Here is a 144,179-nt window from a genome sequence, read left to right on the forward strand (position 1 = left end):
CAAGAGGAGAGAAGAGGCTCCTATTTGTAGTACCAAACTGCTTGGATTACATTTCTCCCTTCCAGCCTTCCAGCAGTCTTTGCTTTGAAAGCATGATCACCTCATTATCCTCCCTATCTCTGTTTCCATCACTCACCACCAGAAGTGAGAACCTCATGTCATGCCTCATTCCCCTAATCTGAATCCCCTTTGCCCCAAACCCTGTGCAACCTACCCTCTTCATCACCGCCAACTACCACACAGAACTTATTTGTTTGTCTTCTCCCCCCAGTTAGAGGGTGAGTAAAGACTTTGGTCTGTTTTGCTCACTGCCATATCCCAGGGTTCTGGAACAGTGACAGGCCCCCTGTAAGCACCGCATAAATATTAGTTGAGTGATGAATGGGAGAAAAAAACGAGGAAAGGAAAATTTGAACTTGACATGGGCTTAGATGTGGTTTGTGAGAGACCAAGGATAGGCTCCAGGATAGTGGGCCTGGGATGTCTCTAGGGTCGCATTCAGTGCGTGGTAGCAGGAGGGGCAGCCGTAAAGATAACAGGCACAAGGACCAGGAGGTCTCTTTAGGTAGAAACTAATTTCATATAATGAGATGCCATCTTATCAATTTGCTGCATGCAGAATATTGCTTTTTTTTTTTTCAAAAAATCTTCAAAGCCCTTGAGTAGCAGTGGCTATCTACATGATGGTTTTTCCAACACGAAGGCAGAATTTATGAATGCCTGTTTTCTAGGTCAGTGTTTGCCTTCATGCAAGCTGAAGTATTTTAAATAAAATGCAAAGAGAGTAGAAGCTCACAGCATATAATTGGTGCCCAACTACTGTTTGTCAGGTGAGCAGAGATATTCATGCCTGGGCAAAATTTGAAGAGTCTATTTTCTACCTCAACTTTGTGGGACTGTTTCTGCCCTGCCATGTGCCACCCATCACGAAGGGGCCTTTCACAGACAACTTAACTTCTCCTTTGCCTGTTCTCCCACCCTGGATGTAATTGCTTGACTTTTGGACTTTATTCCTGCAGAATCATACTTTCTCTTGTGAGACTTAGTGATACTGGGTTAATCAGACAAAAGAATTCTAGCAAGTTCCTTACTATTTTAATAGACAACAGCACCCAAGAACTTAGCAATGCCTAAAACAAGTCAAAATGATCAAGTTTTCTAAAGGTCCCTATGGTATGATGCTGGTACCAGAAATGTCAGGCAGTGTGACAAAGACAGTGATGTGGGTATTTGAGAGTGACCAGACTTTTGGAGTTTAGAATTTAAAACCTAACCAAGAGGGGAAAGCTGTACAGATTCAGAAGCCATTTTTTTCTAAGATAATCCTTTCATTTCAGTAAGAGCTTTGAATAGAACATTTAGACATCCTTATATGCACACAAACAGTATGATTTTCATATATTCTTTCTTAATAGGAGAAATTTCAGGTTGTAATGTCAGATCTCCTCATATTTCCACATCAGGAATAAATTGACCATGTGTTAGAGCTCATAAGATAAATGTTTTGTGATTTTTCTGTTGCTAAAAGAATCAATGCATTGAAGACACCGTAAGATAGATAGCCAAGTGAGAATGTCAGTTTATATCTAATTTCCCATTGTTTTTGTTTTGGAGATAGTAGAGTGAGTATCAACTTTCAGGGAAGCTTACTGGGGATTCATGATCTGCCCCTGGAGTATGAAGGAATGACGGCACAAAAATTATATATTAGAACACTTCAGTTACACCCCTTCTTGCAGTTGGATGGATAAAGAAGTACAAATAGATTTTATTTCATGTTACTGTGGAGTAAATCAGTTAGAATTTTTAAAATCAAAATTTGTTGTACTAATGTATTATTTTAGAATATTTCTGAATGCCTAACCATATTCTAAATACAAAGGATCTCTCAGATGTATACAATTTTCTCGGTAACAATTCCATAAGTGGGCAATGTTAAGAGGAAAAGTTGCAGGTCAAGTGGAGAGATGGTGAACAGAAAATAAGAGAATAAACCGTTTTGAGTAACTTTTAAATTCGAGTACATTCTCATAAGGTCTTTGAAGCTTCACGATGGGATCATGAGGCAGATTCAGTTAGAACAAAGGATTTTGATTAGCATCGGGATTTCCTACACCACGTTCTGGTAGTAATGTCAACCTTTAAAACTGCCAACCTGCCTGACCTTTCCTCTTCCTTCTCCTCAATCAGACCATTACAGGATGGTTTATAAGAATATAGCTGGGAGCCTGGGGGGCTCAATTGGTTAAGCATCTGTCTTCGGCTGAGGTTGTGATCCCCGGGTCCTGGGATGGAGCCCTGAGTCAGGCTCCCTGCGGACACCTTGCTTGTCAGGGAGCCTGCTTCTCCCTCTCCCTCTGCTGCTCCCCCATCTTGTGCTCTCTCTCTCTCTTTCTCTCATAAATAAATAAAATCTTTTACAAAAATAAAAAAAATAAAAATATAGCTGGACTTGGTAATTTAGAATTTCCTCTGTTCAAAGAAAAATACTATTTTTTAAAAAATATTTTGTTTATTTATTTGAGAGAGAGAGAGAGAGAGAGAGAACATGACCACAAGCAGGAGGAGCAGCAAGCAGAGGGAGAGGGAGAAGCAGGCTCCCCACTAAGCAGTCAACCTGATGTGGGGTTTGATTCCTGGACCCTGGGATCATGACCTGAGCAGAAGTCAGATGTTTAGCTGACTGAGCCACCCAGGTGCCTCAAAAAATACTTAAAAAAAAAAATGATTGGGCAGCCCCAGTGGCCCAGCGGTTTAGCGCTGCCTTCAGCCCGGGGTGTGATCCTGGAGACCCGGGATCGAGTCCCACGTCAGGCTCCCTGCACAGAGTCTGCTTCTTTCTCTGCCTCTCTCTCTCTCTCTCTTTCTCTGTCATGAATAAATAAATAAATCTTAAAAAAAATAATGATTACTTAAAAAATAACCTGAACCTTCCAATTGTTCTAAAACATTTTTTGCCTATAAAACAATAGCTTTATTTTTTTATTTTTTCTCTCCTAACTTTTATTATTATTATCATCATCATCATCATCATCATCCTTAGTATAACATACCCTAGCTCCATCTGTGTCATCGAAAATGGCAAGATTTCATTCTTTTTGATGGCTGAGTAATATTCCATTGTATACGTATGCCGCATCTTCTTTATCCATTCACCAGTTGATGGACATTTGGGCTTTCTCGGTAGTTTGGCTATTGTTGATTATGCTGCTAAAACATCGGAGAGCATGAATTCCTTCAAATCTGTATTTTTGTATCCTTTGGGTAAATACCTCGTAGTGCAGTTGCGGGAATACAGGGTAGTTCTGTTTTAAACATTTTGAGAAAGAACCTCCATACTATTCTCCAGAGTGGCTGTACCAGTTTACATTCCCACCAACAATGCAAGAGGGTTCTCCTTTGTCCACAACTTCACCAGCACCTGTTGTTGCCTGTGTTGTTAATTTTAGCCATTTTAACAGGTGTGAGAAAATATCTCATCATGGTTTTGATTTGTATTTCCCTGATGATGAGTGATGTTGAGCATATTTTCATGTGTCTGTTATCCATCTGGATGGTTTTTTTTGGAAAAATGTCTACCTATTTCTAAACTGGGATATTTGTCTTTTGGTGTGTTGAGTTTGATAAAACTATATAAGACTTATGAAAGAAATTGAAGAGGAGACAAAGAAAAACATTTTTTTTTAACAGAAAAGACATTTATTCATCCAGAAATCCTTATGACAGTTATAAAAATTAAGAGTTAAAGTTCATAAATACCCCAAGCTCTGATTATTTTCATGAAAAACCTGCCACACTGGAGGAAAGGCAGCAAATTACAGCTAAAATTCCTTATTTATTGTATGTCTTTAACTTCTTTTTAACATTTTTGCCATCCCCAAATCATGGTACTATGAATGAAATGGGTGAGTTGGTACTCATGTATCACATAGTTCATTATCTTGTAGTACAAATAAGGAATGAAGACTCTAGCAGACATTTGACATAGTTTTAGCTAATATTCCCAGGGTTTTGTCTAAACTGGTGGGCAACAATTATTCAAGATGAAAATTACCACTTTGTTGAATGATCCCCTCCTGTTATACTCAACATTATAATGTAAAGCAAATGATACTAGCATCCCTCCTAAATTTAGTTTTATTGTTTGAAAAGGGATTTGTTTTCAACTTTGGGTCTAAATCAGGGATTTTTGGGTCATTTCCTAGAATAATTTAACTGTTACTTAAAAAAGTGTTTCCAGGGATCCCTGGGTGGCACAGAGGTTTGGCGCCTGCCTTTGGCCCAGGGCGCGATCCTGGAGACCCGGGATCGAATCCCACGTCAGGCTCCCGGTGCATGGAGCCTGCTTCTCCCTCTGCCTGTGTCTCTGCCCCCTCTCTCTCTCTGTGACTATCATAAATAAATAAAAATTAAAAAAAAAAAAAGTGTTTCCAGGTAATTCTGATGTGAAGTCAAGTTCAGAGGAAGAGTGACAAGGTGGCATGCAGGAGGATGTGTTAAGGGCTAAAGTGAACTCAGGATGAAGGTGGCTAAAGAAAAGAGACCAGACCGTGTGAAACTGGGACACCACCCAGGAGCGGCAAAGAGCAAGTACAGAGAAGAATTGCCAGGAAGGAGAGCGCGAACAGCTGCGGGAATGAATATGTCATGGATACTTAAAAGAACATGAGAAGGCTAGCTTTTGAAGGTTCACTTTGCAAAGTGGAAGAAAATATTGTAGGAAAGGGAAGATTTATTGTACTATGCCTGGCACATAGTAAGCGCTCAAGACATATTTGGCAATTGAATACGTAGGTGGACCAGATTATGGAGGGACTTTAGAGAGAAACAAAATAATTTGTATTTCTTATTCACTATATACTCCCAGGGACTGGCATATATTAAAAACTCTGTAAGTAATTACTTAATTATTGATCAATTAATGTGCCTTGCACATAGTATGCACTGCTTAAATGGTTGATATTGCTCAAATTACGATTATCGTGAACACCTTTGTTTTTCAGATGGAAAATGCAATGATTTGTTTGTGTTAGGAGATAGTTTCTATTTTGGTCTGATGGAATAGCTCAGAGAAACCATATTGTTTAAAGACATTCCATCATGTTCCAAGGGGACATTTTACAGAAAAAGCATTACATCACCAGGTATAGAGTTAGAGTTCCTACAATAAAATCCTCCCATGAAACATGAAAATAATGAAGCTATCCATGTAAGAATTCAATTAAGAATGCCTACTATGGACCTTCTGAGCAAAGGATAAAAACATTTCTGTCTCCTCTATAACGCTTACACTCTTGAGGGGAGCAGAAAATAAGCAAAAGATATAATACTACAGAATCTGGTAAATGGTAAAGAGAAGAAAAGAGTGCAGAATGGGAGTGTTGGTGGGGGAGAGGTGCAAAGAGAAATTCCGGTGTCAAGAATGGTGGCCAAGAAAGGCCCTACTGAGAAGGGGAACATTTGAGTTAAGATCTGAAGAGTGATGAAGGAAGTCATGGAGATGAGTCTATTTGGGAAAGTGTATTTGAAGCAGAGGGAACAGCAGGTGTAAAGGCCCCGAGGCAACAGCAGGGAAGTGGTCAGTATATCTTGAGTGAACCAGAAAAGAATGGTAGCATATCAGTGTAGGACCTTCTAGGTCACAGGAAGGACTTTGGCTTTACCCTGAGTGATGTGGGAAGCTAGCTGGGGTTCTGATTTAGTCATGTTCTTGGCAGCCACAAGCCTCTCTGGAAGCTGTCCACAATTGTTCTAACTAGAATTGATTGATGTCTCCTGGGTTTTCTTAGTATTTCTTTCTTTTGGATTACCACACTTCCTTTATTTTTGATAAAAATAGGTAGTTTTCCTCCTTTCCCTGGGTTACAAATACCTTGAATGTACCTTGTTCATATTTATGTGTCCAGAGACATCTGACATAAAATCTCTATATAGACATTTACCAAATATTTCATATAACTTTAGAGCTTTATATAACTTTATATCTTTAACTATATAGCGTTTATATACATTTTCAACTTCATTTATGGTGAATTATGATCATATAATATCACACAAGTGCAGAACAAGTGACACTGGCTATGCTTCTTTGACATGACTAAATAAAACTTGAGCATTGTTTGTATGAAAAAAAATTGATTGTATTAGTGTGTTCTTTTTGAGCAATAAATTGATGTGCCATTCCATGGATAGCCAAAAACACCTAACCATGTTGCAGTCTGAGTCTCATCTGTAGGCATTTGAAATAATCTGGCAATTCCTTTAGAATTCACTCAGTGAACTACAGCTCTGCAATTAGTCATGCGTGTGATTTGAGGGTACTGAAAGGCCCCTGCTTGCCCTAAAATATTTCCACTATAAAGACTGCCTCCTCCCTGTCCTTACTCAGATCCCTTATCCTTCAGTCTGCACCTCTGGAGCAATTTCATTCTCATTTAGCCAAGGAAAGGGCATTGCTCTTAGAAAGCTTTTATAGAATGCACGCTGATGCTAAGCAGTTGGAATCACTCTGAGCACAGCCTGGTGGAGACCTTGTTAAAAATTATGCTGTACTTGCACCTCTCTTAACCAGCTCAAGACAGAACCAGTGTTCGTTCTATCATCTATCTATCTATCTATCTATCTATCTATCTATCTATCTATCCATCCATCCATCCATCATCTAACAGAGGGCCTCTAATTCTGCAGCCCTAATGACATAGTGAGCAGCTCTCTTCTGCACGATCAGCTATTGGATAAAACAATTCAATCAGCTTTGATAATTTGGAATAACAGGACTCTGCCAAGGGACTGGCTCTTCTGATTTGAAAGTAAATGTCTTAACCTCCCTCGCCATGACATTTATTTTCCATAAATGGTGCTGGCTTTGCGTTGGCATTCTTTTAGCAGCAGGAGACCATTATCCTGTGAGAATGTTCTCTCCCCTTTCACATTATCTCTTAATTATTGCCCTCTTTTCAGCAGACAATGCCTTTAGGAATTTTCATGTGATTTTCCCCTCCGTTCCTCCTCTGACTTGTACCGCCACGGGAGAGGATTTTTGGGTATTAACCCCAGAAAGTCTACAATAATGAATCTTATAGACAGTTGGCTCAGTCTCCACGGAATCCTTTGAGAGGGGCTGAGATGCCGTGAGCAACGTGCAAGGCAAATGCTTGGGAACTACAACATTTGCATGGAAGCCTTCGAGGGCAAGGAGGGAATGACAATGCAAATCTCCGAGCTGGCGAGTCTGGCTGGAAGATTTAGTTTTTCCCACATGTTAGGCTCTCCAGACCATCCCTTTTATTTATTTATTTTGAAGAAAAGGTTTCGCCCCTCCCACTAACAAAAATAGCCTTCACTAATGTAAATCCCATTTCTGCAGTTTTGGTGAGTCTGTAGCCAGCCAGATTAAAACAATAGCTGCAGAAAACCCAAGAACTCCCCCGATGCATCTTAATGGCTGTTTGTTAACTTCAAAACTGACCATTTAAATGCTAACCCTATTTAGCAAGTAATCCAAAACATAAGCACCCAGCTTGAATCATTAGCATTTAATTGTGTAACATTTTCTATTGCTAGTCAGGGCCAATTCTCCTTGTATATATATATATATACGTTTTTCAAAAAGCACTTTAGGACTCAAATTTATGTTCTGGCATAAATGCTTCTCTTGCATTATTTATGAATCCATGGGAGCCTAGGTTAAGGTTACATCTTGTGCAGAGGCAGAAGTGCATACAAAACTTAAGAAGAGCCCCCCACCCCGTCATGTATTTGGAGGTTAGTGGAAGGGATCCACAGTATTCTGTTGAAGTTGTCATCAATATTTATTGATGACGACTGTGATGTCATACAACAGGGAACACTGAGCTCCACACACGTTTCTGGCAGCGAAAGAGTGGGGTTGAAGGTCCCCCCCCCCATTTCTTTGAAAATACAGGAAAAAAAAAAAAAGAAATTCCTGGTGCTTTTTCAACATAATATAAAGGTCACTGACAATAGCCCACCTATAGATGGTGATGTGTGACATTTAAACTGAATACAAGGAAAGCATGATAAGCATTAAAAAGAACTAGTCACTTTCAAGATAATGCTGTTTACCAAAATCATTTCTCTTTGGAAAAAAAAATACTATACCATTTCATTTTATTTCTCAGATATTTCTTGAGAAACATACAGTGTCTTTGGGAGAATGTGAATAAAGAATAGACTGTCCATGACTCTTATTTCATCCACTGATTTATGAATAATATTTTAAAAGCGTGGCCTAGTAGGCCTTGGAAACTGGCCCCGGGGAAGAAATATCTTTGGGTGTTATTTTCAGTTGTTATGTTTTGGTGGAAAAAAAAAAAAAAAGCATTGAGGTGTTTGTGGAGTGCACGTTGCCAAAACTAACAGTTGTAAGAAAAGAAAGTCATTTAGAAAATGGTTCTATTTTTACACTTCTATCGGACGCGACCAGCTGGACCGATCCTGCTTTCTCTCCGTGGAGTCGAATTGTTTAACTGCGTGCACGAGACCTCCCCGTCTCAGCAGCGGGCCAGAGGGGGATCTGAGCGTGGGAGAGGGGTGAAGGAGGGGTGCTGAGAACCCTTGCCCCCATTAAGGCTCCTGAGAAACTGTTGAGACCTGGCAGGTTCCTGGAGTCTGCGGGGGAGCCAAAGGAAAAGAAAGAGGAGCATTAGAAGGGGCAGGAGCCCCACTGGGAATGGGGATCTGTCTACCCTGTAGGTTGGGGGGTGGGGTTCGGAGCAGGCCCGTGGGAAGCGGTGGTTCTCCACGGCCTTGGTACCGTGCACCGCGCTGCCCAGGGCACCCCTGACACCGAGTGACCACCAGGGCGCGGGGCTCGGTGCTGGGCCCCAGGCCTTGCTGATTGCTCACCCCCCCTCTTCCCGCCCCGGGGGGCGCCTTCTGAGTCAGAACCGCGGGAGGGTAAAGCGGGAGCGAGCTGCGGCCCTTCCCATTCTGCAAGCGCCCCGCGCGGGTAAGGGAGGCCCGGGCTCCTGAGCTGGATCCGGGCGCCAAGAAGGGCCCTTTTCACCCCTGCGGGGAAGGTGAGCGCTGAGCTCCCGCGGCGGCCCGGAGCCGAGAGGGGCGCAGGGCAGCCTGCGGGCGCCACCGGGTCAGCCGAGCGGCGGGGCTCGCATGGGCCTGGCCCGCGGCAGGTGCAGGAGCGCGCCGCGTCCTGGGGCGGGGGGGTCGCTCTCCGTTGCCTGGACGCTGGGAATTGTTGCTCAAGCAGGAGTAACACGCTGATCCTTTTGAAGAGCGGAGCTAAAAGCCAATGACGCCTTTCTGTTTCTGCAGTGGCACTGCGACCTCAGTATCAGGACCTGGGGGGGGGGGGGGGGGCAGCAGGCCAAGCAAGCACCACTATTAATTGAAAGAGGGAAAGGAAAACTATCCCAGTGCCTACTACTCGCAGAGTGTAAGACACTCAGTATTTTCAGTGAGTTTGCATTTGATCCTTACGATACTGTAAGGCTTTACCCACTTTTTAAAAAAAGAATTATTTACTCATGAGAGACAGAGAAAGAGGGAGAGAGTGAGGCAGAGGGAGAAGCAGGCTCCATGCAGGGAGCCCGACGTGGGACTCGATCCCGGGTCTCCAGGATCACGCCCCAGGCCAAAGGCAGCACTAAACCAATGAGCCACCTGGGCTGCCCAGACTTTATCCATTTTGTAGCTAAAATCTTTGAGCGTAAAAATTACATGAGATGACTATCGGCCAGGTAAGTTTAAAGTCTAGGACCAAAAAAAAAATAAATAAATAAATAAAGTCTAGGACCATATTTAAATAATTGGCTCATAGGTTAACTGGAAGGAGGTTATGGATAGCAAACCCTGCGTTTCAATTTTGCTGTTAGGATTATTCAACCCGAAGTTGCAAATGGTATTTAATATTTTGGAAGACAGACTTCCGATGGAAAACAGACCCAGGTTAGCTGCGATGATGGTTCAAGACCAAGGACGTGAGATTAATCACGACTCCATCTATTTGGCTGCGCATCAGTTAAAGAAAAGTAACCATTTCAAAACTATAGTTGAGAAACCTGAAAATGGCAACTCCTATTAAAAAAAAACAAAAAACCCTAAAAACTAATGATAGTGCTTGAGTTCTTTGTTCAATGTGGGCTGCCAAAGAAGATAATGGCACGTTAGGTGTTTTGATGGGTAATACATATTAGAATTGGTGAATACATGCAAAGCACTTTGCACAGTGACCAGCCCCAAAGTAAAGGCTAAATTATCAGCTGCGACTGAATTGGATCTTAACTAAGGAAAGTCCCTGTGCTGAAGGGGAGACACCTGCCCCGTAATTCCATGTGTCAGACATTTATTATGCTTTCCAGGAATCTCCTCTTACCCTAATGATAACCTGGTAGTTAGGGGGTATTATTCCCATTCTACAGATGAGAAAATGGAGCATTGCTCTAGGTTATTTAACTAATGCCTTGTGGAGCTGGGTTCCAAACCTTGACATTCAGACTCTGGGAGTGGGTCCTTAAGGTTCTAAGATTCCAGTCATTTTGAATGTTCAGATTTTTGTATAATATATGTTATCCAAATATAGGACTTCTATCTCCTTTGTATACATGCCTACTCATGCTACTAATTGCACATAATAATAACCTGTTAATGCTATAATTTTAGCAAGTGGGGCCATAGTAGACTAAAAGACTTAGCTTCCAAATATTAATAAAAATAAGTTTTTCTTTGGTAATACTTGATATTTTCACATTATTTTTCACATTTCAGAGTGGGGGATCCCCTTGCCCTTCTTCTCTATTCAGAAATATTCTTTATTATTTTTTTAAATATTTATGTATTTATTTATTCAGAGAGAAAGAGGCACAGAGACATAGGCAGAGGGAAAAGCAGGCTCCATGCAGGGAGCCCCACATGGGACTCGATCCCGGGTCTCCAGGATCACACCCCGGGCTGCAGGCGGCGCTAAACCACTGAGCCACCGGGGCTGCCCCAGAAATATTCTTATATGCATTTACAAACCCGTGGCCTTTTTAGGAGAACTGCTTCCACTGGATATATTGCCAATTTGTTCTTGCCATGTTTGTCAGAGTTTCAGAAAGATCTTGTTTAAATTTTTTAACTTCCTAATGAAATGAGGCTTTTGGGAACCCCGAGGCTCTCCTTGTTTTATTGAATCCTTCCTCCTGTAGATCTTCCCTGTTGACTCCTATATCCAGGCACTGTTACAGGCATGGGATGTATAGTATTGAACACAAGGCACCAAGCCTGCCCTTGGACCACTCAAATTCTCTTCCTGCCTTCACCATTTTAGACTTCTGCTGTTCTCAGACCACAATTAGTGGTGTGAAAAACCTTGTTCTTGGTTATTTTTTTCTATTAGTGGATACACATGTGTGGTGTAATCTTAACCTGTTAGACATCTTGGTCTCTTCTCGTTTAAACTCTTTAAATTAAATTTGGTCTCTTTTGGAAAATCTCATCTTTGGAAGCTTTGGTTTATCCATTTTCTCCTTCTACTGGGCTACTTCTAGCTTCCCAAATAACTACTTGAATCCAATCTGCTTTGGAGGCAATGGAAGCTAAGATACTAGGTATGAAAAGAGTGAATTACCAGGGGAGAGATATTCTAGATTGAAGGAGATTATAGATTCAGCCTAAGTGGAATTAAAATCAGCATCATGATACTGTTTATTTTCTTTGAACATTAGGTCTTCTTGTTGTCAAACTTTCCTGATAGTAGTGCCCTCTCTGTAATCTGTAGTTTTACGAAAGTCCTTGCTGATTGTAGAGGGGAAAACACCATGAAATACCACTCTGAGACTTCATGTTCCAAATATTAGAGGAATGGCATTCCACAGCCACCTCAACAGACATGAGTCACTGGTATAACAAAATGTCTTATACTGATAAAATTCAAATTTCTAAATCTAATAACATAAGATAGTAGAAACTTTAATATTTTACGGTATAATAAAATGAATATATTTCTAATTCTCCTTTTCAATCCCTTATGCAAGCCTTCTATGTGACTTGAGTCTGATTTGAGAGTAGCCCTTTACAGATGACACCTGTAAGAAAAGGCAGGAGCAGCAGCAAATCAAATTTTTATTAACGTAGTAGAAATAAAGGATAATGTATTTTGAAATAATTGGTGTTGTGTTTTTTCCTTTGGATTTCTCCCCATGTAATCCTTCAGCTTTAAGATCCCTTTTTTTTTTTTAATTGATTTATTTATGATAGTCACAGAGAGAGAGAGAGGCAGAGACACAGGCAGAGGGAGAAGCAGGCTCCATGCACCGGGAGCCTGACGTGGGATTCGATCCCAGGTCTCCAGGATCGCGCCCTGGGCCAAAGGCAGGCGCCAAACTGCTGCGCCACCCAGGGATCCCCAGCTTTAAGATCCAACAGTGGGACTGTAGTGGGCAAAAGGTGCTCAGCTCTGCTGGGAAGCTGAGAGGCACATGTTGGAATTGTCCCATCAGTGGGGAGGAAGCTGGACCACCACTGGGCCCTTGTTGATGGAGTGTGGCTCCAGGAGTGTGAACTATGGCCTGCCCTCCATACTCCCTTGGCTTCCAGGAATGAGGGAAGTTACTAGTATATATGGGAACATCTCATAGATGACCCCCTAGTAGTAGATAAGAGCATATGGACAGGGCATCAGTTAGTCAAATCAGTTATTCAGTAATGAATACTGATTAGTAACTTAGTATAGGTGGGTAGTGGAATAGCTTGCCAGGGCTGCCATGACCAAATACTATGGACGGGGTGAATGAAATTATTTTCTCATAGCTTTAGACGCTGGAAGTCAAGATCAAGGCATTGGCGGGATTGGTTTCTTCCGAGGCTTTTCCCTTTGGCTTGCAGATGGCCACTTTCTCCCTGTGTCCTTAAGTGACTTTTCATTTGTACAGAATTCCTGATGTTTCTCCTTTGTGCTGATTTCCTCTTACAGAAACAGATTGGATCAAGGCTTACCCTAAAGGCCTCCTCTTTCCTTAACTCTTTAAAGGCCCTATCTCCAAATATCCCATTCTGTGGTACTTGGGCTTAGGACTTCAACATATGAAATTTGGGAGAACACTGTTCAGTACATTAACAGGTGCTATTAGATGCATAAGGGAAACCAAAGATGTATCCAAATTATAAAGTAGCTTGTGAAATGTGGGTCACTATAGAATATCGGTCACGTTTCTGTGCAATGGGCTAACTTCTTGATGTTTTTGCCCTGAAGGAACAGTTGGAGATTAGGTATAAATTTACAAAACTGAATGGCAGCCTTTCCAGCTCTTTTCATCTAATTGGGGAGGGGGTGTCATCTTAACTGAAGTATAGTTGATACACAATGTTACATTAGTTCCATGTGTCATCTGATTTTTTGGAACTTGTATGCCTGGGCAGAAAATGGGAAGTTGTTTTCCCCCACCTAAGAAACCATATGAAACAGGTAATGACACTTGTTGGAAGGTCTGCAAAGAATTATCCAGTTCGCATTCTGACTATCCTACAAGTAAAATCCAAAGTCTCAAAAATTGGTCAAACACCAAAACTGCATTTTATTTAATCCCTCATTCTAAATTATGTAAGGCTATCAAAGGACCATAAGCTATTTGAAGAACGCCTCTAACATGAAAATGAACCAAAACAAACAGGAGAAAATTGGAGGTAGAAGCAGTGCAGAGAACATTTTTTTTTTAATCTGAAAGACAAACTTGTGATCTGATAATTAAAAAAAAAAAAAAAAGACAAAAACGCTGAAATAGCAAAAAAAAAAAAAACAAGAGGGGGGGGCATAATGGGATAGAAATGAGACCTCTAGGTACCAGAGCATCTGATATCTAGTAGTCCATAAAGAGAACAAAAACTAGAGGAGAGAAAGTTATCAAAGAAATGATAGAAAACTTCCCAAGAGTGAAGGGCCCTCAGAGTGCCTGCTACAGTGAATAAAGAGGTCTATGAAGATCTATTATTCAGTAATAACACCCTGAAGATTAAAACTTACAGAAAACTATAGTGAATTGGGGGGAAAAAACATGGCATTGAACCCTAGACGGTAGTAAGTGCTAGGGAGAGACCTTGTAATTCTGATGAAAAATGCTTTTTAACCTGAGATTCTAATCACAATCAAGTGGACCCTCAAATGTCCAAATGAAAACTTTTGAATGTGCAAGAACTCAAAATCTTAACCTATGTTGAATCCCTTCTCCGGAAGTTCCTGAAAGATGTACACCACCAGAATGTATGGCACCAAGTGAAGATGAGCTGGGGGTCAGGAAAGAGGTCCTCCAACATAAAGTAAGAATGTGGTGGGGAAATCTCTACAACCAATTCAAACTCCAGGAGAATGTTCTCTAGGGAAGAATGGAACAGATAGTTTACCTGATGTATTTGCGTAGGAAGTATTACTGAGAAGAATTTTCCTGAGCTGTTGGAATACAAGTAATTGTTACCTCCAAAAGAGCAACAAACATCGTCATGGTAAATTGGTTAAAAAAAAAAAGCTCCCCAAACCCCCTATATTTAGAGTCCTAGTAGTATAAAGAATATTTGCTAAATATGGCAATAAGAGTCAAAAAGTAAAGCATTAGAAACTGGAGGTGATATAAGAAAATGAAATCTTCATCCTCATGATAGGAATGTCTAAAATTGATAAATTAACAAATAAAGTCCGCGTGTTTAATAATACGAAAATAAGTTAGCTAAAACATACTTAAGTGGTGGTAATACAACCAAGGAGCTGCTATTTTATAAGGTTTTTATATTTTTGACCTATGTACTATATTAAGAATAAAACCAAAAATCTAGAAAATCAACAAAATAACAGATTATGCATTTAAAAAGTTTAATAATCCATTTCATGTATTTATATACCTTTATAGCTGTATATATATCTTAAGAATACATAGCTATATGTGAAGATATGCTAACATTTATTATGTTTATATGTGCCAACACCATACTTAATATGTCTGTCAGTCATTGCACTAAGTATTTTACATATAGTTTCTTAATTTTTGCAATAACACTTGAAGAGATCTTATGACCCCATTTTAAAGATGGAGAGTCTGAGGCCAAGAATGTCTTCTCCAAATAAGATTGCTAAAACAGAGTACAGTGGTTCTCACTATTAGGGAGCATCTGAATGACTTAAAAGACTTAATAAATCAAACACAGCTGGGTCTTATCAGTTTTTCTGATGCACTAATCTGGGATGGGGCCAAAAACATTCCAGGTGGATGCTGATGCTACTGGTCCAAGGACCAAATCTGAGCTGAATTTGAGTTGAAAGTGAAACCAGGGAGTGCAATTGTGGGCACCTCTGATTCCAATTACACAGTAGTGCTTATCTGAAACCACACATAATGGGGAATATTGACTGTGTGGATGCAAAGACTTAGGAAAAATTTTGTTCCCAGAGTCCTCAAGTGAGCAGAAAGTGGGCTCTTAGGCCAAATATGCCAAATTACATAGAGCCTCTGAACATGATAAAAATGATCATTCCTACATAGGGGTTAAGTATTCCAGTAAACACTGTTAAAGCAGTTCATGCTTACTGGAGCCAATCTTGATTATGCCGTACCAGTTGCCAATGACTGATTTAGAAAAAGGCTTGTGATGCAATTCTAGCCAATAGGATCTGAGAGGAATTCTCCAGGTGGACTTCTGGGAAACCCGTTCTGGCTCTTAAAAAGACCTACTTAAGAAGAGATGTCACCATTGTAGACCTGAGATCTATATTCATGGCAACAATTTGGTGCCCAGGAGAGAGCTATTCTGAGGGCCAAGCTGATGTCTTAAACAGTTGTGTGGAAAGATAAACTCCTGGTGCTATTTTAGAGCTGCTGAACTAAGCAAATCTGGAACTCAACATCTGGATTTCTTGGTATATGAGAGAATAAATTTTCTTGCTCTCGGTAGCCAATTTAGGTACTTATATCTGTAGGCCTCCTAAATGCTAAAAGTACATAAAGATACACGTGAAAGATCTGGAAACTAAGTGAATGCCAGACAGGAGTAATTTGGAGAAAAATCAGAAGGGAGAATAAAGTTTAGCAAGGGGAATGGACTGAGCAGCATAAAGTGTAATACCCTCCTTCCCATTTTATCCCCACCATGGATGTGGCTTCCCCTGGAATATCTGTGTGCTCTAAAAAAGGATCTATAATAATGTAATATACTTCAATATAATAGCCTAGTAAAATAATACAGTATTGTAATGAAACACTTTTAATATTCTAATACATAAGGATATATCCTACTATATAGAAGGCTCAAATAGGTCTACCATATAAAGTGTTAACTGATCTAGAGCTACTTGCTATGTGGGCAGCTTACCATGGGTATGCAATAGCATATTCTGTTAATTACCGTGTAACAAACCAACCCCAAATTTAATGACTTAAAATAACCAAGTATGTGACCTGTACTCTGTGGGTCAGCACTTGAGGCTGGCCCCAACTGGATGGCTGCGTCCTGTGTCTGTGGGAAGAGCTGCAGGCCAGTTAGGATTCCTTGCCTCTGAGAGTTAGCTTTCTGTCACCTGGGCTGAAAGCGGTGACTGGTTCATGTGGTCTGGCACTCTAGGGCGAGCTAGCTGGGCCTTTTCTCTTGGGGCTGTGGAGGTCTAAGAAGCCAAAGTAGGTAAGGCACATGTCACCTCTGCTACATGCTGTTTGCCAAAGCAAGTTGCAAGTCCAACCCAGATTCAAGGGACAGGGAAATAGATTCTACTTTTTAATGAAAAGGAAGGAAGGAAGGAAGGAAGGAAGGAAGGAAGGAAGGAAGGAAAGGGAAGGGTGAAGAGAGGTCCTTACTTTTTTTACAAGCAATCTGCCACATACATCCAATGGAAAACTGAGCAGAGAGCCATCTGACAAGTCAGGCAATGACAGTTGCTGCAGAAGTGTGGGCAGCAGCTAGTTGTATGGGAGGCAAAATAACTACTTGGCTGTGGACCGCAGTCAGCATTGACCTTCTGAGGGGGTAAGTGAAGTACGTGAGCAGCAAAATCTGTGCCTGGTAGCAGAGCATTCCTATAGGATGGCAGGCAGCTAGGGCTGTAGTAAGGCATCTGTTGAAATCAGGAGAAGTGGGAGAACGTGAGTGGACTTGGAGTACCTGTGCAGCACTCTTGGCTTTTTCCCTCCCCTCCCTAGATGTAACAGGAAGAGACTATACCGAAGGAAGAGTGGTGGTGAGGCTCTGTTGGGATGGCTGGGAGATGTGACACACAGGTACTGAAATTACCACAGGTATACCTGCCACTTGTCTTAGAGCCATAGTAACTAGAAAATACGCAGCATGATCCAATACTAATTTCCAGCTGTCTTCAAATGAATGAATTACCTCCTTGCAGTCCAGGCCAGTGTCCTGTCCAGGACCTGACTGGATTCTCCTGGCTTGTCATCCTGGTTCCAGCTTGCTACCTTTTTTGGGAATCTCTGTTCTTCACCCATACTGATTGCAGGAAAACAGCAGTTTGTGGGCATCAGGCTATCCCAATTGTACAGATTTCTCAGACTCCTTAGTCTGAAGATGCTACAATTCATACTTCAAGTACAAAGTTGATATTTTAGTTTTAGTGATCTCTCTTTTCTGATGATGCATAGACGTGTGTGTGTATGTGTGTGTGTGTGGACTTGGGCTGAAGGTGTTGGATTCTTTTATGATGTGTACTCCCTCAGGGGAATGATGCTGTCATGCTCTGGTCTCCCTCTTGTCCGTCTTGTAAGTGCTACAGTTTTGGAGAGTTCTGTGGAGTTCATCTTATTCTTAGGCATCCGAAGAGAAGCTCCCAATTGATAAACCTTGACCACCTCCTTCACTGTGCAAAATCATTGACTCCTTAGTATTTTATCAAGCCTTATTTCCCTTTTCCCTTCTTCCCTAGTAAGTAGCCTACTGATCTAGAGGCCAGTTGGGGGTTACGCTTATAATCTAGCTGGAGTAATGAACATACATGAACAAAATAATTACATGCTAAGCCTTGTGTTGAAGGAAAACCTGTAGAGAGAATATCACAAGGGGTTGTCCTTATAGAAAGCTAATACCTGAACAGTGTATGGAAAATTTGAACAGGCGGATGACAGCAGAGAAAGTATCCTGGACAAATCCTCGATTTAAAGACTGAGAATAATGTATTTTAAATATATTAAGAGTGTACACGTATTAAATACAAAATGTAAATTAAGCCACAGATCTGTTTCTAGAGGAAAGGTGAATTGTAACACATAAAGAACAGCTAGCTCCTAAATTATCAGATATGAAGGATTATTAATGGTTTATAAAATTTTCTCACCATATTGAAAGTTTCGGTGTATAGCTTTTCAAATAAATCCTTCATTAAGCATTTGATAAATATTCCTCAGTGTTAAAAATGATTCGGGCTGTCCTATTTTTTAATAGGATATGTTTTGAGAGTGATGGCATGTAGGGAGAACTTTGAATCAGCAAAGGCTTTTTTTCCCTCCCTTTGCATTTCCAAACCAAATCCTGTTTCAGGAGTTCTAGTAATACTGTTGGAGTGTGGATTGTTAGGTGTGAAAATTATACGGTGGGAGCATATTTGTTAGAGTATGTTTAGGTGGTGGATAATACAAGATACACAGCTCATTTTTACAAATACTTAAGACAGTGGCAGAACAGAGTCCGTTAAGGATGTTAAACTTCCCTTGGGGGCTGAGAGAGTATGGAGAATGGCCTGTGTTACCGAGTAAGGCCCATGTGCCAAGATCAGTTTGCTCAGTCTAGCAGAGATGAGTGAGGTGGCTCCATCCTGGCAGGGGGCTCGGTAACTGGGACCAAAATGCCAGTCTTCCAGTTTTCCTTCAGATGGTACCAGGACATTCAGATGTGTGGATCAATCTGGCAACCAAAGGAGAACAACTTACACTGTGGGGTGTTTGACCCCAGCTCTCTAGTTTGTCTGGAGCTCCCCTCTCATCTTTTCTTTCTAGATCATTTTGTCCTTCTGGTAAATTTGTGGAACAAGAAGGGAAGAAATAAGGGAATAATCCTAAATATCATTTTAAAAAGCCAAAAGTCTCTGTCTTCCTCTTGATCCTTTCCTTAAAACACACACACACACACACACACACACACACACACACACCTGCTGGGAAGAAAGTTAAGGAACTTTTAATTAGTATTTTGAAATTTAAATCAAAGTCTTCAATATTCAAACTATTACATAAATTATGAAAAAGTTGAGATATAAGGTACAATAGAGTTCTTTGTAGTAAAACTTCCTCTTATGTTCTACTCCTGTTTTTGTAGACTTATCCATATTTTAACTTGGTCTCTAATTTTTAATCCCCAGTGTAGAGATCATACTTCTTCATTGAAGAGTATATTTCTCACATCTTGACAAAGCCCTTTTCATCTTGCTATTAATAAATTGGCATTTAGTTTTTCTGAATGTGTTGCTTTGAAGCATTTCACTTAAAAACTGAAAAATACTCGTTTTATGTAAGGTTTATATTTGCAGTGAAATATTGCTATAGGAAAAGTTACCTATTTTAAACTTCAGAAAATTTGATTTATACCTTTCATGTTTTCAGTCTTGTTTGCTATTTGATTACTGGGGTTCTTGATTATGAAGTCTTTTTCAACATGGATCATGAAGCACTAGCCATTATTTTGAGAATGTTACATTTTCTGACTATTACTCAAAGAAATGACTCATATTGGATTGCATTCTAGGATATTAAATTATAAATGGTTTCTAAGGCTTCACACTTCCTCTTTTTCTTATTATCTTTGACATGAATCCCCTGAAACTGGATAAATGTAGTTTGAGATGGTAATAGAAATTGCAGGCAATCCCTTAATTGCCTACCAAAATCCAACAAGTGCTGAAAACTGACAAATCTCTCATAATTCATTTGGTAGCATTCTGACCTGTCCTGAGATTTTTCATTGGTAGAATCAAACCTGAAATAATCTTTTTATAATCTTCATGTAATTTTTATGTAACCTTTATAATCTTTCACCCTATGAAGCACAAATATGTTTCACTGAAGACATACTAAGATGTTTGCTTATGGGGTGCTGTCCCACATACTGCTGGGGAGTTATCTATATCTAGAATATAAAAATACATATAAAATATACATTTCTGCACCTTCTAAAATCTGACTTCTAAATTCCAAAACCTACCTGATCCCAAGTATCACGCAAGATTTTCAAAAGTAAAAAACCTTTTTTTTTTTTTTTTGGAAATTTAAAATGAGCTCATGTCAAAGATTCTATTCAACTCATTAATGAGAAAACCAATAACCTACCTACTAAAGCAGATTCAAAGGAGAATTTGAAAAATAGACTTCTCTAGTCAAGGCGGTCCAGCATTGCTGAAATTTGTATGAATAGATTTAAAAAGTAGCTAATGGCTTACAAAGGTGAGCACTCTTACTCAACAAATTTACACATCATGCAATTTCAACGTATCAGTATTCTGATTAAATATTAAATAATAAAGTCCTATATAGATGCGTTCTCCTAGATATTTATAGAATCCTTAAACAATGACACTGAAAAGATATCTGCTATCAAGATTTTATTTCCAGATTTTGAATTTTTTCCACTGTTTTCTCATCCCTACATAATCTCTAAAGTTTATTAGTAATAAGGTCTTGGCCTTATATGTGTTTACAACTCTTGCAGCGTGCAGTCTGTTGTAAAGTAATGAAAAAAAATAACTATTTTAGTTTTTTAAAAGAACCTTGGCTTGGACTTTTTTTTTTTTTTTTAAGGTTTTACTTATTTATTCACAAGGGACAGAGAGAGAGAGAGGCAGAGACACAGGCAGAGGGAGAAGCAGGCTCCATGCAGGGAGCCCAACGCGGGACTCGATCCCGGGTCTCCAGGATCACGCCCTGGGTTGAAGGCGGCGCTAAACCGCTGAGCCACCTGGGCTGCCCTTGGCCTGGACTTTTAAAAGCCTCTGTTTTGAGTCTTGGAAAGCAAGGTCAAGAATCTCCCTTTATGAGATTTTACTAGCAGTACCTACAGTGCTTATAGGTTGGGGTGAAATGTTATCTCCTAGATAGTCCCAAAATTTAAAAAGCTACTGACTCCTGGAAAGTGGCCTTTCTTATCACTGTAACCTAAATAATAGAACAAGTTCCATAGCAGTTTTCCTAGAAGGATTTGATAGCCATTGGCTCCATACATCAAGTATGATTTTTATTGGTAAGCTTGTTATACAATATCAAATAGGAATCCTTTACAGATAGGATAGGCTAGATATATGATCTTAGTGACACCATTTGTTAGTTGTATCCTAGTAAGGACAGACTCCTTGAATAAATGTATATTACCATGTCTTCCTTAAAATGAGAGGCAAATAGCCATATTTTCATTTAAAGTAAGGAGATTCTGTGACAGCATCTGAATTCTGAGGTCAACAAGAAGTTTACCAAATGGTTAATTTTAATCCACAGAAGCATGCTCTACTAATTTGAGAGATTTTTTTTTTAAAAGAATTTTCTCCTATACTGATTAAAAAATAAGACACTAAAAATACTAAATACATTAGAATGGCTACAGCGAAATTTCTCACTGGTTCATTTAGTCTGATATAAACTTTTTCATGAGCTTGTCTGCTTTTAGAATAGTTTTGCAAATCCTGATGGTTTTCAGGAATAATGAATTGTCTAAGTGATGTCACCCACCCAAAAGCTCCAAGGCCTGATCTGTGAGTTTTTGCCTTAAATTCTGAAATGGACCTTCCATGAGTTGCTGAGACCATCTTTCTGTGTTGAAAATACAAAATCATGCCTGTAGCTTCGTTTTCAGGCAAGAATCAGGGTTAGACTGAACTCTGTTTGATAATGGGGCTAACTGCTGTGATTAACTTAAGTAACCGATAACCTAAAAACCAAGGAGTATAAAATTCTTTATTGCAATGAAATCTGTAAATCTTTCCGGTTTCTCCTGAGGGTAGGAATTTATAATGGGTGTTATAACAAATAGTCTAGGGCCTCTCAAAGAGCTCTGTAAAACAATAGTTTTCAAACCTTATCAGATTGCTGGGTTCCACCCTAAGAATTTCTCATTTGATAGCTCTGAGTGGGGCTCTAGAATCTGCATTTCTAACAAGGTCCCAGGTAATGCTGATGCTGCTGATCTGGGGACCAGCTTTAAGAATCACAGTAAGAGGGTATAATCTTAAACACTTTTATGAATATTTAATCAATACACTTATCCTGTCACCTAACTTAAAATACTGTTCTTACAATTGTGTTGAGCTGAGAAAGAACATACCAAATATGCCCTATCTTTTATAGTCATTCCCCTTTGAATAAGGCAAAAAAATATATATATTTGATTTATCCAGAGGCTAAATGGGAAATCTCAGTTAGCTTTACATAACAAATACATTGAAATTTGTCCTTCTAAACAGATTCTGCCCTCGAAGGCAAAATCAGGAGTTGTGCCAAGAGCTTGCTTTTTTTTTTTTTTTTTTTTTTAAGATTTTATTTATTAATGAGAGACACAGAGAGAGGTAGAGACATAAGTAGAGGGAGAAGCAGGATTCCTGTACGGAGCCTGATGCAGGACTTGATCTCAGGTTCCCGGGATCACAAACTGAGCCAAAGACAGATTTGCTCAACCACTAAGCTACCGAGGTGCCCTTTCAAGAGCTTTCTTACCTTCGTAAGAGAGGATCCTTGGTTTCCTGAGATAAAGTGCTTGGCCACCTATTGAATACAATAACGGTATTTGAAAATGAGCATAGGAGAGGGTATGTGACTGCAGAGAATTGTGGTGGACATGAGGATGAGCTGTTCAGGTTGCTGTTCAGGGAGAGCATTGTTGTCCATGTGTCAGCATGCAGCCTCAAGCATTCTGTTGCCTAGTCCAAGCACATTCTTTTCAAGGATGGCCCATATCCAGTGATCCCAGGTAGAAAGCCTGGCCAATTTGGCCTAACATTGGATATCGTGATGAGCCACGTTCCAGAACTCCCTATGGGGTTGGTTGAAGTGCTGGGGGTCTAGCGTCGGCAATTCCTGCTTGTGTCTGTGGGATTTCACCTTGTGCCTGCCTCTGCTTCTAACATACTCTCTTCACAGGTATTGATCCCTGCATGCCAACAGTCTCAACGTCTGTCTGTTCATGTGCAACCCCATCTCTGACCTTAGCACTTTCACAAGTGAACAGATGTAGTCTTAAAAAAAAAAAAAAAAAAAAAGACTTGATAAAGTAGTAAAGTAGTAAAAAGCACAGAAAATTATCCTAGTGAGTAGACTTGTATTTGAACATATTATACAGAGGTAAAGAGGAACCATTTTACTACCTATGAAGATTAAATATGTCAAGATTATTTGCCATTTTAATAGCAAGAAAGGCCAAGTTCTAGTTTGCATTAATACAGTATTTGGCAATAAAGGGTTCTCAACCTCTTTTACAAGATAACATGAATAACCCCATCAAAACTAAGCAAACTTTGTTGAAATTAACTTTTCAGGGGTGCCTGGGTGGCTCAGCCAGGTGTTTGCCTTTGTCTCAGGTCATGACCCAGGTATCCCGGGATCAAGCCCCAGTTTGGGATCCCTGCTTGGCTGGGAGTCTGCTCCTCCCTCTTCCTCTGCCCCTCCCCCTGCTGTGTGCTTACATGCATGCTCTCTCTCAAAATCATAAATTAACATTTCATTCCTCTTAAGACTCCAATGTTATAAATCAAGGTAAAATTCAGTTCCCTAAAAACAACTACAAACTCAAATTTTGTATACAAACTCGATTTGGTATACAGACTCAAATTTTGTTCTCCACTATGTTTCATATTCTGGAGAACCATACTTATTTTCCTGGAAAAACAACCCCATCCCATTACCTTGCACACACAGTTATAATTCTCTGACGTTTGTGCTGCTGGTATAATTTCAATTTCCCATAGAACTCTTACAAAATTCCATTTTGCGGAGAGGTAGGTAATTGATAATAGCTTATCACGATTTAGCAAACTAGCAAAGCTCAGTCCCAATAGCCACAGATATCCAATTTTATACATTTTTACAGTGGCAAGAATAAGCATGTTTATTAACATTCAAAATTATAATCACTCTGGAACATCTTAAAGAAGCAAATGTTAGGTTTATTAAGTTTGTGCTTGGATTTCAGTGTTCATTTTACCTAGAAATTACCCTGGTATCTGAAGATTATCGAATAAGCTATCTAAAATCTTAATCTAAATCTAAGATTTAGTTAATTGAGGGATCTAGAAAATTGTTTAAGCTGATTCTCTACAGAACATAAGCTTTTAAAAAACTTTTTGCTCTCCCTTCCCATGTTTTATGTATATATCCTATTTTACATCCTTTTATTTTGTTCCCTTGACTGATTTTTATAGACATAATTCATTTTCCTGCTTCTGTGCTTTAACATCTGTGTTGGTTTTTATAAGTGATTGGTCTGCTTCTATTATGTTTGTATGTACCTATGAAATTTTCCCCCTTCTCTAATTTTCTTATTCCTGATTGTGACCTTTCCTTTCTACTCAAAGAATTTCCTTTAACCTTCCTTGTAAGGCTGACTTAGTGGTGAATTCCTTTAAATTCTGTTTGTCAGGACTCCTGGGTGACTCAGCGGTTGAGCATCTGCCTTTGGCTCAGAGCATGATCCCAGAGTCCCCGGATCGAGTTCCACATTGGGCTTCCTTTTTTTTTTTTTTTTTTTAATTGGATTTCAATTTGCCAACGTATAGCATAACACCCAGTGCTCATCCCAGCAAGTGCCCCCCTCGGTGCCTGTCACCCAGTCACCTCCACCCCCCACCCACCTCCCTTTCCACCACCCCTTGTTCATTTCCCAGAGTTAGGAGTTTCTCATGTTCTGTCTCCCTTTCTGATATTTCCCACTCATTTTTTCTCCTTTCCCCTTTATTCCCTTTCACTATTTTTTATATTCCCCAAATGAATGAGACCATATAATGTTTGTCCTTCTCCAATTGACTTATTTCACTCAGCATAATACCCTCCAGTTCCATCCACGTCAAAGCAAATGGTGGGTATTTGTCGTTTCTAATGGCTGAGGAATATTCCATTGCATACATAGACCACACCTTCTTTATCCATTCATCTTTCGATGGACACCGAGGCTCCTTCCACAGTTTGGCTATTGTGGACATTGCTGCATCGGGGTGCAGGTGTCCCAGCGTTTCACTGCATCTGTATCTTTGGGGTAGATCCCCAGCAGTGCAATTGCTGGGTCGTAGGGCAGGTCTATTTTTAACTGTTTGAGGAACCTCCACAGAGTTTTCCAGAGTGGCTGCACCAGTTCACATTCCCACCAACAGTGCAAGAGGGTTCCCCTTTCTCCGCATCCTCTCCAACATTTGTGGTTTCCTGCCTTGTTAATGTTCCCCATTCTCACTGGTGTGAGGTGGTATCTCATTGTGGTTTTGATTTGTATTTCCCTGATGGCCAGTGATGTGGAGCATTTTCTCATGTGCTTCCTGCAAGGATCCTACTTCTCCCTCTGCCTATGTCTCTGCCTCTCTCTCTCTCTCTCTTTCTCTCTCACTGTGCCTCTCAGGAATGAATAAATAAATAAATCTTTAAAAAAATAAATTGTCTAGAAAACTCTCTCCTATTCTGAATGATAGCCTTTCTGGATAGAGCAGTCTTGACTGCAGATTTTTCCCTTTCAGCACTTCACACTGAGTAAAGAGTGGCATCTATTCAAAGCTTTGGCTGAAAAATCAGCATAGCCTTACGAGGTTTCACTTGCAGGTACTGTTGCAGCTTCCAAAATTCTCTGTATCACTACTTTTTGCCATTTTAATTACTATGCCCCTTGGTATAGACTCCCTTAGGTTGGTTTTGTTGGGGGCTTTCTGTGCCTTCGGATTTAGAAGTCTGTTTCTTTCCCCAGATTAGGGAAGTATTCAGTTAGTTCTTTCAAATTTTCTTTCTTGTCCTTCTGAGAAACCTATAATGCGAATGTTACTATGGTCAATGGTGTCACTCAGTTCCTTAATCTATTCTCATTTCTTTCTTTTCTTCAGCTTGGTTGCTTTCTGTTGCTGTCTTCCAGGTTGTTGATCCTCTAACTCTTCTCTGCTTTTGCTCTTGATGCCCTCTAGTGTATCTTAAATTTCAGTTTTGCGGTTTTTTTTTTTTTTCATGTCTGATTGGTTCTTTTTTATAGTTTATATCTTTGCGGAAGATCTCACAAGATCCTCCACTCTTTTCTCCATCCCAGTGAGTATTTTTATGACCATTACTTGGAATTCTGTGCCCGGCAAATTGCTTATCTCTTTCATTTAGCTCTTTGGTTTTGATTTTGTCCTGTTCTTTCATTTGGGACATAGCCCTGCTTTCTCATTTTGGAGGGTTGGTGAAATCTCCTGATCTGGAAAGTAGTGGCCTTATGAAGAAGAGGTCCTGTAGTGCCTTGCAGTGCAGTGTTTTCTGTTCCCCCAGACTCTAGTGCTTCAGGTATTGCTGAATACCTGTATTGCTGAACCACATTTGCCTTTAGTCCAGTTGTCTACAATTGCTTTCTTTGCCTGTTGTGGGTAGGGTTTGGTTTCTTTGCTGTTAAGGCAGCCCCAAACTGGTCCCTTATGTTTTTCATAATCTTAATAACATAGGAGTAGTATTAGCTTATTTGATCAATAAGCCAGTGTAAGAAGTTTTTGGAAATTCATAAAAACAAAATCAAATCCTTAAAAGTGTATTCTTTTATAATACTGAACTATAATCTAATCACAGAAAAAATATATTCCTGTTTTCTTAACCCAGACTATCAAAGACTATCAAACCAGTCTTATTTATCCAATGGTTCATCTTGATTATGTGAACTTGAAATCTTATGTAACCATTCTTCTGGGCAAGCAGTTTACTTGTTTTGTCTTAAAAGGCTATCACATTTAAAATTCAGTTTATTTTCCAGAGAAATCTTAGGAATGTTCCACTTACATAACAGTTATTAATCTCCATAAATTAATATAAAACTGGCTTGAAGTATTTGTCCTCTAATTCATTAATACCCCTCAGAGGCAGGGCAATACTTCAAATTTATACAGTGAGAAGTTAAAGCTTTTTCTCAATAGTAGACAGATACATACTTATACTATCTGAGCCACAAATCTAAGTAAACAGAAACACAGTCACTAGTTTCTCGAAGAGCAGTTTTCCTATTGAATGTGTGCAAAATATTTTCTTAATTGCCATGAAAACATCAAGGGATAGACAAAAAGTTCTTTCTCTCCTGACCGAGCAGATGTCTATCATCTTGATAGAGATAACCACACTGTCAAGCCATAAAACCAGATCCCTACTGCTGTTACCAGTGGGAAATAATCTATTGGCTATGCACAAACTAGTCAGAACCAAATGTAGCCAAACCAGAAGCAGAACAAAAATACAGGCAGGAGACTAAAAAAAGAGAAACCGAGTCGGCAAGCGTCTCCTGCTGCTTGAAATTCACTCTGGACACCAAGAAAACATGTGCCTGGGCTGAAGCAACACAAATTGTATTCTTTGACCAACAGAGTTTAATTGGCTTTGGCAGGCAAGTGCATTTGTGCATCTCCATAGAACCTCTAAAGCTGCAGAAGCACAATTCTCGAAATAAAAACCTGACTCCCCTACAAATGAATACATGTCAATATTTTGATTCCGCCCATTGCTTCATGAAAGAACTAGTCAGATGGTGAGATAGGCTCAAGAGAGAATTTGAAGAGTGGAGATTTATATGTAATCAGTCAGATAAAAGAATATTGGCATAAATTGGCTCATAGATGCAAACCTGGTTAATACCTTATAGGACAACAGCACTCTAACTTTTGTGATTCTCTTTCCTTATGAATAGAGACTTTTTAAGTTTATGTATAACTTTACAATGCCTAGGTGCTAATTAAACATCAAATAGCAGATGCTTTCCCTTATATAATTAAATAATCCTTAGGTGAGCCTGTTAAACAATAGGGTTGAAATGACCATCTTTATTTCTAAAATTTGGCAACTTTAACAAAATTCTTTGACTATGGGTTTGAATTTACTTTGGCCACTTGGGTTATGTTATTATTCAATATTTAGCAGTTTGTGAATTTGTGAAGGCTCACTTTCCTCCCCCACCGTGATACCTTGGTCATCAAATAAAGTGATTGCCAGGAAGCACTGTTTGACCCATTCAGTACCTAGAACATTCAAGATTCTAGTAGCCTAGATTCTAGCCTAGCCTAGTTTCTCAAAGGCTGTTCCATGAAATAACTGTGTTGGAATCACCTGGGATACTTGTTTAAAAAAAAAAAAAAAAAGGATTCCCGGGAAGATCTCAGGCCTACTGAATCCATCTCTAGGGGGTGAGGCCTGGGAATATGCATTCTACAAACTATCTTAAGTGATTCTTATGCCCATTAAAGGTTATAATCACTTGTCCAGGAGAGGGGAAAGATGCCCACTTTAAAATAAGTTAATACCAAGAGAGGCTCAAGAAAATAGGTCTAAATCATTTCATGCCTCCAGAGATCAAGTCACTGTTTGAGCAAAAAAGGGTTATTGTTGACAGACTATTCCAGGGTTAAAATCGTGCATGTACTTAAGGGACCTTGTATCTCAGTAGGGTATTGGTGTTACTGAACACTATTTACGTAATCTTAAGTATGATATTGAAAGCCCTTGTTGGTTTACAATCTTTAATTTAACCTCCATGTAAAGTTGATAGTGATCTTTGCTGTGGAACAAAATCCCAGACTCAAAGGAAAGAGGGTCGATTTGTCACAAGAGGTGTGCATGCTGTGGGGGAGATTGAGTGGAATCCCTTTTAAGAAATTTAGATTTCTATCATTTTACCTTCTTTTCTCCTTGCCTACATAAAACTTAACCAATCAAATTTTGTTTGAAGAGAAAATGGTCAGAAGTGGTACGAGAGTTAAGTTGGACATTTTCATAAAAACAATTGTAGCAAGGCATTTATTTTAAAAGTATAATCTTTTATTCTGTGGTCTGTATCAGAGATAAACATTTGCTAAGTTAATACTTCATCATGCTTAAAAATGGAGCTCTTACAGTTCTTTCTCATCAGCTGTTGGTTTACTAGTGTGGGTGTGTTATATAGTGTGGGGAATGCAAAAGGAGGGGTGGGCAAAGAGGGGAAGATATACATATTAAAGAGTAAACAAAATTATGAAGTGAAAAAAAAAAAAAAAAACCACAGTAGCAAATCTTATTCCTTATCCCAAGTCATTTTAAAAACAATTTCTTCCTGGCCAGAACCTTTAGGCAATATAATATCAAGATGATTGCAAATAGTATTTTGAGATCTATTTTACTCCGAAAAATTCATTTTCTTTGAAACAGACCTCAAATTTCTTCCTTTGACTTTAAAATCCCTTTATCAACAGGCAGAGAAAAACAGGCCTAGGGAATGTGTCTTCAGCAGGAATTGAGGTTTGGGGTAAGAAAAAATACAGGAGATCTAAAATCTTTCCATTGAACTGTCAAAGTAGTCCTGAATTAATAGGAGCTGAATTTTATTGGCTTTGACCTGATTTTCCTGCTGGAGCTAATCAGTAGAATGCTGGTAGCAGGAGTTCTGGAGGCTTAGCAGTTTCCCTTAGCCACTTATTAGCTATGCATCTGCTTATTGTCATCTGGGATCCCCAAAACCTACACACTTCACAGCAGAGCTTGCTTTCACCATTCTAGCAGCTTCCTCAGAGCACAAGGCCCCAAAGATATGTAGATCGTTAAAATAAGATTAAGAAAAAATAGAAGAGGTGGTGTTGTCAGAACTGCCTTATACTTGGGTAAGAGAAATCCTGTAGAAGCCAGTGCTTTTAGAGGGCCTTTTCTGGAGGCTTCCCCAGGCTGTGCCCTCCCTATAGAAGGTGAGGCTCTAGGCCAGAGGGATGTCTACACTGGGCCCCTTGTCTCCTAGGCAGAAAGACAAAGCTTTTCTATCCGTTTGTGGGTAAGAACTACCTTCCCTGCCTTTTTAAGAAATTTCCTGTTGATGAATGACCAATACTTCTGTAAAATACAAAATCCTGTACTTGGATATTACAACAATGTCAATTTCTGTGAAAGGCACTAAATGCTTGCTTTCTTTTCTTTCTTTTTTTTTTTTTTTTAAGATTTTTATTTATTTAGTTATAGACACAGAGAGAGAGAGTCAGAGACACAGGCAGAGGGAGAAGCAGACTCCACACAGGGAGCCTGATGTGGGACTCGATCCCGGGTCTCCAGGATCACACCCCAGGCTGCAGGTGGCACCAAACTGCTGCACCACCGGGGCTGCCCCAAGTGCTTGCTTTCTATAGTGACTTGGTGCACACTGTAACAGTTCAAGGACCAACAGGGTTTCAAAGATTGTCCTTTAAATAGTATGTTCCAGACCAAGCATGGGTTCCCAGAATCCTCTACCTGAAGGGACCTGAGCTTGCTTCAGGATCTGTGTAGAACTGTTTACTAAATTCTAGACCCCAGAGCAGACCTCACCACTCAATAGCCAAGGGACAGCTATGGGGGTGGGGGTGGGAGTGGGGGGTTGTTGTGAATAGTGTTTGAACATGTCAGGTGGGTGACCACAAATGTGCATGCCAGGCCCCTTGCAGTGTGGGGGTAGAGCCAGGGCTTGAAAGAGTATATGTGGAGGGGAGGTGGGGAGAGATAGAGTGCCATGCTATGAGCTGAGGTCTTCTAAATGTGAACTTGGCCTTCCAGGCCTTCTAAAGTATATTTATCAAGGTAGAAGTATAGAGCATATCTAATAGCTTGTTAGATTGACTTATTCTTTTTAGTATTTAGGCAGAAGGCATATGGACTTTTTGTTCTTATCCAAGGCCCTACCAGTGAGAAAGGGTAGGTCTGGGTATGGTCCAGAATCTTACTTGGCAGATAACAAAGTCCCCTTTAATAAACTCCGATACTGTTAATACATGTCATTATTTAAAAGTCCTTGGGGGAACTTAGTTTTTCTCTAGAGGTTCTACGTTTTAAAGACCATGGGCTTAGGATTGACCATGTAGCTCAGGATCTGAGCTCCTCTTATGCTGTAATATGTTGTAACATGAGAAATTTATGCAAGTTACTTAATCTCCATGGTTCTTAGTTTATTCACATGTAAAATGGGCACAATAACTTCCTATATATCCTAGGGTTGTGTTAAAAACATTACTCATTTAATCTTAAAGTGCCTGGTATGTAGTAAATGGTAGCTGCCGTTTTTATGAAGAATTTTTCACTGTAGAAGCCACCTTGCAGCTCTGGTTATAATCTTGCATTTCTAGGTATAATTTTAGAGTTAGGATGGTGACCCATGTGCCAGCAAGTGGCAGTTAAATCAATAACCCTTCTCACTAAGACTGAAAATCCGGTCCTGTGTTGAATATGGCAAAACCAATCCAAAGAGCTACGTCTGCCAACTTAAGCATTTACCTCTCTGGGAATTGGTCATCTGAATTTGGAGTTTGAAGGTTTTGCTCAATTTGAATAATATGCTGCTGATGAAAATCCTTTGCCTACTCTGGTCTTAGTCCTCTCTGCTTAGCTTTTAAATTGGGATTAAATTTTAACAAACCCTCAATTGTGTGCTTATGTTATCCCAGAATGTTATATCAGGCATTATAAATAATTCCTAGGCAATATTTAGAATGGCTGCAAGCCATTTTTAGAATTGGAAGAGAATTATTTACAATACCTTGCTCACACACTTTGCCTGTTGTATGTTTGCTATGTGTTTTCCTTAAAATCCTCTGAAGCAGAGAGGGTACCACTGCTACCCAGGGGTTTATTCCTATGCCAAGTCAAGGATGGTAGTAAACATTTCTTTTTTTCCACTCCAAAGCCTGAATGAACATGCAGTTCCACGGACTCACCATTGTCTAATTTGCATCCAGGTGTGGCTCAAACCATTTGTCTAGAGCCCTCTGTTTCATGTTTCTTTCTTGTCCATCCTGCCCATCTCTCTGCTAACCCTTATCAATCCAGAGGGCTTTTTCTTTCCTTGGAGTTCAGTTTAGGCACTGCTTCATACAAGTACCTGTGCTTATCTCTGATCTGTTACTTGGCCTGACTTTACCAGTACACTAAAAGCTTATCAAAGACAGAAATGGTCTGTGTACACAAATACTTAACAAGTGATAGTAAATATTAATGAGCCTGGCCAGCTGATTAAATACAGCCCTAGGGGTCCCTTGCTATATGTCAAAGTGAAGGAGAAACCAGGAGGGACTTCTGAGTGACCACTGAACATCTTCAGTGAATCACCATGTGTCGTATAGAGCACCTTGTTCTTCAAGGCTAGCTGATTCTATGGAGTTTGGATCTTTCATCTTCTTTGAGCTATCCTGCAACTCTAGAGAGAAACTGCAGGAAACTTATAGTAATGCAAATATCTGTAGATATGCAAAATATACTGTCTGGATGCCTTTTCTCCCCCCACTGTAGAAGCCAGTGTTGTACCTATTAAGTGAATACATTTTCACATATCTCATGGGCTTATATATTTGATCTTTGAATTCTCCTTTGAACTGGTTATAACACCTTTTCTGATTCTCTCAATTCATTAATTAAATACCATCTTTGGCAGGGTGTGTGTTTTATGTATGTGGGAGGAGTCACCTTACTTTTTTTCTTAAAAATTATCCTTAAATAGTTGTAGAGCTCCTGGGATGATTTAAGAAAAAACACCTAATGAAACAGCTTCCCCCCCTCATAAAGGAACTGAGGTTCTTTCTAGTCATGGCATCTTTATGTTTACTTTTATTTATTTTATTTTTTTATGTTTACTTTCAAATACTTTATTGTTACTTTGATTAAATAGGTTAACAGCTACTTCAAGTATCTGTATAAGGTCCTATATTAATCAGACATCCAAATTTCCTCTTTATTTTTGCCTTCAAAAAGTCAAATTCTTAATATAGAAAAAAGACCTTTCCGGGTATCTTTTATACCTGAAGCTATATTTGAGATTTCCCAGAAGAGCTCTAGAAAATTACAATGATTTATTTCTATAAAGTAATGCTAGAAATAATTAGGTTTGTATAATGAGTTACCAAATCAGAAGACATGCCAGATTTCCCTAGGTTACATTTGAATACATAACATGTATTAATATAAATATTTCAGAAATTATATATTTTCATGGGAAATTCCTAGAGATTGTTCAATGCCCTCATGATCCATAATAGGTTCCTATTGATTAGAATTCTGGTGGTAGCTTGCCTGCTAATATTAGGCAAAAACAGTGTGGCCAGTCAGCTTCAGTTATTTAAATGTTTACTTGGAACAAGCTTCTTTTCCCCTTCTCCCAAGCCTTATAGAAACATAATTGAGATATGCATTGTGAATTTAGGTAAACAATGTGATGATTTGGTACATATATATTACACAATGATTACCACAATGAAATGAACACATCCATCCCTCCCATCACTGTTTTATAGTGAGAGCATTTAAGATTTATAACCCTAGCAACTTTGAAGTATATAATGTAGTATTAACTATAGTCTTCCTGCTGTACAATAGATCTCTGGAACCTGTAACTTGAAGTTTATACCTTTGATCAATGTCTCCATATTTGCCCTACCGCCTCAACCTCTAGACAACCACCATTCCATGTTCAGGTGTTTTTAAGATACCACATATAAGTGAGATCATACATTATTTGTCTTTCTCTAGCTTATCTCACTTGGCATAATGCTCTCAAAGTCCTTCCATGTTGTAGCAAACTGAAGGATTTCTTTCTTTCTTTCTTTCTTTCTTTCTTTCTTTCTTTCTTTCTTTCTCTTTCTCTTTCTTTTTCTTTCTCTTTTTCTTCTTTTTTCTTATGGCTGAACAATTATTTGTTCATTCATCCATTGATGAACACATCTGTTTCCATGTCTTGGCTGTTGTGAATAATACTATAATGAACACGGGAGTGCAGATCTGAGATGATGATTTCATTTCCTTTGGATACATACCCAGAAGTGGAATTATAGTCATTCTAGTTTTAATTTTTTGAGGAACCTCCATATTGTTTTCCATAGTGGCCACACCAGTCTACATTCCCATCAACCATGCCCACAGGTTCCCTTATCTCCACTTCCACAATGCTTGTTCTCTCGTCTTTTTGATAATCTGCTTTAGTTTGAATCTAGCATCTTCAAGGCCAGGGCTTCTAAATTGGACATGTACACCAGACTTACCCATAGTTCTATAAAAATTTCTTTACTTGACATTCTTTATATAATATCTCAGGATTATTGTACATAATAACACAAGATTTCCTCTATAAAAATTTATGTATTTATAAATCAGGTGTAACATCAGAAAACAGACTCGCTTATTACCCTTGGAAACATTTTGCCTAAAAACATTGGGGTGGCTTTGTGTCATGTCTGGCACGTCATCACGTTTCCTGGTCACTTTATTCTGAGCTCTCCTCAGATTTCTTGGAAATTAAGGTAATAACCTCACCTGTGTTACATCTTTTATCTACAGATTCTGGTTTATGGATCCTCACCTGAGTGAGCAGAGTTCCTTTTTTAAAAAAGCTGCCTTCATGTTCCAAGTACTTCAAACTATTGACTCTTCTAAGAGTAGAGTCTTGTGTGCAGATGGCATTGCCTGCCAGTGGGCTGAGTCAGGATTTTCAAGCTTTCTTTAGTCAAGAAGCAGACGGCTTCCTGCGTCTGCTAGCTCAAGATTTAGCAGAACATGACTTAATTACATAGGACTGAGGAACTGATGAGGGCATTTTTATTATGGATATTTGTTTAGAATATTGACTTTAAAAAAAAAATGTTAGAGATGTAAGCAAGTTCTTCTTATTCTTAAGCTATCTAGAACCAATAACAAGTTAGCAGACCCTTCCATTGTTAACATATCACTTTCAAATGATGTCTGATTCTCACTAAGCCTGTGTTCCTTACCTCCACTGGAAATGCGAAACTCTTACTAAATTTCTTTACTGTTTAACAGTATAACTTACATATATCCAATAAGAACATTTCCTTAGCACTGGGAGATGATTGGAAAAGTGGGTACAAAAGAAGTCTGACCTGGAATGTCTTAATTGAGAATTGTAATTTCATCAGGTAGGATGGTCACTTTTAAGGGATATAAAGTGGACTTTTTTTATTTAGGCTTTTTTATGAGGAGGTGCCTATGAAAGCTGCTCAGGGAAGATTGGCCTGGAAGCTGGCTTGAGTGGGTCCAGTCTTTATAGAGGGTGAGGAAGACCAGCCACCTCCTAGAAAGCCAGGGGCTCTGAGACAGGGAGTCACCAACACTTATAGGTACTGCAGGTTAAACTTGATGAGTTTTTTTGACTTGGATTCTAGCCTTGACATAATAAATACTAGAAATGTTAAAGTGCAACCTGAAATTCCTTATGAAAACCTCCACCAGGGGCACCGCTGGGTGGCTTAGTTGGTTGAACTAAGACTCTTAATTTTTGGTTCAGGTCATGATCTCAGGGTGGTGGGATTGAGCCCCACATCGGGCTTCCTGCTCAGCAGAGTCTGCTTGAAATTCTTCCTCTCCCTCTGCCTCTATCCCCACTTGTGCTTGCTCAGGCTCTCTCTCTAAAATAAAGAAATCTTAAAAATACCCCAAAACTTTCTACCAGCTTGTTTTGTTATCGTTCAATACTATAGAGCTCTAGCTTTCCAAAGCAAACTTGAGAAAGCCTCGTGCTGCACCTATGCAAATGAGGCCAAATCAATCAAATGAGAGCAGCTTTACAAGGATGATTTTTCTTCAGGATTATTCTTGATCAAAGGAGGAAGACTATACCAAAAAATTGAAAAGACTTAATTGGGCCAGAAGAAGACCAGGTATCTTCAGTGGAAAGCAATGCATTATTTAGAATGTTCACAATGATATGATTCAACAGAGCTTGTTCTTTTGTCTTTGAGTTATTTTACAACTCTACAGAAATTACTAAATATAACTATATCCACAGAAGCTAACTTGTACTTTTTCTAGAGCAAATAATTCTTGTCTATAAACATGGAGGTAGTTTTGTGCCTTGGAGTTTCAATTGATTCCCTCTCCATCATGGAAGAATCCAGTTTTGCATCCCTTAAGCAGAGGTTTCAACATTCCTGATGGGCTTTGTATCTCTGTCCCAACTGGTCTTTTTATTCTCCTTTTGAGGTATTAGTGACCACTTCTTCAGGTCCCTCATGCATTAGTTAAATCTTTGATGTTTAGTATTCCAGGTGTATGAGAGTCAGGGTTGTCCCTTGTTTCTTTTTTGTTTTTTTTTTGTTTTTTTTTAAACAACTATCCTTTACCTACAGGCAAACCTTTCTGCTGGGTAATGAGCCACTCTTGGGGGCCCAAGGAAAGGAGGTACCTGGGGAGCTGGAGTTCTTAGGAATCAGCTGGTAAAATCCCCTCAGCATTTCAAGAATCAGCAGGTCTATATCTGGGCATCCTGCCTGAAGAGTAGCCCTGGTTACATCTCTGCATTTACAATAGTACCTGCTTGGAGGGTGGCACTCAAAAACTGCCCATTGCCCAACATTCAATCACAGATAGAAAAAAAGACCCATGAAGGTGATTGGATGGCTTGATGTTCAAATTTGCTAATTCCTCAACTGACTCATAACCCAATCACAATTTTTCCCCCCCGGCGGCTGTTACTAACTTAGGTAAGGCAGTTTTAGGGAACTTCTTTGAACTACTTCTGATTAAAACAACAAAACTTACGTTTTATACTGTGTGCCTGGAACTATTATGTTACTCTTGTTCCCTAACTTAATCCTATTTAGACCTAAAAACAAGTCACTCCTATCAGATCCATTTTTATTTTTTTTATTTTTATTTATTTATTTATTTTAAGATTTTATTTATTTATTCATGAGACACACACACACAGAGAAGCAGAGACACAGGCAGGGGGAGAAGCAGGTTCCATGCAGGGAGCCCGACGTGGGACTCGATCCCGGGTCTCCAGGATCACACCCCGGGCTGAAGGCGGCACCAAACCGCTGAGCCACCGGGGCTGCCCCAGATCCATTTTTAGATGAGAAAAGTAGAGCATGGAGCTGAATTGTTGAATTGTTCAGGTTATACAACCAGTTACAGATGAAAATCCTCACCCTTCTCTTTAATATTAGATTCAATACATTCAATTAGTCTTGTGGTCAAAATTTTATTTTCATGCAATTCTTACAATAGTCCTATAAGTGAGGGCTTATTACCCCCATTTTGTAGGTGAGAAAATGGAGGTTAAATAAATGGTCATTAAACTTGAAATTTATCACAATATGGTCTGGGATCAGCATACATGGTCTTCTGCTGAATTAGTCCCTTTCCTCCTTGTGTGCGCATGTGCTTTGCCTAGTTTAAATCTGTACAGCTGCTTGAACCTGCTTTTCCTACACAGTGGGTGTGTGGTTTCAGGTGCTTCGCATGTCTGCTTAAGGTTTGGAGTGTTTGGCTCTACCCCTGTTGGAGTTTGCATATTTTCCTCTAAGAGAGGCTGATACACTCTCTTAAAGGCACTTGGGAAACTGCTGTTTTAGGAGGTTATTGTCCCTATTTATGGAAGATCTAGAGAGAATTGCTGATCAATCAAAATGGTCACAAAGTATGAGCCCAGAGACCAGTGCCTTCTAGGAGAGGGGTGATTCCCTCTTTGTTTTTTGCCTTGTTATTCAATCTAACTAGCTTAAATGTCACTGCCCCCCACCCTTAGTACCATTTCCCAGCAGGCCCCACCCTTGCCCTGCTCTGGCCTTCTGGCAGAGTAAGAATTGCAGCTCTGCTAATTTGGTCTTGCTCTGTAATGACTTCCTCGGTGTGTTCTTGGCTGCCTCTAGTTTGATTTCAGCTGGTTTTTGTTCACCCAGTGGCAGATTGTTAAATAACATGTGTTTTTTATGCACCAAGTTCCTCAACCATGTGGCATCTGACATTTTCATTACTGCTTGTCACAAACTTCACAGTGTCTGCGTTGTAGTCCTTAGCTATTAGTTCAGTATTTACTTAATGCTGGGTCTTCGCTCTAGCACATGGAGACCTTGCCAGGCCTTGGGGAGTCAGATCTGTCTTCTATTTCTTGCAGCCACTGTGTGTGTGAAAGCTAAAGCTCCGTTCCTCCTCTTGGCACAGGAACACAGAACCTCCAGCCTTGCTGCAATAAGGGGACAGCTGAGGAGGAGGTGCGCTCCCTCTCTTGGGCTCCAAGCCTCTTTGTTCCTAGGATTTGTGAATGTACTGCAGTGCAGGCACTCTTGTTCTAGCATGTTTAAGATCAAGCACTCTTCTCTCAGCCTCCCTCCTTCTGCTAACGACCATTTCCCCATGCAGTCCTTCTCAAAATCTGGAACTCTGTTTTTTTGTTTTGTTTTGTTTTTGTTTTTTTAATGCTTTTTTATCTAGTTGATTGTAAGCCCTAGCTTGTCTCTTCCCACCCTCATCCTGATATTCATCTCCAAACTCTGTTTAGTTCCTCAGCATCCATAGCTGTTTGTCTAAGAATTACATACAGTCAGCACCCCTTCCCCATGCTTTCATGCAGTGGTCCACCACTGTATTAGGTTCTAGAAATATTTGCTCAAGTGGAGGGAGGTGGTATCCTAGACAAGGTGTCTGTCTTAATACTAAGGCTTTGAATTTCAAAACACTGGCAGCTCTGTTCCGATGAAGGGAGCTGGGTTTTGAGTTTGAAAGACCATTTTTCTCTTTAGTCTCTTATGGCCTGGACAATATATAGCTTAAGCTACATATGCCCAGCATTTCCTTATCTGAATCGAACTCCGTCTATTTTGCTTTGCAGGGGAGCTGTTTGCCTCCCAAGCAGGAGGAGCTCCAGTAATTTTTCCTATAGCAATCCTGACTGCACTACTACTAATCAGAGGAATGAAAGTTAAGTGTCAAATTATTGAAAATCCTCCATGCCCTCCCACCTGTTCATCATCCCTACTGAGGCAACCCCATTCATTTTCTTTCTGGATTCCATTTTGTCCTTGGCATCCCTCTACAGAGGCATCATTGGGGGAGCAGTGAAGGAATAGGTGACTCAAATTGGATTCAGCCTTCCTGCCTCGTGTTCCTCCCAGGCGGTGCTTCCATCGGGTCTGTGGTGGAGCCCGCTGTCAGACGTGGCTTCTTAAAATGTCAAGTCACTACACTACCTTCAGTAGCTTTCGAAGCAGCTCGTTACTTTCAGAATAATGGCCATATTTCCCAGTCTCTCCTCTGAGCCTCCGCCTGCCCCATCTCCCGCCAGTTTCCTTGCCTCACCCGTGCCCAGCTGGACTGCAGAAACACTGCTCCTCATTACTGGAGATTGGCCACTGCATTATTCAGTAGCTCGGCTCAGGATCTATACCTTTGTGTTCAGTGAAGTGGTTCTGCACTCTGTGGGGTGCAAACACGAAAAGGTTTTATTTTTATTCAATCATTGCTTTAAACCAAGTTCTGTTCACTGGGTCTTTTGTCCTTTGGTGTCTGGGAATGGCAGCCTATTCATTTTATGAAAATCTGGACAAATCTAAAACTCAGGTGTTTTCCCTGGCCCCCAGCCAGTTCAGGGTTGATCCATAGCCCTGGGGGATCCCCACGCAGCATGAAAGGGAGTGGTCTGCTGGGTCACTGCCCCTCTTCACCCTCCTCTGGGGAGGCTGCAGGGATAGTTTCCTGTGGCTAATGTGGCTGTGGCTGGGCATTTCTTGGCTATTGCTATTCTCTGCTCTTTATGAGGCCTCATTTACACCCTGCTCTCTAGGAGCCATCTTCAGGTGGTCCATGGTGTGTGAAGGATTCCCCTCTTGAGTGGGACTTCTACGCCTCTACAAAGACCTAGAAATCATACCCCCAAGCCAGTTGTTGACACCATAACTAGAAGGCAGAAATCCAAGTATGTTCTTGGAATTGGCTGTTCTTGGGTCATCTTTCTCCTCAGAATAGCAACAGAGAAAAGAACTCTTAAAAATAGATCCCAGAGATGTGTACTTTGGGGTGTGCAGCTAGCACTGTATTTGATGGCTTAGCTTTCTTCTTTGGCTAAGTTAGCTGAGAGGACTAGGGAAGGGAGTGACTTGGCACAGAGTCACTCTTCCTCTGTGTGGGGGAAGAAGTGTGCTTTCTTCTGCTGTAAAGCACTTGAGTAGGGAAAGTCAAGGCCTGGGATCCTGATGACTGCCTCCTTAAGTTGCGGGAACATTTGCTCATGTTCCTGGATGTTTTTCCCCCCACCTCCATTCTCTCTTCCCCAAGAGCCTTTCTCTTACATGGAAGTCATCTTTTTTCCCTCTCTCCCTTTTGCAGAGGGCTGAGGCTTATTCAAGATGTGGGCTAAGGTCCCAGTAGAGTACAATCAATAATCGGCCTTTGTGCCTTCTGGGGTCCCTTCAAGCCCTGGTGGTGCCTGAAGTTTTGAAAAACTTTATTCTAAAATTAACACAGTAAAATTGTCTTATGTGCAGTTCTATGAATTTTTATACGTGTGTATATTCATATAAGCACCACTACAATTAGGATACAGTATAGCTCTACTACTTAAAAAACAAAAACAAAAACCTCCCTGTGTCTCCCTTTGTCTTCTCCCACTCTTAATTTAACCCTGTTGTATCCTCTGATTGGTTATCTGTCACCGTAGACTTTTCAAGACTGTGATCCAAGTACAATCATATGGTATGTGACATTTTGAGACTAGCATTTTTCACTTGGCATAATGCCTTGAAGAATCCTCCAAATGGTAGATACCATTTTTTCGGAGATATAATTGACATAAAATACTAGTTTCAGGTATACAGCATAATGACTTGATATATGTATATATTGATATGATCACCATGGTGTCTGACATCTGTCACCACACTGCTACAAATGTTGTTTTCTTATGAGAATTTAAGATTTGCTTTCTGCAACTTTCAAATATGCAATACAGTATTCTTATAGTCATGTTGTATATTTTATTCTCAGGACTTTTTTTATAGCTGAAAGCTTGTACCTCTTCACCCTTCACCCTTTTTGTTCATCCTCCTCACTCCCTGCCTCTGGCAACCACCAATGTCTTCTCTTATCGATGAGGTTTTATTTCTGTGTTTGCAGAGTCCACACATAAATGAGATCATAGGGTGTTTGTCTTTCCCTGTCTGACTTATTAACTTAGCATAATACCCTCAGGATCTGTCCATGCTGTCACAAACAACAGGATTTCCTTTCCTCTAGCTGAGTGATACTCCTTTGTATATATACACCATGTTTTCTTGATTCATTCATTCACCAGTGAACACTGCAGTTGTGTCATGTCTTGGCTACTATAAATTATGTTCTGAGCATGGAAGTAAAGCTATCTTTTTGTATTAGTGTTTCTTTGACTAAATACCCAGAAGGGGAATTGCTGGGTGATATGGTAGTCCTACCTAATTTCTTGAGGATGTGTATACTGTTTTCCATAGTGAATGCATGTATCAATGGTTAATTCCTGTTTGTTCCTGAGCAGTATGCCATGGTCTGGATAGAAAGTTTCCTGGTGGTGCTCTGGGGACTGTGACTACTCTCTCTCCAGGGCCAGATCCTGGTTTTCCTCTGAACCTTGGTATTGATCTTGTTCATTAATAATTACTGCTAATCCCAGTCCCTAACTTTGTCTTCATTGAAGCAGCAAATAGAGCCAATAAGAGTTTTGCCCTTTCTTTCTGTAGCTTTCTTTCCAGTAGGATGTGACTACTCACTCAAGTTTAATGCTTCCCTTGTCCACGGACTCAGGGCAAGTTCTAGAGGGATCATAGACCACATGCAAGACTGCCCAGTCTGATGTTTGGGTATTTTTAGAACTCTGAAGGGATTTATATGTTTTATGGAGAACTTGTAGCTTAGGGCAGGGACTCCAATCTCACAGAACTCCATTCTAAACCATTCCAGGTTCTCTTGCTAGGATCCTGAGATCTCCACTTGCTCTCATATGAGTCTCTTTTGGATCTCTCATGTCATGTGCAGGATGTAGGTGATTTTAGAGTAATAAAATGGAAAATAGTGCCTACAGTAAAAGCACTTTAGTCTCCTTTAATCTTTTTAACAACTTTATATGGAGGAGGGAGAGACTAGAGTTGACAATCAATGCCTACTATGTGCCAGACACTTTAGATCTATCATCACATTCAATATTAGGAACTTTATGTAAAATGATTCTCATTTCCAACAGGAGTAATCTGCAGCTCAGAAGTTAAATGAGTTGCCTAAAGTCCACTAGTAAATAGGCATTAGGATTCAAACTCAGGTTTTCAAACTCCTTCTACCATACTCTCTGCAAAAACAGAGGGATCTAGGAAGGGAGAAGTATGCAATTTATGTGATGCTTGTATTTGTGTTGTATGACTCCTGTAATAAAATACCACAAGTTGGGGCACTTAAAACAAAATCTGCTTCACAGTTCTGGAAGCTACAAGTCCAAAATCAAGATATTGGCAGAGAATTCTTTCATTTCTCTTCCTGGCTTCTGATTTTTTGTTTGTTTTTTTGTTTGTTTGTTTTTTTGCCAAGTTTTGGCATTCTTTGATGGGCAGCTGCAGAACCCCAGTCTCTGCCTTTCTTGTCACATGGCATTTTCCTTGTGTCCATCTTCGTATGGGCAGCTCATGAGGGCACCATTCCTACTGGATTAGGGACCCACCCTACTCCAATATGACCAAATCTTAACCATTCACATTGACAATGACCCTATCTTCAAATAAGATCACATTCTGAGTTGCTGGGGGTTAGAACTTAAACATTTTTTAGGTGGATACAATTCACACATAATGCCTATTGTGTATTGGAGTTCATATTAGACATTTAGACAACCACACAGAGAAAGTAACTATCCTTACCTTCCTTTTTTTTTTTTTTTTTTTTTTTTTTAAATTATCACGTTGGGCTGGCTCACTCTCCAAAACACTTTAAAGTAATCATTTGGAAAAAATGTTGTTCCATAAGAGCCCTAATAGAAATTATAATGTTCATATTCTAGGTCAAACTGGTTGAATTGAAAAGTCCATCCCCTCAACTTCCCACAGTGAATAGTCAACATGCATGGTAGTATGGTAGTGTAATGTTAAGTTAAACTTTGTAGTTTTCATTTTCAGGTCTCATAATCTAGAATGTCTACACTTTGTCTAATCTTTATTTAGCTTTTAGGAGACTCCTTTCTGAGCACATGCTTTTTGACTCTTGATCTGTCAAGCTCAAGATGGCGATAAATTGTGGCTGCTATTCCATTAATTTTACAACATATTGAAGGAATTTAGTGTTTTCTAAATTTTCTGTGAATACGAAGACTGGAGAAGACTCACATAGGGCATTTTGATCACATATTTCAATGATTGTCATTGAGATTTTCTTAAAATCCACTTTCAAGAACACAATGCTATTTTAGAAAACCATTTTTACAAATTATTGACATTCTGTGATAGAAAGTTAATTGCTTATTGCCTTTTTAAATTCAGCTTTTCTCTAAACACATCTCATAAAGTATCCTATATGACTTACCGCCATATTGAATTTGAAATTCCAACTCCCTTGACAAAGATCATGCCTAATACACTGGTCTTACCTGTCCATCTCAAATATTTAATATTTACATACAACTATACTACATTTTACACCTACAGTGATGAAGTACCTACTTGCATTTTATAAGAACTATGCACAAATCTTTTCTAAAGATATTGGTAAAGATATTGGCACAAGTGCATTAAAAGCTCATCTTGATAGTATCTTTGACACAAAATCTAAGGTGTGAATATAAAAAAAGTGGATGAAGTCATTAAAGCTTTTTTTTTTTTCTAATGAAACAACTTTGAAATCGCTAATTATCTAGTTCTTGTTACATGTGTATTGCTGTCCTACCTTTCATCCTTAACAGCAGAATCCTCAAGAGCAGATATATAGGGTGTTTTACGTCAAACTGATTTTATGAGCTTTATCTCTTTTCATTGGTTTTGACCAAACTTCTATGTGGTGATGGACTGTTCTAGTGCATTACAATCTTTAGGAGTTTCTTGGAGACATATTGCTATTTTCTGAAAAAAATTTTTAGGTGATTTGAAGCAAGACAGCTATGTTTTTAAAGAAAGTCAAGAGAATGACCTAGAAATAAGAATTTTGGTATCTTAAGATTTTATTTTTACTTACAGAACATTTGGGAATTCAATCTTTATTGCTGCTCTATTTGTATTTGGCTATTTATACTGTCCAACACTAGGCCAGAATCCCAAAATATTAGGCCTTAGTATTTTTTATTTATCCAGAAACTCCCAGAGCTAGGACAGGGTGGTGGTTATGAGCACAGACTCTGAAGCCATACTACCAACTGTTAATCATGTGACCTTGGGCCTCTGTCTACCCTTCCGAAGATTAAATTAAATGAATCCATCAAATTCTGAGAGCAATGCTTGATACACAGTAAATGCTACTCAAGTTTTACTATATTTCCAGGCTGGCTTTGCTTCTATATTAGCTATGTGATCTAGGGCAAATCCTTTAAACTTAGGTTTTATTATTTACATTTTACATAACTGACAAGCTTTTCATGAAGATTAAATTAGATATTTTATGTAGAAATCCCACGCACCACATAGCTTACTGCTTTTAACTATGCCGAAATGTCTATATATTTGGAGGGTTTTATTCAAGACCTTCTGGTGACCAAAATGGTTAATGTGTCTTCAAAGACTCTTAACACCTATTATTTCCTGGGAGTTGTTTAGATATTGTGGACAATCTAAATCATCACTGCTAGTTTAACATGTTGGTTATTACTGCAATATATTACATGTGTATGTAGTATTGAAGTGTAAGTGTATCCAACCACTTATAATTCAAGCCATAATCAGAGTAGTTTATCAAACTGTAGAGTATCAAAGTCCCTTGAGTAAAGATCAAATAGGAGACAGCATTATTTGTTACCCTCAATATCCTCATTCTAAGACTTGTCTTAAGGAAACCACTTGCTGTTAATAATAAATTTGGTTATGTAAACCCCAGCTGTGACTTGCACAAGGTTAGAGCTTTCAACTTAAAAATATTGTCACCTAGGGGTGCCTGAGTGGGTGAGTTGGTTAAGTGGCCAACTCTTGATTTCAACTCAAGTCATGATGTCAGGGTCGTGAGATCAAGCCTGGTACTGGGTTCTTCACTGCATGTGGAGCCTGCTTAAGATTCTCTCTCTCTCTCTCTCTCTCTCTCTCTCTCTCTCTCTCTCTCTCCTTCTCTCTCTGGTCCTCCCCCATTCATGTATGCATGCACGCACATGTGCTCTCAAAACCACAAATATTTAAAAATATTGTTACCTAAAACTAATAGGATATTGTATGTGAGTTACACCTTAAAAAACCGTACATCTTTGTGCAATAGTCAAAATACAGCCTAATGTTTTATTGAAAAAGAAGGGTTAAAATATTTCTATAGTTTTCTCTGAAGTTTGTGAGAACTGCCTACATCCTTTGGAATAATTTGGAGACATTATAAGACTTACTGGGCTGAGGTGATGATATCAAGATTAGAAAGTAATATTCTTTATCATTTGTGAGTGTAGTAATTTCAAAAGAGTGCTATAACCTTGTTTTGTGTTTCTAAGTAGCCTGACTAATTCAGTTCTTGGGTTGCTTGGTTCATTATGTGATCATCATTCCATATGGTGGTGTTCTCTTCCAGCTCATATTTTCATCCACTAGCGCTAGCTTGTTGCCCATTTAATGATGCAGAAATTCAAATTCATGGATGGCAGTTTCAGATGTTAAAACACCATTGCAAATCTACCTAAGGGAAATGAGGAAAAGAACATTTTAGCATGCAGGGCAAAATGAGTCTTTATGCTAAGGAAAAATTCTTGATCCTCCTCAGTTCCCATACCATATAAAAACACCCAATTATAGAATGCCTATAATAAGAATTTTAGGGTCTTGTGGGCTACTCTGAATTGAATTAAAATAAGGGAGGAATGTATTTTAACTCCAGCCATGTGCGTTAGGTTTACCAAATTGCCATAAACCTCTCATTTGTTAAAATGATTCAAAGAGAACAAACATGTTTCCACAGATATTCCCGGTTTTCTTTAAACCTCAAAATTAAGTTCTCTTAAATCCACCTATGATTTTCATGCTTTAAACATCTGGCACATGCTAGATATCCTTAAATTGAAGATGACAGAAGCTAACACGTGAGTTGAGCTATTCTGGTGGGTTAATGACAACACAGAACCATGTCAGGTTGTGAATTCAGTCACTGAGCAGAATTCTAAGCCCTTGGTATGAAGTCCATGAATCTCAAGATAAGTAGCCTGGTTGAGGACCTATAGCCATGTGACCACCACTCATTGTCTTTAAAACCACTACCAAGGTCTCTGTTAGGATCCTTCAGATCCAGGAAGGTTGCCCAATCCTTCTTCTTCTTCTTCTTTTTTTTTTTTTAAAGATTTTATTTATTTATTCATGAGAGACACACACAGAGAGAGAGAGAGAGAGAGAGAGAGAGAAGCAGAGACACAGACAGAGGAAGAAGCAGTCTCCATTCAGGGAGCTCGACATGGGACTCGATCCTGGGCCAAAGGTGGTACTAAACCACTGAGCCACCCGGGTTGCCCCCAATCCTTCTTTTGACAGGCTGGAGAGCTATGCCCATGACTGCTCAGTGGGTGCCTTTTCAGAAGAGGTGAGTGTGGTTTCTATAAATGAGATTCCTAGCTTTTGTTTCTCATTACTTCTGTCTGGGAATTAATCTTTTTCACACAGTAGGTTGTATTTGTTTTAAAGTTTGCCCTGGGTTCCTTTGTGGGATTTGAAAATGGATTCTTACTATTTCATTGATTCTTAGTTCCAGCTCTTTGTTATAGCCAGGCAATACACAAACTGCTAGAAAAAGGTGTTAGTAAGTGATGAAGTGGCATAGCTAGTGAGTGAATGGATTTTTTTCTTTCCTTAAGCAAATGACCACCCTTGTTTACCTAAATAATTAGGTCCTAGATGTCTTACAAATAGCAGTTCTCAAAAGTTAGTGGTAAGAAAAAAGGCTCATGTATCCTCATTTGAATAGGCTATTGGGCCCATCCTTAATTCTTCTGTTACAAGCACTGCCAACAGCTCAGATCCTGTAATTGGACTTCATAGTTTTTATTCATGATACAAAGCAATGCTTTGTATGCTTAAATGTTTTGAAACACACAAAATGTGCTTATTTGTCAAATACTTAAAAATCTATTTTTTTGTCACTTGGAACATATATACATGTGTAGGAAAAATGTCACTGATCATTGGTCAGCTGCTATATCATCTGAAGGCTAAAATCTAGTGGCTGGGAGAACTTGATATAACAATTTTTAATTTCTGTCTCTAGCACCAACTTGTTAGAATATCTGATATTGGTCACAAATCTTCAGGGCCTCCTTTTTTATCTCTAGATGGCAAACACACATCCCTTTCTTTGCAGGTCAGCTGCAGATTTAATTAAGCCTGAGGAAGTAGCTGGATGCTTGCCCTGAAGTCACCAGGCAGGTGAGAACTTGAGTGTACCTACCATATATACCAACCAGAAAGCCAAATGGCATTACTTTGTTCTTTCTCTTTGCCTCAGTCTTTTCCTATCCAGATTTCAAAAGCTTTTATTGAAAGAAATGAAATGTTTCCTTCTTAATGAAATCAACAAGAATATTGGTGTATGTGGGCATAACTTATTTCTCAGATCATGGCTCATCTTGGGGTAGATATTTAAGGAATGAAAGGAGCCAAGATAGCTAATATATTTTAGAACATAAGCAACTGACTTAAGTAGGTTGAGGGGCAATTATTGGTTAAGAACTCAGAGCATGGGTTTTTCACAGCTGTGAGTTGAATATACAGTGACAAGAATCACAGAGCAGTCCATAATGATATTCTCTTTGTGCACTGGTCAAGAACATTTCATTTTATGTATCATTTATAAAGTCTGTGCTATGTCAGTGTCATTCCCAAACACAAAGTAAGCATAAAGAAATGCAAGGCGATGCGTCCACTGTCTGTGGACTGCTGATACCCTGGGTCACATAGTATTTGGAAAAAAAATGATTCAAGAGCCCCTTCACAGCCAAGGAGAGGAAGATTCCGTTGATTTTTGAATGTTCCATTGTGTATTTGATGCATTTCATTGAGTTCTAACTCAAGCCAGCCTTGGAATAGTTTCTCCTTCCACTCTTCTGGAAGAAAAGCAGGAGTTTTTTACTTCCAAAAATGTGCACAGATGAATACTGCTTCATTGTCATCTTCCTAGTTAAATGCATGAATCTGATTTAGCAGCCTTTTCTTGAATGTCTGTGTCACTTAGGAGTTTTCCTCTGAAGTCCTTTCCACTGAATCTTTAGTGAAGGTAGACTTATTTCAGGCCTACAGATCATCACATAGGTTTTCTCCAAGTGGCAAACTTCAGACTAACCTTATTCATTCTCAGTCCTGTCCCTATGAAAGAGTCCTGCTTCTTTGCTTTTGAGGTTAAAATAACCCAGTTGTTTAAAGCTATCTTTTCCTTTGATCTTGGAACATTTCCTTTCCATATCAGCTTGTATGCTCTGTAACACTCTGACTTACCTTCTAACCTGTAGGTTTCTTAATTATCCTTCTAGTCAGTGGTTCTTATTCATACCCAGAAATCAAACATCTCTTTATACTCTCTCTATACTCTTTATACTCTCTAGGCTAAATAGCTGAAGTATGGAGTCAGTACAGAATGATGGAACTTAAGGAGGGAGTAATAGTGTGGACATATGAGGGCCAGATGGCTTTCTACCCGAGGTACTATTATGTTGTGTTATTACTATAGCCCATGGTCTCCCTCCCTACTATGTTCAGCACTTCATAGACTTGGAAAGGCTGACTCATGCTAATCAAAACTGCATGACACTGAAATACATAAACCATAATGAACATTTAGAATGGAGATACGCTTTTCTCATGATGGAGAAGAATATATCTACCAGCATCCCTGAGAAGTAGACCTAACTAGAGTTGCCTAGTGAGTGGAGTGAAAAGGCAGCCTTCAGGAACATTTCAACAAAGCTATTCTAAATCTGTTGAGCCATCCAGTGGGGGTCTTCATGGTCCACCAACATATAATTAAATACTAAAATTATTTGCAGATTAAAACTAGGGAGTATAGAAGCTCAGCTATGATTCTGTAAATCATTCGTCATTAACCAAATAAGTTTGGTTTGTGAGTATTTCTCCACTGTAGCCTAACTGCTAATCATGAAGCAGAAATCTATTGACAAGGAATTCACTCTTTTATGGAATAATCTAACATATTTTGAGACTATAAAGTATCAGAAAACTTCTACTTGAGGCTACTTGCAACAGCTTCAGATTCATTTATCATGAGGGTAGTTTCCATGCCTCTTATAAGAGAAGAAGAATTTCCTGCCCTTCAAGATCCTTCTAGCTGGACTAAGAATCAAATTGACGTAAGACAGACTAACAGGAGAAATAAAGATTATGTATGTGGAATCCACATATACATAAACATTCCAAAGACTGATAAAATGAGGTATGTCCTTTTAAAATGAAGGAGACTAGAGGTGCCTGGGTGGCTCAGTCAGTTAAGCATCTGCCTTCAACTTAGGTCATGATCCCCAGGTCCTAGGACTGAGTCCTGCATGGTCTCCCTACTCATCGGGAAGCCTACTTCTCCCTCTCCCTCTACCATATGCCCATGCTTGCAAATAAAAAAAAAAAATCTTAAAAATGGGATTTTTACTGTCTTAGGGCTCTATGCCTTTCACAGAACTTTGAATAGAGCTATGTTGGGATAGAACATCTAGAGGTTAACAACCTCTGTGGTCCATAGGAGCCACTGGAAGGAGGACCCAGGGAAGAATTTGCCATTTTCAGTGGAGAACAAGTGGTGATGACTAGTTATAATGACTATATACTTTGAATCTGGATTTGCTGCATTTTTTAAATAGTAAGACCCTCAACTGCTTAAGAAATAAGGGTGTTTTAATTCTTTAAACATTTGGGGGGAAAAAGAGCATTTTAAGAGAGGCAGTCTCATTGAAAAATAGATCAAACTCATGAATTCATACTAGATATATTTGTAAATTAATGGCATGAATCCTTAGTCTTTTTTTTCTGAAATATGGAATGTGATAATTGTTTATTTGGGAAATATTCCAGGATCTGGTCAAAATATGTGATTTAGTTTTTCTTGGTTTTAAATCTTGAGATTTTACTTAATTTTTTACTGCTAGGTCATAACCTTGTTAGTAATCAATGGTAGGAAAGAAAAATGCAAACTGGGGCACCTGAGTGGCTCAGTCGGTTGAATGTCTGACTCCAGATTTCTGTTCAGGTCATGATTTCAAGATCATGGGTCCAGCCCCACGAAGGGCTCCATGCAAGGCATGGAGTCTACTTGAGATTCTGTCTCCCTTTGCCTCCCCCTACCACCCCTATGTTTGCTCAGTGTGTTGCCCCACTCTGCCCTGCTCATCTTTAAAAACTAAATATCAAACTGGGAAAAAACCATGAATGGTAATGTGGGTATAGGGGTTTGGGACTTTGAGGGGAAAGAATGCAATTTCTAGAAAGATGAAAAAGTAAATTTTTGGTATATATTTGCTAGGCCTTTCAAAAACAAGACAGAGGACTTGGATTAGAGTGGCCTTGCTAGGTTCCTCCCTATCATACATAGTTCACATTATAATGTAGTTCTCTATGCTGAAAGTTCTTTCCCTGGAGCAGGTTCTCCTATCTAAATTCTTTTAGGCAGTTGTGGAGGAGGTAACAGAGCTTCCCTTGCATCTGCTGCGTTTTGATTTCTTTTAAGTAAAAAATAATCTTCCTGTCAAAGTGGCCCATGTTGAGGCAGCCTGTCCTTGGCCCCTATACTCATAATCATTTTTCTCTTTCAACTACATCTAGATTTTTTTTAAAGATTTTATTTACTCATGAGAGATGGGTGGGGGGGGCCGGTGGGCAGAGACACAAGCAGAGGGAGAAGCAGGCTCCCTGCAAGGAGCCCGATATGGGACTCAATCTCGGATCCCGGAATCATGCCCTGAGCGGAAGGCAGATGCTCAACGGCTGAGCCACTTAGGTGCCCTAGTTTTTTTTTTTTTTTTCTTCCTGTTTTCTAAAATGTTAATGTCTAGAATTGAACAAGTATATAATTTGGTCTGCAAGTAACCACTTTTGATTTCAAGTCTCCAGTGTTTTTTTAATACATCATGCTGTTGGTACATAACAAAATTGCGATGAACTAAGACTCAAGGTACTTCTTACAAATCCTGATAACAAACCAAGTTGCCCTGTCCTATGCTGGCACACACAATTCCTTTGATTCTAGGTACAAATGTTTCATGTACCTTTGCTTTGTCCTCTCCTTGCATAAGTTTGTCCTCTTACTCCCTCAGGGCCCTTTGAATTCTTATTTCAGCATGTAGTGTATTTACCTGGTATAATGGGAAAAAATACAACAAATAAAGACCCCGGCCTTCTATACCTCAAAATAAGACATTGATAAAAATACTGTATTCTAAAATGCCAGATAGAAGCTATGATGTTGCAATATAGGGTTGTATTTCATTAGTTTACTAATTTATTCAGTGCTCATGGAAGCCTAGTATGTGTTAGGTGTTGTGCTAAGCCCTGTGGAGGCTTGGTGAATAAATAAACAAGGTCTTAGCTTTACGAAGCTGAAATCTTCATGGAGGAGATGGAAAATAGTGTGGTAGGAAACAGGGTAGAAAATGACAGAGTTGGGTAGGTGGCCATCGAATTTAGAGGGAGTTTCTGAATAGGTGGCATCTAACAATGCCTTCAGTTTGACAAGGAGTCAGCTATTCAAAGAGCTGCGAGAACATTCCAGCAGAAGGAAATAGGAGATGCAAACAGGAAGGAATGAGCTTGGTTAAGAATAGAAAGTCACTAGCATGACTGAAGCTTAGTGAACCCAGGAGAGAAGTAGGTGGGGTCGGCTCTGTAGGACATTGTAGATCATGATATGGAGTGTAGGTTCCCCCCCCCCTTTTTTTTCTGGATTGCTAACAGCTTCTGAAAGGTTCTGTATAGTTGAACAGACTCCAACACTACTACTATCCAAGCCACATTCCTCTGTGGTGGCCTCGAGTGTATCATAAGAGAGTCAGACTATGGCAAAATCATGGTTTCCTCTATAGTTTTTCCTGACGCATGATTCAAAACAAGTAAACAAAATCCCTTTAATATTTTTAGTGAATTGTTAGCTTGCTCAGTTCTTGAAATCAACTAGGTGAATCCATTATGGAATTTTATCAGGGATTGGAGTCAATGTGAACAGTGTATGATTTCTAGAAGTTATGTTTTTGAAACTTGAGCCAAGAATTTTTGTATCTTTAGTCTATTCAAATTTCTTTCTCCCCTGATTGCACATAGATGACCACAAATGGTTCTTGATTGAACTTACAGGATGGTTCAATACTTGGCAAGATAATTCCCTCTATTTAGAGTAACTAGATTTTGTCTCACTACAAATATATCAAAATTCTGGTTCATTTTTCTTTAAGTCTGGAGGCGCTTTTCCTTAAAGAAGAGGGGAGCAGAATAATTAACTGCCTGTGTCCCCTCTCTGATCTGGCAACTTCATGTGTCTCAATACCTCACTTCATGGCTGCCGGGCCAATGTTCCCTTACATTGTGTTAAGCCTCGCTAACATGATACCAAACAAAAGTCCTCTTAAGGATAGCAGTTAGCAATTTTTTTTTGGACAAATCTTTTGTTGGAACAAACAAGATTCCTGAATTCCTAGATTATCTGTCTTCAGAAAAAACACAGGTAAAGTGTTTCACTTTCTTTGCCTGCTTCTGCTGACAATGGCAGCCCATGATGTGTGGAGAAAGTAAGAGAAATGGGCATTGTAATTCCTGCTCCAAACTGGGAGCAAAGGCCGGCAGTGTTTGTTGAACTCCCTTCCTTGTGTAACCATGGGGGCTGGAAGTAGTTGACTATGACTATTCACTTTCCAGTTGAAAGTTCTAACCTTTGTGGTTGACCGCTGAGTGAAGCAAATCTGTACTACAAAGCTTAGAAGACTTGAATCTAACCTATCTCTAAGAAGACTTGATCTAACCTATCTCTAAAAAGCTAGCAATGAAGATGACCACAAGCCACTTAAATTATCTGGCCCCTAGTTTTCTTACCTGTAAATATTAAGAGGTTGGAAAAGTCCCATGAGATTCTTTTCAGCTACAATGCTCTACGATTGTAAGAAAATAGTTTTAACTCCTGAATAGAAAGTTTGATTTTTTTTTTCTTTAAGGAAATTGAGGCAGAGCTGTAATACTCCCCACCCCCCAAGCAATTTGATATATAACTTAAGGCACTAGAAAATCGGATCAATTTTCTTTGGAGTTTTCAAATAACTTTTAAAATATATTTCCTTTATTAGTTAAAATCCTCTCTGTGCCATATGAGGCAGTGTTATGCTGGATGTTAAGAATCACATGATCATTTGTAAACCATTTTCCCCACTGAAAGATTTTTATGATCCTACATTTAGTTTTCTTAAAACCAAATACAGTAAGAAGGTATTCATTAAATCTTTAGTCTTTCGTGTTGACCAGTTTGGATTAACAATGCATTTTATTGCAATAACTTATTTTTCACCAAATGATACATAGATGGATAAATTTTAAGCCTTACCAAACTTTGGGAACATGTTTGCAAAAAGAATGCCAACTCCTTTTTTAGATGTTGGTTTCTTAAGTTGAAATACTCATTTTATCTAGAGGGAAAATGAATTGCTACCAACATCAATTCCAGTCGGACTTTATATGCCTTTAATCCAGAGACTTAGAAACGAATAGTCCTAGAAAGTATATTAGGAAAGAATATATATATTAGATAAGCTAGACACTAAAGGTAAAAGTATTAATCTTCAGTCTCCTCAATTTGTATGGGCTCTTTGGTTAAACATGACTCAGGCTATTCTTAATCAGGAAATTGAATTCAAATAATTATTTCAGAAGAAAATATTTAGTCTTTATGATTTATATCAAGGCTTGAAGTTTGAGGGGCAGCTAAAGGTTGTGTTGGTGATATTCTGATTGGAGAGGTTAGTAGGGGTTAGTGGAAGGAAGAAAGAAGAGACCATGAAAACACTTACTTTCCTACTTTCCTTTTCTATTCATTAAATACTATCTTCATCTCTTTTTTTTTTTTTTTTTTTTGGATGCTTGCTTCTGAGTCTCAACCAATCAGCTTCTAGTGTAATGTCTTTGAATCCTGAAAAGTAATTTGCAGGTGTTTCATAAATTTTGACTGTAGAACCTAGTTTTTCAGTCTGGCAATACTGAAACAAGATATAAAGGTTATTTCAATGCACTTAAATAAATTGACGCATTAACTTCATTAATTGTTCTAAAATGCATGGAAGTCTGGGTTTGAATGAATTCAGATTCTGATCTTTGTTCTCACAGGAACAGGAGACCATGGTATCTTTTTTTTTTTTTTTTTTGGTAATTCTTAAGCAGTACTGTGAAACACACAAACTTATTTATAGTGTAAAATAAAACAGCATGCACTGCCCTTCTCCATGTGCATGCATGTACATACATGTCATTATTGCTACCACCACCACTCAGAAACTCTTATGATTGCATTTCCTCCAAGGCAAATAGGAATGCTTAAAGGCTGAGAAAACTTTGGGCCCTAACATTAGGCCCACAGCATGTCCTATCGCAACAGACTGGTTCTTGGACTTTCTCCTCTTTTGCAAACTGTGTACACAACAGATTGATATTCTTCTCAATTCTCCAAGAAGTAAAAGAGATGTGTTTGGCCAGTTTAATAGGGAACAATCCATGGCTGTTGAGGAAAAGTAGGAAGGAGTGTTTCTTGCATAACTTCAGTCCCTGTGTTCTGCCAAAAGGTAACTTCCTTGGAACCATCTCTCAATGGACTGGGTTTGCAGAGCTCTGAATGAAGAGTGGCTACAGGCTGTAATTCTAATGGGGAAGTGTTTCTTTCTGACAAAGGCAACTATTCTGTTCTTTTGTTTAATGTGAATGACTCTGCTTCTTCACCATCTCATCTTTAATTGTTGTGAAAACTTATCTCAAGGATTTTCCATATCTAATTTTCACATTTTCTCCCAGAAAGCATGTGTTTCATGCAGGTGCTCTTGAACATGTTACTTTCACTCTTCCCATTCAGGAAGAGTTGGTGTTAACATTTATTGGGAACATTAGTGTTACATTTTTTTTTGTCGTACCACAAGTGTAGTATATTGTCAAAGTGAGAGACTTTAGGGCCAGCATTCTGTGCCTGTGAAGTGTTAAAGGGAGTTGGAAGAAGACATGCAGGCATAAAGAGTGGTGTGGATAGAAGGGGTTCCCTGAAAAGGCTGCTGAGCATGGCGTATTCCCATGATTTCCTATAATCACAGCCCAATTCTGGTCAAATAATACAATGTATTCCAAGAAGAATAATTGTAAAGGGCATAAAAATATAGCACAATGCTTGATTTATTATATAGTGCAGAAGGAAACATGGAACCTGAAGCATCTGTTCTTTAATGGTAGGGGGTATCAATAATTCATAAGGCTAAATGGAAACGTTTTTGGATGGAGAAACAAGGATCCTCATGTTTGGGGAAAGGAGAGCTAGTTGCTTCTGGGGATGCTGGATTGGAAATATGCCAGACTTTGGTAGTGTGTTGACACCAGAGTTAAGTAAAGAAGGGTTAACCAAGGCAGGATGTTACTTTGCTCAGATAAATAACCCCAAATAATCATCACAAGGAACCAAGGAACCATGGTATGTGCACGTGTGTGCATGTGTGTGTGTGTGCACATACACACGCCTCTCAGCCTAGAATTTCTAGTTGGGCCTTAGCTAAAGAAACCCTATGCATTATTAATAAATTAATAAATGATAGCAATTATCTGCTTTCAGAATAAGGGATGTAACAGATGGGGACTTACTGGCAAACAGGTCTTGTCCTAAACCTTCCTCCACTTCAAAATCATCTAAAAAGGATTAAAAAAAAACAAAAACTAGGGGCCTAAGCCTCACTTTTAGAGCTGCTTACTCAGTAGGTCTGTATTGATACTTAGAAAACTTTATGTATAAAAGTTCTGGGTCCCAGTGAGAAGAAAAGTTAAAGGAAGACAGGGGGGAAGGCACTCAGACTGGAGAGCCCCCAGTTCTCCTTTCCATCACTTGGTGGAAGATCCCTTCTTTGATCTTTTGCCAACCATTTACCAAAAATGGATTCAGAAATGATTCTGTGAAATCCCATGAAATCCCAGACTTTCTGCATGTATACATGCCAAGAAGATATTTCAAGCCCAAACCAAAACAATGTCAAGTGAAAACCAGAAGCCTAAAGAGCCTACTTGAAGATATAATGGCTTAACCTGGCCTGAATTATTAGATATTGGGACACCTGAGGTGGCTCAGTGGTTGAGCATCTGCCTGGGGTCCTGGGCTTGAGTACCATATTGGGCTCCCCACAGGGAGCCTGCTTCTCCCTCTGCCTGTGTCTCTGCTTCTCTTTGTGTCTCTCATGAATAAATAAAATCTTAAATTACATAGATGTCTTTTTACTTCACATGCATACAGGTATTTAAACTGAATAGCAAAATATAACAAATATTGTACATGACAAATACACAAGCAGATGTACATGGATTCAATGGATTCACCAGTTGTGTAGTACAAGTGCCTTTGATGTGATTGGTAGTGATTTGTTATTACCAAGTCACTGTTTTTAAGTCTCTGCGGGTAATAGCTGGTGCTATTTTTATCTTTCTGTTCAGGTTGTGAAGGGTGCAGCAAAACAGGGCCTTTTTTTTTCTGTAGGATGAAGGAATAAAAGAAGGAAATGGCATTGGGTATTCTCTCCTTTCTAAGCACATCTTGCCCTTCCCTACAGTCTATTGAGCGAAATACCAAACATATTGCCTCCTACTAGTTTCTTATACTTAGGATTTGAAAATTGCTCCCTTATTAAAAGTTAAAATTAAAAAACAAGGATATGTTGTAATGGGGGAGGAAGAGGGTATGGCCAAGGGACATGGGTTCAGGGTGGTGGGGAGGGAAACCTGCTTTTCGGGAGCAGAGTGGAACAAATGCTACCAGCAACAAAAGCAGTCCTATTTTCTCTCCTGCTAATACTAAACACTGTATGAAGATAGGAGTGGTATCACAAATATACCAAGGACGAATCATTCACAACTATGAGTTAAGTCCTACTCAAAAATTTTGAAATATGTTGGGTTGTACATTTTTTTGTAGATGAATCAGAAATGCTATTGCCTAATGGGAGGATCATTACTCCGTCGAACTTGAATATTTAGAGAATTATAAGTTTTGGTGCTTTGAATTACTGTTCTAAAGTTGAAAATTATAGGAGTTGTTTCCAGCCAGGTAGCAACTGAGTACAGCTGCTGGATTTTGCCTGAGTTTATTTTGAATCCATGATAAAGGGCAATTTTTGTTAACACAGGTGGATCCAGGTCTTTATTTTTTAGTGCAGGGGAAAAAATCCATCTCAAATTACTTGGGTAGGAATGTAAATACAGAAGAAAAAGTTCCATTTACAAAATTGTTGTATCCAGGGATAGACTTTTGCACAATTCCTTGTGTCCTGTAAATGCTACCTTCTGTATTTTTAATCAGTGTCTCTGCTCAGAATAAATGGTACTGGAACAAATGAATTTAGGCCTTTGGGGAGGGGGGGCTTGGGTGTACTTCAGAAATGTAAAGACCAGTGACTCAGAAGCAGGTGGCAAAGAACAGGAAGTGGTTCTACCAGCTGCTGAAAAGCCTTGGTGGTGGAGGCAGTGCTCCAGAACTGAAACTCCAGAACCAGAACCCTTGGGGGGATGACAGACTTCTGAGAAGTGCTTTGTGGAGCAGACACAACTATCTGCTTAAAAGTGGTCTCCCTTTTCCTGTTGAAATTGAGAGTAGGCGAACTATAGTTATCCAGGAATGCCTGCCCACCTCTCCCAGTTTTTCCATCCTTAGCTGCCCTTCAGATGGTAAACATCACTGCTGGAGGGTGTTCCTGCTGGCTGGCTCTGCTTCCCCAAGCTCATAAACACAGCTGCTTGCATAGCGGAAGCAGCCTTGGGAATCCTAAAACCTTCCTCTTTGTTTTGCTGTTTTGTTTTGTCTTTGTTTTGACCTTCTTCTTTCAATGGCCAGAAATGGAAATAAAGGGAAGCACTGGGACACCTGGGTGGCTTAGTCAAGCATCAGACTCTTGATCTCAGCTCAGGTCTTGATCATCTCAGGGTCCTGAGTTCAAGCCCTACCTTGCGCTCCACACTGGGTGTGGAGGCTACTTAAAACACACACACACACACACACACACACACACACACACACACACAAAAACCATTGACTCAAGAATCTATATCCCCAGAATTCCAGGCCATTAGGCACTAGGGATTGGGGGTGCAGTATGAACATGGCAGTGATAGTCCTGCCCTCATGGAAGTTACAGACTGATCTTGTATAACAGAGTTAAGTCTCCACCCCAGTGACCTCATGTATAAAAAAAAAAAAAATGGCATCATACAGAAAATGCCACATGGTGTTGTGAAAATGTATATAAAAGGACCTATTTCAGTGTGTGGCTCATAGCAGATCATCAGTACATGCTTTTTGCCTTTCTTCTCCCCAGCCTGAAACTTAATTGTCTACATAGAAACTTTGAAAAAACAATGGACAGATGGTCAGCTGCAGATTCCTTATACATATAATCAGCACTCCAACACTGTCTTTATCATCTAGCATTCCCTCTTTATTCTACCGCTTGTTTCCTTTTGGTGATGATTTCATTTTGCCTCCAAGGTTGTCCTTGATGTTCTTTTTAACCTAATTCCACCCACATACCATATGCCAGAGGGTGGTGGTATAGTGAACAGGCACTGAGATTTGTTCTGCATCCTGCACCTGCCTGGGGCTGGACCTGCCTATATATAGATAAAAATGAGCAGCAGGAATCTTTGAAATGTCAAGCCAAGGGAACAGGAGGTCCCTTTGCTTTGTTTAGGGAGTGTGCAGAGTGGTATCAATAGATTGGTAGGGCAGTGCTCTCAAAACTATGCACAGATACAGTGATCCAGTTCTCTCCCCATCTAGATCATTCTTAGGTTTTAGGCTATGTTCAAAGCCAGAATACTGCAGGGCGGGGAGGGGGGGGTGTCCTACAGCTGCTTTTATGATTATGTAGGCTCCAGAGTTTGACAGACTCCATTCAAAGCCACCTCCACCACAGTACAAGCTGTTACCTGTGGCAAGTTCATAATCAATGGGAACCTATATTTCCTAATCTTTAAGAAAGAATTCAAGTATAATAATACCATCCTTTATATTGTCAATAAATGGGAACTTCATTGTTTCTGTTCAGAAACAAAGGCTCTGGAGTCATCCTTAATTTTCCTTTCTCTCCTGCAGTTGAATTATTGGTATAGCCTATTGGCCAGATTTTCAACATAAATCAAGAATCTAATCCAATCATGTCCCTCACTTCCTTTTTCCCAGGGCATCTTTTCTGAGAGCCTTGCCCTGACCACTCTGTAACCTACCCATTTGTCTTTTCCCTTCTCCCAAGTTATTTTGTCTCTGGGACTTTGTCCCATTTCATGTATGATATATGTCTATTTTTGTTTCTCACTAGATAAATTCAGTGATGAGAGGGATTTTGTATGTTGTGTTCACTGCTGTATCCTTGTCAATTGGTGCATAGTCTGCCATAAAATCATTCTTGAAGATCCATGTCAAAGAAAGCATGTAACCCTTTGATTAAACCAGAAAATATATGTAAATCACCTAGCAGAGTACCCCTGTATTTCACTGTCATGCATTTTGAATCATAGGGAGCTTTTCTTTGATTCTGTTCAGCAACACAAACTTCAAATTCTTGGACATTGCTTTGTGAAAATCTCTCAAAGGACAAGTTGCTAAATCCCTTTTAGAAGGGAAAAAACCTCAAGCTCACTATGGCAAATGCAATGTTCAAAGTTTGCATAGAAAGCCATGATGCTGATGCTTGGATGTGACTTCTTAATAACAGTATTTCAGAACACCTAGTTCCCACTAACCAGCATCAGAATCACATGGGGTGTGTTAAATACAGATTCCCAGGACCCAACCCTTTCTTTGAGACCTACTTTATAGCCGTGCTTTGTACATTGCTCTTCTTGGAACATTTACATCAACAGAAGCATCCTATGTCACTCGGTGTCAGTGCACTGAGTGGCCCAAGTGATCAGGTGCTGAACCAAGAAGAAAAATCACACCATCCTTGCCCCAGTCATCTAAAATACATAGGATAAGCATAGCAGTACTGGATAGATTAGAATATACTAAACCTACAACTGAATGTGAGATCCAGTATTTTTATACCCTGAGCAAATTAAGAAGGTTGGGTGGATGAACGTGGTTTGTGGTGTAAAGAAAAAGATGATGGGACAGTAGGCCTCTGGCCTCTAACTAGGAATTATAACTGTCTAATCTGGTGGGGAGAGGGGAAGAATCCTTCCCAACAAAGCCCAATCAAGACTTCTAGTCAAGACCTCTGTTGGTTTTATCATCTGGTGATGATAGGAGATAAAATGACTCTTGAAAGCAAGTTATTTTTCAAGAATTTTTTTAAATGACTTATTTGAGTAATTTTGAATGAAAGAAGCTTTTACTATTCTTAGAAGTGAAAGATTGAATTCTACATTTTTAATAAATATACTAAGCCAGGGTAATATTTTTCATAGATCTCCCCATTGTCCTACATAAAAGTCATCATGCTTGTCCTATGGCTTTAGAATGGACTCTTGACTGTGTACTTAAAACCTTCTTACTATTCTAAATTTATAAAACATAATCCATCACCTATTTCCATCATGGATTCACTCAGCTGCCTATGATAGTGATGAAACTATTCATCATAGTACTTAGGGGTCTCCACCTGATTATATAAGATATTTGGGAACCCTAAACATGAATTCCAATAATTTATTCTAACTGGGATGGGCATCTGTATGGAGGTTTGGCAGCTGAACAAAAGAATGAACTACAGGCTTGTAGGGATTTCTTCTTCCAAGGTGACTTACAAATTACAACCCCAAACAGAGATAATATTGTGTTTGAAAAGAGAATTGTGGTAAAGCTACATTTGAGTAGCAACTATAGTAGCCCCTGGAGCAACCAGGGGGTTGGGAGTGCTAACCACCCACCAGTTGAAAATTGATGTATATTTTTTTTTTCTTTTAAGGTTTAGAGTGAGTAAGCAGGCGCAGAGAGGGAGGGAGAATCCCAAGCAGACTCCCTGCTGAGTGCAGAGCCCAATGAGAGCTTGATCCCAGGACCCTGAGATCATGACCTGAGTCAAAACCAAGAGTTGGCCGACTGAGCCACCCTGGCATCCCTAAAAATCAATGCATAATTTTTGACTCCACAGCAACTTTACTGATCACCTACTGTTGACCAGAAGCCCTACCTATAACATAAACAGATGATTAACACATTTAGTATGTTTTATGTCTTATATGCTATATTATCACAATAAAGCTAGAAAAAATGTTAAAATTATAAGAGAATTACAGCATTGTACTATATTTATTGAGGGAAAAACAAATCCTACATACATGTGGGCTCTTGCAGTTGAAACCTATGTTCAAGGGTCAACTGTACATGGTTTTTAGGATATATGTTACTAGAAAAAAGAATAAGCTTTTCAAAGATATTTTCTCAATTTTATATAAGATGTGAATAAACACATCAACTATCAATCCATATTAAAGAATCAAACGAAAAGTATTGGTAGGGGGAGACTATTAGAGCCTAGAGCCTTGTAAGTCACACCATTGGTTGGTTAAAGAACTAACTGTAGGCAAAAACATGGCCATCCTTTGCTTTCTTTTTTAATGTGGCACATGGGTCTTGTTTCTATGTTTCCTGTAACCTCATTTCATCGGTATTAACAAATGTCCTGCCAGCTTAGCACCCTGAAAATTGTTGACGAGGCAGTTTTGGGATGCTCGGAAGAGCAATTATTTGACCTATTCCCTTGATAATATTTCTGGTGCGATAGTCTGATGAAAACAATTAAGTTGGGCAATTAAGTTGTTTCGTGGGGAAGACTAACAAGGGTTTCTAGTTCATGGGGATGTACTCACTTTTGAACAGCTCTGATTCTGAGACCAAATTAAATTTGAGTCACAAAACTTTCTGAATACCTCTTCCTTTTCGAACATAATGGTCCATTAGTGAGAAATTTGTGAGAATACGTGCTGTGAGAGTCCACATTTTACAGCAATACTGTGATTGAACCTGATTACAACATGGCCTCTTGGCCAATGTGGGTGACTGAGAAGACAAACCAGTTTTCGTTGCTATTGCTCTGGTGGCGTAGAACTCCCAGTGGTCCAGGAATGGACCTCACACGTGTACCTATGGAATAAGAAATTGTTAAATATTGGAATATAAGGAAGTAACTAAACTATTAAATTTGAAGCAGTCTAATTGTCAGTGTCAATATTTAAATTGATACCTTTTAGGATTTAACCTATAAGAAGCTTGAAAAATCCAATGTGATGCGAGTGATTTACATTAATGTCTTTGTTAGAATTGTGCAGAAAAAACAAAGAAAGTAAACTCTTTAGCACAAGTTCTATTTGGTGGCCTTTGTGGGGCCTGTCTAATGAGTCCATAGCTTTAGTACACTCTCTGGTTGGAATGTCACAGCACAGTAAGTGCCAATATTGACAGTCAGTGAAGCGGTGGGTGAACTGCCTCAGACTCCCTGAAGCAACATGTTTATGCCCCAAGCTTATTCCTGACTAATGTGGGGAACTTCTTAGATTCGAAGTTGTTCTTATCCATCATATTTTGTGAGTGGTATATTTTAGTGTGAATTTATTTTTTAGTGCTATTAATTTTGGTTTACTGGGTAAGATGACATTTATTAAATAAAAATTTTTTTTTGTTTCTCACCATATTGTGACCCTATAATACTGTTTTTAGTATTGAAAGAATAAGATTTTCTCTTCATCAAACTGTTGATCTGTGTCAGCAAGAGTATTCTATGAACCATGAAGAAATATGTCAAAATTCACACCATTGCCTAATTAAGCATTTTCTCCAAACATATTCCCTAAAGCTCTACAGTGTTTGTAAATTGTTATTTAGTAATAGAATTACACATAGAAATTAACTCTTTAACATAATTATGATAGGTAATTATCTCCCCCATAATACTTATTCATGAGAATATTATTATTTTGGTCTTTCAATTAATGTCAGTCTTAGGAACATGACTTAACTGCTACAGGGTAGAGGTTTGTATAAAGATGATTGATAAAGGCATGAAGAAGAGAGAGACAGTTTCATTATTCTGTGTATAGTTTTTAAAGTAAACCATATTTTAAATGTCACAGGCTAGCTTATAATTTAGAAATACCAAAAATTAGTGAACTACTTTCTGTGTAATGTGAGTAATATTTCTATTCCAAATTATCTGTGTGTTCTTATATTTTTCAAAGCCAGGCAGACCTGTGGACATGTATTTTAAAATTAAATATGGTATTTAGCTTAATAGGATGTAAAACACACTTCAGTGTACCTGTACTGTTGCCATAGTGTCTAAGTCTTTTAAAAAATAGTAATTTCTTGGAGTTAATTATCCTTTACATGGATAATCACAATACTGAAAAAAAAGCTATTAGCTTTATATTAGGAAAACAATAGACATTCAAAAGCTTGTAGATCTAGGACCAGAAATGTATTTTATGAGGGCCCCAAGGCTAAAAGAACTCAGGAGAAAGGACAAAGAGAGGTTTGAGCAGCAGATTAATTAACCCTCAAATGATTCCATTTACACAGGGGGGATTTATGGAGATCTTTAGGAGCATGGTTATGTGGTTGCCTTCTAAGCTGTGGAGATACTCAAACCCAAAACTCTCCTTCATTTTCAGGAGTGAAAAGAATGTCTAGTATAGTAGAGAAAGACAATGAGCTGACTGTAATTATCTTTTAAATCAGAATAGTCTGCTTTTGTAAGCTTGTAATTGACCTTTTTAATGTTCTTTTACATGCAGGAGTCTTTGTGAGTTTCTTGTTTTCCTTTGAAAATTTAGCCTTTTTGTTATGCTGTTTAATTACTCTATATTTGTTTAGTTCCTAGAGTAAATAAATATGTACAATCACATAATTAAGTTAGAATCAGTAATTATGTGTGATTGTGATATACATTTTCTACTGAGCTTTGTCAAATGAAATGTCCTAAGCATACATATCACATGTAGATCTCAGCAAATGACTTTTCAAATCTATTCTTTTTCAAAACTATTGATTATACTTCCTGTGTTTAAAAAAAAATTTTGTAATTGTAAGCTGAACTACATGTGTTCTCATTAGCTTCGTCTGGAATACTACATAGTTAATGTCTAACTTTGGCCATTTGTGGAATGGTCAAGAGAATGTGGTGGGTGGTACTGCAGGAGACTGCTTATTAGGTAGCTGCATGACAGACTTCCTGGGAACCATAGGTGAATTGACCAGGAGACTAATGAAGACAAGCTCAAGGCCAGGAGAGGAGCTCTACCCAGGTCTTAGCATGATAATGTAATTGGTAAAATTTGTCTTTACAAACTCTCTCCCTTCCATTACCTATTTCCCTTACATTGTTTGGTTATCGGAGTGGCTACAGATACTTTTGGCATCTGGCTAAAGAATAATCAAATTGGAAATATATTGGGTTGAGTTTGGGACATATTGGTGTGGTTTTCATTCAATTCTATGTACAGTTCAGGGAGTGCTAACTGTTCTGGCATAGCCATGGCTTCCTGGCATACTTTTGCTGTCCATCATGCCAACTGACCTGGCATCTTGGCACAAAAAGACATTATTGAGTGACTTGAGAAGATTATTTGGAATGTTTCCATAAAACATGAAAGATTGGAATCGATTGGGAGATATATATGATGAGTCCCTTTTGTCTTCTTTAAAGTGATTTTTAAGGAACTGAGAGAAATTTCAGATTTAAAAAATGCAGAAATATGAACCAAAGTGATTAAAGTGAATGATGAAATCAAAAGAAATTATGCTAACATTAAGCATATAATTATAACCAAAATTTTTTCAGAGCATAGCAAAAGCAATTAAGAGGGAGTGATAAATTCTTAATAGAAGTGGTGAATAGGTTCTTAGATTGAATCCTATGAGTGAATGGCATAAACACTTAAGGAAAATATTAAAATTTCTTGGTGACTTAATGTAAAATACCATAACAAAGATACTTAAACTCATACATTGAGGTTTGCATTGAGGTTATCAATGGCAAACTGGTTAGTATCAATTCAAAGAACACTTAAAATTAGTCACAGCAGAGAAAAAATTAATGCTTTTATATAAAAGGAAGTTTTTCAGATTCAATAGCTATAGCTATCTTAAAATATACATTAATGATCTGAGAGACTCAAAGTAGCTATTAAAAGTTATCAATAATAAACAGACTTATGTCAATTGAAGTAGAACAAAGATTAGCAAACCATGGTCTATGGTTTTTGTATGGTCCATGAACTGAATAATTTTTACATTTTTAGAATATGGGGAAGGGGAAGAATCTTACTCCTTTGTGAAAATTACATAGGATTCAAAAATTTTTATTGGAACACAGTCCTGCTCATTCATTTATGTTGTCTGTCACTGATTTTGTGCTACAGCAACAGAATTGAAAAACTATTCAATTTGAGAGACCGTATGTTGCAAAGCCTAAAATACTCTCTGGCCTTTTCTATAAAAGTTTGCCAACTCTAATGGTAGAGAAAAGACTCATTCACTCCATAATAAATATTATCAAATCTGTGCTATGATGCAGTTGATTAAAGAGTATATACAGCCACAATGGTTAAGAAAGAAAAGTATTAATGGGGATGAAACTAATTTATAAGCACATCTTGTGGTAATTCTGGATTTTATAGTTGTAGTATTTTTTTTAAGATTTTATTTATTTATTCATGAGAGACACAGAACGAGAGGCAGTGACACGGGCAGAGAGAGAAGCAGGCCCCATGCAGGGAGCACAATGCGGGACTTGATCCTCGGTCTCCAGGACCACGCCCTGGGCTGAAGGCGGTGGTAAACCTTTGAGCCACCCGGGGTGCCCTATTTTTCTTTTCTTTTCTTTTTTTTCTTTTTCTTTTTTTTTTTTTTTTAAGATTTGAGAGTGCATATGTGCCTGGACATGAGCTGGGGGAGGAGCCAAAGAGAGGGAGAAAAATCTCAAACAGACTCTGTGGCTCCTGAGATCACAACCGGAGGGCACCTGGGTGGCTCAAAGCATCTGCCTTTGGCTCAGGCCATGATCCCAGGTCCTGGGATTGAGCCCCATATCAGACTTCCTGCTCAGTGGGGAGCCTGCTTTTTCCTTCTCCTGCTGCAGCTCCCCCTGCTTGTGCTCTCTCTTTCTCTGTCAAATAAATTAAAAAAAAAAAAATTTTTTTTTTAAAAAGATCCTAACCTGAGCCGAAATCAAGAGTCAGATACTTAACTGACTGAGCCACCCAGGTACCCCATGTGTTGTAGTTGTCAGCCTTTCAAACTTTATTGGTTGTGATTATTTTTCTCATTCTAAATACTTTCATTTTAAATGTTTACCTGTAATTTAACTTTCTTGAACACCACCCTCTCAATTCACTTAAACTCCAGCTCTGACAAAACTGGATACACCAGTATGACAAACTATGTTTTCTCTTTCAATGGGAGCTTGAATGCAGTTCACCAGCTGCATGTCTGCCCTATTTATAAACATCACACATTTAGATTTAAATTAGTTTTCAGAGGGCAAACAAGCATCTAGGGTGAAATAAAGAAAAAAATTCTGCTAAATGTTTTGCCTTATTAGAACTTGACCCCCTGCTAAAACTTTCTCAAATATTGTTCCTAAACAGTAGAAACTGCTGGTTTGAGTCTTGAAATGGCGCATTATTGCTCAGAGGGATTTTTTATGACTAAGTTTAAAATGGAAATGCCAACAGGTTTAATTATGGTACTGCTGCAGAGGGCACAGCACATTAGCATTATTGCATGAAAAAATATCAATCTGCTCTATGAATATATTGAGCACCTTTAATATTTTCATTTGCATTTACAAAAACTCACATTTAAATTTTTCATGAAAGCTAAATAAGACTGTACAGAGAAATGCCCTCTCAAGATCTTTGTTTGAAATACCTTATTTTAGAAAAGGTAATAAAAAAATGGGAAGAATTCAGATTCTTGATATAAATTAAATGGGCTTGTCATTCTCCATTGTGGCCTTTCTGAGTATGATCCTTGATCCATTTTTCTGGAGGGCAGATAGTATTATAATTGGCTAAACTTCAACTGTTAATGAATTTAAGAGAAATGCAGTTATACATATGTATTTAAATGACTCAAGGCAGTGCTATAATAAAGCTAGATGGAGCCATTGACTAAGATATTTTTGGGCCAACTTTTTTTTTAAGAGTCCATATATATGGCAGAACCAAAAACTTACATGAACAGACTTTGTACCTTCTAAAAATGTGGTTCTGTACGTCAGTAGACCATACTCTCACTGAGCTTTCGTCTTCTCCAAGACATCAGATGGTTATGAACGTCCTGAACTGGTCCACTGCTACTGACAATCTGTCTCTGTCCAAACTCTAGCATAGCTTCTAGCAGTTTAAGACTGTGTCACTGCTTGTCTCTAGTCCCCCTTAGAATGCCTACAATTATAAATTTTTTTCTATTCTTTGAGCCATAACTCTTCTTCCATCTAAAATTGTCTCCTTAAGGACCTGGAAGCAACCTCTTTGGAGAGAGAGTGCTCACTGTTTCCCAGTTCCTGAGGAAGGGCTGGTAAAAAGCTGTGATGGCACCCTGCTCCAACTTGCACTATTATACCCGCTGGCATAAAGATATGAGAAGTTTATTTCTTCTCTGGGGAAGTTCTAATTAGCAAACACAGATGGTCTGGTCATAGGGATGAACCCCTCTACCTGTTAAGACCTTTGATTACCGAGTTTAGAAAGTCTCCTGCCTTCTGTTTCAATGGACTTGAGCTCTGGTTACACTGGTTTTCTCTATCACAAAAACTACTGCTGAATGAAAACAGTGTTTATCACTTTTAACTAGTCTCCATCCTTGTTTTTCCTTGATGCTGTGTTCACAATAAACTAATGATGATTCCATGTAGTTCTTTATTAAATATCTTAGAGTCAGAAGGGACTTAAACCCAATTTATTTCAGCTCCCTCTTTTACAATGAAAACATTGACACTTAGAGTAAGGGAAGCATAGGCCAGTAGCTGGGGGAGCTGAGGTCAGAAGCCAGTGTTCCTGATCCTCCTATCTGCTCTTTTTTTTCATTGCTAGGTCCCTGGTTTTAGAGCAGAGGTTCCCTCTCTGTGAAATCATTTTTATGGTAGAAGGAAGGATTGTATTGGTGCTATAGCAGCTTCTGAACTTTAAAAACAAAGCAAAACTTTAGATTTAAGTGTTAAGTTTTACAGACGTCATGATAAAACATATACCTGTGCTCAACAACAAAACATGACTTCCTAAATTAAGCAGTAGCATCCAACAATTTGATCAACTAAATGCCCACTGAATTAGATATTTTTGTTCATTTTGTGGTTAGGGCTGAAGATGACAGCAAATGTTAGAGGGTATTGGAGTGGTTTTAATGCATAGCTCCAATTCAAAGGCTTAAGCATAATTGCTCTGTACATTTTCTTTTATGTAATTTCTTATATGGGTTTCCTATCCCTTCAGAGTGAGACTTAGTTGGACATATTTAGCATCAGTGATGGGACAGACCTAAAATCCTTTGATTCTCTTATCTCTATTACAGATATGAGTAAGCAAACTAAATTAAGTTACTATAAAAGACCTTTGGGGCCAAAAAGAATGAAAGAGAAAATGAGCTTTAAAAATAGAGATGTCTGTACTTTTTTTCTTATTCTGCACATGAGAAAATTGCAAGTAATAGTCTACTAGGCTATGGGTGTCATTCACTGCATCTGGCTGGGCTTTAAACAACTCTGGGCTACACAGTGCATATCTGCAGGCATGAGGGTGATTAGGAGGAAAATGGTACAATTGCAGTGAAACCAGGCAAAACCCAGCTTTTCTAATGGTTGTGAATTGAGATCAATGATGACACAGTTCAATTATAGCATTAGTTCTTTATGTCAGAGAGGGGTTAAAAATGGATCATAATGACTCTTTAGCAGATAAATTTGGAGCAATTAGAGGTCTGCAAATGTCGCTTTATGTAACTAAAAAAAATAATTACCCTTAAATTATCTGGGCTGCAGAACCTGTTTCTTTTGCATGTTAGAAGCTGTTTAAAAATTCTATTGCTTCTCAATATGGACTTAATCGACTGAGATTCTAACCCCCAAATCTCAAGCGAGGGATCAGATTAGACTTTGAGTTAGTATGGACTACAAGTATTTTAAAATATGAGTAAATTTTTTCCATAATATGTTTACTTGTCTTAAAACCTAACACAGTGCCTTACAGGGATTAAATGCCTGTTGAATTAAATTATGTTTTCCCAAAATAAAATAAAATAAAATAAATAAAATAAATTATGTGTTCCTTCTTTAGATATGGTTGAAGAGTACAAACTAAATACAAGTCAGATCAAGCAATTTAGATCAACTCAACTGTCCTGTCCCCCCAAATATTAGCCTTTATCTTTTGTTTGATGCATATAGAGTTGAAGAAACTGACTAAGCCAACACAATTCATTTATGTAGATTGGGTAGGCTGAGACTGTCATTTCTCAGTTAAGTTCCCAGGCTTGCCCTGGGAAGTCTAGTCATATTGAAGCCAGAAGCATTGTTCTTATATTTGTTTTTCCCCCTTGTTAGGATTATTGAACTGACATATTTATTGCTTTATCTCAGCCATAGATGTGTTTTAGGGAGGAAAATTTAAACTGATTTGCACAAATGGACAGAGAGACACTTTGGTTTGTAGGCATTCAGTACAAATTAGCAAAGCTTTCATCTTAGCTACCATGAGACAACCAGACATTACATAAGTAAAAAGAAAAATGTCCTATCATGTTCTATCTCTTCCTCTTAACCTTTGCATTAACCTGATTATTTAGTGTTCCTGGTTCTTTATCCCCTTGCTCCTTTATCCCCTTGCTCCTTTTGGATCTCTTTATTTTCTTCTCTTTTTGTAAGATTTTGTTTATTTGACAGAGAGAGAGAGAGAGTGAGCACAAGCAAGGGGGAGCAGCAGAGAGAGAGGGAGATGCTGGCTCTCTGCTGAGTAGGGAACCCGACTTGGGGCTTGATTCCAGGATCCTGGAATCATGACCTGTGCCAAAGGTAGACACTTAACCATCTGAGCCACCCAGGGACCCTGAATCTTTTGTTTTCTATGCAGTCTTTATTCTCCCAGCTTGTTGTGACATTTAACTTAATGTCCATATGGAGAAGGCATAACGGGAGAAAACAGATTTATTGTAAATTGTTTATTGATGTTCCTGACATGTTGATCATATAATCTCATTTAAATCATATATCAATACTTAGATGTATGTATTATTACTTTTTATTTATAGATGAGGAAACTGGTTCTGAAAATTTAAATTTGCTTATTTTTGCACAGTGGGTATTTTGTAGGGTTAGCTAGCTTAAAATGATTGAAAGGGGTTTGTCCAAAGATCTTAGACATTAATGATATAGACTTGTAATGCTCTGATGTTGACATAATATTTTCAAGGTCAATAGCTTATTTAGTTTGATTGGAATTCTTCTAGGAGTTTTATTGTTAAAGGGTTTTAAAGCAGTCATGTGTTTCACTGTATTCTTAACAAACACATATCTAGCCTATTTTCTTTTTTTTTAAAGACTTCATCCATTTATTCATGAGACACACACACAGAGAGGCAGAGACATAGGCAGAAGCAGCAGGCTCCCTGCGGAGAGAGCCTGATGTGGGATCTGATCCCGGGTCCTCAGGATCACGACCTGAGCCGAAGAAAGATGCTCAACCACTGAACCACCCAGAATCCCTCTAGCCTATTTTCAAGACTTTATATTTTGAATTCTTAAGATGCTCTTGAGGCTGAGGTTATATATATGCAGATGCTATGTGTTCTTCCTGAGGGCCTAGGTCACTCATGATATGTAATAGAATTATTTTGTGAATTTCAGAGCCAAGGTATATTGCACCTACACATCGTGGAATTAGATCACCTCATTCAAAATTCCTTTAAGATTGTTTCTCAGGAGCACCTGGGTGGTTCAGACGGTTAAGTGTCTACTCTGGATTTCAACTCAGGTGGTGGTCTTAGGTTGTAGTGTGAGATAGAGCCTCTCCTCAGGCTCTGCACTCAGTGAGGAGTCTGCTTGAGTTTCTCTCCCTCTCCCTCTCTCTGTTCCACTCATGCCTGCTTGTTTTCTCAAATCTTTAAAAAAAACTTTTTTCAAAAAGTTGTAGATCTTCACTTTTCATTAACACAAACAATAAAAATATCCTCTCCTATACTCTTAAAGTAAGTTTTCTAATTCAAATGGTATAAATATCAGGCAACATAAAAATAAAGGTCTGATTATCATGTGGGGCTTAATCTTTTATTTCAGGGTTTAAAGTCACTTTCTAACTGAAAATGGGTCCTTTTGGCTGATTGTAGTTCATATACCTATGTATACATGAAAATTTCACTTTCTTTATAACACTACTTTGAGTATTGTTTTTCAGTTACAGTGAAGGGATAAATCCTCCAGATATGTTATCATAACCCTATGATAATGTGCAAGAATCTGATATAGGAAATTCAGTGAACACTTAGATAGAAGCTACTGTGTTCCAGGTATTATGCTAGGTGTTAAATCCATAGAAAGGAGGAAGACCTATTTCCTGTTCTCAAAGATCTCACAAGGTAGTGCAAAGCCAAACATATTAAAATCCATGAATATCAGTTGAGCAGAAAGAAAATTTAAGGGAGATGCTGATAACCAGTTCGATAGCATATGGCTCATTGGCCCTTTCAGAATTGTTCTCCAGATATTCACTCATCCCTCATAAGCTGCAGATATTTAAAAGGGACATGGAGACTTGCAAGGGCCACATGAGAATACTTTGTGATGTCTTGGTTTCTTGGCTCCCCAAAGCTGGGATGATCATCCTTTATTTGGGAAATCTTCCCTCTTGAAGCATGCAGCATGTAAAGAAAGAGGAGTGGACGTGTTCATCAAATCTACAGCATGGTATTCTGAAAATCCTTTTCAGGCTGCAGGGCATTTTCTGGACCCATGAGAATCCATGTGCAGAGCTATTTGGATCTCATCTGGCTCCATATTCTTTGAGAGGCCATGGTTCAAGCTGGTGTACATGGAGAGAAGGATGTGTTGGATGATGGGGTAGTGGGGTAGCTGGATTCCATGTACTAATTAATGCACACGGGGCTATCCACAGGTCTTGAAACAATTCTGTCAGAAGCATCTTTTGCTATGATATGTTGTGATCTCTACAGTATCAGTGGATATAGGAACTCAGAGTGGGTTTTCAGGAGTAAGGAATGAAATAAAGGGGACAGTGAATGGTGAAAACACTAATGGAAGATCTCAGGGCAACCTTCCAGGATTAATGAAGTAAATGAAGCAGTGGACAGAAAATACTCTATTGTCTGGCTTTTGCTGCCCATCATTTTCCAGGTCTCTCTTTCTACACTGCCAACACCCTTGACAAATATAACATTTATCTAAGTACAGAACAGCTGCCTGTGAGGATAAGAACACCCTCACCTCCCACGTTATGGCACCAAAGATGCAGCTCCTATTCCCTAGGGAAGCTGAATTTGAAAGAAGAGTGTGTGTGCCACCCCCATGGTTTTCTACAGGACATGGGGACGTGCAGAAACCTAGAAATGTGTCAGCTAAACAGTCTGGTCGCAGGTGCTGACAGAAAGGCTGTGTAGCACAAATGTTTAGCTCCATAACTGAGCACAACTCAAAGTATGTGGGCTGATGATGCAGAGGAGATGGGCTCAGTTATAACAGCTGTCTCTGCAGCAGCCTCTTTCAGAAGTTTCAGGTAATACAGCCTCTGGAATATACCAGAAATACTCTTTGGGCTATTGTCCTCATTTTCACTTCTCTCTGAGCCTCTTCCAGTTAGAAGTCTCTTTTGACAGCACAGACTCTGGTGGAGGCTTAATGGAACAACTGAACTTAATTTCTTCCTCAGAATTTCTTGCTTATTCTGAGAAACTATGGACAGGTCTTCCAAGTTGATCACATATAATCTTGGTGTAAAGCCACTGGAGTTCAGTATTTGTTAGTGGTTTCTCTCTTTATAGGAATATATCAATTTCATTTATTTGAGAGAGAGTGAGAGAGCATGAGAGGGGTGAGGTGCCAAGGGAGCATTAGACTCCTCACTGAGCAGGGAGCCCAATGTGGGGCTTGATCCAGGATTCTGGGATCATGACCTCGGTAGAAGGCATATGCTTAACTGACTGAGCCACCCAGGCACCCCAGGAATATTTTATATCAAAAATCTCTACCACATTTCCCATATTTATGATTCAGCAGGAATTGAGTAGACTCTGTAGGAGAGAATTGTCTAGAAATCTTTTGAATTAGATATGATCCAGAAATCAATATAGAAACCTGGATTTATTATGCTAGAACGTTTCTATATGCTATAAGTTTTTCAAGGACCAAGACCCTGCCTTATGAGTCTTTGAACCCTCTGCAGATTCTAGCACCATCCTTTAAACAGGGAAGATTCTCAAATAATTTCTGGTAACACAGGTACTTCTGAAGCAGTATTTTCTTAGGTTGAATGAGTTCTCTCAGGACATTTTAGAAGAGTGAGATATAATTTTTAAAAATTTCTTGGGGCACCAGTTAGTTCAGTCTCTGACTCTTAATTTTAGCTCAGGTCATGATTTCAGGGTTCTGAGATTGAGCCTGCATTGGACTCCATGCTCAGTACGGAGTCTGTTCCAGATTCTCTCTCCCTTCCACCCCGCCCCCACTCCCCCATCTCGTGCATGCTCCTGCTCTCTCTCTCTCTCTCTCAAATCTTTAAACAAAATTTTTTCTTATACCAAACTCTTAAAATTACTTTCATCAACATCTTTAAAAAATATTTGTAAGGAGCTATTTAATAAATTCAGGCTTAAAATTCCCCTTGGAATTACTGTGATCTGTTTGGGGGAGATAAGAGGGGGAGGATATATTACAATTTGTAAAATGAAACCTCAGTCTGGATTTGGCATTTGTCAACCATACACATACTCGTGTTCATATCCTAGAGTAAAATTATTAAGAAAAACTGCTGTACCATGTCAATTCCCTCTCCCCAAAATGTTATTTCTGGAATTGATAAAATTCTAACACTTCTTCCTCTTGCTACCTACAGTGTCTCCTCCTTTGTGCCTCAGAATATCTCTACTGAGGAATGCCTGGGTGTCTCAGTCAGTTAAATGCCTGGCTCTTGATTTCAGTTCAGGTCATGATCTCAGGGTTGTGGGATTGAGCCCTCTGTGGGGCTCTGTGCCAGGTGTAGAGCCTGCTTGAGATTCTCTCTCTTTCTCCCCCCCCCTCCTCTGCACACACATTCTCTCTCAGAAAAATATTGTTACTGAGAACATTATTTGCAGTGCAAGTTGAGTTTTTCCTTATTCAAAACACACTTCTTTGATGCCATAGCAATGTTATCGCGCTCACATTTTGCTTTTCTTTCTCAATTTTCTGTTACTGTAATCTGGTTTTTCCGGCTACAAAAAAAGTCAGGAATTTCGGGTTGAAGCTGGTGCTCTGACCCATACTACTCACTGGGAGAAGGAATAATTCCAGCAGCAAGAGGGTCTGATCTGCGCACCTGCCCGCACATGTGTACACCCTGGTAATGTGGTCTCCCCCATCTTCTCCAACCTAACACTAATTTGGGATTCCCCATCTGATGGGCACTTGCACAATGATCTTTTATATACAGGGTGGTAATTTCACACTAAATACTTCAATTATTTATAAATGGATCTCAGAGACAGCAACTAGCAGCTGGCCTATAGAAGCTGCTTTGACTCAGGCGTGGCCAACAAAACCACATGCCACTTTAAACAGTGTTATTAATATTTATGTGACTTGATCAGCTAGTTGAGATGCAGGTCTTCCCTGGGCTGTGTGGAAGAAGCCTTCCTGTTTTCACTTGCCCATAATTATATGCTGATTCTTTCCTTTGCCAAACTTCAGGGGTATTAGAAGGTTAGGATCTTAGGCTGAAGAGTGTGCCAAACTCATCCACGTCATAATGCTTTCTCCACTTTTCTTGTCTTTGGGACGCATTGAACATAGATCTGTGGGGCGCCTGGGTGGCTCAGTGGTTGAGCGTCTGCCTTTGGCTCAGGTCATGATCCTGGGGTCCAGGGATCAAGTCCTGCATCAGGCTCCCCTCAGAGAGCCTGTTTCTTCCTCTGCATAGGTCTCTTCCTCTCTCTCTGCGTCTCTCATAAATAAATAAATTAAGTAACTAAGTAAGTCTTAAAAAACAAAAACAAAAAACACAGATCTAGGAAGCCGAAGCACAGACTTTGAACCTTGGAGGGAAGATTATGGCTTTAACTTTTGATAGAGTAACATCATATTTGTGAATAGCAGTATGTAATCTGACATGAGGGAAATTACCAAAACAGGTTAAGAGTTGGGTCAATGAATTCACACCTTTAAGAGAGAAATACAGAGAGATGTGAATGTGGCAGATAATCTGTACACTTAAAGGACACTACTGCAAACCCCAAGTCTTGCTTCCTGATAATTTTTTTTTCAATAAGGATGCATTGTATTATTTCTAAGGAAGGATCCCAAGTGTTCCATATCTATTAATGAAGGAGTATGTAGTATTGGCTTCTGAGACTCCATCAATTTTCAAATCAAACACAGATGCAGAAAAGTGACAACTCTAGTGCTGATTTAAACAATATGACTATAACAATGTGAGTTTGGTTTACAATCTGTCTTCCCATTGCACATCTGAGGATGACCCTTAGGGTGGTAGTTCAACAGCTCTGTTCTGGCAACTTTAAACCTGTAAGGTGACAACCATTAGAGGGCAGCACTGCTACATTTTCTTAGCAGGAAACCAGAGGGAACAAGGATACAAATGTTCCTTGCAGGGGTCTTCATGATTAAGGCAGTGCTATGTCCCATACCCATTTGTTTACCTCCCCATTCAGACGGATGGTAGCCGTTCATAGGAATAAATGAAGCTGTATCTGTGAAATGGCAATGCAGGAAGACGCTCCAGCTTTTGTATAGCCATAATTCAACCTTCTATTGAAAACTCTCCTTTTAGTACCTTTTTCAGTCTTAACCACTCACCGTTATGCTTTAGTTTTTTCATTATCATTTGTCCCTTTGAGATTTGTCTTGCATATGCATAGTTGGGGAAACCATCAGTAAACATGGATGACTTCCTTTATAATAAAGTCCAAATTCCCAAGTCTTCAAGACCCAGCATTTATAGCAAACACAGCTATTATGGAAAAGATGGGTTTAAATACACACAGAACTACTGACCTACAATAATGACAAATTCACCTCTATGGCGCCTCATTTGTTAGCAATGGACATCTTAGCTGCAAGCTGCTAGGGAGGTGAGATCTGGATAAATAATCTGTAATTACAGTGAAGTAGATGAAGAATGATTGGTGAAGGGAAGTTTTATCCTTTGGGATCAAAGAACTTTTCCTTTTGACTTTACCGAGGAATTAGTCGTTACAAAATAAAGAGGGTAGCATGCTATTGACTTGAAAATACTCCCTACCTGTGCAATATCTCTGTAGATGAAAGAGGATCTCAGGAGTAAGAATGAGCTCAGCAGCTGGAGGGGTGGAGCATGGAGCCCAGCCAGTGCCCCAGAACTGAGAGTGACCCAAGAGCGTTCTTGTTCCACAGGCCAGTGGGCCGGAAACTGGGGTAATGAGATAATCGGCTCCGTCTTTAAACAACCAAAGCCAACATCTTCCTCAATTCCTTGCTATTTTCTCTCATCTCCCAAGAATCTGCTTTCTGCTTAGGCAAGGCTTGACAGCAACAATTCAGGGAAGCTGAATTTGAAAATAGAAACAAAATTTAAATGTAGAAGGACAAAAAAGAACCAAGTTGCAACTAATTAGTATGTAGGCAGCTTTCTCACACTGAACATAGTGAGATACTTGCTTTCATTTTTACGGAGTGAGAGTAAGAGGTAAAAGTTGGAAGGGGTTCCATTCGGTTCCAGGGGCTTGAATACATATCATCAAGGGAAATAGAGAAACTCAAGTAAATACTCAGTACTCATTCCTGAAAAGAAATGGAAGCTTACATCACTGAGTTAGCTTTTCAGTCAACTAACCTAGCAGTCAAGACCAATGTTCTTCTATGTACTTGGACATTATTTTTGATTCTTTCAAGTACTAACAGCTCTGGCTGAACTGAGCTTTGGGGAGCTTGACAACAAGTGGAAAATAGGCATAGCTATATCACTTACAATTTGACTCGTGTAATTCTCACTATTTCTCTCAATCAGCACCATTTATAACTATTAAGTTGCATAGACTGTGAGTCTAGAGAAGGATATACCTTTGCATTTCTCTTTATTGATGCTGCTCTGATCTGTGCTCCTAAAGCTTTTGTCAAGCAAGCTACAGATTGGTGCCCAGTGGGGAATAAATAGTTCTAGGCATCTCACCCTACTGCATCATTTAGAACCCCAAATGTACTTCCTCTCACCCATCACTCTAAAATCTCCTTGTCATCAGAGGCAGCTTATTGGTTCATAATATCCCCTAAACTGAATGGTTTAAACCTAGAAATTCAGTTTCAGCTTCTCTCTGGGTGGCTAGATGCTAGAGATCGAGATGTCAGTGGCAGCTCATTGCCATCTTTGGAGGTTGTAGAAGCATCGTCCTAATCTTTGCCTCAACTTCACACGGCGTTCTCCCTATGTGTACACATTAGTTTCTGTCCTTGTCTGTGGCCATATTCTCCCTTTTTAAAGGACACCAGTCATGTTGAATAAGAGCCCCCCCTCCCCCGCCCCCCCTCCGCCCCCCCAACCCCACTCCAGTCTGACCTCTTCTTAACTTGAATGATACCTGCAGTGACCTTATTTCCAAATAAGGTCACATTCCCAGGTACTATGAGTTAGAGCTTCAGTAGAGGAATTTGGGGTGGGGGACACAATTGAACCCATACCAGGCAGGAACTTGGTTAGTGATGGGAGTTGAATTTCTGTAAACATAGCCTTGCATTTGGCCCTTTACATTTTATTTGTCCACAGTGAGCCATAATGGTTACAGAGGAATAATGGAAAGACTTTTACGACGGCTTCCGTATTTCTTCACTTCTTAAATTGAAATAGAATATTTTTTTCTAAATACTGAGCCTCTATTTCTTGGAATTAATACAACCAAGTGAGACAATAGGAGAACATTTATTTTGCTTCCATTCCTTCAGCAGAAGAGCTCTCCAGTCAATCCAAAGCTCCCAGGCATTTCTAACAAGCCCATTATAATGCTTAATAACCCTCAAGACCAAGTTCTTTTTGCCTCCTAAATCCCCCAGGCTTCAGGTTAAGTTGCTTTCTATTGTTCTGCCTTCATGAAAACAAAGAGCAGTTGGCCAACTACTTTGTAGGACTCCTTCCCTGATGAGCATTACTGGGTTTCCTTTTTACATTCCATCCAATAAACAAAATAATTTAACTTTTACTTTAGTTGTAGTCTAACACTGAATTGCCTCTGTGGCTCTTACAAAACCTCTTCAGGATCTCCTGATACTCTTGAGTGAGTTATTTCAGAACTAGGGATGCATCCCTGGGCCGGTCTGACTTTAGGGTAGAGAAGAGCAGACCCTTGTGGATTTAGGTGTGCCTGTTTTCTTGCACAGCTGCCCTCAGGGGAAGTGGCAAGCCTTGCTCTGAATTTCACACATTTCTTCTCTGCTGAGCAGTGCCCCATCTATATTTCATTTCTTTGAAATATATTTATTTAATGCTTTTTGTGAGCTTGATACTGGGGCTGGGAGCCAGAGATATGGTAATCGGACTGGTGGCAAAGAGATTATGGTCTAGAGATGTAGATCTTAGATCTGTTTAGGATTTGACACTTTACAGTCTCAAAAATTGAATACCCCAATTAACTTTTCTTCATATTAATTATATTGATATTTTTCATATTAGAAAGTAAAATATTTAAAATGTTCATTTAAAACACTAAAAACTCATCACATCTACATAAGTAACATCCTTAATGAAAAAAAATAGTTTTTTTTGACAAAAATGAACCAAATGACGTTAACATTTTTGCATATGTTCTTAATTCCTGGCTTTATAATAGAAGATAGTTTAATTCTCCTATCTGTTTTTGTGTGCAATCTATTATAATCTTATTTTGGTTCAAATATAAGATGATAAGTAGCTGGAAAAAGGATGAGTATTTTAATTGCTTTTCAGATAGTTGTAGATCTTTAATGCTACACCAAAATGCAACAAATGATAGTTCTCTAAATGTTAGCTGCAATGTGGATTTTGAAACCATATAAATGAACATTTCATACTCTATTAAGCTCCATTGGTTTATTTTATACTTTCAATGAATATTTTACTATGCATTGGTCAATTGGAAAATACTGGCTTAGTTATGCAGATTTTCCAAATGTTAATACATTTCATTACACCTTATCAAAAACTCATATTTGTTAATATCAGCACTGATTGTATCAGAAAAATATAGTTTTTAAAGATTTTATTTATTTGAGAGAGTGGGGAAGAACAGAGAGGGAGTGGGCAGCAGAGGGAGAGAAGGAAGAGAGAATGGGGGAGAGAGGAAAGGAGAAGCAGGCTTCCCGCTGAGCAGGGAACCCATTACGAGGCTGGATCCAAGACCCTGGGATCATGACCTGAGCTGAAGGCAGATGCTTAAGCAACTTTGCCACCCAGTCACCCTAGAAAAATCTTTATGGGGAAACTCAAGTTCATGATGATGTATAAGTGTGAATTTATCATTAACAAATACTTTTAATTTTTTCCCTTGATCTGACTGATAGGCTCACTTTACATTTTCAATAAGCTGTCTGTCAAATACTCAAGTAGCTTGTTTTTCAATTTTGTTGGAGTGAAAGTAGAACACTATGAAAAAGAAAACACCTAGTTCCACTATTACATAGGTGCTTTTCCCTAAGACAGTGATCATCTTTTGGTACAATTTTGATACTTTGTGCTTCTCACTTCATCACAGAAACTATGAAAAAGATGCCTATGGAAAAGATACTCCATCTGAGATTTAATTGAAATAATATACTGCTTCATCAGGGAATTCTTTTTTTAAAGATTTTATTTATTTATTCATGAGAGACACACACAGAAAAGAGAGAAGCAGAGACACAGGTAGAGGGAGAAGCAGGCTCCATGCAGGGAGCCCAATGTGGGACTCAATTCCGGGTCTCCAGGATCACACCCTGGGCTGAAGGCGGCGCTAAACTGCCGAGCCACGGGCTGAATCAGGGAATTCTTTTTTTTTTTTTTTTTTTTTTTTTTGAATCAGGGAATTCTTAAGTGAAACTGTCATTGCTTTCATTATATGTGGCAGTGAAGAATATATGGTTACTGGTAAAGTTTGGTTTGAGCTAAGGTACTAGGACTTTTTATCCATCAGTGCATATGTCAACATAGGGAGGAAGGCAAATAAAATCTGCATATTTCTATGAAAACAGTTTTGATTTTGTGGACACTATGAAAGGATCTCAGGGGATCCCATTGGGTACGCGGATCACACTTTAAGAACCACTGGTCTAGTTTGGTCAGGAAACAGGCAAGGGCAATCCAGAGTTTAGGTAATAAACTGGAGTAGGCTTAGTAAAGTTAGGAATTAGGGGCATAGGGACAAGCTGCTCTGAGGATGTGACATAGAAACCAAACTCTGGAAAACAAATAGAAATTAGTGTTAGGAAAATGGAGAAAGGTAAGTGAGAGGCTAAAACTTATACAAGCAGTGATTCAAGATGAGAAAGAATGGTACTTTCATAGTTCTGCAAGAGTGTTCAAGGTTTTTGAGGAATATAATGTGAAGATGTGAAGTGAAGGAGATAAGCAGGGACTTCTGTAAGGTCACACATGCTGCATAATGACATTTTGAGTTGAAGACCTTTGAGCTGTTGAAATATTCTTTCTTTTTTTTAAAAAAAAAGATTTTATTTATTTATTCAGAGACACACAGAGAGAGAGAGAGAGAGAGAGAGAGAGAGGCAGAGACACAGGCAGAGGGAGAAGCAGGCTCCTTGCAGGGAGCCCGACGTGGGACTCAATCCCAGGTCTCCAGGATCACACCCTGGGCTGGAGCCTGCACTAAACTGCTGAGCTACCCCGGCTGCCCTAGCTGTTGAAATATTCTAAGGAAGAAAGTATAGTGGCCTAAATTAGGGTGATGGTATTAGGAATGGAATGTATGGATTCGAGAAATCTTGAAGAGCTAAGAATGGGAGGTCTAAGTGGTTAATTGGATGTTAAGGATTAAGGGGAAAAGGAGCCAAAGATGACAGCTCAGTTACTATTTTGATACGGAGATAAGGTATACTGGAGGCAAAGTGAATTTTGGAAGGAGGGAGAAGCTAGTGAGTTTATTTTCATATGTTGCTTTTCCCTGGGCCAGCCATCAATGTTGAGTTTCAAGAAAGGATCTGAGACTCTTTCCTACAGTGATGTAACAATACAAACCTTACAAATGAAGTTGGAGCAAAACTTGTATTTTTCAAAGCATCTTGGAACCTCAGTGCATTTATTAGCCTTTATTGCAAAGACCATGTTTCAGAAAGAAAGCCTCAGTGCTTTGTCCTCAAAGTCTGGAATACCTGGCATGGTAACGTTGGCTGCAACCCACTGATGCTAGCAACAGTTCACATTCAGCTAGTGCTGTGGAGCTCACAAAGTGATTTCACATTAAATCATAAAATACCTGTGAGGTAGGTACTACTCTTATGCAGTTATTTATAACTCGTGTTTTTTTTAATTTTTATTTATTTATGATAGTCACACAGAGAGAGAGAGAGGCAGAGACACAGGCAGAGGGAGAAGCAGGCTCCACGCACCGGGAGCCCGAATGTGGGATTCGATCCCGGGTCTCCAGGATCGCGCCCTGGGCCAAAGGCAGGCGCTAAACCACTGCGCCACCCAGGGATCCCTATAACTCGTGTTTAATCAAGTCTTGCTGCTACCCAGTACCATACTAGTTCTACGCAAAGTTCCCCTACCATGAGCTTTCTAGGAGTTTCCAGAGGTTTTCCTTTTATGATCATAAGTTAAGTGTGGTCGGGATACATGGATCAGCCATGCTCCTTGTCTCTCCTTGCTTCAGCTACCTGCCCAGATGTTGTAAACTCATGCTTGTCAGATACTACAGGTGAGTCTTTCAAAAGCAATCTTGTCTGCTGAGCTTTGGCTATTTCCTTCTGACTTCCCACTCCCTGGGATAGTTGGGAGTTTCATTGGGACCTTCACTGATCTAATAGAGCCTTTATGTTGGCAGAGGTGACTTGGAATCTGCTGGGAGCAATTAGAACATCTCTTTCCCATTTGTACATCATTAGAAGCGTTGTTTGTGTCCCAAACGTCTTAGTCAAACATCTCTTCGAGGTTCAGTGATGGCCTAGGCCCTCTGACTCTGCATTCAATAAAATCCCAACCTCGTTTTCTGCAACTGCAACCCATCATGAGTGGCAACATCTCTTAACATTTTTTTCTCTGGGCCTCTCTAAGCACTTCTCACTAATCATTTTGGTGCTTATTGACTGTTGACAGAGATGACTAGAAATGCTGGCTTCTTCCTGTCTATGTTTCCAGAGTTGCTAATTGCTTCAATATATATCAGTAGAAAAGAGCAGTGGTGGATGTAGAAACATTAGCAGTGCTTCATGCTATTTTTCTTTTTCTTCACGTGCTTTCTCACATTCCTCATTTATGCAGCTACCTTCATTTTTTGTTTGCTTTGAGTGAGGGTTCTGTAGAGAGCCTTGACAGAAGTTGTAGGATCCTTTTTATTCCCTGTCAGACTTTTTTTGGAGGGGAGGGGGAAAGTGAGCTGGCCAATTTATTTAGGTCTCTGATGCCCAGAATGGCTGGTTGTGAAGGATTGTGCTCATCCTGGTTTCATTTCGTATTTCTCTTTGATCAGATAGATGTGAGAAAGAGAGTTAAAGTGGTTGGAGCAGCAGACGCAAGATGAAGTCAGAGCATAGAGACAGTGGAGTAATTACTTGTATTTGAGACTTCGGCGTCTAGTCTCTCATTGAATGTTAGCCCAAACAGAACAAATAAAACAGATTTTAAAGTGACTGGGTGGGATGGCCTCCTCAAAGCTGTCCCTTGCGTCTACCAGAGGTTCTCTGCTGGCCTTCTTGCCCACCGTCTCTTCTTAGGTTCTCGTGTCTGCTCTGTTCAGCTCTATCTTCCTCACTTACCATGTCTCTTATTAGCTCGCTTCACAGTGAAACTGGATAATTACAAAGGAAAAGAAAAGCCTCCTTCCTCTATCTCATTTCCCATAGCACATTCTGAAATGAGAAAGAACAGTGTCTAAAGGGCCACTTGGGTCAGGTCATGAGTGATTGTTCCGACAGAAGGGTGATGAAAGCTGCTAAGTTTCAGGAAGATCTGAGCCATTCTCTTAAATACTAGGAAGGAGAAAGAGGTTTCTGGGTTCCAGGAGTAGCTAAAAACCAGCGCTCCATTACCTAGGCTCCATATGATGTGCCCCGAGAAGCAGGTGATGGGTGCTGTAATAAGGATGATGGTGGTAGGCACAGAGCACTAAAATTTGCATCCTGGGGAGGTGAGGGAAATTGGCATGGACATTAGATGGAGCCACCTTTCTATAAGAGCACTGACTTAGGGGGTGTAAAATAAGAAAAGACAAGGCCCCTCCACATCTGTTCTGGATTATGGATGTACCGCAGGAAGTGAGAGCAGCCCTGAGATGGGGAGAGGTAGCATCGGTAAGGACAGTGCACCTGATGCCATCATAGTGAGATGGTTTCTTTAAACATAGGACATTTAATTTAAGCAAACAAGAAAGTAATTTTTGTTTTTTACATCCACCCTTGCAGGGTTAAAATTCATGGACACTATACAGACTTTTGATTTCCACGACTCCGATTACTGGTACTATCGACAACGATGACGATGATAAAAGCTGATATTCATCAAGCTGTCATCATGTAACAGACCAAATGGATCAATTGCATTTTCACAAATTTAAGAGGTTACTATTACCGTTTTCTAACTAAAAAACAGGCTGGAGAGTTGATGCAGTATCTCCGCATTCACAGGATGATTCAGTCGAAGAGCTGCATGCTCTTGGATTCCCCAGCAGCCTCTCCCTGTTGTGCCTACACAGTATGCCGTGCTGCCTCCCTGGTGACTGAAAGAACTGGCACACTGCATAGTCATCCATAAGAGGCCTGGACAATTACGTGATTCTTAATACTTACAAATGGAAGGAGAGTCAGAACTGGTTTTTGAAGAAAGAAGATAGTTTTAAGATCTATAAGGAGCAATTGAAGAGAGTGTATATGCTGATGCAACAAGGTGTCAGTATAGGGACGCCTGGGTGGCTCCGTTGGTTAAGTGTCTGACTTCAGCTCAGGTCATGATCTCAGGGACCTGGGATTGAGCCCAGCATTGGGATCCCTGCTCAGTGGGGTGTCTGCTTCTCCCCCTGCCCTTCCCTCTGTTCCTCCTTCTCCCCCTGCTCCTGCATGCCCTCTCTCTCTCTCAAAAAAAAAAAAAAAAGAAAGAAAAAAAAAAAGAAAAAGAAAAATCTAAACACAACAACGACAAAACCCAAGGTACCAGATGGATGTATTAATACACTAGAAACTGCATCCCTGCTCATTACCCCTGCCCCCCTTCCTCTTTATGACACCATGTGACTTTGCTCCTACAGTTGAGGTTGTACATATTACATAAGGAACTCTCAACAGTGTGGGGAGGTGACTAAGCTGGTGAGAACGGTCTCCTACCAAAAAAAGAAAATTTAAAAATTAAATTAAAAATTAAAATTTAAAAATCCTCCCCCACGTCCCCGCCCCACCCAGGGAAATAGCAGAGGTTCTGGGTAGATGACACTCAGGGGTCTCGGCTGCAAACAGTATTTGCACCTTAAAAAGCAGTATTTGCAGAAAAAGAATTTCCAGGAGGTCCAGCAAGCTGCCATCTGAAGCTCTGCAGCCAGGTATAACACCCGGCCCACTATAGGGCATTGCTGCCAATTAGCGCCTGTGAGCCTCAGATTCCTCAAGTTCTGCCAGAAATTCCAGAACTGCCACTGCTCCCCGGGCCTCTGTGACTGTGTTTGCTAGAAAACTTCGTCCCATTCCCATGACAGTTCTTCCTGTCTCTCGTTTCCAACATCGAGGCACGTGCATGTCTCCTTGTTACAGTCCTCACTACAGAATCTAGAGAGGTGAGTTTTCCTTTTGTACCTTGGGCAGGAGGGACTTTGGATGTGACAAATCAATAAAGGATAAGGAAGGTAGTCAAAGATGTTGGGTAGCCCCAGATGAATAAAATCTACAGGGGTGAAGATTTCAGAAGTGTACTGTGAGAAATAAAATTCTAGCCTGTATCACACGTGGGGGCCAGTGTGTTCTACTTCCTAAAGTGGGGGAAGAAAAGACCTAAAAGCTCTGAAACTCTTGGCCCACTAGCAGAGGTATGTGTCTTTTCCGTGGTTATATATTTGAATTAAGATCCAAACAAGAGGGATCCCTGGGTGGCACAGCGGTTTGGCGCCTGTCTTTGGCCCAGGGCGCGATCCTGGAGACCCGGGATCGAGTCCCACATCGGGCTCCCAGTGCATGGAGCCTGCTCCTCCCTCTGCCTGTGTCTCTGCCTCTCTCTCTCTCTCTCTCTCTGTGTGACTATCGTAAATAAATAAAAAAAAAAAATTTAAAAAAAAAAAACAAAAAAAAAACAAGATCCATGGGTTGCTTTTACTTGCCACGTTAGCCTCTCTCTCACGTTCTCCTTCACTTCCTTTTCTCATTCCTTTGACTTGTTAAAGAAACCAGCCCATCTTTCCTGCGGACTCCATTTAGATGGCTTTCTTCAAGGGCCCTTTAGCTTATTTATTCTCCGTTTTCTGAAGGTTGGCAGGCTGATCCGGAGAATTCTATTCATACTCAGTTTTTGTTTTGGTGAGAATTCTTCACAGGTGGTACTATGGCTTTCCTACTGTGTTCAGACGTTAAAACATAGGCGGAGAAGCTCCAGCTCCCCTTTGGATGAGGCCAAGGTCAATTTGTTCATTCCTCTTGCTCCATTAATTTGCGTCTTGTTAAATTGTCAATCACCTGTTCACCTGATAGTTTTATTTTTTTAAAACTAATTATATGCTATTCTTTTTTTTTTAAGATTTATTTATTTATTTATTTATTTATTTATTTATGATAGACACAGAGAGAGAGAGAGAGGCAGAGACACAGGAGGAGGGAGAAGCAGGCTCCATGCCGGGAGCCCGTCACGGGATTCGATTCCTGGACTCCAGGATCCCGCCCTGGGTCAAAGGCAGGCGCCAAACCGCTGCACCACCCAGGGATCCTCTCACCTGATAGTTTTATTTTATTTTATTTTTATTTTTATTTATGATGGTCACACAGAGAGAGAGAGAGAGAGAGAGGCAGAGACATAGGCAGAGGGAGAAGCAGGCTCCATGCACCGGGAGCCCGACGTGGGATTCGATCCCGGGTCTCCAGGATCGCGCCCTGGGCCAAAGGCAGGCGCCAAACCGCTGCGCCACCCAGGGATCCCCACCTGATAGTTTTAATGTTTATGACAATTGTCTTGCTTCATTATAGTTTGACTTCATTAAAGTCAAAATGGTGACTTTCTTTCTTTCTTTTTTTTTTTTAAGAGATTTTATTTATTTATTCATGAGAGACACAGAGAGAGAGAGAGGCAGAGACACAGGCAGAGGGAGAAGCAGGCTCCATGCAGTGAGCCCGACATGGGACTCGATCCTGGGTCTCCAGGATCATGCCCTGGACTGAAGGTGGTGTTAAACCACTGAGCCACCCGGGCTGCCCAAATGGTGACTTTCTAAATCTGTAATTCTCTGTGCTTTTTTTTTTTTTTTTTGGTAAAGATTTTATTTATTCATTCATGAGAAACACAGAGGCAGAGACATAGGCAGAAGGAGAAAGCAGGCTCCCTGCGGGGAGTCCGATGTAGGACTTGATCCCAGGACCCTAGGATCACTACCTGATCAAGGCAGCTGCTCAACCACTCAGCCACCCAGGCACCCCTCTGTGCATTTTAAAGAGCATTCCCTCACCAACCTCCTTACATACTGTTTGTACAGAAAGACAAATCTTTTTTTTTTTTTTATCAGTTTTCAGAGTAAGCTGGTGCTCTAACCACTTCCTAGGATAACCAGTGTGTTTTTAAATTTTCAGTTTCCTTGTAATTTCATGTTTTGTTTTTTTTTAAAGATTTATTTATTCATGAGAGACCCACAGAGGAAGACACACAGGCAGAGGGAGAAGCAGGCTCCCTGTGGGGAGCCCGATGTGGAACTCTATCCCAGGACCCCGGGATCATGCTCTGAGCCAAAGGCAGATAACTCAACCACTGAGCCACCCAGGCATCCCATTTCATGGATTTTAAGTACCACTCTAAATATAGGGATTTTAGGAATGTATTTGATATGCTTTGACACATTCATTTTTCCTTTGCTCAAATTGTCTCCGCTTTTGGCCAGTGAAGGCTCTTGCATGTTGGCTCATGTGATCCCCTTTAGTCTTTGATAGTTTCCTTACTTTCTGGCCTATTAAGATCTCTCATGCTTATTTTGTATATTTCCTTTCCAAGATCTAGAATAAGGAACTTCCTCAAGGGCACTTGTCCTTTATAGTGACAAATGGACTTTAGAAGACTGAGTGATGTCTGCATTCATTGCTACTGGGGTATCATTGCTTCTTGGCTTTTCCGATGGACAAAACAAGGAAATATATTTTCCTTTAAAATGTATATTAATACTACTTCAAAGTATTTTGCTTTAAAATGTATTTATAGTAATAGTCCTACTAAATTTGCTTTAGCCTGGGAAATTGGTTGCATATGCTGAGTTTACCTGGAGAATGACAGATCATGGAAATGAAAAGACAGGGGCTCAAGAATTCTGGATTTTAGAAGAGGAGCCCCAGGGATTTGGGGCTTAGACCTCTGAGGGCAAGGTACTCTAAAGGAGCGTGTGAAACCAACTGCATCCCTGAGATGACATACTAGTCCTTATGTCAAAGTTTCTTCATCCGCTTTGGTCATCTGAAGCTCAGGTCAGCCCTCAGAAAGGGCTCATGGGAATGATATTCCCAGAGTTCTTATAGGTTGACAAATGTGTTTTTGTCACTTTACACTTGAAATCCAGGTTGGGTGCATATATATTCGTGACATCACATTGTTTTTCTTCAATATCTTATATTTATTATTCCATTACATTCTGGCATAAAATGTTACTAAAAAATTAAAGCAACAATACTTCCTGCCTATCTTTTCCCCTAATAAGCAACTTGGTTTTATTGCCTGTGGGCCCCCCAATTTTTTTTTTTTAATCTTTGTCTTTAAGGTCCACTAACCTTATTAGGTAATATTTCAGAATGTGTCATTCTGGGATGTTTTTCCAAGATACTCAGCATGTCCTTGTAATAGGACATGTCTTTTATGTCTTATGTCTTTTATTTTGGAGTGGGGGTAAGATTTTCTTAATTTTCATATTCTGTTCCACCATTTGGATTTCCTCTCTAGCAACCCCTTTATATATGTGTCGGCTCTTCTTACACTCTATCAGTTGTATTTGCCACTCTTTCAAATACTTTTCATCCTTTTGTTTTCGCTGTACATTTTGTTTTTGCCTTCTACTTAAATCATTATCTGTTTGCTTTTGCATACATTCTAGTTCAGGCTTTATTTCTGAAATAATTTTTATTTCTAATTCTTTTCTTAGTTCTCACCCCATATCTGATTTTTTAAATCCTAACTTGTGGTGTTCTTTAGTTTTTAAATCACAAAATTCCTTTAGCTGGTTGGAAATAGTTGGTTACAATTTTCATCTGTTTAAAGGCTCTACTTACTGAAATACTTTCAATATTTGTAAGGAAAGTGTCCTACTCCTTGCTCTGTGGTTTTGTTTCATCCTGTGGAATTTTGATACAGTTCTGTTAATTGCTCACACTTGTCTGATATTCAATTTACTGAACTTTTAGGAGGACAGGGTAGGTGCTCGCTTTGGCAGCACATATACTAAAATAGGAGGACAGGGTGGGTCAATTAGCTTTTCTAACCTTCACAGATATAAACTTTTTTTTTTTAATCTTTGTCAGATGTTTACATTCAAAAATCAATAAATACGACCATCTGCTCTCTGAGATAGTGTACCTCTTCTTTCCTACTTTTATTTGTACCTTCCTTTATCCTTCTATGAATTCTGACTTTAAAAATGTGGAACCTATCCTCCTCCCCCACCACCCCAAGTCTAGGAGGAAGGGGGGGCTTTGTTTGCTTAGTTCTCTGAGTTCCTCTTCCCAGAGCTCCAGCTCTTTCAGACACATACCTTATAATTACCTGTTCGTGTTCAAAAGCTTCCCAATTTTATTTTGACTTGTCACACTTTCCAGTAAATATCTATCGATCGTTTAGGGCTTCTTCCATTTTCAGGTCCAGTAGATATCATGTTGCTTTCCTCATCTGTCTCCTGCACAGATGCTGATACCATGTTTTGTCTATAGGCCCTTCTATTTTCAGGATTGTGGGGATACTTCATCATTTAATTTTTCTGCCGATTCAGTTTTGGTTTTGCATTTCTAGCTGCTCTGTCCATTTTTCTGAGTACATTCTGGAAGATTAAGAAATGCCATCGCTGCTGCCCCTGTGTTCCCAGAAATTCCATTCAATCCACATTTACTTGTTTTTTGTTTTTACTTCTTCAACTGTATAGCTTACTAGTGCTTTCCTTTAATGACGTTGAGTCTTTTTTGGCTTATAACATTAATGTAATTATTCTGTCTTGCCATATATTTATAATAGTTTCAAAATAATAAAATTGATGCATTTGCACTTATTATTTGTCCTAAAATTTACATGATTACAATGTCCTGGTTTGCCTAAGACTTTCTCAGTTTTAGCACTAAACATCTTGTGTCTCAGGAAACTACTCAGTCCTAGGTAAAACCTGGATGCATAGCTACCTTACTTTCACTACTAAAGATAAATTCTCTCTCTTTTTTTAAAAATTATTTATTTATTATTTATTTATTTATTTATTTATTTATGATAGTCACACAGAGAGAGAGAGAGAGAGAGAGGCAGAGACATAGGCAGAGGGAGAAGCAGGCTCCATGCACTGGGAGCCCGACGTGGGATTCGATCCTGGGTCTCCAGGATCCCGCCCTGGGCCAAAGGCAGGCGCCAAACCGCTGCGCCACCCAGGGATCCCTAAAGATAAATTCTCATTTCTGACTCTCCTCTTCATATTCTTGCAGCTTGTGTAGGTTGGTCATTTTTATTAGATTTTTGGCTTATTCTTCTGTTTCTTTTTGAGAAAATATATTTGTATATCTCCAAATTTTCTTAAAAGTTGTTTCACTCAGTGCTTTCTGATATTGTCTCTTACAAATACATCCTGAAGATAATTTCATATCTGTATTAGATTTTCTTTATCTCCTTTTACAGATATACTCATTCTACAGTATGGATGAACTGTGGTTTGTCCAACCCAATTCTTCATTGCTGGACATTAGGTTGTGTTTTGCATTTTGCAATTATAAATCATTGCACAACTACTAGCTTTCTTTAAATACCATTTATTTTTCGTCAGTGTATCTTTGGAAGGGAATTCCAAAAGTAGAACTGACTGCTGGATCAGAAGGGATGTGTATATTTAGTATTACTAAACATAAGAGTTGTGCCATTTTGAATTCCCCTTTAGCAAGATAGGAAAGTACCTGTTTCATGACACCTTGGCAAGAGAGAATAAGTTGCTCTACTTGTGAATATTTGACAGTATATGTGAGAAATGGTACCTCAGTGTAATTTATAATTTTCTGAATGAATTTGAGCATATTTTCCTTTGACTAAGGGTCGTTCACATTTTATTTATAACCTTTGCCTATTTTTTCCTATTGGCTTGCTACCGTTTTTGTTAATGTTTAGAAGTTCTTTATAACCCTTTGTAGATATATTACAAAATATTTTTTGTCAATATTTTAACTTATGTTGAGTTCTCTTGGCCATGCAAAGCTTACTTTATCGTTTTTATGTAATCAAATTGCTAGAAAATTAATTTTGAATCCTAGTCCAGGAAGCTCTCCTTACTCTTAGTTTTATATAAGGAATTCATCATTTTTTTTTCCTACTACTTGTGGAGTTTTATGTTTATATTTGGATGCCTGACCATTTGGAATTTTATATTCATATTTTAATTTTTTTATAAAACTATTTTTGCACTCCATTTTTGAGAGAGGTATGTCAAAATCTTATTAATCTTTCCTAGTGTTTCTGTTGATTTCTGCTCTGCTTATTTTGTGGTTATTAGGCACATACAGACCAAGAGTGTTCAAACAGCTTGTTTAAAATTTTTATGGTATGATCCTCTTCATTACATTAAAGTTTATTTGAATAGCAAAACCAGATTCTAGTATATTAGTAAATGGAAAGTTTCATAAATATATTCTATGGTCTTTATTAAATCAACCAGCTGTGAACACAAGAAAACCAAGCAACACTAAAAACCACAATCCAACCGCAAATAAAAACATGGATTGTCTTTGTGACTAGTTCCTAAAAAGAGAATGGGAAGAGTGTGAGCAGGTGATCACCTAAGCTCATTTCTATCACTTAATGCACTAGAGAATTGAGACCCTGGGAAATGTAGTCAAAGTCCAGATGCCTGGGTGATAGCAACACGTGGTATTGAGGAGCAGCCTTATGGAACTCAAAATATTTTGATGCAAAAGTGCTATGGCTAGATAACCAGGAACCCTTGTTCAGGACCTTGGAGTTAATTCACTGAGACCACGAGCCCCCATCACTGATTCCACACCGCTCCCCCTAGTGGAAGGAACCTTGTAGGAGAAGGGCAGTGATAGGGAAGAATGTAAAATGAACTCCATCTGCACTCCCTCCAAGGAAAGACTAGAATTTCATCGAGCAGTTTTCTGGTCTAGGCATTCTTGTCCCTCTTCTCCATGGAGGAGAAGGTGACGTTGCCTCCACTCTTCACGCTTTGTCACCCCCCTCTTTCCCCATGCTTCTTCTAACTTTGCCCCCGACCCTGGCCATCTTTATGTACCACCTTGGCTTTGGTGGGGTCATGGCATCGGCTGTCCATGTCCATTTTCACCTGCCCAGAAGAAGGAAGACCTAAGCACAGAATTGGCATGGAGACTTTGCTGAACCCAGTAAGCTCCTTTACCTTTCCTGACCTCCCCACTGCTCCAGGACAGCTCTCCTGACCCTTGAGTTAGCCTTTTGTCAACACTCTTGAAAGATGGCCAGCCTCCTGCACACACCTGGAGATATGTCCCTGCTCTCTGTCCACACCCTCTGTGGCTGAGACATTAGTCAGCAAAGGCATGGTGTCTGCGCCTCCCTCCGTTTTGGTTTCTATGTCAGGCATACTCACCACCCTAGTCTGCCCTTTCTACTGGTTACTGTTTTCACTGACTCTTCGGGCTCCTGTCTTTCTATAAAAGAATTATCATGACTGTCTGTCAAACTTATATTTTTGGGTTATCAGTTTTGTCTCTATAAATTAGATTCTGAAAAGAAAGGTAATATTAAAAAATTCCACTTACTGAAACTTTAAGTCCAGATCCTTTGGGTCCATAGAATGAAGAAATTATAAACTTAAATATCCTTTTATCATCTGTGGTCACCTCTGCACTTTCGGCTGTTCACTATCTTGAAGCTAGTTTCTTATTAGAGACGATGTAGACTAGACTTTGAACCCACATTTTTTATAGTATTTTTAAAATTTTATGTTTGCTGCAGTATGCTATGAAACAGGCTTAAAGAGAAGGAAGAAGTTTTATGATAGTTTAATAAACTAATATTTATGTAATATCTAAGTAGAATTACGGGATTAATATGTAAAAATGGTATTGATATCTTGCATTGGCCACACTCACCCCTCCCTCCCTCCCTTCAGGCTCCTTTCTGGAAGAGAGGAAGAAGCAACCAGAACAATCAAGTATCACCAACTGCTTTCAGGCTTCTCCTATTTACTCAGAGCACAGTATCAATATTTATTTTTGCACAGTGACACGTTTCAATGGGCTGCTGTGAACAGGGAAAGAGCTGTATAAGCCAGGATTCTTACTCTTCACAGAACTCAGTTCAAAAGTCTGCAGGATGCTCTGTATACCTAGGTTGGTAAATGCCTCCTGAAATTCTTAGGAGTTGGTGGGAGGCAGAGTTTGGGGACTTTGGGGTTGGCTGGGTCATGATACCCAGGTGATCTGATTAAAACGAGTTTACCTGTGATATGGTTGTAAGTCTATTAACTGCCAAGATTTCCTTGGGAAATAGTCACAGAAGCCCTCGTTCTGGGAGAGACTGCTGCTTTTTTAAACAGAGCCCACCTTTTACTCTCTGGGTCAGTGAAGAGATGGAAAACTCTCTAGGCTGGATGTCTCCTATCATGAGTATAACCTGAGGCTTGAGTAAATGAGAGGAGCTGATGGATTCTAAAACCATTACCCCTGCAAAAGAACATTTTGAGCCTAATTAAACTGTTTTCTAAATTATGCAGTTTTCCTTCACAAGGATGCTTCTTTCTTTTGAATGAAACCTTGGCATGTCAGTGGGGACACTCCTAATACTTGCAGGCTCCTGCCATGGTGGTGGGAGGGGGCAAGATAAATATTCAGAAGCACCTCCCCAGCTATCATTATCAGAGGTGAAACAACACTGGGAGCGGTTGACCGTTAGAGCCACACAACTTGTCATCTTTGCTGTGCTGTTGTTCACTGCAGACTAGAATGCAGGCACAATTCTTGGAATGATGGAGCTGAATAAAGATGGGCGAAATTGCACATTTTCCATATTTAGATTTCACCATATTTCTAGGTTTAAATTGATGTCAGTAAAAGTGTTCCCACTGAACGAGGTGGTGATTCTTATAAGACTTACACTTTTTACCCCGTGGTATCCAGACAGAGTGTTCCAGAAAGGACTCACTGCCAGCACTACTTTGCAGGGGTTTGTTCATTACAGATCCAGTTCTGCGGTTCAAGGCAAGGTATTTGCAAATTACTACCCATAATGCACAACTAACCCCCAAGTAGCTCAGTTTTTTCCGCACTCTATTTTATGATACAGGATTATGTTGATGTCATGAAAATTTAAAAATGAAAATTCTTGCCTGCGGAGTAACAATGCTCAATGAAAACCCAGGAAAGATGAGACTTCCTAATTAGACATTCAGATGAGCAATCCGAGCACAGCAGAAGAAAGTTGAAAAGGAAAAAAGTTTCTAAACAGTATTTAATTTTAATCCTCTTAGTATAAAGTTGCTACTTTTTCTTTTCAGTTAGAGCTTATTGAAATAGTTAGACTTGTCAACAGAATGACACTTTTTTGTACAGGCCAAGAGGAAAGCACCCCCAGAAATGAAGAGCTTCTCTTTCAGTGTGAAGTGCTCAAGCAGAGGGTGAATATGGGGAGGTGTGTGTTGGGGGGTATAGGATATGACTGTGACCATAGTGTGGCAGGAAATCTCTGCTTTCAGTGCCCATGGTTCCATGGTCATGCTCCTTAGAAGAATGAAGAGGTAGATTAGAGTGGTGGGCAGCAAACCAAAGTTTATTGAGCAATAGTATAAAGCTCTCAGAGAGGGTGGGGGCCCCGAGAGGGTTGTCCTTGGAATTTCGAAGTCTTAGAGTTTTTATGAGCTCTTTTGCAGAGGAACTATCTTGAGCCATCAGGGTGTGAAGAGTCTGCCCATCAGGGCTTTGATCACATATCTGTCTACCTATTAGGTGAATGTCTACGTGCTGATGGTCTTTTTTGGCTGATGTCTGGGGGCTTATGTCTTAACTGCCCCTTGCCTGTGATAGAGACAAATGGCTTGTGGTTATTGTCTTATTTTAGAATGTTTTGCAGAAGTCATTTCTGCAAAGGCTACAAAGGAAAATGCTAATGTGGTCCTGTCTAAGCTGCAAAACAGGATGCCAGTGCTGTTATCCCTTAGCCATCCTGACTTTATATTTTCTTGTTGGAGACCTTGGCCCTGACTACCTGTCTGACTCCTAACCAGAGCAGTAGCAATTGGTAGTTTGTAATGGAGTTTGATAGGCCAGTATGATTTCATTCACAGTTTTTAAATTTCCGTGTTGAATTTGCTCATTTGTCTGATTAAATTATCCCCAAATATAGAAAAGTGGGAAGGATAACTTTTAAAAGGCCATAGTTCCACAACAATTTATTATTAATTTGATGGCTTTTTGTCTTGTCCCTGGTTTTTAAAATCATTTGCATTTAAAATCTAATAGTTTTATCATTTTAGATGTAACATTGTGTAGTTTTACATAACACTTTCTAATGACCATGTATAATTCCATCAAAGGGATTAACCATTTTCTGTAAAGTTAAAAAAAAATCATAGCTAACATTCATCAGGCATCTTTTATGTCCCAGACACTAAGTGTAGGTTTTTCCTTTTATAAAAATAAGTAAACAGACTTTAGGCAAGGCAAAGCCAGAATTTAAAGCATTTCATTACAAAATCTGTTATTCTAGCCCATGTCTACCATGATGGCACAACTAGTAAAATGGTGCATTTGTCTAAGACTAGTTGCACGTTCTATTGTGTTCTGAGGCCCTAAGGAAATGGACTATAGATTTTTTTTCTGTGACAGCTTTCTGTAAAATTTCACCTAAGATTAGATCTAAAAATTAAGGTCCCCAGAAAATAAGAGGATTGTTTTGGTAACCCAACTATATCTAGACTCTAAGGATAGATACCACAGGGGTGGATGTGGCCTCAAGCAATTGACATTTCGTGGTCAACAGAGTTGGCTTCCAAATGGAGTGTGGAATCCTATGGAAATCTAGGACCTTCACTGACTTCAGTTTCTCTTGAACTAGACAGGGTAGCTTTAGGTGCTTCCTAACCTGCCAAATCAACCAAAGGATTGTATTCCCCAAAGGTTAATAAATGTCCTTCTTTAAAAACATAGAAAATTTAGTTAATTTAAATGATCACATCTGTGATTCAAAGTACATCTGGCCTTAGACACAACAGCTGGGTCCAGAAGCCAAGCTGGTGAAGGCTGAATACATTGTAGCGGGGAGATAATTGGTCTCAGAAGTAAAGATTTCCAAAAGCACAGCTATTCAACATTATTTCAAGGAGTGTCTCTGGAGGAAGATTGATCTTGACATGCCATTCTTCTTTCTGTGGTGTCCTCTGACAGTACATGAAGACAATGACAGTTAGCAGGGGAGCTGGAAAGAAAAGCTCCCAGAGCGCTTGCAGGAGATTCATTCCTGTGGCAGACAAAGTCGATCAAGATGTGGACTCTTTGTTCAGTCCACTGTCTTTAAAGCAAGCCCTGACTCTCTGAGCAGAGGAGTAAGACCATTTGAAGAGGCATCAAATGGTTGAGAGAAAGGGTGCACATTTAGCCAGTCCTTCATGACAAAGATTCCCAGTCTGTGGGCTTGAAAGCCCTGGGAAAATGAGTAACAACTGTCATCGCTGAGTTTTTAGGTCTAGTGAGTTTTGTGTACCAAGATTATTCAGAGGGGACTTTGGTTTTGCGTGTAATATTCAGCTTAATAAAGTTGGTCATCCAAAACCCAAGTTTTTCCTTAAACTTACAAATCTTAACATTCTGTATACATAACACTGGTACATTTTTCAGTCTATTAATGTTTGGTATCACTTACAAACTCCGATCATTAACCTCCTTTAAATATCTTAAGCTGCATTTATAAATGCAATCTTTCCTTTTTAAAGTAATCTGATTTAACAAGCTTTCCAAAGTTCTTAAGTCATTTTTGTGTCTAATAGACTTACCTTATGAATCAGGTGAATCTTCGGATCTATAAATCAGTGTTCCTCAAGGTGTGGTCCCTGGGCCAGCATCAGTATCCCCTGAGAATGTGAATTGGAAATGTAAATTCTCAGTTCCACTCTAGATCTACTGAATAAAAAACTAGGGATTGGCCCCCCAGCTGTGTTTTAGCAAACTCTCCAGGTGATTGGCAAGGTTTTGAGAGGCACTTTAAATGTTTCGGTATTCTATGTAAATTTAAAAAATTTCAGGTTAACTTACAAGTCTAAATAAATCCCTCAGATTTTCCATCAACATCCTAAGACGTCTGCATTAGAACAACTTACTATGTCAAATCCTCTTATGTATTCTCCATACCTGAAATACTTCCATATATAGGTTATTTCTAAATCTAACATGAAAAGTAGGAGTGCCAGGAGGTATGATTTAGTTAATTTCTCTGTAAAGAATTTGTCCTCTGAGGAAACCATTGTGATTTTTGCCTGCCAAGTTTTAAATTACCTCTTTAGCTGCAGAAGGTTGCTAATTGACCAAAGATTTTGGTTCCACTTGTGACCTGGAACTGGTGGCATGTAAGGTGAGCTTCCTTTCATAATCATTACACCACAGAACCCACAACTTCCCAAAGGGATGGATCACCTTCGCCCACCACCTTAGGTATGAGGAGAGCTCATTCTGTGCTTTTCGAGAAAAATTCTACAGCCTCCACCCATGTAAACCATGGTGCCTAGCTTTTGTTAATCAGTTTGGGATTTCTAAATTCTTGCTTTTCCTATCTGTCTCCTGTAACAACTGATCTTCATATTCATGACTTTCTGATTGAATTTGATGTATCACAAAGCTGTCTGACTTGGATTTCACTTTGTACAGAGGCTATTTCCATGACAATGACGAAGGGTCTTTGAAACCCTATGCACCCCACATGTGGTCAGTGAATTATAAGTATTTGATTTGGTGCATACACCTGCAATTACTTTTCAGTTGAATGGAGATGCTGTTGTACCTATAAAATATGGCATTTTCAAGCATTACTGATTTTATAGTACCTTTTTGTCATTATGTATTTTCGTCTGTGGGTGCTAAAAATACACCTGAATGTAAGTATTCACAAAGTCATTTTCTGTTAAAAAGGGTCCTCATTTGGAAAGTGCACCATAAGCAAGTAAAAGGATAGGTGTGCTATGTGAAATGCATTTAGTTATTTGTCTTATTATTATCTAAGAGTAACACATTTTCAGCCAAAATGAAGCAGTTGGGGCATAGAGACTGCAAATATAAAGTGAATTTTGGTATAATATGTAGGTCTAAAGATGATACTGCTAACCTAGCATCACAAGAGGATATATTTATAATAGATTTTTCAGTGGAGTGTTGCAGATATAATTCTGGCTCACTTGTGTAATTTCCTATTTCTATTTATGTGAACAAGCTACTTAGCAACACCTCTACTACCACCACTTCAGGGCATCTCTCATCTGGAATACCGCAAGGGCACCTGAACTGGCCTCCCTGTCTCTACCGTCACCAACTGCATCCCCAGAGTTCCGCCCCCTCCACCTGCTTCTATAAGCTTCCCTGGTGATCCTGTCCTCCTCCGGTGCTAAATCCTCCAGTACCTTCCCAGCTCGTGAGGAAGGGCTATGCATTAAAATGGCCTTCAGGGCTGCCTGTGATGTGACCTTCATTCTTTCTGACTTCACTGCTACTTCTCTCTTCTGGCCACACGAAGAAACTGTTTGCTAAACACCCCAACCATATTTTGCCCCCGGGGGTTTTGAATTTGCACTTGGCCAGGTAGATCTTCCCTTGGTGTTCACATGACTTCCTAGCTCACTTTCTTGACGTGTTTGCTGAACTACTAGCTCTCCAATAAAGCTCTTCCCATCCACTGACCTTAAATGGCAGAGTCTGCTGCTGTGCTCTCTGCCCCTTCCTGCTTTTGATTATACTGTCGGCTCCCTTTTCCCTCCTAGAATGTATACTCTCCATGAGGGTGGGGATTTCTTGTCACCTGTATTCCCTGTTCTTGAAGTAGTGCCTGCATGCATGGTCAGCACCCAGGAAAAACTGGCTGAATGAAATAAATGGAATCCAAAAAGAGATCAGTTTTTTTTCATTCCCATGATCTTCTGCTGATGGCCCCAGAATCTAATTCTACAAATTCTGGCCCTGATTCTCTGGAGGAATGCATCTTCCCATGGATGTGCTGTGAAGAGCTCTTGTAGAGAGCTGTAGAGATTCTCTTTCCAGATCTAGGGTGAGCCAAAAACAGGGTGGGGGGGTCAGAGCTTCATATGCATGAGAGGAGTATGGCTCCCAACTGTAACTGTCAACTCTAATCAGGGCTCAGAACTCTGGCAAAGTTCCTCCTTTAGCATGGTCTCTCCCTGCCTTCCCATCCCCCAGCATTAGAAGTGGAGAGGATGGGGTCTAGTTTTCTGTCATTCATTTCCTCGTAGGAACATTCAGGATCACGGCAATCTAATATGAGTAGTGGCTTTTTTTGTTTGTTTTGTCTTTGTTTTTTAAAGAACAGGTTTAATTAGTTAGAATATTCTTCTGATTTAGATTTATGATCCAGCCTAGGTCCAAACCTGTTTATCTGTGCTGGACAGTATCGACAGTTCCATTTTGTCAGCTCCACACTTGCTTTCCTCTTTACCCTAGCATTGGAAGATGGCAGACTCCATCTCCCAAGCCACCGTTGCCACCTGTCCTCTTGGTATGCCCTCCCAGTGAAAGGTCCTGATGGGAGATTGTAAAGTGGGAAGAGGAAAACCTATATTGGAATGCCTCTGGTAGGGATAGCCATGGCCAAGGTGGTTACCAGTGGACATGGACTCTAGTATTGTTGCTGGCAACTTTAGCAAAATAGGAGCACAGCTCTCATTTTTCTACCTAGGAGTGATGTTGTTTCATCAAAGAACCTGTCTGTGTAGACTCCTTGGATCCAGTCCAGGAAGGTGGTGCCTTCTTGACCCTGGATTAACAAACACTATGTCTTTGACTCTTCTACTACCCCTCTTTTCACCTTCAAGGCCAACTCCTCTATAACCAAGGTCTTTCCTCAAGGTTCGTCTATTAAAATGCATGGAGTTGTTTCTCTTTTCCTGACTGGATGCAGATTCATTGTTTGGATCCTAAACATAGGATTTTCTCTTTCTCAAATGTACAAATCATAACAGTATGGCTATTCTCTAAAATCGAGAAAGTGCAAAGAAAAGTGTTCTGTTGACAGGCTAAGAGTAGGTATCCTATGTGTGGTTAGGAGTGGCCAGGGATTCATCAAGTCCTGCCATTTGGGGCTGATGGATACAAAAGTTAGTCACCCTGAGCTATTCCTAGAAATAGCAGTCTAACTTCCGACAAGTCTGATCTACATAGACGGTTTCCTGAGTTGATGATTATAAATAAGAAGGATATTTCCTGGATAGATTGCTGGTCATGGGTCAGAGTTCTATTTTTATATTCTCTTAATTGAAGTATGGTTGACATATGATGTTGTATTATTTTCAGGCATATGACATGGTGGATCGACAATTGTATATATTATGCAATGCTCATGATAAATGCATTTACTGTCATCCTACAACATTATTACAGTATTGACTCTATTCCCTGTACTGTATTTGTTGTCTTTCTGACATTTTATAACTGGAAGTTTATCTCTCTGCCCTCCTCCCATCCCCCCTGCATCTTTCTGGTAACTGGCAGTTCTCTGCATTAGATTCGATTTTGTTTTGTTTTATTTCGATTTCACATAAAAATGCAGTCATAATGGTTTTTGCCTTTCTCTGACTTCTTTTGTTTAATAAGATACCCTCCAGGTCCAGCCATGTTGCCAAGAATGGCAAGATTTTGTTCTTTTTTTGTAGCTAATATTCTGTTCTACACACACATACACACACACACACACACACACACACACACACCACATATCCTCTATCCATTCATCTATCAGTTGGCATTTAGGTTGCTTCTATAAAAATAAAAATTGCTATTGTAAATAACGCTGCGATAAACATATGGTGCATATATCTTTTTGAATCAGCGTTTTCATTTTCTTTGGGTGGATACAAAATGGAATACTGGGTTATATGGTATTTTCATTTTTAAGTATTTGAGAAACTTCCATACTCTTTGCCACAGTGGCTGCACTAACAGTGTAAGAGGCTTCCCTTTTCTTTATATCCTTGCCAACACTTGTTTTTGTTTTGTCTTTTTATATTAGCCATTCCTATAGATATGAGAATGGTATCTCTTTATGGTTTTGATTTGTATTTCCCTGATGATTAGTGATGTTGAACATCTTTTCATGTGTCTATTGGCCATCTGTAGATCTTTGGAAAGTCTATTTGGGTCATCTGCTCATGTTTAAAATTGCATTATTTTTTCTCTGCTATTATAGGAGCTCTGTATATACTTTGGATAATAACTTGTTGTTGGAAATATCATTTACAAGTGTCTTCTTCATTCCATAGGTTGCCTTTTAGTTTTGTTGATGGTCTCCTTCACTGTGCAAAAATTGTTTAGTTTGATGCAATACCAGTAGTTTCTTTTTGCTTTTGTTTCCCTTGCCTGAGGAGCTATATCCAGAAAAATGTTGCTAAGGCCCGAGTCTGAAATATTACTGCCTATATTTTATGGTTTCAAGTCTTACAGTTAGGCCAGCAATCCATTTGGAGCTTATTTGTGTGTACGGTGTAAGACGGTGCTCCAGTTTCATTCTTTTGCATGTAGCTGTCCAGTTTTCCTAGCACCCTTTATTGAAGAGATTATCTTTTCCCCATTGGATATTCTGGCCTCCTTTGTCATAGATTGGCTGTGTAAATGTGGATTTATTTCCGGGCTCTTTATTCTATTCTATTGATCTGTGTCTATTTTTTGCCAGTACCATACTGTTTTTTTATCATAGCTTTGTAGTATATCTCAAAATGAGGGGTTGATGATACCTGCAGCTTTGTTCTTCTCAAGAAGAAACTCTCTTAAATAGCTTTGGCTAGTTAGGGAAAGTTCTATTTTTATATATGGTCTGGCTATTGTCTATTTATATATGTACTCTTTCAGAGTTAATGGTTTCATGAAACTCTCTTTCCTCCTAACCTTGAACAAGAATGTTGGACCTCAGCCAAGGCTATAAGCTTAAGTAAAAGAGAAGACAGCCGTCTTGGATCTTTTAAGCATTTTAAGTCAGGTCGTAAGCAACATAGAGTGAGAGTTAATATCAAAAGACAGATTTGGTATTGTACCCTATGCCAAAAACTCAGAATTGCCTGTTCAGTCAGCCTACTTTCTTAAGCTCTTAAGTTCTAACTAAAATCTAGCAAAACGTGGAAAACAAATTTTAATAGCTATATAAATTGACAATTTTGTTTTCTTTTTCTTTTTTTTTAGAATTCCATTTTAAAGAGTTTGCAGAGAGTTCCAGTAACCCTTAAGCAATATTGTACACATTTGATCTCTTTGTCAGTTTTGTTTTTTTTTTAAAGTTTTGCAGGAAAGTCCCCAAAGGAGTTAACAATTACAGTTATATTGTATGGCGTGGTGGGTGTTCCAGTCTGTCTGGAATGGGACCTTAGCAATGCTCTTTGCATGACATAATTATAAATGAAAATACATCTGTGATGAGTGCAAGCATTTGAGACCATACAACTGATCCTGCATTATGTCACATTCAGCTGAGAAGTCATGGCTTGTTAAAAATACAATATATTTTCTGCTAAAAAAATTCACTGCTTCTATAACTAATTTTCTATTTTGTCAAAGCAGCTCTGGGTTTCTTCATGAATTCACTTAGTACCAGTGGACACAGTATGAGAGAAAGAGAACATGACAGAGTTATTACACAAGCCCATTGCTGTGGCAAAAGTCAGAAGGAAATATAAACACAGAGCCTTGCTGTCTCCATATTAATACTACAAAGCTATCAAGTAACATTTGCCTTTTTATTCCTCTCTTACTTTGCACCCGAAAATGATCTAGATCATATTCACTTTGTGGAAAGCAACCACCTCTGACTCTAGAAGCCTTCTCAATAGGCAAGTTGTACTGATTTCTTTAAAATTCCTTTTGCTGGACTGACTGCTATTCTCAGCTACTGCCTTTTGTGATGGTGACACAGCACTGGCTCAAGTGTCTAAACAGTCCTCCCTTTTTTTTTTTTTACCACTTCTGGAGACAAAGAAGTGTTCCTGTCATTTGATATCCTTGAAGCAGAAGCAGGAGCTTCAAAGGACACCCTGGAGAGCCACGGAACAGGTTCCCCAGCTGCTTCCTGAATGATGCATTTCATTTAAACTCATTCCAAAACCATTGGCATCCTCAGCAAAAGGCCCCATGAAATTTATCTGGAGGTGGCATGCCTTATAGGAGGGTTTTTTTTTTCTTTTTTAGTCTATGTTTGCTGGGGGGGTGTGTTTTAGGCTGCTCCCACAGCTATGCAAATACACATAGGCACACTGAATGCCGAGACACATGCATGTGCCTTTATATGTGGGCATTCAGCATTATTGGTCATGTGTAGTAATCCATTTGCGATGTGAAGAATCTGCAGCATGCTTCTGTAGTTAGTTGATCAGCTGCATGCTTGCTAAATTGCTGTATAAAAGTAGACATTTTCGGGATTTTATTAAGGAAAGAGCCATTTTACTGTGAGTCCTCCTGCCCCCGCCACCACCACCCCGCCTCCAACCAAATGTGTTTTCCACATGAACAACATGGTACGATGCCTTTATTTCTGTAAGGAAGATTCATGCATTGCTCCCTGAAGCCCCCTCTAGCTTAAATGGGTACAGAAAGGGCTTTCCTTTTGACCCTTTAAGCCATAAGCAAGATGCAACAGCTGGGTGGTAGTTTTTTTAATTTAATTTGGTTAAACTGTGTGATCTTTGGGAAAGCATGAAGCAGTAATTTGGATCTTGGCTTTCACCGTGACCTCCTTGGTGATCCCTGCCCCTTCCCCTTCTAGCCCTCTCTCCATCTCTACCTCAAATAAAAAGGGAGGCTACAGTGTTGACACCCAGGGGGCTCAACCTTGCTTTGGAGAATGTGATAGAAACCCAGGCTGCCAAATTCCTGATGATCAGAGAGGTCTTGCTGAGGACCAATTTAAACTGGAAAGCACATAAGCTTCATTGGGCTATTTCAAAGTTCACGCAGCTTTAGTGCTAATCCTCTTAACATATTAAGCCAAGTGACTCACATACCATGATGGCAGTGGCGTAAAGGCCTCTTGAATTTTATTTACATTTCTCTGCAGGGTAGAATGCAAGTCCATCCATTCTCTTCTGAGAGCCCTTCCTCACCATCATGCCCTGCCCCAAGGTGGTAGAAATCATTTGAAGGCCAAACTGCTTACACTAACATATTTGAAGATTTTACATAACACTGCTTTCCCAAAGTCCTGGAACGCTTGCAGTACATTGGCTTAGAGATTCCGTTTTTTTCCCCCTTCTGCAAAGGATAACATCTTGGCTGTAGACAAGGTAAGCATTTCCAGTATGAATGTTTAATGAAGATGAAGTCTGCATGCAGCATGATGTTTATTTTACTTTCTAATAAACCCATGCTCAGCAATAGTCTTATTACTGCTGCAACTTCTTGCAACAATTTTTCAGCTGCTGCTTTGCTCAAAAGAAATTTTTTTCAGCATTACCATTCTTATGATAAACTAATTACGTAAAGCATGAAGAACCCAAGGTTGTGAGGCAATGAGCTAAAAATAAACCCCTAAGAAATTTTTTTAACCTCCAAATACCATGTGCATGTTCCTATGTGACAGTGCAAATAAGCAAGCTCTGCGGTTATTGGAATATAGTTCAGATTCCAAATCGGTCAATAGATGTTGTGGACACTACCAAAAACAAACAAACAAACAAACAAACAAACAAAAAAACAAACAAAAAAAAACCCTGCTCATCGATAGAATAAAAATACTTGTGTATTTTACACAATAGGAACCAGAAAAAGACAGACTCGAAATGCTAGAAGCAAGCAGGAAAGACTGGGAAGACACCAAAGGGAACGGAGCATTGGCAAATTTAAAAGATTATGTTCCAGAGGTGCCTGGGTAGCTCAGTCAGTTAAGCGTTCAACTCTCGATTTCAGCTCAAGGCATGATCTCTCAGGGTCTCGAGATCAAGACCCCGGGCATGGAGCTTGCTTGAGATTCTCTTCCTTCCTTCCCCACCCTCCTATCCCCACTTGCACATGTGCTTGTTCACTCTCAAAAATAAGTACATAAATAAAAATGCTTGTTTATTAAAAATATGTTTGAGGCTTGGCACAGTTGTTAACTCGCTGGACTTGTTATAAGAAAGGGTCACAGTAACTTGTCCAATGTCAGCCATGGTTATGATGGTCATTCATCGAGGATTTATATGCTAGCCAACTATGTTAGGCATATATATAGGGGTGTGTGTATATATATATTGCCAATGGTGAGATTTTTTGTGTGTGTGGCTAGTAGTATCCCTTTATGTATACACTACATCTTTTTTTTTTTTTTTTTTTTTACACTACATCTTTATTCACTCTTCCATCGATGAACACAGATTGTTTCCACATCTTGGCTGTTACAAATGCTGTAGTCAACATAGGGGTGTAGATATCTTTTCAAATTAGTGTTTTCATTTTCTTTGGGTAAATACCCAGAAGTGGAATTGCTGGATCATATGGTAGCTTTATTTTCGTTTTTTTTTTTTTGAGGAACATCCATACTATTTCCCATAGTGGCTGCACCAATTTACATTCCCACAACAGTGTACGAGGGTTCCCTTTTCCCCACATTCTCACCAACACTTGTTGTTATTATTTATTTATTTATTGATTGATTGATTGATTGATTGATTCTAGACATCCTAATAGGTGTAAGGTGGTATCTTGTGGTGGTTTTGATTTGCATTTTTCTGGTGATGAGTGATGCTGAGCATCTTTTCATGTGTCTATTGGCCATCTGGATGTCATCTTTGGAAAAATGTGTTTTCAGAAACTCTGCCCATTTTATTTGGATTTTTTCTTTTTTCTTTTTGCTGCTGAGTTGTATGAAATGTTTATGTATTTTGGATACTAGCCCCTCATTAGGTATATGGTTTGTAAATATCTTTTCCCATTCAGTAGGTTGCTTTTTAATTTTATTGTTGATTTCTTTTGCTGTGCAGAAGCTCTTCAGTTTGACGTAGAAGTTACCTTTTATTTTTTTGCTCTTGTTTCCTTTGCTTTTAGAGTTTGATCCAAAAAACTCTTATCAAGACCAATATCAAAGAGCATATCACCTGTGTGTGTTTTGTTTTTGTTTTTGGTGACTTAAAATGGCAAATTTATTTTCTTCCCAGTTCTAGAATCCAAGCCCAAAATCCGTATCACTGAGCTGAAATCAAGTTGTTGCCAGGGCTATTTTCCCTACAGAGGCTAAAGGAAAGAGTGCTGCCTTGCCTCTTCCAGCTTCTGTGGCTGCCAGCATTCTGTGGCTTGGGGCCACGTCACTCTGGTCTCTGCCTATGTAATCACATTGCCATTTCCTCTTTGTATGTCAGATCTCACTCTGCCTCTCCTTTTATAAAGACATTTGTGAATATTCAGGGCCCACCCAGATAATCAAGAATAAAGCTACCTACCCATCTCAAGATCTTTACATATCTTATGAAATTCTCAAGCTGTTAACATATGTTAAGCACAGACTCCTCCCCACCCATGAGATAATATTCATGGGTCCCAGAGATTAGGACATGAATATCTTTTTGAGGGGCATTATGCAGCTTACTAGCAAGCCATGAGAGGATAAGAGCTTGTAAGAGATTTTCACACGAGAGTGTTAGTGCTAATTCTACTTAATTATTTTTAAGTGATAAGGATTTAAGAAAATAAGTCTGTATATTCTAAGAACAGTTGTATTATTTAGAAATTGTATTCACTTACTTGCAATAGAGTGTCCTAGAGTGACTACCCTTTTCTTTTTTTTTAAGATTTCATTTATTTATTAATGAGAGACACAGAGAGACGCAGAGACATAGGCAGAGGGAGAAGCAGGCTCCTTGCAGGGAGCCCGACGTGGGACTCTATCACACCCTGGGCCAAAGGCAGAGGCTCAACTGCTGAGCCATCCAGGTGTCCATGACTACTCCTTTCAAAAATGGTAACTTAAACAATATAGAAATTTTTCTTCTGTGTAGAAGAAGTAGGCAGCCCAGGGCTAATTAGTCTGTGCCTCTAAGAAATCATCAAGGACCTGGTATTTTTCCACCTTTATGCTGTGTCACTCAGGGTTACTTCATATTTCAGGATGGCTGCTGAACCTCCAGGCATTACATCCAGATATCCAGATACTAAACATCAGAACGGCATGACTCCAGCTTACAGCTTAATGTCTGGAACATACTAGGTGCACTGAGATGCAAAGCTTAGTTTTCTACCTGGGCAACATTAGCCAATTTATTTTTTTAAAAAGGGGAGAAGGATGTTGGATAGCCATTAGTCATCTTTCCATAGTAGTAAGCATTCTTACAAAAAACTTTTTTGATCCATTTAAAAATTTTCTCTGAAGTATACTTGACCTACAACATTTTTTTCAGGTGTACAAGATAATGATTCAGTATATTATGAAATAGTCACAGTCTACCATCTGTCAACAGAGTTGTTAAAAAATTAACTGTATTCTCTATGGTGTACATAACATTCTCACGTCTTATTTTATAACTGGAAGATTGTGTCTCTTAACTTCACCTCTCCTCTGGTTACCATCAGCTCTCTGTAGGAATCTGTTTCTGCTCTGTTCATTTTTTGTTTTTTGTTTTGTTTTGTTTTGTTTTTTTAGATTTTGTGTGTAAGTGAAGACCTCTGGTATTTGTCTTTCTGACTTAGTCTAATACTCTCTAGGCCCATCTTTGTTTTTGCAAATGGCAAGATTTCATTCTTCTAATAGCTAAAATTCCATTATATGTATGTGTGTGCATATACATACTCCACCTCTCTATCCATTCATCGATCAATGGACATTTAGATCGCTTCCATATCTTAGCCATTGTAAATAATGTTTCAATTAACATAGCATGGGACACCTGGGTGGCTCAGTGGTTGAGCATCTGCCTTTGGCCCAGGGCATGATCCTGGGGTCTCGTGATCAAGTCCCACATCGGGCTTCCTGCATGGAGCCTGCTTCTTCCTCTGCCTGTATCTTTGCCTCTCTCTGTGTCTCTCATTAATAAAAAAATAAAATCTTTTAATAAAAAAATGAACATAGTGATACATGTCTTTTTAAATCAGTGTATTCATTTTTTTCAGATAAATACCTAGAAAACTGGGTATACAGCTGGACCATACAGGAGTTCTATTTTTAATTTTTTTGAGGAACCTCCATAATGTTTTCCATAGCAGTTGTATCAATTTATATTCACATTATATTCCCACTAGCAATGCACAAGGGTTCCCCTTTTCTCCACACCCTCACCAATCCCTGTTATTTCTTGGCTTTTTGATGATAGCCATTGTGACAGATATAAGGTGTTATTGTGTAACTGGGAACCTGCTGGCTTTAGCAGAGCAGCTGGAGAGTACAGGAATTGTGTGTTGTGCCAGTGGTAGCAAGGTTAATTTGGGAGTACAGAAATGGCACCACTACCTCTATCTAGAGAGTCCCAATAGGTTCCTGAACCTCTAGCAGATACTGTAAGATTAGCAAATGGATCTCCTTTACAAATAGTCTAGGCACTTTTCAAACTACTGCTTTTGTGCTGGGCCCTGAGTTAAGTTAGCTTGCAGGTGCGTTAAGAGTGGGATCTCCATTACCTACAGCCCTTTGGATCTCTTGGACATAAGCCTCGTTGTTTTTCAAAGCTAGATGTTGTAAGGGTCTTGTTTCTCTAGTGCAAGTGCCAAGAGTTATGGTTCCTGCTGTAAGAACACCAGTCCCTATTTCTCAGGGACCTCTAGCTATGTGAAATCCTTCTTGATTATGGCTCACTGTCCTGGAGATGGGGTTTCTGGTAATATCACATCTATGCCTCTCCTCCCCATTTCTGTGTGTCTCTTGTTATTTTGGAGGAGCTGTTCAGCCAGTTTTCAGATGTATATATTTTCAGAATCCTTAAAATTACCTGCAAAGGAAGGTATCATTTACATTATTTTAAAGTTGTAAAAACCAAGCTTGGATAATTATCTGCCCAATGTCACACGGATTATAAATGGCAGATCTGAGATTCACGCTCAGGTTTGTCTAATTTCAAAATCCCTTTTTAATTGTGTTGTACTCACACAGCTGGCAAAAACTCTAGTGGGTTTTGATAAATATGGAGAAATAGTTTCAGCCATCTATTTTCCTCTTCCCTTCATGTATAATAAAAAATACTCACTCTGTATGTCAAGTTAGAGTAATGCTGGAGAAAGAGAGAAAGAAAGTCTATATTTGTTCAGATTTGGAAGACAGTTTCTGGTAGAAAGGAAGGAACCAGAAATGAAGGGTGAAGTATTGGAGTATGTGCCACTGTGTTTAAAAGCCCACTTAGACCAGTTGGGGAGTAGAAACAAGAATAAATTAAAAGTCAGTTATTGTAAAAATAAATTTAATATTTTAAAAGAATGAAAGATTCCATGTATAAATTGGAAACTCTTCCAACCTTAACTAGGCACCAATAAATGTTGATCAAGATACTTTGTGTGGAAAAACTAAGAGTAAAAATTATAAGGTTTAATATATTTTTTTTAATTTTTATTTATTTATGATAGTCACAGAGAGAGAGAGAGAGGCAGAGACACAGGCAGAGGGAGAAGCAGGCTCCATGCACCGGGAGCCTGACGTGGGAATCGATCCCGGGTCTCCAGGATCGCGCCCTGGGCCAAAGGCAGGCGCCAAACCGCTGCGCCACCCAGGGATCCCAATTATAAGGTTTAGAATGCAATTCTTTATGTGATCACTGATGCCTCTTACTCATATTTTATAATTAGACTGAAGAGATTAATTGATACATTACTAGCTAGAGATAGGAACACTGATCTAAATAGTTCATGAGGTGGGAGGACCATCTGACCCATTTTAGAGACGATGCAATGAAAAGACCATTGGTCTTGAAATTAGAAGACTTTGTGTCACATTTCCACAGTTTATGACAGTGGGAGGGTACTTAGCCTCCCTGTGTTTTGGTTTTCATTTCTAAAATGAGGCTCATAATACCTACCTCCAAAGTTTAACATTAAATGTGATAACATACATAGAAGTATTTAACAGTTAGTGGCATAGGGTAGAAACTCAAACTCAAATCCTTTGTTTCAGAGTTGAATTTAACTTATTCTACAGAAGAGGTCAGTAGAAGCAGAAGAACTATCAAAGATAGAACTATCACTATCTTTGTCATGGTGATTTTTCAAGTGTCTGTGGATATACAATGTCTACTTAAGCCTTGGACTGTCCTTCCAAACTATCATATAGATTCTGAAATGTCTCATTTTCACTTTTGAGTATTCTTTCTTCCTGACTCCCAACGTGTCACTGGTTTGGGGGATACAATATAATATAATCACTAATAATATATTAAGAACTTTGATTATATAGTTAGTGCTAGATTAAAATCCCATATTCAAGATTTAAAATTTGTATGATTTGGAGAAACCTATTTGTCCTTCTATGACTCAGTTTTTTTCATTTGTAGAATTAGGGTAACAATAGTGCCTAACTCATTTTTGTGAGTTAATAGTCCTTGGAAATGCCTGGAAAGTAATAAGTACTAGTAAGTACTAGCTGTCATAGTATCATATTTAAGAATGAGAACTTATCACTTAAGACTGTCCTATCTAAATATTCTGTGCATTTAATATGTTCTTTGAACTCTTCTCCACACTTTTACTTATATATTTACATGTGTCTGCAGGCCATGTGTAATTATTTTCATAGAAACAGGATGATTGGGGCATGTGGATGGCTCAGTAGTTGAGCGTCTGCCTTTGGCCCAGGTCATGATCCCAGGGTCCTGGGATGGAGCCCCACATGAGGCTCCCTACAGGGAGCCTGGTTCTCGCTCTGCCTATGTCTCTGCCTCTCTCTCTCTCTGTCTCTGTCTCTCTGTCTCTCATGAATAAATAAATAAAATCTTAAAAAAAAGAAATAGAATGATCTAGTTGGATATATGTGGTCTCAATTGTATTCAATGCTATCAGATTGAATTGAATATCTCTTTGAATGTTCTTTTGCTATCCCAAGTTAAACTGATGAGAAATTGTTGGTCATACAGTTCGCTTGTTTTTCCATTTGGGGTGCCTTGCCTCTTGCTGGATTGTAGAAGTTCCTAGCTTATTTTAAATCAGAATCCTTTGTCAGTTATAAACATCAAGAAGCAATGTTGCATCGCCATTACTAGCACAGCGTTACATCAGATTGCCTTGGTTTGAACATTGGCTCCCTGTTCACTAGCTTTGTGACCTTGCTTTTAGTTCTTTCACTCTCTGAGGTTCAGTTTCCTCATGTATAAAACGGGATGATAACAGTAATTTCCCTCATGCAGAACTATAAGGACTAAATGGGTCAATGCCTGCAAACCACTTTGGGGCCTGGCACAGAGTTTTCTTTGGGAAACCTTTGATATGCCTAATACAGTGATTTTCACTGTTTTGCTTTTTGATCTGATTGTTTTATCCTGCTCTTATATTTATTCAACTTCATTTATTCTCCTTTATGAAATTTTATATTCTTTGTGTCAGGAAACATGTCTTGGCAATTTTTCATTTCCAAGTCCTAAATAAACAGCATAGTCTATAGAGGTGTTCATTAAATGTTTACAAAATGAATGCATAGATGGGTGCTTTTGGTGTCCTATCACCGTCTATTAGTACTAAAGTCCCCTTTCATTTCCTTAAGATACAGTTATGTGACACTTGAAGGGCAAGTTGTGTTCTTTTACTATGCCTGTGATTAAATCTGTGGAGGAACTCTTTTTGGGATTTATAATAGCTTGGATTCTGAGACATAGTACACAGAACTAAATGCTTCCCACATATTACAATTGTCTGCAAACTTAAAACATTTATTCCAGTCCCATCATGTGGGTCAGTTCTTGAAGCTTAGATGTCCCTGAGGTATGTGAATGGAAAAACACCACTGATCTCTTGATAAAAATTCTATAAGTAGGGCCCAAGCACACCTGTGCAGAGCCAAGAATGAATTGTGGATGGACTTAGGATGAACCATCCCAACCCAACTTACAGGTGAGTTGTTGTTTTTTTTTTTTTTCCTTTGTAGTTTAAAATCCTAGAAATATAGAAATATTTAGATTATCTCAAGAAGTGACCTTGAGTTTCAAGATCCCCTGAATTCATTAAGAAAAATATTTCCAACCTTGGCAGCTGCCCTTAACTTGTCTTTGAGCTTCAATGTTGATAAAAATCAATAGAGTATCTCACAGAACAAAAAATAAATGATGAAAAGTATGTGTTTACGCAATTTAGAAGGACTGAGAATGCAAGGAGGAATGAAAATGAGTAGATGGCGTGAAGTGACTTTGAATGATAATTAATATTGTTTTTACAATACATTAAAATCTAGTAGGCTCTTTTTTCAGAATTCAAATACTAAATATTTGGCTAAAACTGTGAAGATAAATGGAAAATAAGAAACATAGGATCATAAATATTGTCAAAGTAATAGAAAAGGTGTATAGTGAAATACTTGCTATTACTGTTAATGTATAAATGAAAATATGTGACCCCTAAATGAGGTCTCATGTAGGATTATGATTAATGAATTATTATTTATTCTGTCTGGCCTAGTAAGTAGAAGACTTCCAATGGAGCTGAGCCATAGAAAATATGGATGTAATACAATCTCGATGTTTCCTCTTTATTTAATCTATCAGTGCCTTTTGCTTTTTGACTGTCTTCAACCAAGTTGCCTTAATGAGCTTTGCAATTTTTAGATAATGGATGGGAATTAGTACTTAGCAACTGAAAAAGTACCTGGTACCTGTATCTTTTCCCCTCTTTACCTAATCTCTTCTGGATCTCCTAGGCAAATAACACTGATGTAGCCTGGGTGTTATACTTGGATTGAACAACAAAGTTGTGGTTTTCATTGAATATTTCCAACTGAATCTTTCCTCTCCTGCTCTAAGCAGAACTGTGCACAAACTCAGAGCTCCTCTCATCCCTCAATTGTACAAGCCTTTTGAGGTTTGTTAATAATAGATTAGGACCAGACTGGCAATGCATGGATTTCCTCAGCCTTCTCTTTTCCCATTCATTCATTTATTTGTTCATTCAACAAATAGCAGTTAGGTACCACTTAGTGGTGGAAATGCAGTGACAATAGAATGTAGTCCTGTCCTTAGCGAACTGAGGTCAAGTGAGAGACGATAATCAAACTGTTATTCTGTTGTAAATTAAGTGTTTCGGGCATGATGGGAGGTCTGAGAGGCAACCTCACCTATCCTTAGAGGGGAAGGAGTGGTAGAAAGTCTTCCTGCTGGAGGAAGGAGGTAAATTGGCCTTCCAAGAATGAGTAGGGATTAGTCTGTAGAGAGGTGAACTAAGAGCATTCCAAGCCTTGGGGAACGATGTGAACAGTGACTCAGAGATATAAAACCCTGTGTCTACGACAAATCTCTCCCTATTTACAGGAGGAGAAGAATAGAGATGAAGGATACCAGAAGAGTTAGGGAAGGACCAGGATGGAAGGGATATTGTCATACTCAATTATTTGGGTTTAATTGTGAAGACAGGGATGACACATAAGACACATAAGACACATAAGAATGACATAGGAGGTCTAGGTTCCCTCAGTTTATTATTTTTTTTAAATTTTTATTTATTTATGATAGTCACACAGAGAGAGAGAGAGAGAGGCAGAGACACAGGCAGAAGGAGAAGCAGGCTCCATGCACCGGGAGCCCGACGTGGGATTCGATCCCGGGTCTCCAGGATCGCGCCCTGGGCCAAAGGCAGGCGCCAAACCGCTGCGCCACCCAGGGATCCCGGTTCCCTCAGTTTAAAGGGAGAAGGGGACTGATAGCAAAACTTAAATGGGGGTAAGGATAAAAGGAGGAGCTAATGATATTTCCAGGTTGCACCTGAAGTATCTGATCTATTGATATTTGGAGGGAGAAGATATTTGGGAGGAAAGAGGAATTCCATTAGGGATGTTTTGAGTTTCAGTTACAAGTGCTACCTCTCAGTCATCTAGGTGACCTCAGTATATAGGTATCATGGGCCCAAAATGCATCTGGACAGTCTGGTTGTACTGTGCAGGTTGTAATTATAGCTTCAGAGTAGTAATGCTCACTCACACGTTCATTAGCAGGAAGTGAAATTTATCTTCAAGCTTCTCCTTTCCCTCCCTAATGTCTAGTAATACCTGTGTTCTTAGTTACTGGTGTCCAAATTTAACTTAAGTATGGGTAGATGGGAAGATAAGTCTCTTTTAACATCCTTCTCCTAATTCCTGCAAAGAGCACTGTGCTGAAATAGGTCTTTCTCCAGTGAAGATGTTCTGTGATGGTGAGGACATGCGGCTTAGAATGGGAAAGTGTGTACCCGTGGGTTGAGTTTTAGGTCTGAAGAGCTGTGACGGAGTAACCTACTCCTAGGTTCCCCTCTTTCCAATGACTTGCAGGTGCTATAGCAACTCCTGACCCCATGCTATGGATTCCTTAAAGGGGGATGACCTCTTCCAGTAGATACTCAGTCAACAGTAGTTCATGACAGGCCGGTGCCCTTATGGTGATAGATATAGCATGTTCCCACTGTTCCTGTAGTCCCCTCCTTGAGGATGCATTCTGATCCCCCTCCCTCCTTTCACCTTTCTCCCTGCCTAGGAATGCTGGGTTGGCCTAAGTTCTGGAAACTAGATCATCATCTACATTATCTTCCGTGATGATTCAGGGCAGAAGCGGGTTCATTGCTTATGTATTCTTCTAACCTGTTATGGACTGTTGGTGTTCACCCCTGCCCCATGCAAATTCATATATTGAAATCCTCACCCCCACTATGATAGTATTTGGATATGGGGCCTTTGGGAAGTAATTTGGGTTAGAGTAGGTCATGAGGGTAGTGCACGCATGATTGAATTAATGCTCTTACAAAAAAAGGAGACATGGGAACTTTTTTTTTGCTTTCTGCCATGTGAGGGTACAAGAAGATAGCCATCTGCAAGCCAGGAAGTTCAAGGCCACTGGGTCTGCTAACATCCTCATCTTGGATTTCCAACCTCCAGAACTGTGAAAAATTAAGTGCATGTTCTCAAGCTATTCAGCCTGTGATATTTGTTATAGATGCCTGAATTAAGATACACACCAATAGAAGTATTATTCCAGAAGTGTTTCTTCCTTTTTTTTGACCTGCTTACATTGTTTATTTTATTTTAATTTTTGTATATTTTTTATTGGAGTTCAATTTGCCAACATATAGCATAATACCCAGTGCTCATCTCGTCCAGTATTCCCCTCAGTGCCTGTCACCCAGTCACCCCATCCCCCCGCCCACCTCCCCTTCCACTACCCCTTGTTCCTTTCCCAGAGTGTGTGGTCTCTTATGTTCTGTCTCCCTCACTGATATTTCCTACTCATTTTCTCTCTTTTCCCCTTTATTTTATTCCCTTTCACTGTCTTTTATATTCCCCAAATGAATGAGACCATATAATGTTTGTCCTTCTCCGATTGACTTAGTTCACTCAGCTTAATACCCTCCAGTTCCATCCACATCAAAGCAAATAGTGGGTATTTGTCGTTTCTAATGGCTGAGTAATATTCCATTGTATATATAGACCACAGCTTCTTCGATGGACACCGAGGTTCCTTCCACAGTGTGGCTATTGTGGACATTGCTGCTATAAACATTGGGGTGCAGGTATCCTGCCATTTCATGGCATCTGTATGTTTGGGGTAAATCCCCAGCAGTGCAATTGCTGGGCCATAGGGCAGATCTATTTTGAACTCTTTGAGGAACCTCCACACAGTTTTCCAGAGTGGCTGTACCAGTTCACATTCCCATCAACAGTGCAATAGGGTTCCCCTTTCTCCACATCATCTCTAACATTTGTTGTTTCCTGTCTTGTTAATATTCCCCATTCTCACTGGTGTGAGGTGGTATCTCATTGTGGTTTTGATGTGTGTTTCCCTGATGGCCAGTGATGCGGAGCATTTTCTCATGTGCTCGTTGGCCATGTTTATGTCTTCTTTGGTGAAATTTCTGTTCATGTCTTTTGGCCATTTCATGATTGGATTGTTTGTTTCTTTGCTGTTGAGTTTAATAAGTTCCTTATAAATCTTGGATGCTAGCCCTTTATCTGATATGTCATTTGCAAATATCTTCTCCCATTCTGTAGGTTGTCTTTGAGTTTTGTTGACTGTTTCTTTTGCTGTGCAGAAGCCTTTTATCTTGATGAAGTCCCAATAGTTCATTTTTGCTTTTGTTTTCCTTGCCTTCATGGATGTATCCTGCAAGAAGTTGCTGTGGCCAAGTTCAAAAAGGGTGTTGCCTGTGTTCTCCTGTAGGATTTTGATGGATTCTTGTCTCACATTTAGATCTCACATTGTCATCCATTTTGAGTTTATCTTTGTGTCTGGTGTAAGAGAATGGTCTAGTTTCAGTCTTCTGCACGTGGCTGTCCAATTTTCCCCAGCACCATTTATTGAAGAGACTGTCTTTTTTCCAGTGGATAGTCTTTCTTGCTTTATCGAATATTAGTTTACCATAAAGTTGAAGGCCCATTTCTGGATTCTCTATTCTGTTCCATTGCTTATGTGTCTGTTTTTGTGCCAGTACCACACTGTCTTGATGACCACAGCTTTGTAGTACAACTTGAAATCTGGCATTGTGATGCCCCCAACTCCGATTTTCTTTTTCAATATTCCTCTGGCTATTTGGGGTCTTTTCTGAATCCACACAAATCTTAAGATGACTTGTTCCAACTCTCTGAAGAAAGTCCATGGTATTTTGATAGGGATTGCATTAAATGTGTACATTGCCCTCAGTAACATAGACATTTTCACAATATTAATTCTTCTAATCCATGAGCATGGAATATTTTTCCATCTCTTTGTGTCTTCCTCCATTTCTTTCAGAAGTGTTCTGTAGTTTTTAGGGTATAGATCCTTTACCTCTTTGGTAAGGTTTATTCCTAGGTATCTTATGCTTTTGGGTGCAATTGTAAATGGGATTGACTCCTTAATTTCTCTTTATTCAGTCTCATTGTTAGTCTATAGAAATGCCACTGATTTCTGGGCATTAACTTTGTATCCTGCCACACTGCCAAATTGCCGTATGAGTTCTAAGCAATCTTGGGGTGGAGTCCTTTGGATTTCTATGTACAGTATCATGTCATCTGCAAAGAGGGAGAGTTTGACTTCTTCTTTGCCAATTTGAATGCCTTTTATTTCTTTTTGTTGCCTGATTGCTGAGGCTAGGACTTCCAGTACTGCTGAATAGCAGTGGTGAGAGTGGACATCCCTCTCGTGTTCCTGATCTTAGGGAAAGGCTCCCAGTATTTCCCCAATGAGAATGATATTTGCTGTGGGCTTTTCGTAGATGGCTTTTAAGATGCTGAGGAATGTTCCCTCTATCCCTACACTCTGAAGAGTTTTGATCAGGAATGGATGCTGTATTTTGTCAAATGCTTTCTCTGCATTTATTGAGAGGATTATATGGTTCTTGTTTTTTCTCTTGTTGATATGATCTATCATGTTGATTGCTTTACGAGTGTTGAGCCAGTATTGCATCCCGGGGATAAATCCCACTTGGTCATGGTGAATAATCTTCTTAATGTACTGTTGGATCCTACTGGCTAGTATCTTGTTGAGAATCTTTGCATCTGTGTTCATCAGGGATATTATTCTATAATTTTCTTTTTTGGTAGGGTCTTTGTCTGGTTTTGGAATTAAAGTGATGCTGACCTCATAAAACAAGTTTGGAAGTTTTCCATCCTTTTCTATCTTTCAGAACAGCTTTAGTAGAATAGGTATTGTTTCTTCTCTAAACGTTTGATAGAATTCCCCTGGGAAGCCATCTGGCCCTGGACTTTTGTGACGTGGGAGGTTTTTGATGATGGCTTCAATTTCCTCCCTGGTTATTGGCCTGTTCAGGTTTTCTAATTCTTCTTGTTCCAGTTTTGATAGTTTGTGGTTTTCCAGAAATGTGTCCATTTCTTCTAGATTGCCTAATTTATTGGCATATAGCTGCTCATAATATGTTTTTAAAATCGTTTGTATTTCCTTGGTATTGGTGATGATCTCTCCTTTTTCATTTGTGTTTTTATTAATTAGTCTTTTTTGTTTTTTTTTAATAAGACTGGCTAATGGTTTATCTATCTTATTAATTCTTTCAAAGAAGCAACTCCTGGTTTTGTTGATCTGTTCTACAGTTCTTCTGGTCTTTATTTCATTGAGTTCTGCTCAAATCTTTATTAACTCTCTTCTTCTACTGGGGGTAGGTTTTATTTGCTATTCTTTCTCCATTTCCTTTAGGTGCAAGGTTAGCGTGTGTATTTTTAGTTTTCTCCAATTTTTTGAGGGATGCTTGTATTGCAATGTATTTCCCTCTTAGGACTGCTTTTGCTGTATCCCAAAGATTTAGAATGGCTGTATCTTCATTCTCATTAGTTTCCATGAATCTTTTTAATTCTTCTCTAATTTCCTGGTTGACCCTTTCATCTTTTGGCGGGATGCTCTTTAACTTCCATGTGTTTGAGTTTCTTCCAAATTTCTTCTTGTGATTGAGTTCAAGTTTCAAAGCATTATGGTCTGAAAATATGCAGGGTACAATCCCAATCTTTGGTATCAGTTGAGACCTGATTTGTGACCCAGTATGTGGTCTATTTTGGAGAAAGTTCTGTGTACACTTGAGAAGAATATGTATTCAGTTGCATTTGGATGTAAAGTTCTTTTTTTTTTTAATTTTTTATTTATTTATGATAGGCACACAGTGAGAGAGAGAGAGGCAGAGACACAGGCAGAGGGAGAAGCGGGCTCCATGCACCGGGAAGCCCGACATGGGATTCGATCCCGGGTCTCCAGGATCGCGCCCTGGGCCAAAGGCAGGCGCTAAACCACTGTGCCACCCAGGGATCCCTGGATGTAAAGTTCTGTAAATATCTGTGAAATCCATCTGGTCCAGTGTATCACTTAAAGCTCTTCTTTCTTTGGAGATGTTGTGCTTAGAAAATCTGTCATTTGCAGAAAGCACTGTTTGAAGTCTCCCAGTATTCGTGTATTATTATCTAAGTATGTCTTTACTTTGGTTATTAATTGGTTGATATACTTGTCAGCTCCCACATTAGGGGCATAAATATTTATGATTGTTAGGTCCTCTTGTTGGATAGATCCTTTAAGTATGATATAGTGTCCCTCTTCATCTCTTACTACAGTCTTTGGGATAAACTTTAATTTATCTGATATGATGATTGCTACCCCTGCTTCCTTTTGAGGACCATTTGAATGGTAAATGGTTCTCCAACCTTTAATTTCAGGCTGGGCTGTAGGTGTCCTTAGGTCTCAAATGAGTCTCTTGTAGACAGCAAATAGATGGGTCTTGCTTTTTTATCCAGTCTGAAACCCTGTGTCTTTTGATGGGATCAAGCCCATTCACGTTCAGAGTTACTATTGAAAGATATGAATTTAGTGTCATCATAATACCTATTCAGTTCCTTTTTTTGTGGATTATTTCTTTGGGCTTCCTCTTTCTTTTACAGAGTTCCCCTTAATATTTCTTGCAGAGCTGGTTTGGTGGTCACATATTCTTTCAGTTTCTGCCTATCCTGGAAGCTCTTTGTCTCTCCTTCTATTCTGAATGAGAGCCTTGCTGGATAAAGTATTCTTGGCTGCATGTTCTTCTCATTTAGGACCCTGAATATATCCTGCCAGCCCTTTCTGGCCTCCCAGGTCTCTGGAGAGGTCTGCTGTTAATCTAATAGTTCTCCCCATATAAGTTAGAGATCTCTTGTCTCTTGATGCTTTAAAGATTTTCTCTTTATCTTTGGAATTTGCAAGTTTCACTATTAAATGTCGAGGTGTTGAACAGTTTGTATTGATTTGGGGGGGGGGCCTCTCTATCTCCTGGATCTGAATGCCTGTTTCCCTCCCCAAATTAGGGAAGTTCTCAGCTATAATTTGTTCAAATATGCTTTCTAGTCCTCTGTCCCTCTCGGCGCCCTCTGGAACCCCAATTAAATGTAGATTTTTTTTTCCTTCTGAGGCTGTCATTTATTTCCTTTCACCTTTCCTCATGGTATTTTAATTGTTTTTCTTTTTTCCTCAGCTTTCTTCCTTGCCATCAACTTGTCTTCTATGTCACTCACTCTTTCTTCTACCTCATTAAACCTCATCATTAGGACCTCCAGTTTGGATTGCATAATTAATTAATTAATTAATTTTGGCCAGATTAGATCTAAATTCTGCAGTCATGAAGTCTCTTGAATCCTTTATACTTTTTTCCAGAGCCACCAGTAGCTTTATAATTGTGCTTCTGAATTGGCTTTCTGATATCGAATTGTAATCCAAATTCTGTAACTCTGTGGCAGAGAGTACTGTTTCTGATTCTTTCTTTTTTGGTGAGTTCTTCTTTCTAGTCATTTTGCTCAGTGCAGAGTGGTTAAAAAAGAGTTGTACTTGTTAGAAGCGCAAACTCTTCTCTCTGTAGTGTTCCAGCTGTCGTCTCTTTAAATCTCAGGTCAAATTCATAGATTTTCAGGATGATTTGAAAGTTATCTAAGTAAGTTGGTGGGGACAGGTGACTTGGGGACCCTATTCCTCAGACATCTTGCCTGCCCCTTTGTTTCTTCCTTTTGACACAGATCCTTGACCTGGGTCAGCCCAGCTCACTTTCCCATTTGCAGCATTGCAGGGAATGTATTGGAGGCCTTAGCCTTCTTCCTGCTAGAAAACCCCTGTGATACTTTTGCAAATGGACCAACCCATCCTTTAAGCACACACATTAAAGTGGGCAGAAGTTTGTTAAACTGCACAAATAGAACTAAAACTTTCCCAAAAGGGGCTGTTACACCCCCCAGGGCAAACAGTGCTGCTTGTCCTTCATTTATATAACTAAGAGTAACACTCTGGTTATCCTTCCTGCAGTAGGGAAAATGTCTCTTCAGTGACTTTCCCTCCTCCCAGACATATAAATGGTTGATAGTGACAAGGCACCTACTTACATAAGTCTGGGGCTTCCAAGAAGTGACAGAACATAGAGATCTTGAGTAACTACTCACAGGGTGAGATTATAGGGTAAGCTACAAAGTGACTCTGTTTAGGGAACACCAATAGAGAAGAGAGAGGAGAGGAAGAGAGGAACGGGATGTGGAAAACGATTGGTCAGAGGGAGAAAAGTTGTGCAAAAAGGGCCAATTGGGAGAAAATTTCAAGGAAGGCAGTGGTCCAGGCAGAGCATCAGACACTCGGGAATTTAAGTGAGACAAAGGCTGCAAAGCGTTTTCCTTTTCCTAGAGTCAAAAGGCAACAAACATGGAGCCTTGGCAGTTGTGTTCACAGTAGGGCTCTGTGCAGTGGGCTGAAATAAGGGTGTATGTGACAGCATACCTTGTGTATGTCTAGCCTAAACATTTTGTGAGAGAATCAAGGCAAAATAGGCTCTGAGATGCCCAGTAAAATGGGGTGATGGTAGAGGATAAAGCAGTGTGGCAGAAGTTTGAGAATTACAGGGACCAGAATTACCCTTAGACATTTAGGGGAGATAAGGGGGAGTAGTTGTGGGGCAGGCCCTCTCCTTCCTTCAGCTTGGTTGGTCCTTGCCCATGGCTAATCCTGAGGTAGACCAGGAGGTGAGAAGTACCTGGGGAGGGAGTTAAAGGTTTTATTTTTAGGAAAGCGCTCCTTAAAGAAGGGGAAACAATGAGAGGTAATCCCAAAGAATCTGGAAGGGATGGACAGAGACTGCTGGAAAGGGAATAAAACAAGTTATAATGTAAATAATTCAATCAACCCTTCAACACTTTAACTGATTGAATATTTAAAAGATATTGGATTGATTAAGTTTATTTAGGCACCTCATAAGACGTATTAAACAACCACAGTTTTTTATTTTGTTTTTTTTTTGTTTTTTGTTTTTTTGAAAAAGGAAAATGAGCCCATCTATATGGTTGTATTGTTCTCAACCATTTTTAAGGCTTTATGTTGTCAAAACAAGCAGTTAGCTTGGTTTAGTCAACCAGCCAGTCATTTCAAGAGGAAAACAAGGCTTTCAGAAGAGTAATGTTTCAACACGCGTGCCCTAAGCCCCAGCTGTTTGGCTGGACTTTCCACTTTTTATTTATTTATTTATTTATTTATTTATTTATTTATTTATTTATTTATTTGTAATATTGGCATTGAAAGACCTAGATCTTGTGGCCTGGAGTGGAAATGAAAGAAAGGCTGTTAAAATGTGAATAGTAGTTGAGGATTAGAGCAAAAAAGATAATCCTACACTATCTTTTCATGATATAGTGACTGTCTCTCTCTAAAGCTTTATACTTTGTTGTGTGATTTCCCATAAAATCATAGGGATAGATGAGAGGCAGACATGAGCATTATTTACATTTCAGAGAAGTAGAAACGAGGGCCTCAAGAAATTACGTGTTTGGAGCAATTCCAGGCAACACATCATGGGTAGGACCATAAACAAAGCTTGTGTTTTTCAAAATCCCACTCTGAGCTTCATCTGTTACACCACGTGATTTCCATGTTGTAATGAAACAGTCTTCCTCTAGTGGCATGCACCCCGCGGGCTCTCAATGCTTATTTGTTGAAGATGATAATAATGATCACGATAATGATCATCATCTGGAATGAGCAAATGGTAAGTAGCCAAAGGGAGCCAAATGAGAAAGAAGTGTTTATGGAATTTTATTGTTAGTCATAATGATATAAATGTAAAAGTGCTAGAACATCTAACGGAGGGAAATGTTGGAGATAAGGCCTATCTTCATTTCAGTTTAGTTAAACTTTGATTTTTATGACACTGAAATAAATGGAGTGTTTTAAAATTAGTTCTTAACAAAATTAGTTCTTAACAAAAGAAGGGCGTGATGACATTTTTGATAGAAAGCAACTGATAAAATTCTAAGTGGGGAATACACATTAAAACTGAGCATCTAGTATAACAACCAGCAGATGTGGAAACTCTTCACCCTGAGGTCACAAGGAAATGAATTAATGAATTCACAGGCAATTCTTTTTCTATCAGTCACATAAGAAAACTTGAGGCAGTACCAGAATGCCCATGGCAAGCAATTCACTTGGCATTTGAGTAATGCCAGTGTCAACCCTCATATGTTGTAATGTTGGCCTAAAGACTTCAACGATATTCTTTGCTACTACATCCACAAGATGATACACAGCAGGGCAGCTTTGGTTGTGGGCTTTTTGTCTGTTGCACATCATCTTTGTTTTCTGCCATAGTTGACATTTTTTTCTTGCCCATTTTGGAAATAAGACCAATCAGGGTTGGAATTGGCTTTCTACATTAGTGTAGCATAATCTGATCCAGATACAGCCCACTGCTGGCTAGAACTTTCTATTAAATTCTTCTTCCCCATTAAATGTTTAATTGGTTGTACGACTTTGGGCAAGTGACAAAGGCGCTGGGTTTAACTTTCCTAGTTTATGAGTTAGGTTCTTTCTAGGTTTAAAATTATATGGTTTCTTACTAGTTTCACCTAAGTAGTGAGTTACTACACATATTACTTTCATATAAAATGTAACAATTGTACAAAAAAATCAAGGCAGAAATGGCTATAGTGACATTATTGAGATCAAGGGAATTATATGGGTATTTGCTGTGGGGCCTCGGCAAGGCAGGCAGAGGAAGGAGGAATAGAATGAGATGAAGGGCACTCCCAGAGCTGCATTGAGTATTACCTGGGGAAGTCACCTGCATCCTTCCCAGTTGGGAGTAGGCCCAAAAGGCTGTGTCTTATCTTAGGTCAATATTTTTTAAAATGTGTTCCACAGAACATGAATTCCAGGAATCTTTCATAGAAATTACATGGAAGAGGGCTCTGTGGGAGTATAAATTTAGGGACATGTGGGGTTCCGTAAAATCAGAATTCTTCACTGGAAGTATTTTCAGAGTCCTTGATAGACTAATATACAGCATTCTTACTAACTCCCAGTGTCCAGTAGTTCCCAAACTCATCTGAATGTGAAATGCTTTTTTTAAAAACAAAGATTCTCAAGGGTTACATTTTTTGACAAACATATTTTTGTGAACATGCTTGGTAGTGATCTTTGGCAAGTTCAAGTTTACCCCAGAGTGGGACCCAAGGGATCACTCTGATACAAGACCTGTTCTTAATCAGCCCTGATATGATAGATAATTTTTGGTGCAAAACCAGCCTCCAGAATGTATAAGTTAACCTTCATCTTTTTTTGTTTGTTTGTTTGTTTGGAAGGTTTTTCTTATTTGCTTGATCTTCACCTCCTGAGCAAGAGTTAGTTCAGTTTTGAATGCAAGAATATTTTAAAGATGTGGCACATATTTGTGTATTTCCTCCTGAGGACTTACTAACACATATTCTTTTTTATTCGTATAGAATTTCAGAAAATATTTTCTCAGTCACTTCATCATAAACCTGATGAACCTTACAACTTGTTTGCTGAATGGGCATCAGAAATCTCTATCAATTTATCTGCTTAATTTTCATATATTCAATCACATTAAAAACCCTTCCTACCTCATGTAATTCATAATATGTAAAGTTTCAAATTTCTGAAAACCTGAAAATTCTATTTCCTAGAATAGGATCAAAATTTAAGAACTGACCAAAAGATGTATAATGCTTCTTTAGAATTTTTTAAAACTTCTTGAATGAGACAAAACTCATTTTGGAGATACACAAACCAAATGAAAACTTGAGATCTCCAGGTATGTCTTTTCTTAAACATAAGAATATAGTAATATTTGGGAAAAACAAATTTGAATGAAAGCAGAACCCCTATTGGAGGATGAACCTACAACTACACAGTCTGTTGCCACTGGACAACAAAGAGTCACCTATGTCCAAGAGGAATTTAATGTTTCTTTTTTGTTTTGTTTTTTTGTTTTTTTGTTTTTTACCTGCAAATAACCAAGAAAAACTATGAAGATGGAAAAACTGACAGTGATTTTATCAAGGTACTGCACGGATGCATTTGACAAACACCTCTTGGTGTTTTTCAGATGTATTCAGTTTGATGGGTCTCTTTGATTGGAAATATGCTAAGCAAAATCATATTGTTTGAAAGCCTTCCTATAGGCCCCGAAAATGCTGGCTGAGCTTTATTTAATTTTAGCTTATCAGAATACTGTTAGGTGAGAGCTATTTGGAACCCAAACATTTCGCCACTCTGCCTAGAAATAATTTTATTAACCTAAAACACTAGAGTGGAGGACAGAAGTGTAAGAGTAACTCATATTTATTGGTATCACAATATATCACATAGTACTAATACCATATTGATCACATCAGAAGCAGAACCACCTATTCAAAACACTTTATCCTGATAAAAGAAGAGTTGAGATGAGGGAAAAGAGGTATAGTTAAACATTTGAGCCCACAATGTAAGAGAGTTTTAACTGATTGCAGTTAGAAGGTACACACTTTCTAATTGTCCATTTGAAAGTTGTTGGGAGAGTAGATCTTAAACGTTCTCACCACAAGGAAAAAAAGTTAGGTAGCTATGTGTGGTGATGGATTATAGTGATCATTTAGCAATATATACAGAACACATATTATATACCTGGAACTAATACAGCATATTTCAAAAAATATATATTAATTTTTTAAAATATATATTAATTTAAAAAAGATAAACATTTTGTTGCTCTATCACCTCTTTCTCCTCCTGAAATGGCAAACACATTTCTTGGATTTGAAAGATCTTTATTAATTCAGTCAGCAACTGCTATACTTTTTGGTCTCAGTAACCTTTGCATTTTCAAATATCTTCAGGACTCTGAAAAACTTTTGTTTATATTATGTATCAACATTTACAGTGTTAGACGTGCAAGAGACTTTTTAAAAATGCATGCATGCATAAATACACATTTCATTAGTTATCAGCAATGACATGATAGATCATGTAATTTTTGGAATACTCTGTTGAACATCTCTAAGAAGAACACAGGCAAAAAAAAAGTGTTTTAGTACTAAAAGTTTTACCCTTAGAAAGGGACTCAGGGACCCCATTGGGCTCCTGGACCATACTTTAGAACTGCATTAATTCATTAACGTAATAACAAATGTCTGCTTTATGAGCTGGGTGCTGAAAGAGATACTATAGATGTATGATTAAAGGACTTGACGTTTTGATACTTTTATATCTTAAAGAGAATGCAGTCTATACACTTCAAAATAAATTTCTCTAAGGCAAAGGTTATGTTAGCCTCAAGATTCTGTAGACATACATTGTAAATACTTAATAAACATTTGCATAATAAATGGGCAGTCCAAGGCTTATCTGCACTAAATGGCTGCCCTTTATCTGTGAACCTGTGATAGCACACTATATCTGAAAATGCTCAAAGGTACACCATTTTATTTTATTTTATTTTATTTTATTTTTTTTTTATTTTTTTTTTTGGTACACCATTTTAAACATAGATAGATGACCCTCTCATTTGCAAAATCAAATAGAGTAAGAAAACCATGACAGGAGAAACCAAATCAAATGTCAGGACCAAGAAGACCTAAAAGTAAGTTGTTACTCAGTTCTGTAGCATCATTCTCTGAAGAATTTGAATGCTAACAATTCATAGTTTATGAAACAGATAAAGCTCCTGAACTCAGCCAGATCTAGGTCCACATGCAGCTAGGTCAGTGGAACCATGGAAAACAAGTGGAAAAAAGTTTTCTCCCAGCTGATCCCTTCTCTAAAAAAAAAAAAAAAAAAAAAAAAAGGCAGGGGATGGTGGGAGGAAAGAGGCTATTATTAGGAAAGTCAGATTAGATGGAAGTGAATAAAGTTTAGCACCTTTAAAAGATGATGCAAATATTACAAGCTTTTTAAATTCTCATAGTAATGTCAAATTATTTGCATTGACTGAGAAAATAGAAAATAACTCCAAGATACAGGAATGGGATGAGATGGGTCCCCAAATCCTTGATGAATTTAAGGGGGATGAGATTATTGACCTATAATTGGAAGGGCCTCTGATGACAATGACTAAAGGTAGAAGGTGATGTAGTTATGAAACTTGTTCCTCAGAGGAAGCCCCCACCTCCACCCCTGCCCTGAACCTCCCAAGGAGGGCAGAGGTGAAATGATTTTGAAAAGCAATGTGGGGGATCCCTGGGTGGTGCAGCGGTTTAGCACCTGCCTTTGGCCCAGAGCGCGGTCCTGGAGACCCGGGATCGAATCCCACATCGGGCTCCCGGTGCATGGAGCCTGCTTCTCCCTCTGCCTATGTCTCTGCCTCTCTCTCTCTCTCTGTGTGACTATCATAAATAAATAAAAATTTGAAAAAAAAAAAAAAAAAGCAATGTGGAGTCCAGAGGCTATTTTATGCACTCTGGCTCCATGATCCATGGCTAAGGCTATTTTATGCACTCTGGCTCATGATCCATAATAGAATGAGAAGCCTGCTTTTCAGTGTCATGATTTCTTGGTAATTCTATTTGTTATTGAAATTTGGGAGGTAATTACATATTTATAACCGCTTCAGGAACTAGAAAAAAGTGAACAAAATGGCTAGAATCTTACCCCTTAAATGAAAGATAAAAAAACAGGCAGTATATTTGAATTAGAAATATTCCCATTTTTTTTAGTCATGAAAACTTTTTCTTTCTAGGACATATTACACATTCAAATGCCAAAACATTTGTTTTCTAACAGCTTTATTGAGATATAATTCACATCAAGATATGTTAATTTGAAAAAAATATATATGTTAATTTGATGAAAAATAAGGCTACCATACAGGACTTCAATTTTAAAAAGAGCCATTTCCATTTATGCCTATATAAGAATTGGTTTTAAGGATGCTTTTGTATTTTTTTCCTTCCATTTTCAAATAAGGTATATCTCTGAAAAAGATCTCTAATTGTTATCCCAAACAGTCAACTTAAAACTAACTTTGGCTTTGATGAAGATATAATGCTAAAATTAGGAGAAAGGGCACTGAGAAATAATTTTAGACCAATGTAAAATATAAACCAAACTGTCTAGATCACCTTTTAAATTTACAGTTACTGCAGAAAAAATGAGTTATTGAATATAACTATTTTCATCCTGGTTAAAGATTTTAGGCATGCATATGAGTACAATTCCTTTCAAGAGCTGAACACTTGGATACTTATCAAAACTCAGAATTGCTTGTGAATTGATTTTGTCTCCTTAAATTCAGTTCTATTGATACCGAATAAGAATCTTTCACCAATTCAACAGCTTAATCTGCAGACACTAGGCTCTGAATTCACTGTGTAGGATTGAAACTTACAAGAACTCTTGTTATGCTGGGAAGGGTATAGTACTTTAATGAAAGAATAGAATCCTATTGCACCAAAATATCTAAAAGCAGGATAAATAAGGAAGTATTAAGCAAAGAAGCTGTGCCCATATATGCTATAAATATTTGTATCTGACTGACTTATTCATTCTTGTTTGTTCTGATGGTGGTATCACATTGATTCATTGTTTTGTTGGTGATACAAGAAGGCAGCAGGCATACTTAAGGCAGAAACATTTGTAGGACTTGGGTCATTAGGCTGTACTAACTTACCAAGTCTAAGTAAGATCTTAGCCGCTTTTGTCATATTTTTGTCAGATAAAAATTAATCATAGCTTAGCTAGAACACTGTGATAAATATAAACATCTGACCCATAAATTTGAAAACTAGATGAATTAGAAAAATGTGTTGAAAATTACAATTCCATAAAACCAAAACAAAGAGAAATAGAAAATCTTAGTTGTCCTATACCATTTTTTAAAAAAAAAATAGGATCCATAATTTAAAACTTTTCCATAATGAAAATCTTTGGGTTCCAAGGATATAAGCAGTTATTCTTTCCAAATAATTAAACAATAAAAATAAACTACATAAATCATCCTGAGAATAGAAAAGGGATACACTCCCAACTTACTTTGTGAAGTTAGCATAACTGATACTAGCAAAAATTGCATGGCAGTTTTTCTTATGAACATAGATATAAAAACTTTAAAATATTAGGAAAACCACTGAATCTAATGATTTATAAAAATGATCACCAACTTGGGTTAAATCCAGAAACACAAATTGGGCTTAATATTTGAAAAATCATCACTATAATTCATTGCTGAATAAAGAAACATCATAACAGGTGTCTAATAAAATCTAATATTTATGACTGAAACTTGAAAATCAGTTAAGGAATGGAAGAGAACTTCTCTAATATGATAAAAATCCTATAGCTACCCTCAAATTTAAATAATGAAATATAGAAAGTTTGCCCCTTAAGTTGTGAACAAAACAGAGATTGCCAATCACTTCAGTTCAGCATTGCTAGTGCATTTGGGCAAGAAAATAAAAGATAACAATTGGAGAGAAAAAGACTTAAAACACATAATTGTTTATGCAGAAAATTCAAAATATTGTATATACCTTTAGAATTAATAAGTGAATTTAGTAAAACCCTTAGACACAAGGCCAGTATTACCATACAAAGCAAAAAAAATTAAAAATAGAAAAACATATTTACAATAGCATCAAAAATATTAAGTACCTAGGAATAAATCAGCAAAACTTTAAAACTTTAGAGAAATAAGACCTTAATACATTAAAAGACTCAATATATTGAAGATAACAATTTCTTACAATTTGTCATTAAATGTAATCTCAAGATTCCAGAGGTTTTTTTTTTTTAATGGACAATCCATTTTAAGTGCATATAAAAATTAAAAGGTCCTCAAGGAGTAAGGACAGTCTTGAATACAGTTGGAAGACTTACACTATTAAATCTCAAGCCTTACTATAGGGTTATCACAAAAGAGTGTAAAATTGGCTCAAGGATAAACAAGTGGACTAGTAGAACATAAAGTCCAGAAATAGACTCACACATATATGGTAAACCAATTTTCAGGCAGGGTGACACTGCAATAGAATTTTTTTAATGTTTCTGGGCCAATATGGTATATGTTTAGTAGAAAATATTGAATTCTAGCTCATTCTATGTAAAAAAGTCAGTTCCAGATGAAGTATAGGCCTAAATACAAAAGTTAGAAATTCGACTTCATTAGTCATCAAGGAAATGCCAATTAAAACCATTAAGGCAATAGTAAATGCCAGAGAAAAAGTCAGCCTTCCTATGTACTACTAGAGGAGGGAGGGGGATATAAATTTGTACCACCTCTTAGGGAAAAATGGTAATATTGACTACACAGACCCTATTTGTCATTTTGTTTTGTAGTAAACTTTTTAAATAGTCACCAAGTAAGTTGCCATTTATTAAGTTAATTCCTAGATGTTTTATGATTTTATTGCACTCTAAATGAGATTTTCTTTTCCTTCTGATTGCATTTTCTAATTGGTTATTACTGCACTTTAGGTGAGCTTTATTTTCTCTGTTGGTCATGTGTGATTTTCAATTATATATTTAGGTAGAAACTCTTAGAATCTCAATTAGTATTAGTTTTATCTCTCTTTATCCCACACTTCTTTCTATCATTGCTTTGGCAAGGATCTCCTCTAACACGTATGAATAGTAGTGATAACAACCAAAATATCTTGTGCTTGACAATGATAAGATTTCTAATATTGTATTAAAAATCATGCATTTTGTTTTTGGCAACTAGTCTTTCAGGTTAGGGAAGTTTTCTTCTATTCCTAATTTTCTAAAATTTTATTAAGAATGAGTAATGAACTTTATAGAATCCTTTTTTGCATGCCGTTAGTAATTAACATTTTTTAGTATACATAATTTTATATGTTGTTTTATATATTTGCATGCCTTAATGTTGAAAATGTTTTTTCACTCTTATGTTATTCTTTATATATATTTCTGTATTCTACTTGGAAGTTATTCAACTGTGTGTGGGGGTGTGTTTTGTATCTGTGTTTATTTACCCTTCCCATGCTTCTGAATTTTTAAGAAAATATTTTATTTTATTTATTCATGAAAGACACAGAGAGGCAGAGATGTAGGCAGAGGGGGAGAAGCAGGATCCCTATGGGGAGCCTGATGTGGGACTGGATCCCAGGACACTGGGATCATGCCCTGAGCAGAAGGCAGATGCTCAACCACTGAGCCAACGAGGCATCCCTGAATTGTTTATTTTAGGATCAAGATAATGCTAGGTTTTAAAATGAGTTGGGAGGTTTCTCCTTTTTTTCTCTTCTCCATATCACAACTAGCTTTTTCTCATTGGTTTTAAAGATCTTACCCACAAAGTCATTTGGACTCATTCTTAGGACTGAATCTTCCTTTGGGGCACCTGGCTAGCTTAGTCATTGGAGCATGGGAGTCAATCTCAGGGTTGAAAATTGGAACTTCACATTGGATGTAGAGAGTACTTAAAATCTTTTTTAAAAAAATTAAGAATATCTAATTGAATAAATTTTATTAAAAAAGTACATCTTGTCTGCCTTTGACTATCATTTTTAAAAGATTATTTGTAGGCTTATGAACTATTCTTGGGTCAATTATGTACTTTGGAAGGCAGTGACATTTTTCCTAGAATTTCAAATTGATATATGCATATTTTACATTAATTTGTCTTTTATATATAGAGAGAGATTCCTATCTATATTACCTATATACTATTAATATGTTTTTTCTTTTCTTTTTTTGAATAGATTTACCAAAGTTTATCTTCTTTTAAACAGTTTTGTTGTCTTTTCGATGATCTGGACTTTTGACTTAATCTGAGGGTTTTTTGTTTTTAATTATACAAGACACTCATGTTCTTTGCGCTTTCTAAAATGTGTGGTCCTTGTCTGTACACTTCCTCTTGGAACAGTTTCAATAAACTAGTTACCAGTGAGTGTTCTTCTATTTTCTAAATTTACCTTAAAATAGACTATGTTTAGGGCACCTGGGTGGCTCAGTGGTTGATCATCTGCCTTTGACTTAGATTGTGATCCCGGGGTCCTGAGATCGAGTCCCACATCCAGCTCCCCATGGGGAGCCTGCTTCTCCCTCTGCCTATGTCTCTGCCTCTCTCTCTGTATCTCTCAATGAGTCTGATATCTCTCATGAATAAGTAAAATCTTTTTTTTTAAATAGACTCTGTTTAAAAATCTGTAAAAATGTAATTATGGCTGGAGTCCCTTTTCTTCAGTTAATGAGAGCATGAAGTCTAGTTCAATGATACTAGGTCAACTTTTTATTACTGGTAGATCTCTGCTATTTGCTGCTTCTCTCTACCCTTCAATAATTAAACAGACTTATCCAAATCTAATATTCTGTTGTTCACACAGGTTGCCCCATCTTGGTTAGAATTACAATTACTTTGCTTTATGTCTTGTTTGACATTTTAAATATCAGAGACCTCAGGGCACCTGGGTGGTTCAGTCAGCTAAGCATTTGCCTTTGGCTTGGTCATGATCTTGGGGTCCTGGGATTGGAGCAGGTATTGGGCTTCCTGCTCAGCAGGGAGTCTGCTTCTCCCTCTTCCTTTGCCTCTCTGCCCTCCTGCTCATGCTTACTCATGAGCTCTATTTCAAATCTTTAAAAAAAATATCAGAGGCCTCATAAGATTCAGGACTACGAGTAATTTCTGTATGTCTGTAACAATAAAGCAAACATTTCAAGTGCTATTTGCTTGTCTTCTTGACCCAGTGCATCAAATTTGAATGGCTTTGTATAAATGAACTCTATAATATAAAATATTTTACTTAAATAATGCGCTCAACATGTTTGCTCATTCAACTCTCACTAGTAGTGAGGAAAATGAAAGTTGAAATACTTTTTGAAAAACAATTTTTTGAAAAGATTCACTCAGACATAAAGTTAAAGCATGCTATACATCAGCGCTCCTCTACCCCCAATTCTCCCCACCACTGTGGCTTAAAGTGCCGCAAGTCACTGACTTAACAAAAAAATCCTATTAGTGGATTTACTTTCTTCGGAAATAAAGGTGATGTCCCTATAACTACCAGTAGCACCACTCAAATTGAGATGCACGCACACTTTTACTTCAACTAGAAATGAAGTTGCCATTTCTTTGATGGTTTCAAGTCTCAGAGCAAACATTGGTTGAAAGCTTGCAGTCATTCTGTTGCTCACTTCTGATTTACAGCTTTCGAGGACAGAGGGATTATTCTGTAACAAAGACAGATGGTTGGTTAAAAGAGTTATGCTAAATTGATAATTTTGCTTCTAGAGAGCATGTACAAAAAAAACTTTGCAAAAAGTTGTGTTGTGTACATGGGTGTTTAACCTTTCCTACCTCTCTTTCTCTGCTTTCATAGTCAATCCCACCTCAGGTCAATTTTGCAGAGATAAATTAGGCAGATTGGGCTGCTCATTTTCACCTGCTCTAAACAGACACAGTAGCTGTATGCCGCAAAAATAAGCTACCTTTTTCGCTTTTGTTCTCTTTGGGTCCCAGTGATTGCTAGAGTTGAGCTGATTTTAGTGGAATAGGGGGGAAAAAGCCACCCCCTGCTCTGCTTTGCAAACTGCCATTCATTTCAGGAAATAACTCTCTGCCTGTTGGCTGGAGATCCAGCTGCTTGTCATGTTAGACCATGTGGTGTCTACTGCTGAGTCCAGCTGTACAGCCAAGATCAGTGCCCTAAGGACTGAGCACAAAAATGCTGTGATCCCTGGCGGTGACAGGGTCTCTGCTAACAAGCCTCTAGACATTCAAGATGAAATGTCATCACCCCAGCACAGCTATCACAGAAGGATGAAACAAAGCATCTAAAGACCTTTAATGGTATCCGAGTCTGGGAAATAAGTGAGGCATCCCAGGTGTAGTTCCTCATTCTCTAGAGTTGATGTCAATTCTGTGAGCAATTGTGACCCCTTCTTTATCACCTTTATTCTCAATACTCAGAGATGAAAAGATAACTTATAATAACACATTTTCCCATGATGGAGCTTAAAACATTTTTAGATCTTACTGCTAGTTGTCTATTACGTAATAATTATTAAATGTCTATTCTGTGTAAGTCCCTCTACTAGAAGTTGAAGCAGACAAAGAAATTGGTAGTCAGAGTCTCTACCTTAATGGAGTAGCAGGTAAGGATCAGTAAATTTTTATTTTAGCCAAGCCTATACTGGCCTTAAAGCAGTGACAGGTGTTTTTATAAGAGGGAAATTTGAACACAGATGCAGCAGAAAGAAAACCATGTGCAGGTGGAGGTAGAGATTGGAATGAGGCATCTATAAGCCAAAGAGTGCTAAGGATCTCCAGCAACACAAGAAACTGGGAAAGAAACCTAGGACTGACTCTTCCTTTGGCTCCAGTAGGAACTGACCCTGTTGACATCTTGATTTTGGACCTCCAGAACTTTACTACCATAAGTTCCTCTTTTTCAGCACCCAGTTTGTGGTAATTTGTTACTGAAGCCCTAAGGAACCAATTCATTTTCTGTACAATTCTTGGGCTAGTTTATAAAATAGAAGCTTTCAAATTGAGTGTAGTCCAAAGAAGTTGAGCAAGATGCAGAATGCAGTAAATGGTCAATATGTAGCACTCGACTGTGATTTATTCCCTTAAAGCTCTATTAAGGTCATTCTGTTCTGTAACAAATAAGAGCCACAATCCCTTTCTGTGACCACTTCTACAAGTAGTGCCACCTGAAGAAAGTTTAAAAGCTGAGCACTGAAAAGGCCCATCTGTCAGAATACTTTTCTCTAGGTCTGTTCCTTTGTAAGAACAAGTAACACTCAAGCCCTAGCTTCTTTCTGGCTGTGGCAAAAACAAGTCATGTGTGCTATCAGTGATCTTCTGGCTTTGTCAAGGATGAAAGCACAGACACTAGAAAACGATATTATCCTGGCTATGGATATGGCTAAATTTTTACTGGATCCAGTATTTTTTGGCACTATATAGTGTGTGACCATAAGCACTGAGTGTGCTTTAAAAACATGCCAGGACTAATACATCCCAAGGGCTATCCGTCAAAATTGTTACTTTGGCCCCACACACCTCACCATTGTCCTCACTACCCTGAGTATTACTAGAACTCCTCTTCTGCAATTTTCTTCAGATCTGGTTAATGAACCACACCAGAGAATCAGCCTCATAAATTTATAGTCACACATAATTTTGACCATTAAGAATGTCATTGTGCTTGATGGATCTCACCCATCTCATCCATCAGAATTGACTTGGAATAACTTTTGACCAATTCCCCAAATAAAATCCACCATCCATGGAGAAATATTTGCCTCCAGTGAGCACATTGAAAAGAATGATAGCTTCTAAAAATTCTTTCAAAAGAATGCTTTGCACAGTGCCTTGCAGATGGTTGGCACCCAATAAATATTTGTGCAATTGCTTTAAGTGTACTGAGTGAGTTCTGAAGATAACACCAGGGGAGTAATTCCAGAAATAGTAAAACAGGTCTATAGCTTTCTAACATGAATTGTAGGAGGGAAATATTCAATTATATATTTAAATTGTTATCCATGTTAAAAATAAGCGGTATTGCCTTATTGCCATATTGATAGCAAGCATATCTTCCTAGCCATTAGGTGATACAGTTTTATGGGCTTTCTGAATTATAAGCACAGAGTACATGTACAGCTATACTTATTAAATTTTGCTTTTGTTTATTTTTTCTTTTCTTGGATGATAAATAGCATAGTCAGACATGATTTCACAAAAATTTTATTTTTTTGTTTCATTTTGTTGTCTGGCACCATCTGTTCATTTTCTTGTCAAACTATAACTGTGAATCCAGAGGTTACATTTGTAAAAGCAGCGGGAAAGCAGTTAGGCTGATACAAAGACTAGCACTGGGGGAACTAATGCACAGATTCCATGAATTGTTTCTTCACGCCAAGAACTCTGTTGGATAAGGTTCAGGGAGGAAAGAATGGATTATAACTGAGGGATTAGACAACAATTGTGACTGGCTTGTCAACAGAAAAAGTGACAAGATGTTAAAGTGTTTCAATGATTTAGTGTGTGATAATGTAGGTTTTCTCTTAGTAGACTTATTGCTTAACTTGACTTCTTGGCCAGTCCCTCTAACAGATGTGAAATGACAGATTGAAGCAAAGCCACTAATATATTTTTTAAAGAGCAAACATGAGATATTAGGTTTTAAAAGTGGCTCAAGTTACAGGAATGTAAGATGATGCAGCCACTTTGGAAAACAGTGTGGGAGGTCTTCAAAAGGTTAATCATAGTTACCATATGGCCCAGCAATTCCACTCCTAGATATGTATCCAAGAAAAATGAAAGCACATCCACATAAAAACTTGTACATGAATGCTCATAGCATCATTTATAATGCCAAAAAGGGGAAGCAACCTAAATATCTATCGACTGTGAATGGATAAAAAGTGACCTTCAAATACAATGGAATATTATTTGGTAATAAAAAATGAAGTATTGATACATGCTACAACGTGAATGCATCTTAAAAACATGCTAAAGGAAAACAATTCATAAAAGATTATAGGTGATTCCATTTATATGGAATGTCCAAAGTAAGCAAATCTGTAGGGACAGAAAACAAATTGGGGATTGCCTGAGACTGGGGAGAGAAGGGGAGTTTGGGGAGGGACTGCTAACTTGTACAGAGCTTCTTTATGGGATGATGAAAATCTTTGAAAGTTGATCTGGTGATGGTTGCACTACTCTTTGGGTATACTATAAATCATCAAATTGTACACTTTAAATGGGTAGACTGTATGATATATGAATCATATCTCAATAAGCTGTTAAACAATCATTTTGAAAGCCTCAAGCCTTGTGTTAAAAGGACTTTCTCCTTAGGTGCTATTACCTCTCACAGGTCAGAGATAAGGACTGAGATTGAACTTTCAGTATCTAAAAAACCCTCCAGCTTCTACTTCTTTCCCAGCAGAAAAACTGGGTTGAGTCGAATTTGGGGTAGAAATGTTTTAGCTACTTTGTCATCAGGTTTTTTGTTTCATTTTGCAGAGCATACCATGCTTACCATGAATCAATAGCTGTTTACATTTAATATCTTGCAAGCCAAACTAGCTCTTAGGAGACCATACTAGCTTCTGGTATTTTCATGCCCCCTCTCCCCCACCATGTCTCCAAAGTTAAGGCCATCACACTAAGGATTTCAGGAACATTCAGTCTTATATATATCCTGAAATTCTGGTCTTGCTATGGTTACTTTAGGAGGTCAAATATGACTGCTGTTCCTACTGTTGTTAAAGTCTCAGTTATTTGTCATTTATTTGCACCCAGAACTTCCCTAATTTTGTGTGTATCCTCTCATTTGATGCTTACAATAGTACACTGCACAAAGCCACAGAAAATGGACACAACGTCTGAGGCATCAGGTCAATGAGGCATTTCATTATCGTAGCGTGGGGTTCAGAGCCTTTCCAAGGTGACATAGCTGGTAAACAGTGAATGTAGCCTTTGGCCCACTGGACTCAGAAAATGTAGTAGGTGCGACTCTGGATTGAAAGTTAGTAGAGAAAGTTGGTTAGTATAGTGAAGGAGACCATGACAATATAACATAGACATCAAGCATCAGGGCTCTAGATGCAAATACTAGTTGTATCAGTTAATTTTGTGGACTCTGATCCATTAGTTATGCTCTTTGGCCTCACTTTTGTTGGCTGTAAGAGCCAAATGTTAATTTTATGTTTTTGAGGTTTTATTTTATTTTATTTTATTTTATTTATTTATTTATTTATTTATTTTGTTTTTGAGGTTTTAAATGAGATAATCATTCCAAAGACATCAGTACAATGTCAGGTACACTCATCAGCTATCAACAAGTAGCAACTCTTAAGGTGTCTATGAGTTTAGGACTTTATAAGGCAATTATACTACTGATTTTGTCCACACTTTAGAAGCAACAGTCAAATGGCGGGACAATCCAATTATTCTGTTTTAGTGATAGAGTTGGATCTCTCTGTCATTGGTGGATTAGTGAAGAGTCAGTCATTGATATTTTACATGCCTAAATTAGCTACAAAACATCAGTGCATTGATCTCAAGTGTATGTGTACTTGTAAGTTCCCTGACCCTTGAGCATGGAGTACTGTGTTTAAGAATACATGAACTATGCTTTATGGAGCTGGAGGACTAGAGCTTATTTTGTCTATAGTTGTGAGCAGGCATGGAATGTTTAGTTATTCCAATTCCCCTGCACAAAACACTTGAATTTGAGAAAAAGAGAAAAACATATTTGAGAAACAACCTATATATGTACTTAAAAATATGTGTGTGTGTGTGTGTGTGTGTGTGTGTGTGTGTATATATCACCAAAAAAAAAAAAAAAAAGAACCCAACAAAAACAAGTTGCAGAACAGGGTGATTTACATGATAAAATCAGAGTAAAGATGGCAGGGTCAGGGGAAAGGATGTGACTATGTCATTGTATCTTCTCACCTAATGCAAAATGATTCTGTGGATGAACAATAGCTACCCCTAGAGCAAATGAGAAGTAGGAGGATGTGAACAGCTAGAATGGGAGAAGGACTCTTCACTTTAGGCCATTTTGCACTTGTTGATTTATACTTGTGAATGTATTATTCCAAAAGTTAAACACAATTTTTAAAAATCTCTCCAATGACTTTGAGGTTAGGAAAAGTCAAGGATGCATACACAAATCACTTTCTAATAAACAGTAATTGCTGGACAGAGAAAAAAGGGCATGGTGAAATCATGGTTACACTTAAGGAAAAAATGCAAATGAAGAGACAGTTGTTTTCAATCTCCATATTTATAATTATGAACTAGAGAATAAAAAAATAGAGAACACAAGGAGAAATCCCAGGTGGTGGTGGCTAGCTAAGAAGGGGGAAAGATAGCTGAGCATCCAGACTCTGTTGCCAGGGAGAAGATCAAGACCTTGAGACCAGGTAAACAGGGACATTCTCAAGGAGAGTCAAGCTCAATTATATTTGCACTAACCATTTTAAACCACAGGATTATTTTCTCATAATTAACAAAGAGCTAAGAGTTCAAAAACACTTTGCTTTAACACACCATCTATGTTGTATAATGTAAGACATAAGGTATGGTTAAATATATGCATGAGATATTTAGTAAAACGTTGAGTTAGTACAAATATATCAAGGAAATTGACTGTTTTGCTTTGAAAAAAAAATAAGGCTTATCTGAAATTGGAAAAAACATTCAAAGCCGGAAAGACTGTATCATCTCCACATGCCCTGCAGTACAGCAAACCACTTTTCTATTATTGTATGGCTGATTTAAAGGTTGATTATTTACAAACGTAATTTAGAACAATTTCATTACTTGGATTCATCTGAGGGAGGAATAATCTGCAAATTTTAAGCTCCTTGAGGTCAAGATGATGTCTTATTTATCTTTTACTCCATTACATAATAGATCCTAAATAACATTTTTAAGAATGAATTGAGGATGACAAACTCAGCTATGCCTGTTTGTTTTTCAAATTAATTTAGGGCTAACAAACTAGGACTAGCTCTGCCTGAGTGAGCCAGGGGAGTGGAGGGGTGAGTGGGTTGATGTTATTTAGGATCCCATGAGGAACACTTTCCCCTTTTCCTTTCAGAAGGGAGATTAATCCAAGGATAATAAACCATCCAGTCTGAGACATCTTGTGTTATAGAGTGAATTTAAAAAAAAAAAAAAAAAAAAAAAAAAAGGAGGAGGCAGCAGAGTTTTACGTTGACTTGAGTTTCCTCCCCAGACGTCAGATTACTTGCATGTACAGGAAGGAAAAGAAGTGAATCACTGAATGGTTTGAGCACTCAGGCTCCTCTGCCTTTAGAGATTGCTTTTCAGATAAAAGAGAATATTGCACAGCAAACAAAGAATGTGAATGTAAGTCATAGCTCTGCTCCTTCCAACTGCTGTGGGCCTTGGACAATTCATTTTACTTTTAGTAAAAAAAAAAGCTTTAGTTTTCCCCATTGGTAAAATGGGGAGAGGGGGAGGGCAGATGTGACATGGCTGATTTTGACAACCCAGACCACTAACACCCTTTGTAGATTCTAAAAAATATATTTAGGATATTACATCAGACTACTGAATACCTTCTTATTTTTAATCCCCACACTGTGATGGTTTATCCATGGATTTTTGTCAATTCATACCACATGGGTTTAACTAGATGGCTTTGCCCTATCTAGAATTTGGCAAATCATGTTGTTCTGAGTTACACGCTGGGTATGCCTCCCCTAGGCTCTGGTCCACTTGACCCCTACCTCTGCGGTGTCAGCCTCAAACTTCCCAAACTTCTTGACAACCTTTTGCTCTCTGGTTTAGTGTTTTCTACTGAATTAACAACTCAACTTTGGTACTGCAACAAGACAATTTCTAGCTCTAAAATTTTACGATTCTTAGTGAAATGGCTCCTTGTGAAAGGAAATATTTTTTAAGTCTCTTTATTCAGAAATAAATGCACTTATCCCTAAAATTATACTGAACACAATCAAATTTTTAGTGATTCAGAGGCATCCGGGATCTTTCAGTGACTTATAGTCATTATTATGCATATCAATTTTCATTGTACGCCAGCATGAAGGCATTTTGATTATTGGAGTTTACTGCAAATTGGCCTACATCCCTGTTATAAATGGATCCCACTGTTGTTAGCTAGCATTTTATATAGCCTTTGTATACTTAGGACTGTTCTGGGAAAAAAAAGAACTATTCCATACTGCCTGTTCTTGCCTTGAATTTTTGTACTGACTCTTTTATCAATTCCTATAGACAGTTCACCTCTTATTTTTTAATTGCTTATGTATGCTCGTATAGTTTTTGCTAATTTCATCTCTACACTCAGATTTTTTCTTCATCATTTAGTTAATATTCATCTATTTTAATCTACTGATATCCATGGAGTAAGCCAAATGAATTGAGAACATGACACATAGGAGTGCACATGCATTTCTTAATCATGCAGAGAGTAAATTAAATATTGTCTCTCTAGACTTTTATACTCTGTACATTTAATAAAAAAAAATAGATGTTCTCAGTTTATTTGAAACAAACTATAAATATACACATTATGAGACAATGATGGCTCTAGATGTAAGTAGAGGAGAGTCACTTTATTGTGTTAAAAGACAATAGAAATTTTACCTTTCCCCAAACATCTCCCCTACAAATCTATCAGATGCCAGGTGTTCCCACCCTAGACCTACTTGCTTTGTTAAAGTACTATACTCAAAACATCTCTATTTTATGCAGACTCACTCCTTAGGGAATAGGGCACATTTACATATAACCCAAATGAACACATTTTTGCAAATATTTTTTTGCCAGGTTAGTTAGCTACCTCCTAAGTGAGAGGGCAGGTTAAGTCTGAAGGAAAAGTAAAGAAGATGGAAGACCAGTATACCCTGAGGTGAAATTAGAGAGAAAAGACACAGGGAGCTATTTAAATTATGAAATACAGAGTAACAAAAGTTGCTCCTCATAGTTTTACTCAGGCTGTAGGATAGTTGTTTGGGTTTTATGCAAGAAACAGAAACAGAAGATTGGACTGAAAAATTGGTACATATGATGATAGTCTGGGGATGAGGAAATGAAGCAGTGGGCTGTGCCAACAGGTCAAGGCGAGCTGGAGTTCAAGGAGAGGCTTAGAATGCAGAATGATCACAAGTAAACCAATGGAAGGGGACAGCAGAGAGATCTGGCTTGTGAAGTTTCACACCTTTATTGGTGGCAGGGTTCGGCCGCTGACTTGCTGGGGGCTGCCCAGCTAGGGGACTGGGGCAGGGTGCCCGGGCTTCACCTGGCAGACAGTGACAGAGACTTCCAAGGCCATGCATAGGGCTGTAGCTACCCCAGCTAGAATGTCTGGGTGCACATCACACTGCAACCCCGGAAACATCATTCCACACGCAAACTATCTAAATTTTTCTAAGCCCCGTCCAATCACTTGGGCATCTAAGCCCCGCTCCTTGGATTAGCTCTCTTCTTTGCAAACAACGTGCCTCATTAAGATCCTTACGGGAACTGCCGGGAGGACTTGCGAGCCTCCCCTTTTGTAGGTCTTAGCAAACACAGCTTAAAGTGGCATTTTCATACCCACACTCCAGCCGTCCTTTCTGCTAATGGAAACTTTTGTGGCAGCGTGCAAATAGCTCCGCAAGTGATTTCAGGGTGGATGTGAAATGTCTGCCGCGCTGCCACAGGGGGATTTCTCTCCGTGTCAGTCCCCACGAACATCAAGCGGTGCCTAGTGGCAGCCAGGCTGGCTCTCACCGCGTCCCCCGTTTGTGCTGATGCTCCGATAGGGTTTTGGTGTCAGCGTCTGGATCGCGCAAGGATAACGGGGGAGCTATCTGATCCATCACCTTCTCCTGGGTTCCTGAAAGGGCAAGCAGCAATTTTGGTTTGGCGAGTGGAGGATGTGGAGCATTTGGTGAGAGAGAGCCCTTGGCTAGGGGAGAAATTGCAGGGAGCTTATCCTGTGTCCCAGCTGGCTCACGTGGGTAGACTTCAGAGTGAGTGCGCTTTGGGAGAAGGAGGGCGCAGCCCAGAATAAAATCACATCCTGGGGCAGAAAGAGGAGAGACAAAACCTTATGAGAAGGATACCGAATTAAGAAAGATACATGATGGGCAGCCCGGGTGGCTCAGCGGTTTAGCGCCGCCTTCAGCCCTGGGTGTGATCCTGGAGACCCGGGATCGAGTCCCATGTCGGGCTCCCTGCATGGGGCCTGCTTCTCCCTCTGCCTGTGTCTCTGCCTCTCTCTCTCTCTCTCTCTCTATATATATATATATATATAGAATAAATAAATAAATCTTTAAAAAAAAAGATACATGAAAAAGATTCCGAATACATACTTCAATATAAAGTACAACCTTAGTGGCAATTTAAGTGCGACCGTGTTGCCTCCAGAATACATTTCAAGTTAGTGGTGGGTTGCACTGATTTTTACAAATAGTTTTAGTTCTCAAGAAAGTGGTAGCCAAAATGAATTTGGAAAGCCAGAGTGGGATGTTTGCCGCCACTGGATATTTGCTAAACCCATTTCTTGCTTTCTTTCCTGAGCTCTATCTACCTTAGTTGCATTTCTCTGGTTCCCACATGTTGCCATGTGACTGACTTGTAGTAAATGAAATAGAAACATAGTAACAGGTGCCACCCTACCAGGCAAGCGCCCAGCTACCTCCATCAAGAGATGCTCAATGCTTTTGCTTCTTCTGATTGGCTGGAAAAGGGGTCATTTTCCATCGTTTCTCCAGCCTTGGAAGCCACAATTTGAAAGGTGACGCCCATCTCTGGGGATCATCACCTGGAATAGAGGTGCCCACTAATTAGGAATCCCCAGTTTGGGCTTTGTGTAAACAAGAAATGAGTTTTTACTGGGTTTGAACCTTTATGCATTTTGGTTTGTTCCAGCAGTTTAACAAATCCAGCCTTAACTAATGCAAATAATCCTCAAAACTTTTCATGTGGAAGGTCACTCATTTTTCTTCCAGTTTTGGCTCTATCAGAGCTAACCACAGACACTAAATCTTGGATAACATACAGCTACACCATCATGGTGCCAAATAAGATTTGACCAAATAAGAAGACACTAAGAACATATCAATGAAATATTTTTCTTTGCTGACATATGCAAACTGACTTGAGTTCATAATGAATTGCATCTAAGGCTATGAATCTCTAGGCTACAGTGATGTGAACATTTGGTAACCATCTATATAATGCCAGTAAGTTTTTTTAGGACTCTGCATCTCTCAGGGGAATGTACCTTATTCCTTAACATGGAGCTCCATAAGAATGAGGGAAAAAATTGCTTTTGAAATAGTTCTGTCTATTAATCCAGACTTGTTCTTAACATATTGTAGAGGGAAGCTCCTTCTGGTGTCCAGCTGCTCTGGCTTCTGCCAGCTTGCAATCTTAGCCACTCAGGTGATACATATAGGGCGGACAGTGCTTCCCTTGGAAATCTGTGCTAGGAGGCAAGTGACTGTATTTGAACACTTCACAGAGACAATGGAGAATCATCTCTACAGTGGCCATATATACTTCGGTACATTGGAAAAAACAAGAAATGGGCTTGGCAAGCAAGGGCCCATGGAAACAATGTTTGAAATGATGGCTGGAACAAGGAAATCCTGAGAAGAGCCAGTGGCCACCTCAGAAACTCAAAGTAAGCGAAGAAGTGAAGAATTGAGGAAAAGGATTTTCCATGAAGGTTCTTGTCTAGCTTTAGACAAGAGCACAGACTG

The 144,179-nt window shown here is 38.9% G+C and overlaps 1 long non-coding RNA gene across 1 annotated transcript; it reads left to right on the top strand.

Annotated features, from left to right (window-relative positions):
- The first annotated feature begins 9,350 nt into the window (after window positions 1-9,350).
- LOC119872698 lies at window positions 9,351-84,546 on the top strand. Its single transcript, XR_005361709.1, has 3 exons — window positions 9,351-9,719; window positions 47,340-47,404; window positions 84,001-84,546. It is a non-coding gene; the product is annotated as an uncharacterized LOC119872698 (long non-coding RNA).
- Window positions 84,547-144,179: the final 59,633 nt, after the last annotated feature.

The sequence above is a fragment of the Canis lupus genome, chromosome 7 (assembly GCF_011100685.1).
Source record: "Canis lupus familiaris isolate Mischka breed German Shepherd chromosome 7, alternate assembly UU_Cfam_GSD_1.0, whole genome shotgun sequence".
Classification (NCBI taxonomy): Eukaryota; Metazoa; Chordata; class Mammalia; order Carnivora; family Canidae; genus Canis; species Canis lupus.